Here is a 133,057-nt window from a genome sequence, read left to right on the forward strand (position 1 = left end):
GCTGTGTGGGCACCTGATTACATTTCCCTGCAACACTCACTCCCTTGCAGAGCCCTTACAATTAGATTTAGTAGTGCTAACACAGTGTTAGTTGTTCGAGCCTGGCTAAGGAGAGCAGCAGGGTAGAAAGAGGCTGAAGCAGCCTGTTGTGGCCTCTGGCTGCCATTTATACCTAAGCAGTCCTGCCACCACCTCAGATTCATACAAAAATGAGTTTCTGTCTCAACAGGAATGCATCAAGCCTCTACTCTGTAATAGCTCCACTTTAAAAATAATTCTGAATTTGTTCAGTTTAATGTTAGTGTTCTCTCAGCAAAAGCACTGTTTAGTGTTACTATAATTATTTATACAATTTCTGCATATTTTTTTTGGTAAGACCCACCTGCTTGATTCTTAGGGGTTTACAAGCCGCTACAAAATGAAGTTCAAAACAGACACCTACAGGAAACAGCATGTGGCTTATCTCAAATTTTCCAATTATTTTTGACCTCGCTAAAGACCTATCTAGTCAAGAATACAAGAATGTATTTTCTTATAAATCTACATGTAATTAAACATTGTTTCCCTTACTAACTTTGAAACAGAGGTATAGAACTCAATTCCTTTTGGAGAATTTTGGGCTCAGCAGCTTTACAGATCCAAATGGTTGTGGATGGGCCTCAATATGTGAAAGCCAGAGCAACACAAGAACTTCTCAGTGTGTTGGGAGGTAAGAGGTAACATTAGCACTGGCATTGTTGGTGTTTTGTTTCATAAAGATTGTCAGGACCAGAAGCCAAAGTCATTATTTTGGCTTCCAGTATCTTAGCAGACCAGCGGGACCCAAGGCCCATTGGTAGCAGTAGTAGAATAAAAGGAGGTGCCTTCTCGAAGATTTGAAGTCAGTTCTTACTCTGGAAAGCACAAATCAAAATAATTGGAGGAAAAGTCACTTGTCAGTTTCGTGGCCTCTGGATCTGAGTTGCCCAGAGTCCCAAAGGCAGTAAATCAGAACAGCCTGGCAGCACCTACTACAGCTGTATTGAACCCAGGTGGAAAACGCTGGTTCTGGTTTCCCCCCTCCAAGAACTGTTTTTAGTTTAGACCATCAGTTATGCTGAATACTTGCGTGTACCATTTTATAAGAAAGCAAGCGGGCAAAATCTAAGTCATTCTGGATACTACTAAAGGGAAAAATTTGAACTAAATGTTTCTTCTATGGCAGGTTTCCGATGGTCTGCAAGGGAGAAAGACTTGTCAAGTAGAAGAGATAAAACGTACTAAAGGCACTGTCCCCCAAGTTTTGGATCTCATGCAAAGTGTGGTAGGAAATTTAATCTAATCCCACAGTGAAGGTTTGCAGAATTTAAGCAATTTACCAGGTCAAAAAGATGCACAACGACTTTCCAGTCATTATTCTCTTCACCTTTTTTATTTGACTGTGTTTGAAGGCAGAAATGTAATATAATCCATCACAGGTGGATCCTAAACCTTGCCTTACGGCAAGGAGTCTGTAGCCCAGACTTTCCATGACTTTGTCCACCTAGAACCATATCCAGGTGCACAAGGTGTCACAAGGTGCACAAGCATCTCCCCACCTTTGTGAGTCTAGGTCCTGACTTAGTCCATTTGGGGTACAGATGTTAAGCCTTGCACAAATCATGCATGTCTGTAATAGCTATTATTTATGAAACGCGACAGTTGCTTTCTGGTATTTTGTGGTGTTCTAACTTCTTAGGATATTATTTCCATGATCCCTGTTGGTGGATTAGAGAAGAAATTGTTAAAAGTACTATTTTAAGAAGTAATATAGTACATCTGTAGGCAATTATACAGAAGTACAAATGTTAAGCCACAGTAATGTCCTTGAACACAGTACAAGGAACTTTGATACTCCAAAATAAATCACATTAAGAAAGTGATGTGTTCTGTTTCATTTTTATCCTGTCACCCAGAGATCATGTAAATAATTCTTAACACTCACTAGTCAGGGATAATATTAATAATTCCCAAGGAGACCATAATTTTTTTTTTTCACTGAAGAAATTGAGGTAGTAAGCCAAAAGGAAATTCACCTAGACTGAATACTTAAGTTTGAAAAAGAAAAAAGATGGTAAATAAGAGCAATTTAGAATATTATTAGGTATCTTTATCAGTCTTGTAGTTCAAAGATTTGTCATTATTTTTCAAACGTAAAATTTATTGCAATAAATGGAGGATCTGCAGGGAAGACAACGAAAGTGAACTGTCGACACTGCACCCTGAAAGTATACTCTTGCTGACACAAGCAAGAGGTGAAAAATGGTCAACAAAAGCATTTTAAACTTAAAATAAACCCAAAGGACTTGGATTCTGTTGAACTGTGAAGCAATCAACTTGGTAACATACGAACATTCTGTCTTCCACACGTGCACAGCAGGACCTCATCTTCTGACAAACAATAAAACTTGACTACAGCCTAGAGCTGTATAAACTACCCGCAGATCACTGACTCTGGGATTGCACCCCACAGCAGCCAGGCAGGAAGACTGCAGTCTCTTGCAGTGCGATCCGCAGTCTCTGCATCTGGATCTGCCCAGCTGGTTCGGTGGACCTCCTGTTCTGAGCAGGTTGTTTGCAATGGAGAGGTGTGAAAGCAGAAGTGCAACGTTTGACCTAAGTACAACCCACCTCACTATTTTGCAAAGCTGGCCACTGCAGAAAACTCTCCAGAAACTGCACTCCCTTTTCAGTGAGTAAGAAGTTATGCCCATATTTATCAGTGATATGAATACCCCACCCCACGGGACACAGGCAGACATTCCTTCACTTCAGTTTAGGAGTCCCTCCTGTTGCTGAAAAAGGCTATTGAGATAGTAAACGAATTTCAGAAATAATTTCAAATACAAAACTTTTCTCTCTTCTTATGATTCTTAACGGCAATAGTAGAGTAGCAGGGTAGGAATGGGGACATGTACATACAGAAACATTTCAACAACAGCATTCTTGTGGCTGTGTAATAAATTACTAGATACAAAACAATAATGTTGCCAGAATAGTTATGAGTAACAAATAAGTAAATCCTGGCTTCTATCTTAATTCACCAATTCAACACCAGTATTGCAGACAAAAGGGTAAATTGGTATCAGATGAAATTCCAAGGAATTAAGGTATATTAAGAATTAATCAAAATGAGGAAGAACCTAGTTGCTTCACCAGCAAAACACGTCAACATTTGCCAGAAAAAAACCACCTGCTGCTACTAAGAAATCATTTTGAAAATGTCATCCTCTTTCACCACAAATTTGAGTTTACTTTTAAGTCACTGAAAGTTAACTGGCTAACATACAGCTAGTGTTCAGATTTTCTCTTGTGTAATTGCTTAGACAAGCCAAAGACAAAAACCAAAATACAAACAAAAATTCTTGGAGAACACTTTACAAAGCAGCAACATATTACATGAACACCACTTTAACATCTGTGCTGGAATCAGTGGCTATAAGAGATCAGCTCCCCTTCTTGTTTTTTTAGCTTAGTTTTTTCAGTCAAGGCTAAGAAATGTTTGCAAGGGACTAAAAAGGAAGTCCTTTTCCAGAGTTAAAAAAAATGACAGCATCAAGTCTATCAATCTTTACAGCTTTCATTCAGTTTTATAAAAAAATATAGTATTTTATATATATATCCATAAATATAATACAGATGCCGTAACATAAACCTACATTTCTGCTTCAGTAATATCCTCATCAGGGCAACAATAGTACTCCACGAAACAGATCTGTCCATCTTCATTCCTAATCATATACTGCAGTGATAGAAATCCTTGAGCATCTGTTCGAATGGACACTTTACAAGATAAAGCCAGTGCCTTTGTAGATGGTTTAAGCAAAGAAATCTTGTACCTGCAGAGGAAAAAAAGTCATCTGAAAAAAATATATTGTGCAGAGAGGAGCTGAAATATTACTCCCAATTAAAGCCACAGAATAATTAAAAAGCAATTAACAACGTGCTAATTTGATCTTTTCCTGGTAATGACACCAGACAGACATTGTTATCCCTTAGCTTTTGATCACAGACACAGACTTTTATCAGATGGGAAGTATTTTTTTCCCCTATACTTGTGAAATAAATGTCATAGTAATGCAAAACAGTTTTTTAAACTTTTCAGCAAGAAGGCATTATTGGGGTCACCATTAGCCGGGGTCCTTATTTCTCCGTGCGGGAACAGAAACGACGCAACACCAATGTGATGATCAGGTCGTCCATCTTTTTTTTTTTATTCCTTTTCTGGTTACATTTATATTCTACTAAGTTCCGTACACGCACTCATCTATCTTCTAATAGGCTACAGGTTGTCTGCACGTGCTGTTCATGCGCCTCTACAAGCATTTGCATTGGTTAATTGCAATTGGCACGTAAAGCCCAAAACTTGCCAAAATTCCCTTATCTCATACCCTGTTTTGCTCAGACTTGTGTGCTTTTGCTGACCACAGATGTTTCTCACTTACCTGCTATCTTGTGTGTTTTTGGCACCTTATTTTGCTGGCCTTGTCTTCATCCTTGCATTCTTCTGTCTGCACTAACTTTCTCCCAATGCGGCCCAGTCTCCTACATTGGCATGACTTGCCACACAGGGCACTGATCACAGACTTCCTACCTGTTTGTCTGGGTCTGGTTACAGTGGAATGTTTCCATCAAGTCAGAGTCCCTAGGGTAGTCCAGATGTGCACTTCCTGCATTTCCAAAAGTGGATAACCTGCAAGACAAAAGGCACCATCTAAAAATACCTGATCACAGCCCTCTAAAAACTCATCAGAATCAGTCATCTTGCATATCTCAATGGCTGTTTCACAAAACACTGTTGTTTGTTTGGCTTTATTTAATTAAAAATGCTAAATTGTTCACATTGGTGTCACATTTACCAGGTTGTTAATATATTCATTACTGTGTTAATTAGCTTACATATTGGGATTTGTTATACTCATTACAATTCTTCTTGAAATAAAGCAATATTCTAAAATGGCTCCCCCATCTTCACCCTGAAAACTTCCAGACCTTACCAACAGAGGCCAAGCATGAACATTTGAGCCGAAAGCATAGTTTTAAGTACCTGAAGTAAGGTTTATCTGGAGACATGGTAATCTGCAGAACTTCACTGGTCATATCCAGTTCAGCAAATGCTTCTCGTAGCCCCTCCGACTGCAGGATAATTTTATTAACAACCTTTGTACTGCAGAAATCAAAGTCTAACAACTGATCAGGTTCTTGAGTGTTAATTTTGCACACTGTCACTACTCCTCCTTCTTCCAAGAAGAGCATCAAGGGATAACCATAACCACGATAACACATCCTAAGGGCCGTTGATGTTCCTGAAAAAAAAGAGAATGAAATATACATTCTTCAGAGAGTTAGCTAGCACATCTGATCACTTTAGAGAATTCATATTTTACTGGCATATGGGGCACAGATCAATTTGATTTAGCATGTTTGGTCCAGACTCCAATACACTAATGTAGCATGGTTAGTGCAGCCTCCTAGACACCCTATGAAGTGCTAATAGCTATGCAGCAAAATTAACTTATTTGTATGTAGACACCAGTTCAATTCCAACTCATGTCATGTACCCAATGGGTAACATTAGCTGTGACAATGAAGCTGGATATGCTACATGTCTCTGGACTTGGAAAATCCTCAGTGGTCCTGAGGCTCTCTCTGGTGCACATCACCTTTCTTTACTACTCTTGTTACTTGTGCAACCCAAACTGAAGTTAACACAGCTTAGCTTGCATTACGGTCACATCCTCCTTTTGCTAGGTAATCGTAATTTGAATGTTTGGTTTCCCAAAATCAGAGTGCTCTTTAGTACAGTTGATTTAGGTCTTCAGGTCAGAGTCACAACAGAAACAGCAGAGGAACGTGGAGTTCCAATACACAACTGCAATGGCAGAACTGCCCCAAAAAATTGTCATGGTATCACTCTACTCTGTGTGCGTACACAGTGCACCTTTTAGCACCCAGACAGTCATGCTAACTTGTAGTTATTTTTGCTTGTGAAAATATTTTTTGAACAACCATCAGGTTAAAAAAAAAATTAAAATTAATTTATAGGAAATAAAATTTGCTAAGACATGGGGTTTTTTTGTTTAAACAGATGGGTTCATGTAATTCAGTATTTGTATACATAATTGTGAAGGCAGCTTCCCATGCACCTCTGTCACTGAAAAGACTACAAACAGGATCAATAATACAGTCTACTTGATTTTTTTGTAATTCACAAACTTGATAAGCAAGGCCTAAAGTGCTCTGACAGCACCAGAAATGCTACCCAATCCAGCCACAGATTTCCTGTGAGATCTTAGGTAAGTATCATTCCTCCAGTACTTTATCAGCAAGCTGGAGATAATACTCACAAAACAAATGCAGGTGTAGTCTGAAGAAGGGAAGGAACTGAAGGTGCCACATAACAGCTATTGCACTGGGACCAGGAGCACAGTGAACTGATGGTGATACCTGGAACCCCTGCAGAATTCTTCAAGCCCAGTAAATCTGCACCAGACCATTTCTTAATTTGTGCATATGCTTGTTAATGTTTCTGAGGTAGCTGGATGTTCCAGGGTTACACAAGCCACAGAAATATTGGAAAGAGATCACATTTATTATTGAGTTCATATAAAATTTTTTGTTAGCAAGACAAATTCGAAATTATGTCTATACTGTGTCTCAGTGTACTGATTTCTGTCACAGTTCACAGCAATGAGTCATCCCGAGTCCCTTGTAAGTCCAATGTGGATGCCTTGTGGCCTTAAGATGTACTGACAGCTTTCATGCTTTTTCAGCTCAAACTGACAGGTCTGATAAGAGGCTGCCCCAGCCTGTCCAAGCAGTAGTCTTTTAGCCTGATGCTGAGGGTATGTGCAGCCTGCCCTGCTGGCCACATAAAAGCATGTGACAGCGTGAAGCACTGTCCCTAGTAGAGGGAACCTTGGTGCTCTCTACATCTATACTGACTACCCTGAATGGGCTGCAGAGGAACTATTCTGCCAGCTGTGCCCAGATTTTCCCCTTAAGTGAAGGGCACTTGGGAACAAACCAGCGTATTTGTGTGATGTGGATGATCTATCCAGGCCCTGGGCTGAAAGCAGATCGACTGGAAAGGCAGTCATGGCATGTAATAGTCCTAGGATAGAGTACTCGCCTTAGAGTCAGAACTCCAAGCCTAAACATCACACAACTTGCCAGAGATGCCTGAACAAATTACTTGACATGTTTTCTTATCAAGATTACATAAACTATTAGAGATCTTCAGCCCTGAACCAGAATAATGGTACAAGCTGGGGCTGTTCATTGGACCTCATGCCACAAAAGGGTTCTCTCCCAAAACAAGTGGTTCTTTTGTGCCTTACACAGACCCAGAACATGTTATCTTCACAGGAAGACTCCTCTGTTTCTCAGTTACCCCACCAGCATCACACATATACCTTTATTCCATCTTCCAAACCGAATCAGCCTCTTTTAGCCTCTGCTGCTGCAGCAGTCCTGACACACCAGCTAGGCTCACATCCATCAGCTCCTGTCTTCCCTCCATCAGCTGTTATCACAGCACACACCTACATGAGCTTAAGTAAACAGGATGGATCCTGCTTCACAGTGATAGCTGCCATGCTCAGAAGGACTTAAGGTGAGGAAGTCACAAGTTTTGCAGAGACTGTCTCCCTATAGCTGTGTACAGGTTTCACTATGTGATTACACAATACATATACACTCTCAAGGTAAATACGCACCATACCTGGCAAAGAACTGGTACCAAAAATGGTCAAGCAGTCGAGAAGGACAGACAAATTGATCCGGAATGTCACTGATTCCTCCTGAACAGCAAATTCCTGAAAAATTTCTGCCTGTAAGAGAAAGGAAAGAGATGAAGAAAGAAGAGCTTCTGCAATTATTTTACAGTTTACACTTATTTCCTTAAATTCAGCGCTTTCACTTTCAGAGATCAGTGCAATACAAAGTGATTTCTACATGTAACAATGGAACTTCAGCCTCCAAACTAGTAAAATAAAATTGGGTCACAGCTGAAACAAAGTAGCATGGCATAAGCATGAAAACCTAAACACTTGTCTTTTATAGTTTAAAAACAAGCTACAAATGTTAAAGATTAAAGCTGACTACTGCTGGAGCTGGAAACATTCGGGGACCTAGTTTGGGTTGGAAGGGACCTTTGGAGGTCACCCAGTTCCAAACCCCCTGCAACGAGCAGGAATATCTTCAACTAGATCAGGTTGCTCAGAGCCCCGTCCAACTTGGCCCTGAATGTTTCCAGAGATGGGACATCTACCACATCTCTGGGTAACCTGTGCCAGTGTTTCACCACACTCATCCTAAAAAATTTCTTCCTTATATCTAGTCTAAATCTACCCTCTTTTAGTTTAAAACCATTTAAAAGATTGCCCACATCTTTCTTAAAAGCTCCCTTTAAGTACTGGAAGGCTGCTATAAGGTCTCCCTGGAGCCTTCTCTTCTCCAGGCTGAACAACCCCAACTCTGTCAGCCTGTCCTCACAGGGGAGGTGTTCCATCCCTCTAAGCATTTTTGTGGCCTCCTCTGGACCTGCTCCAACAGGTCCTTGTCTCTCCTGTGCTGAGGACTCCAGAGCTGAACGCAGTAAAGGTGAGGTCTCATGAGAGTGGAGTAGAGGGGCAGAATCTCCTCCCTCAACCTGCTGGCCACACTTCTCTTGATACAGTTGGCATTCTGGGCTGCAAGTGCACATTGCTGGCTCATGTCCAGCTTTTCATCCACCAGTACTCCCAAGTTCTTCTCCGCAGGGCTGCTCTCAATCCCTTTATCCCCCAGCCAGTATTGAAACGGGGGTTGGCCTGACCCATGTGCAGGACCTTGCACTTGGCATTGTTGAACCTCATGAGGTTCACATGGGCCCACTTCTCAAGCTTGTCCAGGCCTCTCTGGATGGCACATCCCTTCCCTCGGGCATGTCAACCACACCACTCAGCTTGATGTCATCTGCAAATTTCCTGGGGGTGCACTCGATCCCACTATGTCACTGATGAAGATATAAACAGTACTGGTCCCAGTACAGACCCCTGTGGGACACCACTCATCACAGATCTCCATCTGGACATTGAGCCATTGACCACTACACTCTGGATGTGACCATCCAGCCAGTTCTTCAGTCACCAAACAGTCCATCCATCAAGTCCATCTCTCCCCAGTTTAGAGAGAAGGATGTTGTGGGGGATCACGTCAAGGCCTTACAGAAGTCCAGATAGATGACATCCATAGCTCTTCCCTTGTCCACTGACGCAGTCACTCCATCAGAGAAGGCCATGAGGTTGGTCAGACAGGACTTGCCCTTGGTGAAGCCATGCTGGCTGTCTCAAATCACCTCCCTGTCCTTCATGTGTCTTAGCATAGCTTCTAGGAGGATCTGTTCCATGATCTTCCCAGGCACAGAGGGGAGGCTGACAGAACAGTAGTTCCTAGGGTCCTCCTGTCTACCCTTTGTAAAAATGGGTGCAATGTTTCTTTTTTCTCAGCCTCCGGGGATTTCACCTGACTGCGATGACTTTTCAAATATGATGGAGAGTGGCTTGGCAGCTACAGCAGCCAATTCCCTCAGGACTCTGGGGTGCATCTCGGCAGCTCCCACAGACTTAAGTATGCTCAGTTTCCTCAGGTGGTCTTGAATCTGATCTTGTGCAGTGGGAGGGACTTTGCTCCCCCAGTCCCTGCTCAAGGTCCATCCACTCAAGAGGTGTGGGAAGAGAGATTGCCAGGGAAGACTGAGGCAAAAAGTTGTTGAGTACCTCACTCAGCCTTCTAGTGCATTGTTACCAGTTTACCAGTGGTGTTCATGGGGGGGAACACTTTCTTTGCCCTTCCTTTTCTGGCTGACATACCTACAGAGGCCCTTTCTATTGTTCTTCACGTCCCTTGCCAAGTTCAGCTCCAGCTGCGCCTTGGCCTTCCTGACCCCATCCCTACACAACGGGGCAATGTCCCTATGCTGTCCCTGCTTCCACTGCCTGTGCATTTCCTTCTTGCCCTTTAGTTTGACCATGAGTTCTTGACTCATCCATGCTGGTCTCTTGCCTTCCTTTCCTGATTTCTTACTCATGGGGATCAAGAGCTCTCGTGCTCTATGAAAAGTGCCCCTAAAGATCTTCCAGCTCTGTTCCACTCCCTTGTCCCTGAGGGCAGTTTCTCAGGGGGTCCTGTTGACTAACTCCCTTAACAGCTGGAAGTTTGCTTTCCTAAAATTCAGGGTCGGGACTTTACTCTTTACCTGACCCATATCCCTCAGGACTGGGAACTCCACCACTGCAATACAAGTGCAGCTATACAATGTCCTCCTCCAGAAACAATACTTTTCTTCACCTAGAGCATGAATAAACACTTCAAATAATAAAAATATGTAAGAACAGAACAGAATAGAATAGTGAGTTCACCACATTGAAACATGCTGAAATGTGCCTTTACTAGTCTGATGGGGGTAAACTATTCCAGGCTACCCCATCTGCCACTGGGCACTAGCTGCTTTGTAGTAACTGCAGGAACAGAGTATCTCAGAAATAAAGCAGGGTCATGTGAGCTGCTTTTAAAAAAGCAGTTACATATTTTTACTGGCAGCCAAGAGGGCAAACCGCAGCCTGGGGTGCATCAGACACAGCATGACCAGCCGGTCAAAAGCGGTGATTATCCCGCTGTGTTCAGTGCTGGTGCGGCCTCCCCTTGAGTGCTGTGGGCAGTGCTGGGCCCCACAGTTTAAGGAGGATGTGAAGGTCCTTGAATGCATCCAGAGGAGGGCAGCAAAGCTGGTGGGAGGGCTGGAAAGCGTGTCCTGTGAGGAGTGGCTGAGGACTCTGGGCTTGTCTAGTTTGGAGAAAAGGAGGCTGAGGGGTGACCTCATTGCTCTCTACAGCTTCCTGAGGAGGGGAAGTGGAGAGGGAGGTGCTGATCTCTTCTCCCTGGACTCCAGTGACAGGACGTGTGGGAATGGCTCAGAGCTGCACTGGGGGCGGGGGGGGAGGTTAGGCTGGACATCAGGAAGCATTTCTTTACTGGGAGGTTGGTCAAACACTGGAACGGGCTTCCCAGAGAAGTGGTCGATGCTCCAAGCCTGTCAGTGTTTAAGAGGCATTTGGACAAAGCTTTACTGTTAAACACACTTTAACTTTTGGACAGTGTGAAAGTGGTCAGGCAGTTGGACTAGATGACCGTTGTAGGTCCCTTCCCACTGAAATATTCTGTTGTATTCTATACTTAACAGCTCAAAACTCTCAAAGGCACCTCCAGTCACTGTTCCTCTGCTCCTGCCCACATATGCCCACTGCTTAACTTCCACTAGCACACGCTAGCCACTTCACGAGCCAGCTTAACTTACTCGAATAGCAGAAAGATAACCAAACAAATACAGCACTAGTGTGAAGAAGGACTGTGCAGCAAGGAGCAGAAGAAAGGGGAGATGCAGGAACAGGAAGACTCAGGCTTCTCCCCTTTCACACACAGTTCAGGCTGCAGTTTCACAGACAGCAAAGACAGACTCTAAAGGACAGAAGAAAGGCAAAGTTGGGTTTGAGTTACAACCGTAACATTCCTCACCCCTTCCATTTATATCCCCAGTATCATACATGCTTTCAAAACCAGGAACCAGCACAACACCTGTTCTTCTGAACAAAGCACTTACAAGATGGATATGTATTAAATAAAAGCAAACAAACAAAAAACACTCAGAAAGTAAACTATTGTAAATGAAGCAAAGCTGGCACTCACAGCTACAAATGAGGTAGCGGAAAAGTGAGCAAGGATGCTTTTGATCTTTTATTAAATGCAAGTGAAGAAAAGTAATTTAGATTGCTATTTAAAGCTGCCTATATGGACAGTTCCGTGTAGCTGAGATCCTCTATGCGTGACCTCCCAAGCACCTTTTCTGGACAAAGTTCAGCACAGGCAGGATCAGAGTGTGAAAGGGGCAGTCCACTGCTCCAGTCCTGTGGCAAAACACATATTCCTGTGTTGTGGCTGGAAGCTCTCAGCTTAGCCCAGCTGATACACTGCAGGTGAGTGTCTGTGAATTTGTACTCTTTCAGAGTTGACTTAAATTCACCTTTTTGGCTTTAGGATGAAACATAGTAAAATTACTTAGAAGACAGACAGATACTTTATGAACTTGCTCATACATCTGAGTGGTATGGTCAGTAGGAGCAGTGGGCTTAGCAGGTGCCAACACATTAAACAAGAGCGCAATCTCATCACACAGCAGGCATACAGGAACAAACCAGGCGCTGAGCTCGGCCTTTCAATAGCACGGACATCTCATAAACGACCACGTCACCTCCTTCACCTCAGCTCCCGCCCCTATGCCGTGATTTCAGCAACGTTTTCCCTTCTCCGCGGGTAAACTCGCCGCACACCCCCTCTACCGCGTAAGCGGGGCCTTTCTAGGGTCTCGGAGAGCGGCACTAGCCCCTCCTCACCGCTGGCCCCGGGGAGGGACTGCCCCGCCAGCAGCGGCCGGGCCCGGGGCCCCACCTGGATGAAGGCGTTGGCCTGGATGCACTTGGCGTCCTCCACGGTCACCCTGAGGCCGTTGGCCGTGGCGAAACACGTGGCGTGGTCCTGGAAGTGGACAGCCCTGAGGAGGCTGGAAAGGTGGCGGGCATTGTCCAGGCTGGCGGCCAGCACGTACGGCTCGCCGCTGGCGGGCGGCTGCGCTGAGAACGGCATGGCGGACACCCCCCCGCCGCCACAGCCGCGCTTCCGCAGGGGCCGGAAGTGCGAGGGCCGGAAGTGCGAGAGGCCGGAAGTGCCCGCGGCTGTGGGCACGGCGTGGTGCGCCCGAAATGGCGGCGGCCAAGAGGAAGCGTGATGGCCCGGCGGCGCGACCCAAGAAGCGAGCTAAGAAGGCCCCGAGCGCGCCTGAGCCGGATGCCGATCCGGGCCCAGGGGGAGCGGTCCCGGAGGAGTACAGCATCCCGCCGCCGGTCTCCCAGGTACCTCCCAGCCCCTCTGCCCCGGGCGGAGCGGGCTGGGCCGCGCCGGGCCCCGTGTTCCTGCTCTGCTCCCTGCCTGGGCCGGCGTTTACCCGTAGGAAGGGCTCCTCGCCTCAGTGCCCAGGGCTATCGTTAGGGAGGTATTCCGCCTCCAGGGGCGGGCAGCAGAGGCACAGGTGACCCTCTGTTGACGGTTCCTGGGGGGCGACTTCTGCGGCCTTAGCTGCTCCCAGGGCTGGGGCACCAGGACTCGGGGTATCTGGGGGGAACCCAGCCGCTCAGCGAGGATAGAGAGGCTTTCTCGTAGTTTTATTATAATCCTGGCTCACATACAAGCAACATGCGGTGGTATGTAATTTCTGTGGAAATAGGCAAAGAACATTACTCTGGTCGATGTGAATTAAGATGTGTTACCTTAATCTCAAAAGTATTTTAAAGAGTTGAATAATTCTGTTATATGCAATGGGTGTATGGGAATTATGCCTGTTTCATTTAGGAATTGGCCTGAGACGGCTTCAGTAATTGCCATGTAGTTTGCCTAAAAGAAAAACAAAAAGCACATTGAAGTCAGATCTCGTCATATGCTCTGCTGTAGGAGAAGCTAAATTGTGCTCTGAGGCTGTAGCTCGGGTCATTTTTCAGGGAAGGAGGGGATGCCTTTTGCAAATAAGCAATGCATATTGTTTTCTTAATGCCATATATACTTTATGTTTTGTACAAGTGAAAGGCTTTACGTAGGAACATACTGAAGCAGGGCGGATGATGGTTCTTCATGTAAAAACTTAGGCCACTATGTTCTGTAGGAAAGTCATCACTGGCTGAGAGAGTGATTCTGTGCAGATGGGCAGATGATGTTAACAGGTGTTCTTACTGTGTTTTCCAGTAATTACAGTTCAAACGTTTATTGTTGCTGACTGTATTAGTTTTAAGGCTAGAAACTGCCTGCTTAACTTTGGTGTCTTTTTCCTAGGGTAAATGGAAAAACAAGGAGCGAGTGCTTATTTTCTCTTCTCGTGGAATTAATTTCAGAACAAGGCACCTAATGCAAGACTTAAGGACATTGATGCCTCACTCTAAAGCAGGTAGTTTAGGCATCGTCCCTAACTTACCTTTTCAGCATAGTTTTAAACCAAGAACTTCTAACAGCCTGTTCTTTTTAAAACTGTGGTACGTAACTGTGTTGATGAAACTTTTATCTTAAACAAACAAACACCAAATTCCTTTTGAGCCAACAAATACAGTGACTGTTGTATCTGCATATTTTCTGGAAAATTACTCCTATGGTCTCAGTCCTCTAAGTGCACAGACAATTTTGTTGCTATGTTTATTTATTGCATAACATGTCTGAAACAACTTGATAATTATTCTTAACCTTTCATTTATAGCCAGTAAAATTTTTGCAAAACAATTGACTGTTAAAAGAACTTCTTGTGTTAAATTGGTTTTCCAGCCTTCTAAATGTTGTTCTTGTTTTCCAGATACTAAAATGGACCGTAAAGACCAGTTGTTTGTAATTAATGAGGTAATCCAGGATTTAACTAGTGCTTTTTAAATTTTCTCTGGAAATGCATTGTGCAAGAGAAAAGGGCAACAAGTTCAAAGGAACTCATACAAGTTATAGGACTTGTATAAGTTCATAGATGAAAATTAGTGATATTCAAAAAGGACTTATGTTAGAACAGGAAGTTGACGTTTGATTAATAAAACCAAAATGAGACCTTTAGTTAAACATAGACTTTTGTCATGAAGAAATAAAACAGAATCTGTCATTCTAATATAGGGGAAAGGTGTGTTACAGTTTATACTTGAAGAAAGCAGGGAACAAATATGCAGCCAGGCCAAACTGTGTAGTAGGGCATGGGTAGTTCTGAAACTAGAACCTAATGTCAGCTCCTGCTCTAATGTTTATGTCCTGGAGAGCTTACCAGAATGCTTGTAGCTTTAGTGAAGTTATTACTCCTGGTAATAAATACATGAGACTTTTCAACAAAACAAGTGTTTCAACTTAAGTTTGGGGATTAGTAGCTGTAATTCATTAAGATCAGACCTTTGCTTTTGAGCTTATATTTTGCATGGGGGAAGATATTAGAGATTGATGAGAATTTTGTAAACATCTAATTTGATGTGTCTTGTGTAGGTGTGTGAAATGAAAAACTGCAATAAGTGCATCTTTTTTGAAGCCAAAAAGAAACAGGATCTCTATATGTGGTAAGAAAATGCTATCTTTTCTTACACTTTTATATATAGGTGGGGATGTCGCCCTTCTGTTTAAAATTTCTTACTCTAATTATGAAGACGCATGGAATAGTGGTGCTTAGTTAAATTTGTACAAATCTTGCACTTCTGTGGGTAGTACAAGTTTACAATGCATGACCAGCTGTTGTAGACTTTACAGAAGCATTTTACAAAATTGTTTTGAAAGCAAGTGTTCATAAGTATGTTAAAGGAACTCAATAATGATAGAAAAGCAACTGAAATTACTTCAATACAGAAACAACTGGTTGGAGTGTACTGCAGAAATCTGGCATACCTTCTGGCTGCTGTTAATGTTTTTCTTTTCTCTCTTCCCCGCTACCTGTCCTTTGCAGGCTTTCAAATACACCACAGGGACCATCAGCTAAATTCTTAGTGCAGAACGGTAAGTTGGTTGACATTATTGTGTTTGGACTCTTGCTTTCTTGTCTGTACAGTTTTCTGTAAGTACTAAAATAGTCTTTTTAAAAAAATCACTGTAGTTCACACACTGGCTGAACTGAAGATGACAGGAAACTGCCTGAGGGGCTCACGGCCCCTTTTGTCTTTTGATCCAGTAAGTATAGGTTTTATTTAATTGAGTGTGCTTTTGTTTTCCTTGCATGACTATTCTATTTACCTTTGTATGCAAAATTACATTTTTTCTTTGTAGACATTTGACAAGGAGCCACATTATGCCCTGCTAAAAGAATTGTTTATTCAGGTCAGTCTGTAGTTCTTCTATCCAGTGTTTCTTCCTTATTGGAAATGGCTTTTGGCAACATATTTTAAAATGTCAACTTAAGTACTAGTTTTACACTTCTGAACTTGCAAAAAATCTTCAAAGGATTAGAGTCATGTGCTTAAAATCACTGGGACACTTGTTCTTACAAGTTTTGAGTTTTGAAAGTAACCTGGCATCGAGATCATAGTAAATTAAAATGAATTAAAAATGAGCCAATTATGTTTGGCCTCTTAAATTACAGATACTTAGAAATACTTCCTTTTATTACAGGTATTTAGTACACCACAGTATCACCCCAAAAGCCAGCCTTTTGTAGATCATGTTTTCACCTTCACTGTTACAGACGAGAGGATCTGGTTTCGGAATTACCAGGTTAGTGGTCTCTTAGCTCTTCAAGAGGAGCTCAGTGGAGTACTTCATATCAAATAACTTCATATCAAATCCATTAATTACAATAAAATAAGAAGAATCATTATTATCAGGATATGCCAATACTTAGTGCTTGCACAAAGTAGTTTTGGTTTCTTAAAATGACTTACCCTCTCCCATATCTCCAGGAAGAGCTGGTTTAAGTTCTGTGTGCTTCAATTTAGATTTTGTTAGTTGTGATTCTGTGGTGGTTGTCTTGGCAATGGGAAGTACTAGCCAAAGCCTAAGCTTTGCTTGCCTTCTGACCTTACTTTTGTTTTGACCCGAAGTGTACTGGAGCTTACTTTCTAAAGCAGGAATTCACAAATACCTAGTACTCTCCAAGTGCTTGCTTGAACCTAAAAGAACTGCTTTATATAGAGAATTCTGTTTATACAAGTCTAGCTTATCAGCTTCAGTGGCATCGTATCTTGGATGTATCACCATATGCAAGATGCCTACAAAGTCATATGCTTTGATTTGATCCCTGAGAAATGAAGTATTCTTTTTATTGCAGATAATAGAAGAAGATGCATCTCTAGTAGAAATTGGGCCTCGTTTTGTCCTGAACCCCATAAAAATCTTCCAAGGCAGTTTTGGAGGACCAACTCTGTATGAAAATCCCCATTACCAGTCCCCAAATATGGTAAGCAGCTTTGTTGTTGTCTTCTCTTTCATTTAGCAACTAATTTGAAAACCAGTCTTGCAGTCTGTTTGTGCAGGAGAATCATGTATGCCTTTCCCTGGGACCCTTTGTGGAAAAGAGTGCCCTAACTGATCACAATTTGAGAACAGAGTAATTTTGTGAAAATGGAATGAATCCAAAATTCCTGTAACTGAAAAGATGGCATTACAGTGAGGATTTTGACAATTAAGAAGAGAAATTACCACCTGTTTCCTTAATATCCGATTTCTTCTATCTTGCTTATTTGAAACCTGGTGTAATTTAAATTCTTATTTTTATAGCATCGACGGCTGATAAGATTGTCAGTGGCAGCCAAGTTTAGAGAGAAACAGCAAGTGAAGGAAGTACAAAAGATTAAGAAAAAAGGGACTAAGGTGCTCATGGGAGAAGATCCCACTGAAGTGGTCTTTGAGACTCCAGCTGAAGAAAAGCCAGTGGAAATACAGCTCGTGAAACCAGAGTCAAAGCCAATTGTCAAAGATAAGAAGAAGCTACGCAAAATACAGAGGAAGAAGCAAAAAAAGCTTTTCAGAACTGAAGCATCAGCGTAAATGTTACAAGTGATGAAATTACCTATGACATAATACTGTAAATAGTTGTTTTTACAGGCAAAACTAATGACTTCAGTTTTAAGTAAAATATCAATTTCTTTATTAGGGTTGAGTTTGCCCTCTTACTCTCTTACCCTCTTTGAGAGGATTCTGGGTTTTGAAAAATAACATGGCAATGGGGAAGGGGGAGTAAGAGACTCCAAATATTTCTGCTTTTGAGAATTGGCCCCTTACACCTGAGTACCTCTGGGAGACAACTCACTGTAACATGTACAAGGAATAAAAATAACTGGGTAGTCACTAGTGCTTGTCACGAACTGCAATTCAAAAGTCAGCTTTCCTAGTCTGACAGCAGTAGAAAATCCTTTTCAAAGTTTTAACTTTTATATGAATTCTGTGGGGAGTGGTGTTAATTTTTTTCTCCTCGTAATCCCTAGGGAGTGCAAAGTGTTATGGCCTCTTAATTGCTTTTTTTTATTAATAGTGAAAATGCTGCTACTTTTGCCTGTGGTAGCTCCTGTACCTAGTCAGGTTCTTAGGACTTCAAGCATAGCTATGGGGGAGAAATAGGCTAACTTAGGATTCTAGCCCTTAATACCAGATTCGTTGCAAGTTCCCTAAAGGCAAGAGGCAGTGCTACCCGTGATGCGTCTCAAAACCATACACCTACCATAGCCTGAAATAGAATTGCCCATGATTCTCTGTTACAGCAACAGTGCTTAAAAGCACAGAATTCTATGCTTTCATACACTTAACATGCAAGAAACTTTTCCTTTTTACAAAAACGCTGTCCTCTTAGTTCAATTGTATGTGTTATTTAGGTCTTGTTTTTCAAAGTTGGGTGAGTCCATACAGATTTTTCTATATAAAATTGACAAATAAGCTTCCAGTATTGCTTAAAAGTCATTACAACCAAAAGCCTTGATTTTGTTCATGGGTAATGTCTGTACTCTAAATGCAGCAGTGTTCATTGCACACTGATGAACAGCAGGAAGTCCAGAGTCTTGCCCACTGTCTGACAGTTGATGTTGCCTGAGAGCTAACAGCATGAGGTCAGCTTTAATTTGTATGTTTCATGAAGCTTTTAGGAAATCATTGTCTGTGAGTTTGCCCTTTTGCCAGATGCAGTTAAATGAGTCACCATTCATAAGTTGCTAGCTGGGGACAGGAGTATACAACTGTTCTCTCACAGAAAATCTAATGGCATCAGCCTCCAACCAGACTAAAAAAATTCAACCATAATTGGGTGAGAATTCCTGTACAGTGCTCAGCAGAAGTCTGATTCCAAGACACTCCTCTTGACTGCTGTTAGGAAATAGTTATAGACCTCTTGGGGGCTATTTTTTCATTACCTTTCTTTAATCTGCTTTCCAGTTCGAGACCTTGATCTGGTTCTTCCACTGACTCTAGTGCTGTCTGCCTGTCTGCTCCCCCAGCTTCCCCATGTTTCAGGGTCTTGTTCAAAGCCTGTTTCTATTTGGGTCTGTTGATTTCAGCCTCTGGTGCCTTGGTGCTGAACAGACACAGCTGGCACAAGAGGAAACTGACCTGTTAAGTGCTAAATATTATCCCACCCAGCAGGGCAAGGGAAATTCAGTGTCACCTCCATGATGAGATGATCTGTGTGCCATCTGATGGGAAAGAAAGACTGGTGCATACAGGCATGCGCTCAGTTCACGAGGTCACCACAGAGTGTGTCGTGTCAGAAGGGACCCATGAGGATCGTCGAGCCCAACTCCCTGCTCCTCGCAGGGCTACGTGAAACTAAACCACATGACTTAAGAGCGTTGTCTAGACCCTCTTTGACAGGTTTGGTGCTGTCACCACTTCCCTGGGGAGCTTCTTCCAGTGACCAACCACTCTCAGTAGTGGTTTGAGCCCAGAGGGCAACTAAGGACCAACACAGCTGCTCGCTCACTCCTTCCCCCTCAGGAATGGGTAGGTGAAAATAAAGCAAAAAGGCTCAGGAATCAACATAAGGACAGAGAGGAGTGATTCACCCATTATGGTCAGAGGCAAAAGATAGTCTGATTAGGGGAAGAAAAAACATAAGTGGTGTTAGTGTTTGAATTAAATTTAACAAAACAATAGGACAATGAGAAGTATTATTACATCTTAAAATCACCTTCCCCCCACCCCTCCCTTCTTGGGCTCAGCTTTGCTCCCAATTTCTCTACCTCCTCACCCCCACCAGTGCAGGGGGCAGGGAATGAGGGGCTGCAGTCAGTCCTGCCGCTCTTTCCTCCTCAGGGGGAGGACTCCTTGCACTTTTCCCGTGCTCTGGCGTGGGGTCCCTCTCACCAAAGACAGTCCTCCATGAACATTCTCTTACGTGAGTCCTTCCCACGGGTTGCAGTGCTTCCCAAGCTGCTCTGGCATGGTCCCTCCCACCTGCTACAATCCTCCGAGCACTGAACTACAGCAGCAGGGGCTTCTTCCCATAGCGTTCCAGCCTTCTTTGAGTGCAGCCACCTGCTCCAGCATGGGGTCCTCCACGGGCTGCAGGTGGGCATCTGCTCCACTGATGACCTCCGTGGGCTGCAGGGGCACAGCCTGCCCTCTCACCACGGGCTGCAGGGGGGTCTCTGTTCTGGCCCACTTCCCCTCTTCCTCCTCCTTTCTTCCACCGACCTTGGTGTTTGCATGGTGTCTCCCTTACATCCTCACGACTCCCACTCCTCCCCTCAGGTTCCCTTTCTAAAATGTTATCACAGAGGTGCAGCCACCGTCGCTAATTGGCTCAGCACTGGTGCAGCAGCAGGTCTGACCTGGAGCCAGGGGAGCTTCAAGAAGCTTCTCACAGGAGCCACCATTGTAGCTCCCTCCCTTGCTATGAAAAACCCCACCACACAAACCCAACAACCCAACACACTTAGTGAAGAGCCTTTTCCTAACATTCAACCTGAACTTCACCTGACACAGATTCCATTTCCTTATGTCCTGACACTGGTCATCAGAGAGAGATCAGCTGCTCCTGCTCCGCTGCCCCCTGTGAGGAAGGTGTAGACTGCCATGAGGGCACTCCTCAACCTTTTCTCCAAGTTGAGCAAGCCAAGTGACCTCAGCTGCTCCTCGTAAGTCTTGCCCTTGAGACATTTCTCCATCTTGGTCACCCTCCTCTGGACACATTCTAATAGTTCGATGTCCTTCTACACTGAGGCACCCAATCCTGCACACAGTACTTGAGGTGGGGCCACACCAGTGCAGTGTAGAGTGGGACAGTCACCTCCCTTGACCAGGTGGCAATGCTGTGCTCGATGCACCCCAGGGCACAGTTGGTCCTTTTGGCTGCCAGGGCACACCAGGGCACACCACTGACTCCTATGCAACTTGCCATCAACCCAGACTCACAGATCTTGTTTTCTAATCTGAAACTCAGTTCATGCAGTGCCAACTGATACACCTCTAGAGAAAAAGGTGGCTTGGGCCAAACCTGAGATCTCTGAAGAGCACAGGTGTCAAAAAAAGAAAAAAAGAAAAAAGTTAACGTTAATAACCTGAGACATGGGAGCTGCACTGGCTGTACACCTGAGCCCCGAGTACTCACAGAAATTCTAGCACAGGCACTTGGTTATTTGACAGCGGGTGACTGTAAGACCGAAATCCGGCAGCGCGGATGGAGACAGCGGCCTCCCCGCGCTTCTCCTACAGCGCCAGCGGCCCGGGCAAGAGGAGGCAGGTGCCAGCCCCGCTCGGCAGACGCTGAGGGCCTGTGGGGGCGGTGGGCGGGGCCCCCCGCCCCGCCTCCGCCCCCCCGCCCCGCCTCCGCCCGCGGAGCTCCTCCCGGCGGGGGGCGGTGGCGGCGGCGGCCGGGGCGCGTGAAGGCCGCGCCGCCGCCGGCCCCGCCTTCGCCTGCTGCCTTGGCCGCGCCGCCGGCCGGCCTGCACTTCCTCCCCACGCGGAGCTGCCGCGCCGCCGCCATGAAGTGTCACTACGAGGTGCTGGGGGTGAAGCGCGACGCCTCCGAGGAGGAGCTGAAGCGGGCGTACCGGCGGCTGGCGCTGCGCTGGCACCCGGGTACGGCCGCGACGCCCGCCCTCCGCCGGCCCGGCCCGGCCGGAGGCCCGAGGAGCGGGCCCAGCCCTCCCCGGCCTCGCTTGGCCCCGCGGGCCCCCATCTGCAGGGGCAGAAGCCGCTTTTCCTGGCAGGAGGCTGCGGTCGGTGCTCCGCGCCGGCTGGGCCGCTGCGGGTGTGCGGCGGGGCCCTGCGGGGCGCCGGGCCGGGAGGCAGCGCCCAGGCAGCCTGTCGGTGCTGGCAGCAGCGCTCACCCCTCGCTTGCCCGCTTCGGGTTTCTGAAGCGTCCGTGGCGGGTGCTGCCGTCGTGCGTCAGACCGTTTACAGTTTCGTTAAATTGTCTTACAGATAAAAACCTAGAGAACGCAGAGGAAGCAGCAGAGCAGTTCAAGTTAATCCAGGCAGCGTATGACGTTCTCAGTGACCCCCAGGAAAGAGCCTGGTGAGCAGTGTTTGTGTATTAGCGGCCTGGAAAAGACTTTTTTTAATTCTGCCTCAGCCAGGACTTTGAATTACTTCACACTGGGCCTAGCAACAAGTCAGCACAGGCCTCTGTGGCAGGAGCAGGCACTTTGCTTCGGGCTTTGAAAGGGTTGAGGACTGTGCCGGGAGGCACCGCTGCGCACCCACCCGCACCTTCCTCGAGGTGTTTCGGGAGGTGGTGTTGGGCTGGGCACGGCGGGGTGCTGGGGGACATGCCAGCGTTGGCCTCTGTTTCTTCCTCCCAGAGCAGGAGTCAGCGTGCGCATTAACACTGGTGTCCCTCTGGTCACAGCCCTCCCTGCCTCGGGGGCGGGGGGGGGGGAGAGCCAGCACCACGTCCAGGTGTGTAGCATGCTATTGATTGCTGCAGGTGGTAAGCCTTAATGACATACATAGTGTCGTGTTTCTGTAACAGCCCTAACTTGAAATACGCACACTTTTAAGAGCTGCTTTAAATGTTCTGGGTAGCTTGTTTTTCAAATGGGCTGAAGCATCTGCCAGACTGTGCAGCCAAAAACACCTGTACAGTTTGTCCTCCTTGAAAGGAAAGTACCATTCTCAGCTTTTGTGTGCTAATGTATGATTTGGGATTTTTTTATGTGTAAGTATTGGATGATATAAATTATGTCCTACCCATTCCTGAAAGCTTATTGATGCGTCTTTGCTAGCTGCCTGTTAAGAAATCTATCGATATCGCAGATAAAGTAACAGCAAGTAAACTGAAGATCAAGGGAAAGTATTTACTGAGCCTGTTAGCCTGTTTTTTTTTTTTTTCCCTCTGAAGACTTTGGATATGAGACAGAAATTCCAGACACTGTGCTAAGCTATACATTGAGGCGATATGTGTACTGTGTTAGTGTACTGGTGCTGGGGAATGTTCTGTGCCTCTACATCTCTGATACCGTGAATTTTTGCTAGGTATGATAATCACAGGGAGGCTCTGCTGAAAGGAGGAGTTGATGGAGACTATCAAGATGATAGTTTAGATCTGCTGCGCTACTTCACTGTTAGCTGTTACTCTGGATATGGAGATGATGAAAAGGTAATGAATTAATTCATCTTTAATGAATGAATTTAAATTTCATGAAAAATGTTGGCATTTGCTTTGTGTTGAAAAGCTATGTGTGGAATTGTTGAACACAGGTAGTAATAATGCTTACTCAGATCTTTCTAAGTCAAATTTTACGCTGGACGCTTAGGGAGGCTTTAATTCCTGCTTATTGTCCAACAATTACTTTGTCATGATTTCCAACTATACCACACAACTACAAAGTGTGTGTATATTATTTATATTACATAGTGAAACATTCCAGTGCTTTGCAATACCATCTGTTTATTCAGAAACATCTTTTACAAGCTAGAATGCTTCAAACAAAAAAAAAAAAAGGCAGTATAACAACAGTCCTTGAGGAAAGTGTGCTTCCTATAATTGAATTCCTTGTTGGATTTAAAGATACTTGTAAACTTTAAAAGCTCCAGGTGATTCTAAAAACCTCTGCCAGAGAAAATCCGTATCTGTCTTTGTGTTACTATATTAGGAGTGAGTCAGTAACAAATTAAAAAGAGAGATACTTAATAGTGAGTTTTATATTTGGAACTTCCTCAAAACTTGATCCTCTGTAACCCGAAACTTATCAACAGCTCTGGCATGCTGAAACTTTTTTTGATTTAGATTTGAATATGGGTGATTGATGTGTGAGAGAGACAGAGACTACATGAAGCAGGTGGAAATAAAAAGAATGAGAGAGAATGGAAGTTTGTTAAACAGAAGGATCTTACAAGGCCTTTACACTGGTTTTGAGTTGCTGTTGCAGAATTGTAGTATTTCTCTAAAATACACTACTGTATCTGAGCATTTGTACATCTGTTATTGAGCCATGCAAAATGAGTCAGACTTTTTTTTTAATTTCAGGGATTCTTTACAGTCTATCGACAAGTTTTTGAGAAGATTGCAAAAGAAGAGATGGAATATATGACCCAGGAAGATACCGAATTATTCCCTACGTTTGGATATTCCCAAAGTGACTATGATACGGTAAGAGCAAGTGTAAATCTGAGCTGAAAGTAACACAGTTAAGTCATTACTTTGTCCCACGCTGAAATCCTGCTGTTCTGAGGTGAATACAAACCCATGTATCTGCTGTCTTTTCTACATACTGTAGACCATTACTATAAAGGAAGTGCTTGTGTTCTGATTCATAATATTTAAGTGAATTAAAATTGGTATTTCCTGTTGGACTGTGTTAGTGAGGCTTTTACGGTACATTGTCAGATAAACACTTCACACGGCTAACCATCAGTTATGCCAGTGAAACTTAAGTGTAGTGCAAGGCCTATAAAACAAAAGAACTGATGTTTTCTCTGCTTACTGATGAGAATAGCTGACCAGTGGTTTAATGCAACTTACATTACAGACAGGGATATTGAGATTATTTTTTTTTTTTTAAATAACATGCAGTGTCTTGCCTCATTTAGGAAAGCCATATAACACTTACTGCATAACACAACCTTTAGAAAATGGGAGGTGTGGTGGTTGACCTGCAGTGTGAGCTCCCACTATGATACTCTTGTCATCTACAGTTATCCTGTAGTAAGATTTCATTTCCAAAATACTGGATGCTTTTCTTTGGGAAGCAAGAAAAGAAAATGTCTGTGGTACACTTGAATACTTGTCATCTGGTTTGCCAACTATTTGTTGTATTCTATCAGACTTACGATTTGTTTTTAAGGTTAGCAGTATTCCTGTGTTGAAATTAAATAGTACATTACTAACACTTTCCCCAGTAAATAACTGCACAGTATCAGTGTACTCAAATGTTGCTCCTAGTCTGCTGCTTCTCCCTGTCACTTTTGGTAGAATTGTACTGTATGACTAATTATTTATGAAATTTAAATTGATACATACCTTAAAAACGAGTAACTTCAATGGTACAAAACTTGTCTGGAGTTGGAAACAAAGTTACAAATCAAACTAAGAAGTGTCAGAATGGGTGTTTGAATGTCAGGTAAAATTACAGGATGGTTTAACAAGTGGAAATCTTTCCCAGGGAGAGAACATTTAGTGTCTCTGAAACTGCTAAAAGTGTTTTAATGGAGTTACCGTGAAATATCTTTTGGAAGCTGCTTGTTTTCAGGCCATGGGATAGATATGATTACAGACCCCACATAGCTTTTATGCTGTCAATTAATAACTGCAAAAATGGCTGGAATTCTAGCACCAGCATGCTTTAACATGCTTTGTCTGGAAGCAGAATGCTCACTTTTTTTTTTTTTAAAAAAAAGGGATTCATAGGGGTATTCTATGGGAAATAGCCTCAGTTAACAGGCCATTTAACTTATATTCATACAAAGAGTTTACACTGTCTGAGGATTCCAGCATTGTAGTGCTGACTTCTTGACTTAGTGGGAGTATCATGGGGAAAGAGTTTTAGAAGGGAGCTACAAAAACTCTACAGAGTGATGTGATGTGAATGATCTCTGGTTCAGTCAACTGAGTTGATTCACAAGAAGCTTGACAGGCAGCTCAGTCAATGCCAGGCAGCCAGGGAAGATTTGCTTAAGTCTGTGACTTCACAAGACTTGTAGGTCAGTTTAGATGCAGAAACAAAAGCGATCAGCTCCAAGTGTAAGTAGTAGGCTAAATCCACCTGGGAGTTCAGCAAGAACTGCTGTAGAGTCTTCTGGAGAATGTCAAAGATATGCTTGTATTTCAGGTAGCTGCTGAGGAGGAGGAAAGTCTTAGCTCTTACAGTTGGTGAAGGGCCCCTGTCATCAGTTCATGGCTGTGCATACTTTTGCACAGAAGGTATCCCTTTCTGAAGCAGAAATGTGAGATAGGGAACCTAATCTCACTTAAGTTATGGATTAAATATGGATATTTACTGGTTATTACAGAGCTGGGTTTTTGTGATAGCAGAGAGAAACCGTAGTGACTTACCTGTCAGAGGCCACAGCCATGAACCTTTGCATGTAGATAGGCCATTAGAAATTAGTGTAGAGGTGTTGATAGTTGTAGTCCATGTGAATACTAATGGCAGAAGGAAGAGAAGAGGAGATACTAGAAGAAGAAATATTAAACTGTTAGGTTAGATACTTCTATGAGGTATTCTGAAATATAAGCAGTAGAGCATGTAGGAGTAAGTAGTAAAAAGACAGCTTAATGGGGCAAGTAATGTAAGAAGGGCGTTCAGACATATCTTGTTTCCTGAATATCCAGAATGCAGAGGATCAGTAATTACTTGGAGAGCAATAGAGAACATGTATACCAATGCACACAGCAAGGGTAACAAACAGGAGGAGCTTGGAGCCATGATGCAGAGGAAAATTATGATGTAGTGGCTATCACAGAAACATGGTGGGATGTCTGCCATGACTGGAGTGTGCCAATTGATGGCTACAAGCTCTTTAGGAGGGATAGACAAGGAAGGAGAGGTGGTGGGGTGGTGCTGTATGTTAGGGACTGTTATGATTGCTTTGAGCACAAGCATAGTGAAGACAGGGTGGAGTGTCTTTGTGTTAGAATCAGGGGGAAGGCCAACAGGGCAGATGTCGCAGTAGGAGTCTACTATAGGCCACCCACCCAGGACAGAGAGGTGGATGGAATATTCTGTAGTCACTTAGGAGAAATCTCACGATCGCTTGCCCTTGTTCTTGTGGGAGACTTTAACTTCCCAGACATCTGCTGGAAATTCAACAAAGCAGAGCGGGACCAGTCCCGGAGATTCCTGGAATGTGTGGCAGATAACTTCCTGACGCAGTGGGTGAGAGAACCAACCAGAGCAGGTGCCCTGCTGGATCTCCTCTTTGTGAACAGAGAAGGACTGGTGGATGATGTGGCGGTTGGAGGCCGACTAGGGCACAGCGATCATGAAATAATAGAGTTCTCTATTCTTAGAGAGGCCAGGAGAGGGGGAAGCAGAACTGACATCCTGGACTTCCAAAGAGCTGACTTTGTCTTGTTTGGGCACCTGCTTGACAGAATCCCTTGGGAGACAATCCTGAAGGGTTTAGGGGTCCAAGAATGCTGGACACAATCTTTAAGAAGAAAGTCTTAATGGCACAGGAGCAGGTGGTCCCCAGGTGCTGTAAGAGAAGCCGGTGCCAGAGAAGACCACCCTGGCTGAACAGGGAGCTTTGGCTGCAACTCAGGGAGAAAAGGAGAGTTTACAGCCTTTGGAAGAAGAAGCTAGCCACTCACAGTGATTACAAAGATGCTGTGAGACTATGCAGGGTGGAAATCAGGAGGTCTAAATCCCAGCTAGAAATTAATCTGGCTTCAGCAATCAAGGATAACAAGAAATGTTTCTATAAGTACATCAACAGCAAAAGAAAGACCAGGGAAAGCCTCCATCCCCTGCTAGATGCAGGAGGAAACATGGCAATGAGTGATGAGGAAAAGGCTGAGGTGCTTAACGTCTTCTTTGCCTCAGTCTTTAGTAACAAGACTAGTTGTACTGAGGGAATCCAGCCTCCTCAGCCAGAAGAGAGAGACTGGGAGAACGACCCCCCCCCGTATTCCAGGAGGAGATAGTGACCTACTGCATCACATAGACATACACAAGTCTATGGGACTTGATGGGATACACCCGAGGGTGCTGAAGGAGCTGGCTGGGGTGCTCGCCAAGCCACCTTCCATCATTTACCAGCAGTCCTGGCTGACCGGGGAGGTCCTGATGGATTAGAAATTGGCCAATGTGACGCCCATATATAAGAAGGGTTGAAAGGATGATCTGGGAAATTACAGGCCTGTCAGCTTGACTTTGGTGCGCGGGAAGCTGATGGAGCAGTTCATCCTGAGTACCATCACACAATACGTGTGGGACAACCAGATGATCAGGCCCAGTCAGCATGGGTTTATGAAAGGCAGGTCCTGCTTGACAAACCCGATCTCCTTCTACAACAGGGTGACCTGTTTATTGGATGAGGGAAAGGCTGTGGATGTTGTCTGTCTTGAGTTTAGTAAGGCCTTTGACACCATTTCCCACAGCATTCTCCTGGAGAAACTGGCTGCTCATGGCTTGGATGGGCACACGCTTTGCTGGGTAAAAAACTGTCTGGATGGCCGGGCCCAAAGAGTTGTGGTGAACGGAGTTAAATCCAGTTGGCGGCCGGTCACGAGCGGTGTCCCCCAGGGCTCAGTTTTGGGGCCACTCCTGTTTAACATCTTTATTGATGATCTAGACGAGGGGATTGAGTGCACCCTCAGTAAGTTTGCAGATGACACCAAGTTGGGTGGGAGTGTTGATCTGCTCGAGGGTCGGGAGGCTCTGCAGAGAGACCTGGACAGGCTGGAGCGATGGGCTGAGGCCAACTGTAGGAGTTTCAATAAGGCCAAATGCCGGGTGCTGCACTTGGGCCACAACAACCCCCAGCAGCGCTACAGGCTTGGGGAGGAGTGGCTGGAGAGCTGCCAGTCAGAGAGGGACCTGGGGGTGTTGATTGACAGCCAGCTGAACATGAGCCAGCAGTGTGCCCAGGTGGCCAAGAAGGCCAATGGTATCCTGGCTTGTATCAGAAATAGCGTGGCCAGCAGGGACAGGGAAGGGATCTTACCCCTGTACTCGGCACTGGTGAGGCCGCACCTCGATGACTATGTTCAGTTTTGGGCCCCTCACTACAAAAAGGACATTGAATGACTCGAGCGTGTCCAGAGAAGGGCAACAAAGCTGGTGAAGGGTCTGGAGCACATGTCGTACGAGGAGTGGCTGAGGGAACTGGGGTTGTTTCTAGAGAAGAGGAGGCTGAGGGGAGACCTCATTGCCCTCTACAACTACCTGAAAGGCGGTTGCAGAGAACTGGGTTGAGCCTCTTTAACCAAAGTAATAAATGATAGGCCAAGAGGTAATGGCCTCAAGTTGCGCCAGGGAAGGTTTAGACTGGGTATTAGGAAGCATTTCTTTCCAGAAGGGGTTGTTAGGCGTTGGAATGGGCTCCCCAGGGAGGTGTTGGAGTCCCCATCCCTGGAGGTGTTTAAGAGTCGGGTCGACATAGCGCTGAGGGATATGGTGTAGTTGGGAACTGTCAGTGTTAGGTCAGTGGTTGGACTGGATGATCTTCAAGGTCTTTTCTAACCTAGATGGTTCTGTGCTTCTGAACAAACCAAAAAATAATAATTGTGCCATTTTATTAATCCAACATTTACTCATGAATAGTAAAAGGAAGGAGAATAAGGAAAGATCATTTACTGTTTCTTTTAATGTGGGAGCTAGAGGCCTAATTTTAACCTCCAGTCATATAATTTGTTAACAAAACAGGAGTAAGTGCATCTTCACATAGCCCCTTGTTAAACTTTGCAAGTCATGGCTCTGTGCTATTGTATATGCCAGCAATTTACATGGGTTAATGAAAGAAAAATCCATCAAGGGGTGTTAATTTCTGTCTTGCTCTGGAAGCAGAGAGAATATACAGTGAAGAAATAGCATTATGTACATGTGCTTGTTTTATTGCTGCTCTTGTGCCGGTCATTGGCTACTGTTGAAAATGTATGGCTGATCTTTGGTATAATTTAGTATGGTGGTTCTTAGGCAATATGTGCATATGCCTGCTTGTGGACAGCATGTCTGATTCTGATTGTGCTTTTCAGTTTAACAGGGAAAGTACAGCACAGCTAAGTAACTAGTATCAATGCAATCCAATCCTGCAAGGGGATATTTTTTAGAAATTGCAGTTTGGAATGGTTTAGACCAGGTTGTTGATTTGGCATGGATTGAAATTTTAAGAATGGTATTAGAGGTTTCCCTAAACCTTCATGCGATGTATTTATAACCTGAGGGAAAACTGGCCTGTATAGAAGACACAAAACTGCTACAGAAGTCCTGAATTATTTGGTATGGCTTTTGTTTTGTGTTGTGTCCCATCTGCCCCTGGCCAAACAAGTGACTTGCTTAATATTTTTGTTTTTTTCTTACAGATAGTCCACCCTTTCTATGCATATTGGCAGAGTTTCTGTACTCAGAAAAACTTTGCTTGGAAAGAAGAATATGACACACGACAAGCCTCGAACCGCTGGGAGAAACGAGCTATGGAAAAAGAGAACAAGAAAACAAGAGAGAAAGCAAAGAAAGAGAGGAATGAACTGATCCGTCAGCTAGTAGCCTTTATTCGTAAAAGGGATAAAAGAGTACAGGCTCACAGAAAACTTGTAGAAGAACAAAATGCAGAAAAAACTAGGAAAGCAGAGGAATTTCGAAGGCAGCAGAAGCTCAAACAAGCTAAGTATGTAAATGTGGAACAAATCTTTTCTTTTAAACTTGGAGAAACTATTCATGAGGATACCACATAGAGTTAGACTCTTAATATTAGCTCCACTTGCTCTTTTAAACATATGTGAAAATTTTATCTATTAGTTTTGGTCTCAAGTCTGAGCTTTTTAAAACTTGAGGGTCTGCATTGAAATGACATGTAGAGAGCTAAGATAACCTGGAAATAGTTATCTGTGTGCTGCAGGTAACTGGCTGTAGTAGCACAGAATCCAGTGTGCTTTTTGATGGTTTTATTTTTCCCAAAATTAAGAGGTGATGTCCTGAATGTAAGCACAGTTTATTCTTCCAACTAGAAGAGATTTTTGCCTGCAAATGGGAGGAAGGAGCTTAAATTCTTAAGAGTACACTTGAAAAATAATTGCATATTGATTAAAATTATATATTATATTTTTCCCCCTAAAGGGAGAATGAAGCAGAGTTATGCATTTACTGACAAATGGCTTGATAATTCTTAGTCCATGAGCCAGCTGGCACAAAATTGAGCTGTACTGTGGTGCACTGATTGGTAACTTGGGCCACACTTAAATTTGGAAAACTGAGCTGGTACATTCCCATAGTGCAGAGTCAAGGAGTAACGTGCTTGTGGCTTTTGTGGTCCTGTGCTGTTTATGGGTTTGGATCTTGCAGCAGGTAAAAGCAGCTGTACTGCTTGTGAAGATTGAGCTGACTTTCCTGCTGTCAGCTTGATATTGACCATGCTGTACAGCATTTCCTGCCTGAAATTCAAGCAGGACCCACCTATGTTAATACCTCTTTACTTGCAGCATAGATGTGCCCACTGACATCATAAACTAGCTGCTCAGATTTCCAGGCCTTATAGATAATTGTTTGCTCCATCATAATATGTTCAGGAATTTCCTCTTAAAATACCAGAGAAAAACATGTTACCTTTTAAATAATACTGCTTCTGTAATTCCCATCTCATGGACACAATGTAGAAGTTACTGTATTATTCTACTTAAAGGCTTGCTGAGCAGTATAAAGAGCAGAGCTGGATAACCATGTCAGATCTGGAGAGAGAGTTGCAAGAAATGGAGGCACAATATGAAAAGGAATTTGGAGATGGATCAGATGATGAAGATGAATTAGAAGAACAGGAGACAAAAGGCATCGAAGGTATGGATGTGGGGAGATGATCTATATTGAGTTGTTCCAAAGATCACTCATCTGACTTTGATCCCCACTGATCTCTTCAGACAAACTGCATGATGAGACTGAAGAAGCTGAATTTCTTGATGGTCTGTACTGCCCTGCTTGTGACAAATTCTTAAAAGCTAAGAAAATGTAAGTGCTTGTGGTTGGGGATTTGAGGGTGGGGCTGTTGGGTTTTTAATTTTTTTAAAAAAATGCATTTTATACAGTTTTTAACTTCACATAATGGTCAGTGTTGTCTTTCCAGTAAAGACACTGTCAGGGCAGAATTTTCTGTACTTAGTAGTGATCGATAAAGGGCCTGTTTATTAATTTATATGTAAATATAACAGTGTTTGCTCAGAGCTACCTGCAGTAACCATCTGCTGGTCTTCACAGGATGAAGAATCACGAAAAATCAAAGAAGCATCGAGAGATGGTAGCACTGTTACGACAGCAACTGGAAGAAGAAGAAGGGAAATTTCCCGTGTCTTTGGACGATGCAAGTGGAATACATACTGAAGAGGAGGAAGAACCAGAAGATATGCCTAAGCAGAAGTACTTTACATTGGTTTTTTTACATTATTGTGACTAATAATTTAATAAGTCTTGGAAGCCCTCAGAGGGAGCTTCTGATGATTTATAGTGCTGGAACTCATAATATTGTGCAATTTAGAATATTTCTTATCATCAGAGTTCCAGTTAAATGCATGCATTAGTATGACTGGATTCAAATGTTGTAGGATAATAGTCTCATATTTTCTCTGCTTCTTAAAGTTACACGTTAAGGAAATGCTTCTTAAAGTTACATGTTAAGGAAAAGTAGTGATTGTTGTTTTTCAAACAGGGGAACTTGCACAAGGCCAGGGTTTATTGTTTTGGTGCTTTTTGTCAGTTGGATGCTGGCATACGTAGAAAATGACTGTGCTTAAAATCAGAATTGATGAAATAAGGTGCACAACTTCATTTTTTGAATGGCCAAAGTGTAATACCAACTATCTCACCAATATCTTCAAGTTCAGTCTGAGCAGAATAAATGTTTTACTAAATGCAATGAGTAGTTTAGGAGAATTGTTGTTAATCATTTCAGGCATGAGTAATTTTCTATTTGGCTACTGTCTTCCTAATATGTTAAGAGGATGAGCAAAATACAGCTTGGTATCTTTTTAGAAATTGTACTCATCTGTTTTTTGTTTTTTCTTGAAAAGAGGTCATTTTAAATTTGTATCTTTACAGACTCTCGAAGAAGCAGAGGAAGAAACAGAAAACAATGATGGTATGTAGTCATGTAATGATATTCAGCGAACTTTACAATCCAGTTTTGTTATCTCCTAGTGTCCTGGTTTTGGCTGGGACAGAGTTCATTTTCTTCCTTGTAGCTGGTACAGTGCTGTGTTTTGGATTTCGTATGTGTCACGTCCTGCTCAAATGAGGGAGACGAGTGGCTTAGATTGTAAATCCCCAACAGAGTGGACAATGGTGAGACAAGTCTCAAAGTCCAGACATTTATTAATTTCCCACAGTGTACTAATTGAATACATGATAATTGACTAAGTATGTAATGAATTATGATATGCAGTATAGTATGCCTTGTGTTACCGAATGATGAAAAAGGGAAAAAAGAAGAGAGAGATACTGAGAGGTAGAAATAGAGATCACCAGCCTGAGTTCCTGCACTGATCCTGCCGACGAGGGTTCAAGGATGCATCTGTCTTCTTTTCTTCTCTTCACTTCTTTCTTTCTTCCTTTATTTCACTCCTTGACCCCCCTCAATTTATACACGTTTTCCTTGGGTCCATCCCCCAGGTCAACCCACATACCCACTTATCCCATGTATGGGGAGGGGTAAGGTGGCTCATGGGATGATGTAATTAGCATGATCTTGTTAGTCTTCATTAGCATATGCAGGATGTCAACTTTAATATGCATTTTGCAGATAATGAAGCGAGTTCATTCACCAGACAGATGGTCCTTGAAGCTTTACAAGATGCACCAGAGCAGAACCGTCCTGTCTCCCCAGGGCTCCCTCCTCCAGCCCATCCTGTGCTATCCAGGCAGCCTTATCAGCTTCAACCTCCACACGATCCACCCTGTGACTGTAGTTTCGTTACTTTGCAAGACATTCCTTGGCTCGGAGGGCCTCTGCTCCCACACCCCCATCCCTTATCTCTTTCTCTGTCCTTGTTTCTCGCAGGCCTGTTTCTCTCGGGCCCTGTTTCTGGGAGTTAAAAGTAGTCTCTTGCAGTGTGAGAATAATGTTGAAAACACACTGATGTGTTAGTTGTTAAGTAGTTCTTATCCTAAGTTAAGGATTTTTCAGTCTCCCATGCTCTGCCAGTGAGCAGATGTACAAGAAGCTGGGAGGGAGCATGGCCAGGACAACTGACCTGAACTAGCCAAAGGGATATTCCGTACCATAGAGCATCATACTCAGTACATAAACTAGGGGAGTTGGCTGGGGGCTGATCGCTGCTTGGGCATCCGTCAGTGGGTGGTGAGAAACTGCATTGTGCATCACTTGTCTTTTCTTGAGTTTTATTTCTCTTTCTCTGTTTTTGCTATATTCATTTTCATGACAAGAATAATAATCATTATTATAAATTTATTTTGGTCATTAAACTGTTCTTACCTCAGCCCATGGGTTTTACTTTTTCCCGATTTTCCTCTCCATTCCACTCGGGGGCAGGAGTGAGCGAGTAGCTGCATGGTGCTTAGTTGCCAGCTGGGGTTAACCCATGATACCTAACTTAACTTTTCTTTTTCCCTGAAAAATGAGAGAACTTGAAATTCTACAGAACTTGAAGACTGTTTTCAGATATTTTTTAATTCTTCTTTGACTGCAAAATAATTATTACACTTATGATCATATTTTAAGATGATAATCTCACAGACCTCACTTTGTTCTGTTTATGCAAATTGTAATAAATGTGATGCTGGCTCTTAAAAGGCTACAGTCAGAAGTGTAAGGAAAACAGATGGAAACAGGCAGATAGAGAGAATGCAATGAATTGATCAGAGAGGCCAGCAATGGTCTTAGGGCAGCTCAGTTGTTTGGTGGTCGTTTTCTAATTTGGTTGCCGGAGTTAATGTATTGTTTGTTAATCTCTAACTTAAGGGGTGGGAAAAACCCCACATTATTGGCATCCTACTGACACTGTAGTTGTTGGAACCAACACATCCATTCCACCTTTCATTTGAATTGTAAACGTGAGTAACACCAATCTGTTGTACTCCAGGATCTGAGTTGCCATGATTTGACAGATCTGTGCAGACAGCAGCAGGGTGAAATTCAAGAACTGCAAGCTGTTTCAGGCTGGAGTGGCAGGAGTGCTATAGTGAGCAAACTGTTCTGTCTGCCTTCCTCAAATTTGATCCTTTTCAAGTCTTACCTCTTCTCTACTTACTACCTCAATCCTAGCTGTGTTGCTGGTACAGATCCTGCCTCTTCCATCCTTTCCCAAGATGGTCTTCCGTCTTCCCACAGCATAACCCCTCTAGTCTCTTATTGTGTGTTCTCCTTCTGCCCTCTCCCACATCATCTCTCAATCTCAAGAAACTTCCCTGAGGCTTTCAAGCAACTGCGTTTTTCTTGTTTCTCTTTGGCTGGTGTTGCGTAGTCCGAGTCAGTATTGACTTGACCTTCTTGTTTCCATGCAGGACATCAGGCTTCTGTTCAACTCTTGACTCCTCAGTTTGAAATCTAGTGGTCCTGTTCTTGCTGTATAGGTTGCCCATAGGCACTGTGTCTGTCTTCCATCCGTTTGGTCACAAGGTTTTCTGCAGCCCAGACAGTAGGTGCCACTCTTGTGTAGCATGAGTTGGTATCTTGTGCTGAGAGATTCTTTTTGAGTTCAGGGAATTGCTATGGTTTTTGTTTTCCTAGCCAAGTTTTTTTTTTCAGGTAGCTGAGACTCTGCAAAAGATACTAGAGGTGATAGAATAGCATTAATGTAGTGTTAGGTCAAATTTGTGATCCTGCTTTTGGGAGCTGAGCTGCTTCAGACATGCTCAGGGGTTGATCGTTTGCCAAACTATGTGGAAAAAGCTGCCAGTGTTTCCAATGTTAGGGAGGGAAAATACAGTGTGTCTATCTAGCTTCAGTCAGCTCAGTCATTTTGGCTTAATTGTCATAAAGCAGGTGTCTGGCACAGAAAACTTTAGTCTAAATAATTAACACTTTGCAATGTTCTAAGCAAAGACTATCTTACAATGTGAAGTGGTAGCCAGAACAGAATGAGTCTTGTGTATAATTAAAAGCTACCTTCATTCTCCTCTTCTGTAATTTTAGAGGCTGTTTTATTGGTGTTTCTTCCCTTCATCACAGGTGGCCTCACCTTTCAAAACAGGAGAACTAAGGTTTTACCTGTTACAATCTCACTGAAAACACACAGTAAAATTAAGAGGGTCCATGGCTTTCTGTTCTCCCCACCCACCCATATTTGAGGTAAATGAGTATAATACTGTAAACATAATCAGTAATTACTTTAAAGTAGTTAACTTGCATTTCTTCTGTTTGGACAGACTTATGAGAACACTCTTGATAAAAGTACTGATGAAGAAACAGTTGAACAAAAGGAGCTGCCTGGCATGGACAAGGACAGTGGCTCAGCAGAGGAGTTGGTAAATGATGGCCAAAGATGTGCTGTGTCAGAGGATGCAAGCACTACAGAAGATGTCGGCCAAGTGAATGAAGTGAAAAGTGAAGTAAAAAGGTGCACTGACTTGCAGTATTGCAGTCACTGTGTCATTCTATGTCATGTTTGATACTGTCAACAGTGTAGATTTACTCACCATTGTGAACTGGGCACTACTCCACTAAATCAGAGTTCAATAAATATGATACTGAAAAGGTGTGTTAGGATGTACTTTGGAAATGGCATTTGACTGCAAATCCCTGCCACATCACTTACCAGTAGCTGATTCATCATCTAGCCGAATCTCAAGATCAACGATTGGTTCTATAAGTTAAATTGCTTTATTTTTTTTCTGGAAGCACTTTTATTGTGTTGTGTGAAGGAAGAACAGGGGAAAGCAGCAGAGACATTGATGATTGAAAACCATCAGAAGGTCTTAAATGTCGAATGTTCCTGTGCATTGATCTTGGTTTCTCTTTGTCTATCAGCAGTACTAAGCCTAAAGGGAAAAAAGCCAAGGATGCAAAAAAGTCTGCTCAGGCATCTTCAGAGCACCCAACAACGGTATGTCAAATTACTCAACGCTATTTAAAAGCTGGCAGTTATGTTACTACAAACAAGGTTGGTTACTTGATCACCTCCAGTCCACAGATTGTTACATGTTTTTGCTTATTTCTTTAATGATACAGGTATTTCTATCCCTGTGATTTTATTAGAAGCTAGGAGACTGGAACATCAGCTCTTGTCCTTGCAGAGAAGAGCAGGGCTAAATTTCAGTTCTCAGAGTTGCTAAAGCTCTGTATCCAAGGCCGGTCAAACCAAATAAATTAAACAACTGAAGACACAGCTGTTGTCATCAGGCAGGTGACAAGCAGTACTATTTGCATCTTTCCCAATATTGATGCTTCCCAGAAAGAACAGGATTTTATAGTAACTACAGCTAAGACATACTAAATTCGCTAAATCTCAAAGCCTCAAGTATTGTGTGTATAGTCAGGTGAGGTCAAAAGTATTGTTTATCTTGAGTTAGATTTGCAAGGCTTCTATTCTTGTTCTTCATTCTACTTAGTACACTTTGAAATTCCAAGAAGTTATACTTACGATTTTTTAAAAATATGTATATTTAATTGTTAATCAGTAATGGAATATCTGTGATAGAAACAAACAGCTTAGTCATGTTGCATTGTCTAAGACTACATAGAACAAATTGGTGTATTACATTTGTTAGATATTCCATATGAATGTAAAGCATTTTGGTTTTTTCCTCATTGTAGAATGAAGTTCCCATCCATTGTGTAACCTGCAACTGTGCATTTCCATCTCGAAATAAACTGTTTGAACACCTAAAAGCCACAGGACATGCAAAAGCAACACAAGCACCACCTGTAGGTAAAGCTGTAAACACCAGAAACAAAAAAGAGAAACGTAAAAACAGATAGAACTTTGTTACAGTGATGGTCTTCAGAATCGTACATGAAAACTTTCCCAAAATGGAAAGGTGCACATTGCCTGGATTCGGGGTTAAAGAGAGAAGACACTTCCTATCTTTGGGGGAAAAAAAAAAAAGGAAGATGCAACAAAAGGAGTATTATTTGGTGAAGGAACCTGTGCTTTCTTTTCATTTTATCGGCCTTTCTTTAATGACTGGATGTGACCTACCATCTCAGCAGCTTTCATGTTGGGGGTGGGGAAATAGTAATTCAAAGCTACTCACCTTGCACTCCTGTAGAAACTTGCACAGATAAAGAACCCATGCAGAGGAAATAATAAATTATTTTAACACTTTTGTTGCTGCTTTTCTTCTGAGAGGGTGACTGTAGACAATGGAAGGGCCTGTGCTTCGTTGTTAAAGAAGAAACATCACCAGGACATAGAACACAGGCTTTAATTCTGCCATCCCCAAGGGCTCTTTCAAATTACTAAATTACATTAAACAGCAGATGGAAGGGAAGGAGTAAGACGACAAGGCTGGTTAATCAGTTTTGACAATTCCTATTGGTTTTGTGTATCTACCTGCATGCCAGATGTTGGGGGAAAAAAAGTAGCGGAAGAGCCTTGCTGGAATAAGTGAAGGGAGAAATAAATGAGTGACATGAATAAATTTGTTCTGATTTCTAATGAAAAACAACATGGGCATTGGTACTGCACCTGTGTTTAAATTCATAATCTACCTGATCTTGAGTAGCACTTTAAAAAAAAAAAAAAACCAAAACAAAAAACAAAACAAAATGGTGGGATTGGAGTGGATTTTACACAGGAATTGTCAATGCAGTTGGAGAAGGCAGTGCTCAGCAAAGGCTGTAGTATGTTGTTTAGGAAACCCCTAGTGTAAAATTTTCCAGAAGCACTGATCTTGCATTAACTAAGTTCCTGTAAAGTTTCAATTTGTCACATGAAATGGCAGAACACTCTTCTTCCCCTATAAGTTAACATGTTAACAAGTTAACATTTTGACTTTATCGGATCAAAGAATTACTCATATGTTAAAATCTGAATGAAAGTAAAATGATGAATGTACAGTTCTTGCTGACTGTCCACAACACCATTTTTTTTTTGTTGGAAACTGAAGGAAGTAACGAACTAAAACATTTAAGAAGATGATTATGTAAGAAAAAAACCACAGCATCTTATTTCACCACCCAGAGTTTGCATCTTTGCTAAATGACTAATGGGTGTGCTGTGCGATCCCAAACGCAGCAGGAGGAAAAGAAAAGCATGTTTTGGAGAGGATGATGACTGGATGAGAGCCCCATGATAAAAATAATTACTGTAATTAGAAACTTTTCAACTTTGTGCAAACTTTTTTTTCCCATGCTCTAATTACAGTGTATCCTTGTAACGGTAAACAATTTTAACTCTGAAACCTCCAGTTATGCTCTGTTCAGGGTGCTTCTCGGCCAGAGGTTGGATATGCTTATGTAAGTGAAATCTCACAGGCTGAACCCTGCAGTACTACTTTTTAACTTAAATTTTTTTCTTATTTAAATAAAACCAAATACTTTATCATTTGTGTGTTTTACAAGTGCTTGTATGTCTTGGGTATAAATGGCAAGGTTTTGGTGGCAGAGGTGGGGGCAGCAGCAGTGGCAACTGGTGTGGAAGGCAGCTGGGGACTATACTGCACTGGTCCCAGGCAGCTCTGCAACACTGCACACCAGTGCTCAGCCACAGGGGAGCTGGCGGTGCTTCTGTGGAAAGATAATTAAAGAACTGGCAGCAAGCACGGTGGCGCAGAGGAACAGGGCTGGGGCGGCACTCCACTGCAGCGCTGGTACCACCCCCAAGGGACTGTGGATGCCACAGAGTCCAAACAATGTGCTTCCCCAAAGCAACTGGACTAATTTTCCCTTCACTTTTTCTGAAAAATAACAAATTTTGATAACGACTTTCATAGATGGAAGATGACTATATGTCTGCCTCTTCATTTGATACTCAGTTGATCCAATCAGGGTTTTTTAAGCTAATATTAGAATAGGTGTGCAGCTAACACACACCACCACTGTAGAACTGAACTGTATGTTTACAAAACAGATTGGAGCGTATTCTTTATTAAACAATGGATCTGTCAGACTGCTTTTACAATACTGAACAAGTATTTCATCTTCAGACTATGATTTTCTTAATCCAGTGTAGATTAGTGCTAGGTCTGGGTGGCAAGGGTCAGGGGTTCTGTGTGCGTCTCATGTAAGGAAGCAGATCATGTCTATTTTGCATCTGCTCTCTCCATGTGTCTCTGTAAAGCAGTACGAAGTACTTCCACAGCAAAGTCGACATCCTTCTTATTAATGCACATAGGAGGTTTAATTCTAAATGTCTGAGAAGAGAGAAAAAAAATTAAAATTGTATGGAAAAAATAGTTTCTAGCAGCCCATCTAGGTCAGCACTCACCTTCTATGCAAAGAAATCTAACCAAAAATGTGAAAAATAGTATCACAGGAGAACAGCAGAGCAGGGACTGAGGCTTCTGATCAATGCACTCTGAAGTGGGGCAATTTTGGACTTGGCTGCATCCAACTCCCCACTGCACTCTTGTGACAAAGCAACTGCCTCCAAAAGAGACCTGACTAGAGCAGGTCCTGTTTGTGGCTCTGTTATTCCAGACAGAGCTAGTATAAAACCTCAGATGGGCTTGTATTAAGAACAGACACATGGGTGTATTTTCCTTTCTGGCAGCTTTGCCACAGGGAAAAAGTAGTATTTGTTGAGAGTGGCAGTATCCTGCATTGTGTCAGCTGGTTTGCTGTTGTATTACAGGCTTTTTTTTAGGTTTCCAAGATAATGTATTATGAAATAATCACTAAATACTAACCTTCAGTTAGTTACTATAGCTTGAATGGATGTTGATCAGGAAGGGATGTATGCACAGTTCAACTTGTCAAGAATGTAGATTCTTAATCCAAATGTTTGATCTATATTATAATGTTTCCAAGAGTATTTAACTTCCATAAGAGTCTTAAACTTTCAGTTTAAATTTTTCTGTCATCATATCACAGGACTTTATGCAGCAAGAGTAGAATAATATTCTTTCCCACCCACAGCCCCACTGAAGCTAACACAGATAGTCTTGTGACACAGAATCAGATTTTACTACACTGAGCTGCAGTCTGTTACCTGTGTTCTGGTCTGTGACTTGCAGAAGAACCAATGAGGTGACAGACGCAGCACCCTATTTATTTTAGCCATCCTGCATGTATTTCATACAGACGCTGCTTCCTCTATGTCAGAGGGCTTCACTGACCAGCCCAGCCCTGAGGCAATTCTCTGCTGTTGCATGTCCTAAGAAACCACTCACACACCCTGGGTACAGCATGGTGCATCTTCAATTGGTGGGGGCTGATGCCCCTTCACATGCAATCCTCACTTTTGTCTGTGTTGCTGAACTTGCTATTAACAACTCTTTTTTTTTTTTTTTTTAAATGGAAAAATTACCATACAGGTAGAATATTACCAGCTCTGTAAGAACTAGTAGAATGAACCTTGCTCTGTACTGACAGTCAGGTGATAAAGCGAACAGTAGCAAAGACTTAGCAGGCCTGAATATTGCTGATTTCTTCTGATTTACATAGACTATAATATTATTGCTTTTCTAGGGGAAGTTGTCCCTCTAAAGAAAAACTCAAAGCTTAGAGCTAGTTCAGCATGCTTGAAAAGAATCAAATAGCTCCTGCCCGATTTATAAAATAAGCAAAATTAAACAGAGATAGTTCCTAAGAGTATATGCTTTCTAGTTTATTTACTAAAGTTAATTTAGCTTGAGGGAAACAGAATGTAGTTCACAAGGACATAAAATAAGCTTTATGCAGAATCAGAGGTTCTGTACCTGACTGTAGAGTCCTCCTCTTCCGATCAGAACCCCCATGTCTTTACAGTCCTCCCAGATCTGACTGATTTCTTCAGCTGGAAGAGGGTGGCGACTGTCCTAAGGAAAGTGAACATTAAACTTCACTTAGATATTCTAAATCACTTCTATGAAAGAGATGTATAGTCCAGTCTTTCCAGTAAATCCCACTGCCATCTCTGGCAGAAAACATTAGCTGCATAATTTATCTGCTTTCTAAGATGAGTTTATGCAATTAAGGTACACAATTCACTGTTTACTCAAAGCTTGTGAAATATTTGAAATGCTGGAATGTTCTGGATCATTTTTAGCCAGAGCAATGTTTTCTCACCATTAGCTGTTTTTTAATAGAAAGTCTTCCTATTATTTCAACTGAAATAAAATGTGACAAAACTTTCAATGGCACTGTAAATTAAAAGGAAGAAGTAAATCACTAACCTTATCTGTCACCATTTCTACTCCAATCATAAGTCCCTTGCCACGGACATCTCCCACAACTTCGAATTCATCCCGTAGTTTAGCCAACTCCAGTAGCATATATGTTCCCACATCCTCACAGTTTTTTTGTAGACCATCTTCTTCAATAGCCTGGTTAAAATGATGTACTGTGACAGTGTTGCAGTAAAAGCTTCCAGTACAGTCACTTAATCCCCATTTAGCTTGATGACACATTACGTTTATCTCACTTCCTTGCAGACCATGTTCCTTCACTACAACAGTCCTTATGTTTTTTTTCTCTTAAAGTCCTCTAATGACATCAGAAGACACAATATTTTCATGTTCCTGTGGCATTTTCCACATTTTACTTATTATTCCATAAACATAATCCAGTAGTTCATGTTTACATGTAGTCATAACTGAAAAATACCTGACCAGCAGGATTATTTTCAAAATCTTATCAGAAATATTTTAATTCTTCCTCAGTATCATGAGAAGAATACAATTTGACAAGGCACACCTATGTGTACTACCCAGCCTTTTAGGGAACAACTTGAGTTTTTTAATTAGATTTATCAACACCATGCTTTTTAATCACCATTTTTTTTTTCTTCCTTACTCTACTCTCCTTAATCAAAGTTCTGACATGCAGCCAACTATGAGCTCTGGCACACACAAGCCATTTTATGAACTTAATATTCGCATTAAGAAAATTTACATGAGAAAAACAAAAAATACAATTACAGAAGTTACAGTGGGTGTTTATCCTTTTTACTTTTTTTTCCTTTTCTTTCATCTCCATTTTACTATTTCTGATTCTGAAAACCTCCTTGGACTTATTTCAGATCCAGGCTCCAAGTTAATTCAGAGCAAAAACATCCAAAACATGGGTTCAGTCCTTCTTATTTGTAAACTGTTTTTTTAAAATATTTTTATTTATATGAGCAACCATCTTATAAAATAGCTTAAAAAAAATCCCAAAGGGTCAGGTCAGGAAAGTAACATGAATAGAAAGGGTCTGCTGGAATGAAGTGAGATTCATGGACAAATGGTCTGTGCACGATCAAGAAAAATTACAGAGCGACCTACTGCCCACTGATTGATTTTCTGCTGGATAGTAAGTGAAATATGTTGCAAATTTTCGATTTGTCTTTTTCATAAGGGATTTTTTTCATAAGGAATTCTGACCTTAAATATTTTTAACTATCTGGTTGTTAAGGCTTTTTAGGCACAGTGTAAAAGCTGTGGAGTTAAAAATTTTGTTAAGCATATGTGCCAGAGAATAAATTTGGTTTAGCTGGGGATTTGCATAGTCCTATGAAAGAGTTAGCTACGGCTTTTGAGAAAATGCTTTCCTACATTTTTATTAACAAAATAAATAATATAAGGGAGACAAAGAAAGATGATTCTGAAAACATAATCAGAGGACTCCTATTCTTGCCTGAGGGATGAAAATTTTGCAAGGAACCAAGTAGGAATTTTTCCTACACATAGGGCACATTGGCCATGTATGCATAATACATGCATATGTTTATGCATTTTATACAGTTATTTAAAAAATTGTCCACATATAACTTTACAGTAAGAATAAACATATTTTTCGTATTTTGCTACAAGAAAAAGTGTGGAATATATAAATATATATAATGCTCTCCCTACATCAAGAACTGCAGCTCCAACTACGCAGGCCAAAGGGCTTCCTCCAAATGTATTAAAGTGAAGATTTTGAGCCAAGGAACTTGCGATATCTAAAAGAAAAAGAACAACACTGATTACTCTTACAGTTGTATTATATTTGGTGACAGTACCCACCTGCTTTAACTTAACTGTTAAGTTAAATTTGCTGTGCTTCAACCCTGATTCTACTGGAGACAATGCAGTAGGAAGATTTTATTTTTTTCCTGCAAGTAGTCTGTGCAAAATATGACTATTGCAAAAAAACTATAGTGTCTAGAAGATGCTAAAACCAGACTTCTTTTTAAAAAGTCATACTTCTAACATATGCTGTCATTTGTTCCCTTAAACTGACATCTACATATTTTCTTCACTAGATTCAGGCAGTCATTGGTAGGAATCAAGTAGCTGGCTAACATTCTGCCTTATATACTTGCAGTACATTGATTAGTAAAACAGTAAATTCAGTGAGGACTTCCAGGATCTATTCTCAGGTCTACCAATGACTCACAAAGTCATCCCTGCTTCAGTTATACAACTAACCCCATTTAAATAAAGCTTTGCACTGGTATAGCACAGCACTTGGTTAAACAAGTGAGTAATGAGAATCTAATTAATTTGTCAAAAGATAGATTGAGATAAGGATGATTAATAAAGCTCAGCTGCTTGAACACACATCTCTCCAGGGAGTAATTATTGCATAGCATATTTTGTAATTGCTCTGTTTTAAATCCAGCAGAATAGAACACTTATACCTTTTGTTGTAACAACAGCTGCCATTGGAAAGCCATTACCAATTCCTTTTGCCAAAGTAACAATGTCAGGGACTACACCATGTGTTTCAAATCCCCAGAAATGGCTGCCTGTCCGTCCAAATCCTGTCTGTACCTTTCAAAAGAAAATCCAGAGAAATCCCCATCACTTTTTCACACTTTACAATACGGTTTCTTTTTCTTGTCTTTCTATTGTTACTGATTTGCATTAAACTGCAACTACATCTGGACTCAACTTGTATTAGGATTCTTACTCAGATGGCTTTGCACAAAATACTATTTATTGTAACTAGGTTTTTCTTTCACATATGAAATAGATAATACGTCAGCATGTCTTAGGTATGCTGAAATGCACAAATAAGATGCACCTTCCATTTCAAAATGGAGAGGAAATGCAGTTGCTTATCACATTTCAAAAGCAACCATGATTGCTGATTTCTGCTTGAGGTATGTATCACTGTCACTCTGAAGCATTTGCTACTATTTCAAAATAGCTTTAGCTAAGCAAATTCTATCTAGAAAATGTATTTGCAAAGGTAGAGCAATCAGCTCCCTTCTAGAGTTTATATATGTCAACAACACTCATAAGAGAAAGCGTTGTTGTGACAAACATCATATCACAACTGGCCTTTATTAGCTGCACATGTGTGTAACTTTACTGCTCCCAAAAGGTAAGGAGTAAAGTCTGCTACTAACATTACCCATGTCTAAAATCAGAATACCACATAGCAAAATAAGGCAGTAAAAACTGGGAGGCTCCTATGCTTGGAAAGATGCACTGTGTTAAACTTAAGCTATGAAGTGTACAGCATTTCATTTAGATTATTTCCAGGTTTCCAGACTGCCTCCACTCGGCTTCTTTTAAGATAACTTCCAGAGGTACCCCAAACTCTAGAGGTCTTATGTCAAAAAAACTCACTTCATCTGAAATACAAACGCCCCCTCGTTCCCGTACTAGCTGATAAGCTTCCTTTAAGAAACTTCTTGGGTACTGAACAGCTCCATTAACACCCTGCCAAGACAAAAAAGACAGTGTCTTCAGGAACAGACAAGGAAACAGGAGTTTCACTGTGTGACTGTCCTACAATAAGAAAAAATATCAGCAGTCCTCAGGTAATAGCAAGAAACTTGTGTCAAGTTTCTGGCTTCAGCAGTGAAACTGCTTCAGAAAGTTCCTGCTCAGGTCACTCACTCCCATTCCACAGGGCGGTTTGCTGTTCTGTTAGTTGTGCTGGTATAAATGTTTGTCAGGCCATACTGTAAACTGGATCATGGCAAGACAGAGTCAATTAAACTGCCAAAAGAAGTACCTTGAAAACATACACTCTGAGAAACCGAGAAACTGTGTCTGATGACAAAGTTAACCAGAGAATTCACATCTCTTCTTTGGTTAATTTGTTTAAAACATTGTTTCCTCAATTTCTCTTCACCTTGCCAGTTTTCATTTGGATCAGAAATTCCACTCTACAGTCGGACTGCAATAGCTTCTTAGACTTAAGTATGCAAAGGCTTAGAAGACAGCAAAACCAGAGAACAGCTCCAATTTTCTCTATGGTCACAATTCTCACATTTTTTTTCCTTTCCAGTTCCCAGGATATATTCTCCATTTTTCCTATTGAAGAACTACATACACAACAGTTCTGAAACAGGTGAAGCACCACAAGAATGAATTCTGTGGCCACCACTTGCTGGAGAGCTGCTAAAAATGTAGTGGACAACATGGCTAGGAAGACGTGGAAGGGGAATTGCCTTAAAGTTTACAGAAATAGTAAAGAGAAAAGCAGTATGAAATTTGGAAGATGGTATTAGAAACTAAACAATAGCATGCATCATACTCGCTATTTAAGTGCAGAAAAAATGTGTATGTTTAATCATGAATCTGTTTAATTTAACTTCATGAGCAAAATGGTAGCTTCATTGAAATCAGTGACAAAAGTTGACACTTTAAGACAGTGCATCCATTCTTACAAATATTTAAGGTGTTTAAGGCATTAAAAATTAATAAAAATCAGCAGAAGACTATGTTCAGGATGTAGCTAAAGTACATCAGATTTGAGTGTTTCACACTATTTGTGCTATCACAATTGACAAATGGCAAACTACCTACTTGAATTGGTTCAGCAATAAATCCAGCTATTGTCTTTGGCACCGAGGTATTCAGAGTATCTTTGAACTGTTCAATGTACTGGTCATTTGCATGACATACACCTGTTTACAGGGGGAATAGTTTAAAGGGAATTTAAATGACACAAAAGTAGCTTCAAAATGTAAAATTTCTAAGTAATTTCTAATGTAAATTCTTCTAAGCAACAAGTATTATTTGACTGCATGGTCAATATCACCTCTGAAATACACAATAAAAGGCTAAACATTAAAGGAGAGAGTCCCTTATCTTCTCTTAAACCATATATACCCTAAGGAATGCCACTCTGAAAACAGCAAGGCAAAGCTGCCAGACAGTAAGATGTTACACATTATACAAGTCAGTAAGCTGCAGGTTAGAGAAAGTGTTTGTGAATCACCTACACAGCAGAAAGAATAAGCAGACACTTTCTCAGGGTTTAATAAACATCAGCATAAGACATAATGAATTGTTAGGTTAGTGCAGGTATGAGGATTCTGGAGAATACAGCTGCATATCCGAAAAAAAGAACAGAGCAATTAGTATAGTTAATGCTCCCATTCACTAGGGACAGCAAAGTGAAAAGAAAACATTTTGTTATGTATGTTTGTGAATTAAAATACTAAAGAGTGCCTGTTGAAACAGTGGAAAAAAACACTGTAATTGTTGTTAACAGGAGAGCAGCAGAGGATCTTACACACTGTGCTGCATATGGTATGTTTTGCCTCATATAAGACTTTTTGCCTATCACTGGCTCCAGGTTGTCCTTTCTATTCAAATGATTCCAAAACAAAAGCTGAAGAGCTGTCAAAACTTCAGAAGCAGTAGAAAACACCAATCAACATTTCTGTTCTTCCAGATGTGCTAAACTGAGTTCCACAGCTTCCGGAGCTGATCACAACAAATGCTGGAAACAAAGGCTGGGATTTTAAGAAGTAATCTGAGCATATGAGGTGTCACCTGCACTCAGTGGGAAGCAGGTGCCTGAGATTCTCTGCAATATTTTCTTTGGTTGCCCTTGTAAATCCTAACTAGAGGCCTACCTTTCTTGAGGAGGTAAATATAAACTATTTCCACGGCCTTCTAGCATTCTCTAATCTAAAAGCCAAATACTATTTTGTCATTGACCAACCTTCAGAACAGCTGCATTTTCGAACAGTTTGCACTGGAGAATCTCTACAATGGCTGCCTCCCCATGGACCACGAAAAACATCTGGTAACATTGTCTGTCAAGCATAAGAGAAACAGCTACAGATTTCGTGACACCTTTCTAAGAGATGTTTTGATCATACTTAGGGATGACTAATGAAAAAAGCTCAGAAAAATCTGTTAAGAGTCAAAGGGCATACCTAGCTCAAGCCACTTGTCTGAAGAACACTTGTGGAATAACCCCAAACTTCCCCCTCAAGAAATGGTAGAACAGAGATGGTTTTGGAACCAACGGGTTTAGACTATTCCAGCAATAGTCACTCAATTGATTATTTCCTTTGTTTTGTTCTGTAAGTTAGTCAGCAGTCTTAAATTATTTAAGATTAATAGCAACATTTTTAGAGTTGCTGGTAGTACTTCAATAATTCAAAGTGTGATAAAAATCTGCAAAATATGGTGAAGCAGGCAAATTTAGTAATTACAGGCTGGAAATCGCAAACTCCAGCCATCTAATCCTGACTGCTGCTGAAATACCACATGACTTTAGGCAACTCATTTACTGAGCCAGGTTGGGAGGCTGCTAGAAAGGAGCCTTCCTACAGCCAGTGCTGTGGCTGAGCTATTACCAGGGCAGATCAGTAGCCAGTGCCAGCTTCTAGTAGACAGAAAGTCGTTCCCATCTGCTCAGAGGCATTTAGACTCAATGGATCTCCTTAACAGATATGTCTCCTGTCTTGCTGAAATGAGGCACATCATAGGTTCTTTCTTCCATTCCAGGGGAGGATCTACTTCAGGCCAGCTGAAAGCAGCTTTGCACAGATTTGCCAAAATAAACTTGAGAAAAGGGGTTCTGAGCATTCCTATTTTGCACCTTACATAGACTTCCATGCAAGCATCAACCATGACTAAAGAACTGTAAATCATGACCACTAGTGTTATGGCTGTCCTGACTGCAAATTGGCATGATTAACTATGCACAGAAGGAAAGGAGACTCTGGCTCTTGTTGTGCTTACACAGCAGGAACAGCTACACTGCAGTTAGTTAGTGACCACAAAGCACTTTGAGGATAGAAAATATATTAATTGTTGAAATATTCAAATAAACTGTTACCCAGATTATTAAAAAAAATAGTAAAAATCTCACTGTTGAACAGCCAAAGCCATTGGCAACACTGTGTTTATAAAGACCAACAGACGTCAATCCCAGTGTGTAAGGGCTGCCTCCATGGTATGCTCCTCTGTGCAAACAAACAAAGCACATGAACATCATTCATTTCCAAGAAGAGACTCTAGCAATATTAGTTCTGAGAAGGTACACTTCTGAGACTCAAATTATTGGGGAAAATGTGTATTGTTACACACAAAACAAAAAGATTCCTACTGCCATTTTTAGGTCTGTTTTTGGAAGATCTATGACTGCCCATCTGCACTGGTTTCCTGAAATTTCAAACGTTAAAATTGTGAGGTAATATTTGCAAGGAGAAAAGAACAATGATTGGGACCAACAGCAATTCAGATAGTGCCTCAGAAGTTCTGCTGTAGCACCTGAGCCCTAACGAGCAAACATCTCTGTTCTTCGAATCTTAGAAACCACTGCTCTCTCCAACAGATGCTGCCCATTATTAAACTACGTAGTGGTTTTCTGCCAGTTTTATACACAAATCAAAAGTTCATTAATGAGAATGTACAAGCAAGGTGGGTACCCAATGTTCTGCTGAACAGAATAACAGAAAAATAAAGCTCTTCATAACAAGGCCTTTTATTCTAATATTTGAGGCCACCTGGGATGCATAGTTAAGAGAACTGCTTACATTGGTACTTACATAGCACTCACTCCTACAACACCTCTGTCGTTAAGCCAGAGGAGCTGTTTGCGTACCTCTGCAGTGAACTACGGTTCAGGGATCTGGCAGAAAAATAAGGCAGCAAAACAAACAAGGCAAAAAAATCCTTCTGCCCAGTTAGCTTTCAGCCAGAGAAGTTCCCTGCTGTGGTGCACTGCACCGCCCTTTCAGAGGTACCTTTGTACCCTCACAAAGGGGGACACTGCAGGGGTGGAATTAAGGAAGAAGGTATCAATTGCTGAAGCCTGCTCTGGCCCTGAACAAAGGTCCACCAAAGCACTCCCTGAACACAGAGACTAGACCCTTTTCTAAGTAACAAAAGCAAAAATTACAGGTTGTGTTTTGTATGCAAACCAGTCCTAATATACTGCACCAAATCTTCAACTCCATTTTACTCCTCTTTGTCAAATAAAATAATTTTATAGCGTTCTCCTCAGCAGATCTGGGGTTAAAGAGTTCTCTATTTTTTCCTGGTTTAGGCATATAGAGAGTGATCACACACACAAAAAAGTTTTGTAAAGATCTATCAACATTACCTGAAAGAGATGATGTCGAAGTTACGAGTATATAGCCTTGCCATGAACATAGCCAAATCATTGGCTTCTGACCCACTGTTGGTTAGATAAACCACCTACAGGAGAAGGGTTATGATCAGTACAGCACACAATCACCACCCTCTTGTTCAGCATCAGATCACATCACCTAGTAACATTATGAGTGATAACATACCATGACCAGAAGGTGACTTCACCACAATAAATTTAGTGTTGCCCGTACACTACAGATGAGAACTGAGATCAAGCTGATCTACTCATGGAGAGTACAGAAAAATCTTTGAGAGTTGGAGTCTTTAGGTTTTCCTAAGATGGAACAGTGATTCAAAGAAAAATGAAAGTGTCTGGGTCAAACTGAGCATGACTGACTGAACAGAAATAACCTTCACCCAAGTGAAAAGGGCTGTACGGTGTTCCTGCATGTTACTTACTAGGAGTGACATACACAGACACAACTGTGGAACAGAAAAGGTAAGCAGAGTTTGCTTATTGGGAACAAATGAGGATTAAGGGGATATCCTGAATACAAGTTCTGAGATTTGCAAATAGCTCAAATTCTAGTGTTATCACTTTTAAAGTTAATTTCCAGAAGTGTTTGAGATTCTTCTCTGCTTAGAACTATGCAGATGCTTTACATTTGTTGTTTTTTTTTTTTTAACTCTCCTTCCATTTTTAAGATTGCAATAGCTTCACACTCTTCTGCTAGCCCAATTTCCTTTTATCACCAGGTTATTTTGCCTGGAAACAAAACCCATATTTTTCTTACTGTTTCTGGGTACATGAAACGTGACATTTATGTGGTTTATTTATTTAAATTTCAGTAATGCTCAGTACTCAAAGTACTGTCAAACACTCTTCACCGTCGATTTTCATGAAATCAAGCAAATTAAGGTTGGCTACATATAAGAATAGTTAACATCTTCAGTAATTTTTAAGCTGGCAATGACCCTTCACAGCAACAACTGGAGGGAGAGAACAAACAGAACAGGAGCTTGGGATATTATGCTTGTCTACAACTGGGCCTAAAGAAAAGGCCTTGAGGGACATCATGCTCTTTTTATCTGACAGTCTGTAGGTCCCCATACACATTTTCTCCCCACAGATATCATGGCACTTCCATTTACTAAATATTTTTATATTAAATATTTTTTATAAACGGACACCCCCTTCACCAGCCCCTGCTCCTATCAGAAGAAAAGTACCTTAAGTGGGTCTGGAAGAAGAGAAGTTAGCTTTTCAGCATACTCATGGATTGATGGGTGCATGTAGATATTAGCGGTATGCCACAGGCGAGCAAGCTGTTTCTGAGCAGCCACAGTTACCTTCCTGCATGTAGCACAGGAACAGACAAAGGGATTCAATTCTGCACACACGTGCACTCATAAATGCACACACCTACCTGTTATTCATTCTGAAAAGGAATGCGCCATTTGCCAGATGGATGAACAAGCAGACAAAATTAATGAATTCTTCAAAACACAGTGGAAATTGACCTTAATATAAGTAATACATGACAATTCAGTGAATTGTATTCTGGTTTTAGGCTTACAGTGTCACAGATTAACAAAGAACAAAACTGACACAGGTATCTCTTCCTGTATTTTACAGCATAAATCAAATAGTAACATACTTACGGGTGACAGTGACCAACACTGACAGTGACAATTCCAGCAAAGAGATCAAGGTATCTTTGCCCTTCATAATCAACCAACCACTGCATATGTCCTTGATGTAGCAACAATGGCTTCTTGTAATACATTCGCAGTGAAGGAGAAATATTTTGTTCACGAATCTTCTGCATACGTTCATACGGATAGGACTAAAAGGAATAAAAAAAGTCAGTATCCATTTATGCTTTCTAAAGATCCAGACTAATGGAGCTGTAGTGGATCACACAGATTACACAGCTGTCTACAGCAGTTGATCAAAGACCATTTTAACAAATTTTGGCACACAGAGGGTTCTACAAACCTCTGAAACTCAGCTTTTGAAATAAGACTGCAGTTCTGCACTTATCCCTTCCTCAAAGTTTTTCAAATCAACAATTTAGCCATAAGTTATAGAACTGTCACACAGGTACATCTACAGGTTATATCCTGGTTGTAACAGAATTGGGTTTTGCCCAAACAACCAAATTGTATAATCATATTTAATGCATTGACTATTTACAGTAGATGAGTCTATAACTCAAATCTAGTAATGCAGCCTTACTTAAACTCAGTGTAGTATGTATGACTTACTTTGTATTTTTCAGGTACAAAATTGCAAGTAGGCATTTTTGCTTGTGTGGAGACAGAGCTCTTCCATTTCTTCAGCCTAAAGGCAACTACAAAACAGTAAGAGAATTATCAAACACTTATCAAAGTGCACATCTGAAAGAGTTTCTCAATAAGCTTGTTCAGAGAACACACAAACTGGTCAAAGCAAGTTTTGGTTTGGTTTGGTTTTTTTGTCTGAGAGATTTTTTTGGGGGGAATAAAATAACATCTTTGTAAGGGCAAAATATATGTAGATTTAAAAAAAAAAAAAAAGGTGTTTCTCTCTTACCAGCTAAAACTCACAGTTTCACAGGGACTTTTGACAGAAAAAGACTTAAAAAAACTCCAAAGCCCAGTTTCTAATACAAATTCTGATCTGGGAGCAGCAAGAGCAAGAAACCTCTACAAGGGTGTGAGCCAGGAGCCCAGGGTGACCGCAGCCCTGGCGGTGCTCTCAGGGACAAGTGTACAGTCCTAAACAAGGTGGGCAGAGCTGGACCCACTGAGAGTGCCCCACACAAGTGGAGGAGTCCAGGGTCTGCCCAGGGAGTCCAGTCAGGAGCAGCAGCAGATGGGGTCAGAGACAGGGCTGGAGACAAGGCTATAACTGAGGTCCAAGGTCCATCCAGAGACAGGGCCAGAGACTGGACTGGTGGCAAGGCTGTACGTGTGGCACAGCTGAGGCAGGGGTTGAAGGCTCAGGGCTGAGCTGAAACAGGGCTCCTGGGCAGCGGGGCACTGGTAGAGGCCCTGGGTGAGGCTGCTCAGGGTGGACAAGGTATGCTCAGGGCCCTGACAACTATCACCGCCATCATCTGTCCTCATTCTAAAACCCTAAAAACATCACACTGTCCTACCTTTCATTTAACTGGAAGCGTAATTAAGCAGGTATCAGAAAACGCTATAATTGAAATACATTCTCCTGCACCCCTAACATTATCTACACTTATTTTTAAATGTCTAAGGTTTTAAACAATTTTTGAAACACACTAAAATTAAAATGAAGAATAAATTTTCCTGAAATACATTACATACACTGTCACTTCCCTTACAACCGCTGACAGCACTAATGAATTAATCATCTAAAAGAGTCCAGTCCAGTGGTAAGTTAGAGAAGTTCAGCCACTGGGCCTCTTTCACCGGGATCGACAGCCACATCGAAAATGCTCCTTCGCCCCCATGTACGAACAGGGCGCAGCAATCAAAACCCCGCAGGACAGCGGGCTTTCGGGGAGATACGCTGACCCCCCGCCAGGCCCCCCCCCCCGTCCAGCCCAGGCCTGGGGGTGCTTTCGGCTCCGCGCAGCTGCTCCCGGCGGAGCGAGTCCCCACCGCGGGCAGAGCCGCCCCAGCCCCTCACCGCCCCGCGGGGCGACCGCCCGGGCGACCCCGGCTGGCCCCGTCCCGCCGGCACTCGGACGGCCGCTCCGCCCGAGCCGAGCCGAGCCGCTGCCTTTACCGCGCCGGTCCCTTACCGCTGCCCAGCCGGCGGCTGCGCTCCCACAGCAGCGACCCGAGCCCCCACGCCATGTCGGCCGGTACCGGGGCAGCGCCAGGGCCTCGCCCCCCCGCCCCGCCCGCGGTGGTGCGGCCTGGCGGGCAGCGGCCCTTGGCCCCTGCGGCGCTAAATGCCCAGGGCTGGCGGCTTTATTTTGCTGTAATCCAATACTACGCCCATCTCGAGCCGTTTTCTGGAAAAATTTGAATGTTGCGTTAATTAAAAAAGTGGTTGTGAGGGAGCGTGTTTCATCCGTACCGAGCGGTGACAATTGCGTGAGCACCGGCCGCCCTCGCACAGCGCCCGAGGGCGCTCCCGGGGCTGAGGACGGCAGGGTGTGCCCCGCCTGGGCAACAACGAGCAGGAGGCAGACCGGCAGTGTAAAGTCACATCAGGAGAAAACCCAGAAGGAGGTGTTAACTTTACAGCCGGGTGGATAAACTGAAAGATGTTGTGAGAGCGATAACTGATGACCCATTTCTTCCCTCCTTTTTAAAAATTGTTTTCTCAGCAAAGAGTACTAGCACAACCTCCTACAAGGTGCCTGGTAGTACTAAAAGAAATAAGGCTTGTAATGGCGTTCCCTAGAACAGTAGCTGGCAAACACTGTAACTAGACACAATTGCCAGTGAAAGGTATTGCACAATGATTTTGGTGACCCTGGCTGTTCCTAAGGCAGAAGGCTGACTACATCACCTACCCTGAGGGGCAGCACCAGTTTTGTAGGAAAACTGCCTGATCTTGCGGCAAACAAGGGTCACAGATTTGTACTTCCTACTAACCAGGTTAGTGCTTACATACATAGGACTCCCAAATGCTCAAACTTTACTTTTGCTAACTTGAAATCCCTGAATTTCAGTGGTAATTTCATCAACACAAAGAGTCATAAAGAAGCATGAGTATGAAAGTTGTGAACTGGTGCATGACCCATCTGCCTTAACCTGCCCAATTACTTGGTGCATGCAAAGTGGGTTAAACACTGTCATGGGGCCTTCCACATGCAGAACAGTGGGACCCCATCCTACAGACTGTGCTGGATGTCTGCCTTTTCATTTTTATGTATTGTATACTGGAATTGTTATATTTCATGAAGAAAGCTAGAATTTGTGAAATTTATTCTAGAACTTTTATTAAATTGAAATGCGAACACCATTGCAAAGAGATTTTACAATGACAAAAGATTGAAAAGTCCATCAGAAAGCTACAGACTCCAGAACAATGTTGATCTTACAAGTGAAATCACTAACAGTTTTTATTAAAGCCAGCATTTTCAATATTAAGAACTTTAAAAACACATTTTAAAGCATTTTCCTTCAGATACACTTAGAAACAATGAAGAATTCCTGGGCAACTAGTTCTATACCAGTATTCTCCAACCAATGTACATACTGCATATGAAATCTACTTTCTAATAGAGTTTCTTAAATTTTAGAAATTTACAAAAGATTTGGGTCTGGTTCATAGAATACTTGTGCTTCAAGTCATTCTGTTGCTACAGTAATGACACTGCAATAACTTAGATGTTCCAGATTGCATACAAATTCTGAAATTATAATGGAAAAAATGCCTAGCTTGTATTGCAAGGCTAGCAATGAAATGGTTTATGCAAATGGAAATAAGTTTGCTTTAAATATTGGCTCATCTCTTTACTGGAATGTATACTGTTTATTCTGCATATTATTCAGAACATGTAATTTAATTTATAAATATGTTTCTTTGAGAGACCTGCTGGCGCACAATTAAAGGCAAGGAAGTTACAGAGACTTTTACCTGCAATTAACAACATGGCAGAAAATTGAACAAATACAACTAGTTAATGACTGCTGACACGTTTTTTTTTCTGGGCAGTACTTTTTCAGACCAGCACCCTTAGTAGTGCTGTATTTTACACAATGACTGAAAAAATGTAAGAAGCACAGTGTAAAGATTTCAGAAGCCCAGACAGTGCCTAGTATCTGTGAGCAATATAATGCATATATGGAACTGCTGGTTGTGTTATTCCAGGTGATGAATGCTATTTGTAGTCAGAATAAAAAAATTACTTTCCAAGATGAAAAAGTAAACAACACTAAAGCAGCCCAGGATCTCTGAGTGTAAGTAAGCAGTAGTTTCCTCTTTTGGACTGAAGGACACAGGAATGAGAATTAAGAGTAGTCTACAGCATTAAAAAATATGCTTTGACATCATTATATTTCTGCATGTATTCTGCATGTAGAAACATCTCTTCCTAGACGTGTAATTTTCTGTCCTACTGAAGGGGTATTCTCTACAAGTGACTTCTACAAAGACTTCCAGCATTCTGTAAAAATTCTACTCAGTGCTACATGTCTGTAAAACTGACCATTGCAGTCTTTGTAGGAATGGAAGTGAAATCTTCCCATTTTTATGGATGTCAAAATGAGGTGAAGGTACTCAGCAGCTCAAAAAACCAGACCCAAAAGGAACATTGTCCAAAAAAAAGTTAAATAAAGAGAAGGTCCAAGACAAGCAACATCACAAACTAGAACAGGACATTAAGCTTTGCAAAAATAAGAGAGGAAGATGTAAAAAATAACTCCCTTATATCTAACTGCTCTACACACCAACTTCTTGAGTATAAGCCCAGCTTTTAGCATATCAGCACTGCAAAAGGCCACACAACTACTTCAGGTATTTTTCTTAATTACTTTTGACAGATAGAATAGTTTCTCTTAAAAACATAGCTTAAATGAGAGAGATGTATTTTAAGCTTGATTTGGTAATCTTCCAAATTTATCACCAAGCCAAGAACTTTCTGACTAAGGAAAATATTAACAGATACATTGTCACTGGTACAAACTAAATGATGCCCAAAAATGTCAAGAGACCATTTAGTAGGATCCACAAAGACCTTTTTCTCTTGGAGCTCCTAGGTTATTACATTATCTTTAATAAATAAAAAAATAGAAGAATGCTTAAGAATGATAGGCATATGCGTGAGACAATGTAAATGGAGAAATACGCCTCATCTGTAGATCTAACAAATTGAATGCTGCTTTTAAAAACAGTGTGGTACATTTTATTCCTCTTGATTTTTCCTTAGGAACATAGGAGATGCAACAGCAGATCGGATGAGGGGTCTAGCTCTTCAAGCATTCTGTTTGCCCAGGACCAATGTCAGGTATGTGGAAGAAAATTCTGTAACTGATAGCAAGTGAATGACCACTTCTCATCTACAGGACTTTTTCTGCTCATATATGATAGCTGGTCTGTAGTAGCCAATTTCAACATTTTGCCAACTCTTTAGCATTTAATAAGGCTTTACTGCTTTTGTGGACAATCTCAGGCAGCTGTGCATATTCCCACTTTTGATATAAAAGCATTTTCTTCTCTTTTTTTCTCACAAACTCATTTATCACTCCTCTCAGTTTTACTAGTTCTCTTTTTTTCCTATCTACTCTTACATTTGTTTCTTTTGCTTCCATTTCTGTTCTTCCTCCCTCTCTTCTCAGCTGTAGTCAAAATGCATCCTTACCCTCTCTGATTTCTCTAATTATCATCCTATAGTGTACTATCCTATAGACCTGTACTCCTCTTCCATTCTGCCACATGCAGCAATGATGTCCCTCTTCCCATCATTAAGCTCTCTTTCTATCCCCATATGTTATGTATTTCTCTATTTGATTTATCTTTAAACTCCTGCTTGACATACACAGGAAAAATGAAGAAATTCCGTTACTTGTTTTAAAATGGTTTTCAATGCAGGGCCTCAAGATTGTTCCAGTTTATGTAATTCAGTCTGTCTTTCCACACCCACAGGCACTGGAGTCTGAATTTAGTATGAGGGTTTGAGTTAGTTGAGAATGGGGCTAGCCTCCGTTTTCACTCATTTAGGGACAGAGTTTGAAGATTTACCTTTCAGGAACTCAGCTGAAAACAGGTCTTTATAAATAGCAAGTACTGACAAATGCTTAGTTCCATTGCTGAGATGCAGAATCAGAGCATCTCTGACAACTCAGCTTATTCAGTCCTAGTGAGCTGGACACACAGGCAGTGGCAAAAAACTTCTCAGCCCAGGAAGGGGACTGATGCATGGCTGCCAAGCTGGTCAGTATGACCTTCCCTACAAGATGGAAATTTCTCTGTTATTTTTTTCATATTAAAAACATTTCATTTAGCTGCACATCTCAAAGATCCCATCCTACTACTACCAGTGCAACACAGGTGATGATTCCATGACAAGCTGTTAGTTAACAAAAATAATTTGAATGTTACAAATAAGATTTTTTAAATCCCGATAGAATGATTCATAATTGACAGACAAAGTAAAATGCTTTTGTCTGTCTTTTTAAAGGGAGCAAAAAAAATAATCTGAGGTAGCAATTCTTTGAGAATATGATGCCTGGTCTCATGACACTTTTTCATTTCATTTGTCTTTATGGCTTTGTAGAAGGTGTCTACTATCTATCAGCTGGCTTAGATGACTTTGGTTTCCTTGCACACTACCTTCAAATTGTTTACAGTTAATAAAAAACTATGAAATACATCTACAGGCTTCATGATGTGAACCCCATGTATACAATGCTTCAGAGATCACAAAAATATTTTGCTTAGTTTGAACACCTGCTGTTACTACACTTTAAATACTTAAATGACATTTAAAGCAACTGTGTATTTTCCAGCCATTTAAACATAGACACATAAACAGATATACCACAAAATTCACCGCTTTAACACAAATTAATTATCGTTATATATTTGCTTTACAGTTTGTTCCATGAACACATATATCCTTGTAGTAGTATTATATAAGGTCAGTGTACTGCATTTTTATTAAATAATCTTTCTAGTTACATAGTATCATCAAGACCATTCTTCAAGCCTACATTTTATGTGACAGTGAGTTTTGGGAGCACATGTCCCACTTCAATAAATTGTGTTTAACACTCAGGAATATTACACTGAAATACTGAAATTGTACATCAAATATGTCTTTGCTAAAGTAAAAAAGTCTAATTAGAAAATTCAAGATAGAGTCATATTTTCACTACTCAAGAAAAATTTTTAATAAAATTAGACTGAGTCCAAAGGAAAAGTAATTAATTAAAAATAGATATATTTGATTTTATGAATTTTATAAAATTAATTACTTTTGAAGAGCCTTTATGCTTCCTTTTAGGGCTGTTATGCTACTAAAAAGTAATTCACACTTTAAGTGACACATGCATAAATTTGACGTTGAAAACATTGTTCAAACTCTTCAAATAATTATTCCAAGTGAGAAATTTGACTAATGGTGCAAGAGCTAGAGGGCTAATCCCTTTTCCTGGGGTAAATTCTGTCACACCTTTTATCTCTCTGTATATCAAAGGAAGTGTCAAGAGTCTGTTATTCCCCACTGGTGTGTCATAATTTTACAACAATCAACTGTGTACAACTGCTGCAAAATCTCATCTATTTTCTAATAAAAAGCTGTTCCTTAAAGAGCTGCAAGCAAAAATATTGTTGTAAACATAAAGATTGAAGTATTTGAACATCCAAAGACCCATGCGCTTAGCTGAAGGTTATTCTGATTTTACAGAACTCTGGTTTATTCTTAATGTACTTTCAGATGTTAAAGGCCACTATCAGAAAGTATAACTCCCACCTTGGGAGTAATAAGGTGTTTTGGAAAATAAAAGCAAATCCAAGGGAAAAATAATTAACCTGTTCAGGTCATTAAAGAATTAAATATATTTACAAAAACTGTGTTCAAATTGTATTTAACTAGCATGTCCCTCAGAAAGTTTATCTACCTCAGAGCAACGAGCAAATGCACCTTTTCTACTCTGGCTGAATTTCCCTTTTCACAGAAAGCCATGAGAATTTGACATATTGAGACATTCATCAGCAAAGGTGGCAGAGAATCTACACCTCACAATGTAATTTAGGCTACAGCTATTTTGCAGCTTCAGTACCAATTTATGGCAAAGCACAGAAACTCTTCCACTCGGTTCTCTTTCTGTGTGCATTACTGGAGGTACACATATAGATACCTACAGTTAGGCAAGATGAATCATACACTTAAAATCTGCTAGAAGTTTTGTCTGTCTCAGGACCAAAGTAACTGATATGACAGCAATGGCCTGCTGCTGACACCTTATCCCATGCTTTCTTTGGTTTACAACATCTGTGTAGTCACCTGTGTTTTACCCTAAGAAATCCACTAGATAAGGAAAATCTTTAGGCTGTGGCTTGATAAGATTCAATAGCCTTTATGTATCACCACATGCATCACAGAAGGCCTGTAGCAGCATGTCTTTATGCACAGCATTAGGAGTAGAAAACAATGGCTTGGCTCAGATATGGCTATCTGTGTAAAGAAAGAGAATGTGTCTGATCCAGATCAGCTCTGTCAGATTCACTCAAAAAACTGAAGTGTAAATGCAGTACTGTCAGAAAGAGTGTACAGCTTACACAAATGCACACACACAAGTTGCTGCCTCGCAGAACATGCCAGTTTTGACTGGTAAGCTGATAGTTTCTTTGCAGTACTTTTAGCATCTCTAGAAAATGTGTAAGATATACTACAAACAGTATATCTACAGTAAAATTGTCTTGTTAACTGTAGCTAAAAATTCTATGTTTGGCTGCCCTCTGAAGTAGCTACTTCATGCCTTCAAGTGTTAAGTAAGTGGCTGAATTAGGAATCTAACATACTTCCCTACACATTCATCAGACTGCTCTGATCAACCTCTGGGAAGTGGGCAGTACATTGCCTGTATAGAGGACACAGGCTCTAAGTCTGATGCCTAAAGTAAATCTTACAGTATACATTAATACATATGTTTACAGACACACAGATAATTAGTTAAATTCTAAAGTCCTGCCAGCAGAAGGGCTACACAGCTTGACTGATCTGTACTTGAGTAGTTCCATGGAGTGAAGGTAAAAGGTGAGAATCTGATTTGCCAAATGAGATGTGTCCTAGGACCGTCAAAATCTGAAAGTCTCTTTTGGCTGGCTCTGCAGCAGGTTACCTGATACTGCAGAAAGGCTGTCTCAGTGCATAAAATTATGAATAGCTGGAGAAATGTAAAGCTGTTCAGGAAGGACAAGAACAGAGGAGAGCTCATCTATAGTAAATACACTTTCCTTCACACGTACAGTACAACTTCCCCTACATTATGTTTCCAGTTTCCCCTGAAGATAGTGATACTGGCTAAATACTTGGCCCAGTGTTAATCAGTCATCACTTGGTCATATTTTCCTGGAGTAAATTAAACTTTTGTTTCAAGAAGGAAGGACCACAGTAAGTTCAGAGTTCCAGTATCATTTTGATTCTGCCTTTGGTTACATGGGATATGAGGAATCCTCACTGTTCCCACTGCTGTTCCGGGTACATCTGTCCAGCCCAAGTACATGGACTCCTTTCCTCATTCCCACCGCTATTTCAGCAGAGCTCTGACTCAGACTTTATGCCTCATATCTTTGATGTTGGAGGCTGGATTCCAAAGTGAATGTTGGTAAGTTCATTATGAAAAATCTGACTGCAAACTTTCTTTCCAGGCTCAGAGAAAAGTGCAATGTCTAAGGATGCAGGAGAACACCATTCCATTCATGATTGGCATCAGTGGGAAAGAAGCTTTGCTCTCAAAACCTAGATTCTATTTTTATAATTACAGGTGATAAAAAACCATGTGAAATAAATAATTTACAATTCAAATAGTAATACATCTGCAATATATTAGAAATATAGTTTAAAAATTACTTCATATTCTTAATTAGTATAAAGTTTAATTTTATGCTTTGTATAGAAATGGTAGCTTTACTTGTTACCGCTGTCTCAGCAGAAGGAAACAGAAAAGTTCCTAAGTAGCTAAATATCATTGGGAAATTAAAAAATATTTTATTTTGCTTTTTTTGGGTAATAGAAAAATAGGTTTTAAAAATACATTGTTAAACATATGGTCTTGTACTAAAGTAGAATTGTATATTATATACAGCAAGGCGGTATATCAAATATTGTCCTGATATTTTCTTCATGTTTGGTTTGATTGGACTAGGATATGAATAGGATGCAAAGTTTTCTGTCACATTGAAAAAACCCAAAAATATTTTTAGGAGAATTTGTTATTTTACAGTAATTTGTTGAATATATTCTTTTTTATATATGATTTGTCATATATAAGAGCTCCTTTTTTCTTAAGGATTGAGAAAAGATATAATGAAAACTTATCTAGTGTCAGAATGCATTCAGAAGAAAATACACTGTAGATAAGAATGCTGTTGTGCAATGATTTATCTGATTTAGGAACTGCTCAGATCACTATGGTGTACTGACTGACCCGTAACAATTTTCATCTTGTTGAATCTGCAGTATTCCCTCAGGTTTACTCAATTAATAGAAGATCTGCAGACCTGAATAATTAGTTTAGAATGTATTTTTCATGGCAGATAATATCCATTTCCTCATTTTGCTGTGTCAGAAACGTGTGTTAATGATCCAAGTTTTATTTCCATGATTATTATCTCAACCCACAGGTTCTTTTATTCTTCGTATAATACACACAGGAGGCTAGGCTTTTTTAAGGAACTATTTGCTATGTGGTTTTGTTGTACTGTAAATAACTAAGTATGTACTGTGCTAACTGCTAGTTATTTAAAGGGCATAAAGGAAGATGGGTCCATGTACTCTGATCCACTGGTCTCTCTTTTGCACTCGCTTGGAACTGTCAGACAGTAGCTCATATTTTTCTCAGCTTGACCTTGCTGAAGGTTCTGAGACATTTCCACTGCAGGTTCTTGAATCACAGATGTGTGATGGATGCGTGAATCTGGCATTAATACTAGAATATTATGGTCCACAACTGTTGAGACCTTGGTATATTCCTTGCTTGTTCCTGGAACAGTATATTTTTCTCTCTTTCCACTATTTTCTTTATGTTTCAGTAATACTGCTGTCTCCTTATCCTGTCTGACTTTGTGAACTTCTACATAATCCATTAGTTTAGGATTCAAAAAAGGTGACTTGTCATTAGGTCTGGTTTTTATGACCTGCACTGTGGTTTGGTCAGTTTTGGAATGCAAATTCTCCATCTCTCTTTGCTTTTCCATGTCATCGTGGACAGTTTCAGTGATAGGATATTGTGACTGATGCTCTTCATTTCCCACCAAAAATGATGCGATGTTCACATTTGTGGTAGTCAACGTTATCTTATGTGCATCTACAATACTGTGGTAGGCAAACATAGGAGGATGATTATCAGGTAGCTGAGTTGCAGGCCATGTGGTCTCTTTTGTACTCTCATTGTTAAAGAGGAGTATTTTCTGTTCTGAGGCTATACACTCAGTTTCCCAGCTCCTTTTTCCTTCTTTATTTTCTTGAACATCTCTTACGTCTTGTGTTTGAAGTGTTGATGGAAGGGCGCGGGACTCCCTGCACTTCTCAGAAAGCACAGAAGGGCTATCACAGCTCCCTCGGCCTGAGTCGCTGTCTTTTTCCTTGGTTATCATTTTTGCATTTTTACTGGGATGACCGTTGTCATGGCTTGGCATGAGTTGCTGATCCTCACTGTCCTCTACCTCCAGATATTCTATCAGTAGTTCCTCACAGTCTGATGTTGGCGGGAAACCATGGCAACCAAGCGCACTCAATAGTTCTTCAGATTTTCCTGTCTAAGGACATAATAAGATATATTTTTTCACTGTTAACCTTAGTTTATCTGACTGGAACAATTGTGAACAATCTACATATTCAATATACAAATACTTTTAATAGTTATATCACTAGACTTAAACTGAATTTGTACTGCTGCAGAAAATAGTGGAAGAACAGAAGAAAATTTCTTGAGTTCCCTCAGTGGGGAGACACAATCCCCGAATTCATGTTTCTAAAATGGGAGGACTAGGGAGCTTTTGGCAGGTATGGATCTCATCGGTTTAGGAAGAAGTGGAGGAGAATGATAAAGTGGCTATGTCCTGTCTCCTCAGCACGGCAAGAGACAGTTAGGAACAACTTCCCTAAGAACTACTAGGAAGATCACACAGGCATTGGGTCTTGTGGTGTCCCAGGGAACTGGTGTGGTCATGAACCCTGTTCTCAAACACCCTGCTATTACTAGTGTAAGGCAAGACTGTCTCACACATACACTCCACACAATCAACCTGAAAGCATCACTTATTTTTAACATTGATTAAATTAATTGAAGCTGGTTTATACTTTGTTATGGTAATTGTGTTTGCTAGTACATAATTTGGAGAAGTGAATCCTTTTGTTGATATCAGTGGTACTCACCTCTAACAGATGTGTATCTATGCCTTTTATTTTTGGTCCCGGAACTGGTGGTAGGATAAAGGCTATCATTCTAAAAAAACAGAACAAACACACAGGGTGTGAGTATGGGCCCTGTCTCTCTGTTCTCCCATTTCCTTGGAATGTGACTGACATTTTAAACACTTCTCCCGTATCTGATACTTCGCTGTTGGATCTCTGTTTCCTGTCTACCCTTCAAGTCAGGTAACTTACAAATCCAGTTACAGTTCATAAGTTACTCTTAGATGTATTTATAAGAATGAGAACAGTACAAAAGTTATTCAACTGGAAAAGTAACAGGGCTAATGACCCTTTATTGCCCCTTAACCTCCAGTCCTCTAATATCTCTGTAACTTCATCACTGGCCAAGGAACAGCTATGTGGGGCTATGTTCAGGAGGATTAGTGGGCCTGTATGTACATACTTGACTATCAACTGACTACTACTAAACAAGATTTATGATGAATGACTTCTGATGGCTTTTCCATCAACAGTTTCTATCTCTTTCTTCTACTCAGCCAGTATTTTTTGCAAGACTTGTACAAAATTGATAATCTTTCTCTTTCAGATTTGACTGAAGTTAGCAAGTGTTCTAATAAATTATTTGGGGAATTGACAGACAGGTGGGCAGAAAGACAACCTAATAATATAACCTTGTTTCCTTTAGGAAATCAAGGCAAAACTAAAAGGTGTGTCTTCTACAGGAGCAGGGATACTCCAAATGATGTTTACTGAATAGTTACATGGCTAACCAAGATGGTCAGATCTAACATGTCTTTACCAATTGAGAATTTAGCCTGGATTCCCTAAAGAACAGAAATAGCTCTTTATCAGTTGCAAATTTAAAGTCAAATACCTGTAACTTACAGCTTATAAGGGAACACAAAACCTATAGGAAATTGAATCAAATATTAGAAGCCTATTTTTGAAAAGTTTGCTGAGATTTTCAACTCTGTGAAATTGTGAAATTGGTGACTTACCTGTACCCTTTCAAAACCATTGTCCAGCTCATGATTAAACATATAAGAGATGACAAAACACCCACGATGATCCACACAACCATGTCTTTTACTCTAAAGTCTAAGAAACAAACAGAATTATTTAAGGACGCACATCTAGCATATGGACAGTCATCATGCAAAAAAAGTCTCAAATTACTTTTATTTTAAAAATTGGTCTAAACCACCAAATTTGGTATTGAATCTAGAGGCCTTTATTAGCACAGGTGGATCTCACTGATCATTGTAATATCTGATAATAAATATACTTTTCATTAATGTCACTGTGCAGGAAATAAACTCTCGGAAAAATGCTACACAAATGTATGAAGATGAAAATTTTGTCAAAGCCAGTTGTAGCAATTGGGGTCAAATCCAATTATGCCAATATTGTATTTAATTATCAAATACATATCATACAATTAATTAAATGGTGGGTTAAATGATCTAGACTAGATATTTTTAAGGATTTCTATTGTAACATGACACTTTTTACATTGAGGTGTTCATTCCAGATAAAGAGTTATGAAGAGCTGTTACTGCCTGAAGGCAGTCACTCTTTATTGTCTATGTAGCAGTTTTAATGCAGTTACTGGTATTCTTCTAATTAAAAGCTACCATCATGAGAACAAATGAGGCTATAAACAGAAAGGACATGGTTTAAATAAGTTATGAAATGGCTTCACCTTCTTAACTCCAAAAAGTAATGAAGGGGAAAGCTAACTGGGTATGGTGCGGGGATGCTAAGAATTCAGTTACCTTAGCAATGATGTTCTTACCTGTCCTAGGGAAACTATGGGATGTCAATCTGCATGGGTGCCACGAACAGCTAACAGAAGTATTACATGAACTTCCATGTAATAACTATTACTGAAGGAACACCTGGCCACTCACCAGTAGGGATCTGAATATACTTTTCTGAGCTCCATTCACTCCATGATCCATGGTGGTCTGGTTTGCAGTGAATCTGTACAATGTACTTCTTTCCAGGATTTAAACTAAACATTTTATATTGTGTTTGCTGTCCAACAAAAACAGTCTGGAAATCAAATAAAATTCATAAAATGCATATAAAATTGAGACATTTTTCTATGAAAATCACAGTTAGGTTTAAGTCTTGATAACCAAGCTGGGAATATAGAACTAATCTGGACAGCTTCCTAATAATTGTTATGCAGGCATGAAATAACAGTACATTTATTTAATTTCTATAGTTCAGCATTCTAACGTAATTCAGTGGGAATGAGGTCTGGCTCTGGTAGACTGTGCAAATTAAACTACTACAAAAACACATCATTAGCATATGTCAAATAGGGAGGAACTGTGGTAATGGTGGGAACTGCAATGGTGAAACGAGGAGAAGGAGGCAAGAAACAGAGATGGGGAAAGATAATGCAGAGAGAAAAGAAGGAATGTGGAGTTGGATGAACTGCACTAGGTAGGGAAAAGTGGATCTTGCGATGGCCAAGGGGACTGGGAAGTGCAGAGGAAGGAAGGAGGAGATACAGAGATGGCTGGGAAGTATTGCAGCAAAGAAGGGGATGCAGCCAAAATAATCCTAAACTGGAGTCTTTAATTTGCTGCCAGTTGTTTGAGTTGCAGATCCTGCCTATAGACAAGTATTATTAAGTTGCCGTGACAACTATCACCTAATGGCTGTTGGTACAAATTTAAATGATTTTACATAATGACACTGAGCTTTCTGTTACCTAAAAAGCGCTTGTGGTTAAGAACAAATTATCACAAAAGAAACCTGACTAAATGAGAAGAAATAATTTAAACTGTAATGCCAATATGATTAATATAAAATGGCCACAATTAAAAATAAGTACTTTATCACCTGCTATCATGTGACAGCATCCAAGATACCAGTATTCTCAGTAGGAAATCACAGACCACACAAGCACTTTAGAAAAACGATGAACTACTCAACGTGCCTGCTTCATTATAATCAGGCATGGGACCTGGCTGACAAAATCTAACTGATCAGAAAACATCATCCAGCAAAAACTTGTAACATTCTTACCTCCCATTCCTCTCCTTCTTCAGGCTTGAGTCGCAACTCATATTCAAGGGTAAGCCATCCAGATCTGACATCAGCCAGCGGGGGTGGAGACCATGACAAGACCAGATACGGTTTTGTATTTATTGGCTTTTTTAATTCCAGAGTTACATTCACAGGAGGATCTGGCTGTACTGTTAAAATGAAAGAACTGACAATAAGAGTCTAAATGATTTTTTTCTTGCATCTTAGGAAGAAATATAAAATGGTGTGAGTGGTGAGTTGCCACCTCCATTGTGTCTAGTAATTTAGAACTGATGCTGGAATACAGGGATCAAGAGTTTCCTGATAAAGTAAGCATGGATTTATGAATTTGAAGAAAAAATGAAGAACAGTAAATATGTTGAGTTCATGTTGAGATTTGTCTTAATCATTTATCACCAGAAATAATTTTTTCTTACACTACCATTTATTGTTGCTTTTCCCCACAACTATGTTTCAAAGTTAACTTCTTTAATGCTGTGTTATGGAAGTTGTGTTTTACCATAATCTTATCAAAGTTGGCATATATATTTAGGAATGCTGAAAACACAAGATGTAGCTGATGAAACTTGCTTTCCCCTCCTCCCACCTTTTACATTCAGAAAACATAACACCTACATGCATACATAAGGATATTTAAAATAAAACAAACCAGTAATATTAAAGTCCTGTCTATATCTCAAAAATAAACCAAAATGGAATGCAGGTTTCTGCTACAGTCAGGTTTGGAGCTTCCTCAGTTCAGAGGCAGAGCTTCTGCATGTGGTGCATGTATTTTACTACTGTCTGATGCAAAGCTTCATCAAGTAAGTAGTCAGGGCATGGATTTAAAAAATAAAGCCTTTTCTCCAGCAGCCCTTTTCCAGTTGCTAGGCTTCTGGCAGTCAGGTCCTTGATGAAAAAATGGTTATCAATGATAATGTTCTGTTTCCTTAGAAAAAAACCTAAATACTTGTCCACAGTCACTCTGTGGAAAAAGTCTGAGAAAAGAGATTATCAGTACACTGCTATAAAAAGCACTAATTCAGCTTCTCCTGGGTCTGGAAACTACTTTTAGGCAATCAAATATAAGTATTATTAGTTAAAAAATCAATTTTCTTTCAGTTGCTAGTAGAGTGGAAAAAGATTTTAGGTGGATGATGTTTCTTAGGGCTTGACTGAAAGAAACATGGAAAACCACTAAATGGTTATCTGAATGCAATTTTAAAGCTTTTAGCATTTTTATGCTTCATTTGAAAATAAAATGGTAAAGGGATGAATATTGATTTATTATTACACCAGATAAGATCTTATTTGTTCTTACAAAGTTTTAACTGATATAATACTATATATGAGAAGAGCTGGAATTAAAGTTCTTGTGTCAAAACCCATAATTTTGAATTATTTGGTTCCACTGAAAATAGTTTTTATCTCTTACCGATGTAAGTCACATCCACATAATGAGGATCAGAGACATTACTTCCCATTTTGTTAGTTGCCCTCACAGTAATATTGTATATGGTCCAGAAGGAGGTGTGTTTTTTATCAAAGTAGCATGAATTAGGGCCTGCAGTTCTGTAATCTGGACATTCATAAACTTGTTGTTCTCTGAAATGAAAGAATCACAGTGATTAGGTTACACAGACTAAACCACATGACTTTGATTACTAGGAGTTCAGCATTATTTAGGGATGGATAAGATTTTTCATGCCTGGCAATGTGAAGAAAATCAGAAAACTGCTTTCAGACTGAAGAGTCATTGGACAATTCCAGAGACTGTAGCACACGTTTTCCTCCCAAAATAAAGACTACGAAGCCTGAACAATTTAGGCTGTTGTAGATGCAGCAGCGGGCTAGTAGAGTGCAGCTCCTACTTTTCAGAATGCCATTGTCTGCTGCATAGTCCTCACAGGTTCCAGAGAGCCAGTAGAAGTGATTGGTGAAGTCTTCTAACCCATCTATTAAAAACTGAGTATTTCCAGTGTTCATTTCACACTTACATGAGTTCTGCATTTCCAGGATTTATTTTGGTCTTTCATCACCTGTTGCTGAAAACCTCTACTTTGTACCTGTCCTCCAAATCCATTCCCAAGCTTCCCAAAGGGAGCAGGGATAGGAGAGAAAGTTGAGTATGTAGTACTTGTTTCTAGGCTCCTCTGTGATGCACAATAACGAAAGAGAAGGTTGTGGATGTGGACCTCACACTCTGCCCTGGCTGGCTGGACCAGTATCCGTCTTTTTCCACTAAGACCTGGCCCTCAGCTAAGTACAGAGTTTAGCATCCAGTTAGGTCAGTCCAAGGCTGAGCAGTGCTGCGTGAACCAAAAATAGCTCTCAGGACCCAAACAAACTATTGACTACTCCTTTAAAATTAATGTTTAGTACTCGATCTACGTTCCAGGACCAAGCTTACTGCAGAAGCCAGGAGGCATTCATGGCCTATGAATACTTGTGCAAAATAAGCATTATTAGAAGATGAAAATTTCAATATCTGGTCATTTTGGAAAGCTTTATTTCTGGGGCTGCATGACCGAAGAGCTACAGGACTGTACATTTGTATTGCATACTATTGTGCAGTTGCTGTGCCATGGCAACTTTCAAGGCAGTCTATCTTTCGTGGAAGAAGAATTCACAGAAATTTGAAAAACCTTATAAAAGATCCTATTTTAACCTTAAATATGTTGCTGCTAGTGCTATTCCAGAATATGTCACTTGGACAAAACCACATGCTATGAAAAACAGCATCTCCAAAATGCAAAACCAAACAATACTGATTTTCCAGGTCCTTCCAATAAAACTGAATAATTATACACAGCTTATTACCCTTCTTTGCTGTAAAGCAAAGTGTAGTTAGTAGGATGTCCTCCATCTGAACCAGGTTTCCACCAACAAGTAAATGTTTCCTTTTCTGGAGAACGGCATTTTATTATTGTAGGCTTCTCAGGAGGTGACTCTCCTGTAAGAGATAAAGAAGTTAACTAACTGGTAAGTTTTATTCATTAGGTCAACCCTGAATTCATAAAATGATGCCAAGTAGAGCACAGGGGAATACTTGTTTTTCTACAAGAAAAAAGTTTTGCTTCATATTAGCATAGGAAAGGAAGGACAGTTCACTAGTTAGGGCAGCAGCCTCTTACTTTGATCTGGATTCAAAACCCTCTCCCACTGCAGCTATGCTGATGAGCTATGTTTTAGTTCCCTGGCTGTAGCTCCTCTCTACCCCCAGATCTGATAAGGGGTGCTCAAATACTGTCATAGCAGGTTCTATAAAATGAATTAAAATACACTCTGCTACCCAATCTATTTTCTACATAAACCATTTTTTCTTCAAAAAAGTGCTTTAAGATGCTTCTGATTGTTTAAAAAATATGCTGTCATTTGTTGGATTTTATAGGAAAAAAATGAAAAAAGTGTTTGCCCATTTGTCTATGTCCTTGCCAGTAATTCTTTTCTGAAAGAAGTGACGTTATGCTCAATACTCAGGCTACTTGCCTGATTGCTGCCAAGCAATTTATAATTATTTGGATTCCTCGTGATGTTTTCATAGACCAAAGAAAGCACTTAGAGTAGGGCAGAAGAAAATGCTTAAATTTTGAATAGGATGATGCTAGTCAAACCCCTGATGTGATTGAAACTTTTGCAGTTATATATTTGTGGCAAAATATGGCCTTATTACATCAATAATATGTATTTTCTACTATTTAGAGTAGGGACATTGATTTTTAAAATTGCTAATTGCCTAAGGCAGATCTGAAAATGGAACATTTAAAAAATATTTTTCTATTAACAGTACCTCAGCAATCTCCATGTCAAATAATGAATAATAGTTAGTGACAGAAGAAGACACTGAGACAACCTAGCTAAAGTGTCTGACAACAAGACATGATGTCATGCATATTTAATATGTCCACTCAAACCCAACAAAACTCAGATAATTATTTCCATGTGATAGTAGCTGCAGGTGTTATGCTCTGTTAGACATGGCAGTGCTTTCAGGACACTAACTAATGAACAAAGAAATGATTCTTACACAAGTGGCATTACCTGTTCTCTATAGCTATAGATGAAATAAGCATGATTTTTAAATAGAGGGATAGGAACAATAAATTATTTAGGCATACCTGTATCAGAAGTGACTTCCTAGTAAATCCCAACCTGTTTGTTATAGCTAGCTGAGTGGATCAATAGGACTAAATACACAATTACACAAAAAGTATGGTAAGATCACTAAGCTGTTCCTCCAGCACTATGAAGTATCTGTGTGAGGAACTGTGTTTTCAGGGCTGCCATTTAGACACTTTTCACAACACTGAACTGGCTAGAATTTAAAAACGACTAACAGAGGAGCAATCATTCACTCACCATTGGGGATCTGAATGCGTCTTTCAGAGCTCCACTCACTCCATTCTCCACGGTCTAACATACAACGGACCTGAACAACATACTTCACCCCAGCTTGTAACATAGTCACTTTGCACTGTGTCTGCACTCCAACAGATATTGTCTGGAAAAGAAAATGGACTGGAAAAATAATAAAGAATTGGGCCATTTTAACAAATAAACCATAAAGGAGCAGGCTTGTGTCACTGATTTCTGAAAGGCAAGGGTTTCAGTCAGATATTTTATAAGATGTGAATTAGAAAGAAGCAAAGGTAGCGACTTAACAGAAAAACTCACTTCACTGACACTGAGATTCTGACACTCGAGAACATATTTAGTTTAGACTTCCTAGAGTTAGTACTCCATCAGATCCACCATTCAAGGAACACTACAGACAGTCCAACTCACAGATAAACCCTCTGTGTAAATGCTTCTTAGTGGCTAGTTTTAGTGCTTAAAAATAAGTGTCTTCCTCAGGCCCTTTGAATCTCTCTTCAGAAGTCTTTCAAGACACATAGCTTTCTCCATCAATAAGGCATCAACAATTTAGGCAGCATTAAGGCCATCTGACTATGACTTTAAGAATGATACTTTATCCTGGTATCTCAGTCGTGGGAGTACTGTGGCCCACTACTAGCAAAATGGCAACAGCTGGGAATGCCAATGGAAATAGTGTATGTGAGTAGGACACCCCAAACTTTCTGAGAGGGGGGTTGCCCCCAACTGATCAGGTTGAAGAGGATGATTATGACGATGACTCTCAGCTCAATTAAACAGTAATTAGGGAATAACTGAGAGACTTCTGAAACAAAGAGTATTAAAGAAGCATGAAAATTTGTAATAGTGGGGGGTAGATTGGAAACTTCAGTAGTAGCTGAAGTTTAGTTTGATGCTATCAGAAGCTGCTCTGCTAGCATCATGACCTCCACCTGGGCCAGACAGAGCAGCCTTCCTCTCTGATGCTATGAGCAGCTGCACTCCAGACAGTGTGGGCTGCAGCACCGCAGAAACCCATGCCTGTGTGTACGCATGTGACCATGTGGGTACCTTCTCACTGATGTGTGTCTTAGCAGACTGTAAGAAGGGACATGAGTTCACATTAAGGTAAAGCATCCATGGTCCCCTGCAGAAGTGGGTGTAAATAGGGGAGTTTGTACTCCCAAGAGGGTGGGGTGTGCTTGTAAGAGGGGAATTTCTGTATACAGCGTATTTCTGGGACTAGTTAGAGAAGTGTTTTATAAATTTGTATGTGTCTGTTAACATTTTTAAGTGCCCAGTATTGTGATTTATCTGTGTATTGCTGATACTGACCTTGACTGCATAGTTAACTGATTGCTTGTTAACTACATCTTAATGAATCAATATACTGCTTTGATCCTGATTTGGTTTAAACTACATGAACTGAGCAGTCTTTTACTGTGACACTGGGGAACAGACACATTTACAAATTAGTATATGGCATTAGGACAATTATACAAATACCTTGAATTTCACTGTCTGTACAAACCACTACAGTATTTTTCTTTCTTTAATCAGATATGGTTACATTAATGTTTCTGTCCTTAGAGAAACTTTTTGTAATACCAGTTAAATTCAGACAAGAGGACTCACTGAAAAGAACATTTATACAATAAATATATTTTTTCCATTACCTCCCACTCTTCCTTTTTCTCAGGTTTCAGTTGTAGCTCATAGTGATATACATGTGAATTAGAACTGACATCAGCTAACGGAGGTGGAGACCATTTTGCCCAAAGGTACATTATGCCAGCAGATGTTTTTGTTTCTAGAGAGAGGTTCACAGGAGCATCTGGCTGAACTGCATAAATGAAAAGTTTGCCATTAATAATTTAATTTTCTCTCAGAAAAGGCACTTCCTTTCTGGTTTTGTATTTCATCACATTAATTTCATATCATTCAGCACTCCTGTGAGGGAATAGTACAATAGCCTTTTTTCCTTTCTCACTCATAATCTTTACCTGGCTACTGATTTACCACAGGATCAGCAAATCTTAGACTTTACTCTGAATTTGTCAGGCTAAGGAAATACAAATCATGATTTCATTAGGCCACTCTTGCAGCATTAAAATGTCAGATATTTAATAGCTAAGAAGACTAAGTACATTTATGATTACAATGTGTAGATTATGTGTATGCAGAAAACAGAACAGAGTTAGGAATATGAAGTACTACAAAAAGCCCACAGAGTGCTTAGGCAGTTATTTTTACCCTCCTGAGACTGCAATGCCAGCAGACAGAAAATGTTTACATTTGGAAAATGTAGGTAGTTCAACCTAATTTGAAAGTTTTATAATCTGCAGTGCTAGCAACCTGCAAAACTGTCACTGAGTCTAATTGAAATACTGTAGATAACTAGAAACTGGAGCCAATTTTTCAGTCAGCGTTAAAATGACAATAAAATATGTAGTTATTTAATTTGTGAGTAAAATGCAGTTTTCACATAAAGATGTGTATTTTAGATCATCTGTAGGTAAACACTCCTCCATAGCAAGTTTCACATAATGAGGAAAGAAATCTTTCACCACTACTTGTTCTGGGATTAAAACCCACGTATATGTCTAACTAGTTTGTTTTCCATTTCATTCTTCCTTTTTTACCTATGGAGGTCACATCCACATACTGAGGATCTGAGCTGTTACTTCCAATCTCATTCGTTGCCGTTACAGTGATATTATATGTTGTCCAGGGATTAGTGTGGTTTTTATCAAAGTAGCAGGAATTGGGACCTGACGTTCGGTAGTCTGGACATTCATAGAAATTTTCTTCACTGAAATAAAATGATTTAAGAAGTTAAAAGTTTAGGAAATGAAGCAAAGCAGATAATACTCTAGTAATGGCCTAGGTTCAGCACAGAAATTTGAAATGTTTAACTTTAAACCTATATATAATTCTACCCCTGGGAAACATCTCGGTGAGTGTCAAATGCTATTACCATAAATGTTTCATTACTATTTTTACTGCAGTTGTTCAGGATGAATGCTTTTAACCCCCTTTTTATACATAGGAATATACCAACAAAAGAATGGAAAGAGAAATTTACAGAGACAGCACAAGACAATATTAAAAAATGTTTAAAAGCAAGTTAAAAGGCAAATTAAACACATTCATTTTCACTAAAGAATAAAAGTTGCTAAATATCTTCTTTACATATTTCCCCTGGAAAGTAACCTGATGGGCCCTATGGCAGAGGAGTGTTTTATTGATTATTTTGTTTTTAGCAAGATGTTAATTTATCTGCTCATCACAACTGTCTCAACAAAAAATATCTGATTAATTCACGATGTCTTACCTATTACCTTTATATGAGTCTTTGGCTTTTTTAGGAGAGGGATTGTTTTGTACTCAGTAAGCTGAACTGGGTGATATACTCAGAGCCTATCCCAGGTGTGAAGAACAGCACAAACACAAAGCACCAGTTGAGATGGTTCAAGGATGCACTTCAGTCCCACTGTTATGCTTTATGAACTGCTAATAACAAGGTCTCTTGGTTTGCAGGCAGTTTTGTCCCAGTTCACAAAAAAAAAAAGGGAGTAGGGAGTACCTGAGAGACAATGAGGTAAGAAAGGCAACTGTGGCCCAGATCTGGAGTGCTCAGCAGTGCAGCAGATTTAGTGAAATGGATAAGCACTCCTATCCATCCCTAAGCAGGACAGTTCTGGGCTGTGATAGGTATGACTTAAAATGTTCATTAAAATTTCTGTTTTGATCAAGATTGAAACATCTGGATTTTCATAAAATAAAAACTCTCAGATCATTGTTGAGTGTGGTAACTGCATTAAAGGCTGCATCTTTCCTGATAGCAAATGATTTGGAGTTTATTTAATCGAAGCAGGGAAGTCTGAGTCTTTAGCTTACCTATTCTGAACCTCACTGGATTTATTCAAAGAAATTTAATCTCTGAGCCTCCCTGCTTACTTGGCCCTGCTCTGAGACCTCTTGTTTTCAGGAAGAAAGGGCAGTTATACAAAGAAGCACAGGTTAAGCAAAGTTGCTAAACATATACACATTTTATTCTTAAACATGATGGATGAGGGAGTCCCAGGCTTTATCAAAACAGTAACTTTGAGATGCAATACCCACATCTGATTGCACTCCATTTTGGGAACCACAAGGATGGCCACAAATCCAGAAGAGGAAGCAAAGACTCTTTTTTTTTTTTTTCCAGATGGGGGTTTTCTGTGCACTGTAATGGACAAGTTCCTCATCAGGGCCCCCAGGGCACCACCAGCCCTCACTGTCCCTGCCCAGCCTCCCCGGGACCTCCCCACCCACTGCCTGGGTCCCAGGTCCCCATTTCGGCCTGCCACAGCAGGGCTGGTCTCCAGCGCCCCACAGCCCCGCCCTTCCCAGCCATGGCCTGTCCAGAGCCAGCCCCAACCCGTGGGCTGACGTCCTGGCTTGGCTGGGCTCAGCCTGTCCCTGTCCCCGAGGAGGTGGTCGGTGCCCAGGTCTGGGTTGCCCCCAGCCTGCTCTGCTCCCTGGGTGGGGTGGTGGGATGGGCCCTGGATGGAGGCCTTGCCCTGCCGCCCCAGGGGAGCCCCCATGGCCCCATGGGTCCTTGATGCTCCCTCCTCAGAGAAGCATGCCATTCAACTAAAAGCTGTGTGCCTCCTGGTAAGATGGACATACTACACCTTTACCAGCAGTGCGTTTTTAGGTCAGATGAGTTTCAGTAGGGACAGGCTGAAGGTTTGGGCTCGGTAGTCACAGAATCACAGAATCACAGAATCGTCTAGGTTGGAAAAGACCTTGAAGATCACCCAGTCCAACCATTGACCTAACACTGACAGTTCCCAACTCCACCATATCCCTCAGCGCTATGTCGACCCGACTCAAACACCTCCAGAGATGGGGACTCCACCACCTCCCTGGGCAGCCCATTCCAACACCTAACAACCCCTTCTGGAAAGAAATGCTTCCTAATATCCAGTCTAAACCTTCCCTGGTGCAACTTGAGGCCATTACCTCTTGTCTTATCGCTTATTACTTGGTTGAAGAGACTCATCCCCAGTTCTCTGCAACCGCCTTTCAGGTAGCTGTAGAGGGCGATGAGGTCTCCCCTCAGCCTCCTCTTCTCCAGACTAAACAACCCCAGTTCCCTCAGCTGCTCCTCGTACGACATGTGCTCCAGACCCTTCACCAGCTTTGTTGCCCTTCTTTGGACATGTTTTCTTTCGTCATGTTTTCTTCCAACAAGGGAAAACCATTCATCTCATGTAGCCCTTGTTGGCTATCTGAGTTTTAACATGGATTCATAAAACACCTTTATAAATTAATGCTATCATTCCCTCATTCTGTCATAATCATCACTTGATCACTTACAGAATACATATGCATGACTTGTTACCTGTCCTTGCTGTAGAACAGAGTGTAATTAGTAGGAAGTCCTCCATCTGAGCCAGGCTTCCACCAACAAGAAAAGGTTTCCTTTTCTAGAGAACGACATCTTATTATCTTAGGTTTTCCAGGGTATGATTGACCTAGGGAAGTGCAGAAATCCAGCTAGTTATATTAGAGTTGGACAACAATTTTTGTTGTTATTGTTGAATGATAAATTCAGCAAGGAATGCTTTTTTGAGGACACTAAAATTGTTTGAAACTATGGACTGAAATTTGGCAAATAAATCTGCCTGGAAAAGGGTCAAACCTTTCAGAAAAGTAAATATATTTTACCTCAAACTTCTAAAATAGCTACTAAAATTATTTTACTTTTTCAAATGAAAATCTCTTTATCTAAACTTAAAAAGTGTACAGTTATCTCCAAATTAAATTCAAAATCTTGAAAGTAAATGTATGACCTTTTCTTTTTTCCTAAAATATCCAAGATTTTTATCTTCAGGTCATCTTAAAATTAAATTTCACCTTCAACTTTGCAACAGAATCAAAATTCCACTGTTTGCACGTATTTGGGGTAAATTATAGGTAAGACAAGTGATAAAAAGAAGGAATCAATGGGCTAGATGGAGTATTTTGTGTATTGGCAACCTAAATGTCACCAGTTGAATATTCCCTAATAATCCCAATACATTTAAGAATATTTCCTGTTAAGGCTACTTGTCATTAACTTCTACGAAGAGCATAGACCATAAATTTACATACATTTTGACATGAAAAGCATGTGGCTTTTTAACCTAAGCTTATCTCTGTTTCATTAAAGTTCTGTATGACTATCTCTAATAGTGTTACTATTTATACGATGCTAGTTCCCAAGGTGACAAGCATGGAGTGAGTGTAGGGATGGAGTGAGTGCCTTTCACCATCACCACCACTTAATCATTAAATTAATACTATGAAAAGAGGACTCAAGCCATTTTCAAAATCTCTAAAAAAATCTCCAGTGGTGGTCAGGATAGATCAGGTAAAGCCTCAGACCTTTCTAAAGAAAGTGTTTCAAGGAAAAACAAGTGTTTCAGTGTTCTTACCAGTCCAACCCACTGCAGTCAGAGCAAGTAGCAAAATAATTTGAACTGATGATGTCAATTTCTGCTTCATGATGCCCACTTCTCAGGAGGAAATATCAGATCAAGGACTCACTGAAAAATATGCCATCAGGCAATAGTCAGTAATAATGCTTGACAAGTAATATGTATCACATGGCTTGATCAAAGTCCTTTTTGAATTGCAGCTAATTATTTCTTGTTATTTCTCAAAAAGGTGTGGCAACACCTACAGTTCTACTTCAGAAGTAGAAAACCTGAATCATAGGGTAGTAAGCAGGTCTTCCTGAAAGTCTTTGAATGGTTAGCAGTGCTAGGATTACAATTCCATCTCATTAACAAATCTCACATGTTTATTTGGCATCTTGGAATATTGGGTGCTTTTCTTAAAGCTCTAACTTATTCACCTCATTAATTTACCCGAGAAATCAGCCTTTTAGTAACAAAAAATACACTTTTCTTGCTGTTGATACAAAGAAGAGCTCAACATATTTGAACTCTGAAAGTCCTGAAAACAGAATCTAAATAAAAAATATCCAAAATTTACTTAGAAGTGTATGATTTTTGAGCCAATCTCATGACTTTTGAATATATGGTACTGGCAAGGTTGAATTTAGTATCACCTGAGCTGAAGAATACTACTCTTTATGTACATTCTACTCATTGTTTTTACTGCATTTGATTTTGCAGTAAAGCGAAAGTGCCAAGATCAGAGAAAAGAAACCAAGGAAAAAGTAGTGTGACTTCACAGTTAATTAATCAGGTGAAAATGAATGATGGGATGCAATCATCCCTCTTCAACCTGTAAAGGCCAGAGGCAGTGTCAGTTGAAATACAGAAGTGCAAGTGGGAAGCCACCTGCTGTGAGGACCCAGTCCCTGCAGTGGGCTGACACCACTAGATGTCCTCAGAATTCAGGTTACAGCTCAGGGTGATCAGGAGTCCCTGTTGCTGCTAAATCTGTTTGCTTAGCCTGAAGAAAAGACAGAATTACTTAAAGCAAACCTCCTGCTTCTCCCACCAACATGCTTCCCGCTTGAAGATGGTGACAGGAGTCGGCTATTAGATCCCTGGTAGCCAACCTCACTCTTTGAAACGAAAGAAGAACAATTTACTATCTAGATAGGAAACTCCTTACCTCAGCTTTCCACTCCTACCAAGCACATCTGACAGGTATTTGCATGCTTGAAACACATTCAGTGTAGCACAGCGTGGGAACAAACTGTCTCTTTGCTGAGGAAAAATTCTTTGTGGTTTATCAGATGACTCAATTTTCATTATGCAATTCATTTTCTGTATCAAGAAGCTATAACCTGACAGCATTTAAATGTTTTTCAAGCCCAAAGGCAAATGAAGTATCAGTTAATATAACTGAGTCTAAAACATGTTTACTGTGGGCAATGTGCAGAACAACAACAGTTGGCTACATTACCATAAACCACTTCTGAATATCCAAGCATGTTTTACGCATGTAACTGAGCTACAGGCTGCAAAATTGCATCCGGGTTAGTTTAAAACTCACTTACAGCAATCTGTGCATATACAATCAGTGGGGAGCAAACCATTTAAATATAAATTCCAGTTTTGTGTAAGCACATGCAAATTTCATAACTATAAACAAACAGCAGGCACAAGCATTAGTGTTTAACTTCAGAAATGAGCTGAAAACTTGGTGTTATATAACAGACCATTGAGCTCATGCAAGAACAAGCACATTTTTCTCAAGTGAAGGTGAAATAATGAACTATAAACTGTAACTATTTCATGTACATAGTATACCACTTAGAGTATTTTATTATTTCTAAAAATAGTTGGAACATTTGCAAAATTCAGCACTTTCAAACTGAGACTCATACTGTGCTTCCCTATAGGGAACCGGTACCATCAATTTTTTTTTTTTACTTTTACAGATGTATCTTTTTGGTGTGAAGAACAGACAGATAAGAGAAGCTGTAAAAAAATGAAATTTGTCAATATGACAAAAGAGAGAGGTATCATCAAGAATGAGATGTATTAGAGCACTCTGCAAGGAAAACAGGATAATTTCGGAAACTGAAGACCTGAAGAACCAAATTAATAGGAATAGGATTAAGTTAATGCATTTAAACCCAAGTGTTTTTCCTTGGGAGAATTTGTTTTTTAAAAATTTGTTTTTTAAAAATGACTGAAAACCACTGTGGTAACGTGCCTGTGAAACAGAACAGGAGATATAGGAGAGGAATACGGATCTGTTAGTGCCACAGACTAAACTATGTACAATTCTGGTCACCTATACTTGGGAAAAAAACCCCACAGGTTAACCTATTTAGAACAAATTTAGAACAGAGATACAAAGATGAGCAGGGGACACAGAGGCTGTCTCATGACGGCAATTTAAAGAATTGGCTTTTTACTCCATGCGAGGATGGTTGTCTTCTATAAACATAGCAGGAGATTAGCATCAAAGGAGGGAAATAAGAATATGTAAACTCTAGCAAATGTTGGAACATGAATAGATGGCCATAATTAGCTCCAAAAATTGAGAAAAATGTTGCTATCACAGCAGTGAGTTTCTGGAGTAGTCTTTCAAACACAAAAATCCCATTTAGTTTTCCCAGGTAGCCTGATCTATTATGAAATACGACATAGTTGTTTGTGATAGCTGAGGACTGGACTTCGTGATCCAATATATGCTTTTCAGGCCAGTGTTTCAATTCAAGTTAGATACTTTGAATTATCAACAGTTAGAAAACTGTGCAGAAGTATGAGATGGCTGCATGTCCTATTTTAAATTCAGGATTTAATGCTTTCAAAATATTTTCTATTAAAGAATTAGCACAACCTGTGTTTATTTGAAGATTATGCTTAGAAACATCCTAGAAAAGCTTCATTCTGATATTTGTATTGCTTTCTGAAGGAATGTAAGCAGCAGCAGAGCAGTGACCAGAAGGCTCCAGGCACATTAACCATATTCCATTTGTTCCAGTGCTTACATTTCCATGGTTGCCCGGTATTTGGTATTTGTGGTTCAAATATAATTTATAAGGCTTCTGGAAAGGTGTCTTGTTTTTTAAAAATACTTGCTTTAATAGCAAAAATAATGTCCACTTTGTCATAACTATATCAAAAGTGTGTCTCCCCTATCTATGACTTGAAAATGTTTTCATTAAAGGCTAACTAGCATTACTGAAGATGCTGTTAGGGAATGCCTCACTTTTAGGACTGAATGCATTCTTTTATAAGGGACACAGTGGACACTGATTTGCTAGAATTTCATGCAAAACCAAGGGTTGAGTAACTCATAATTAAAAGATCACATGCCTCCTTTTTGAAGGTTTTGACTTAATTCCAACAAAGTTACTACATTCTGACATTATAGTTGAATTTCCCCCTTTTAACACAGTTGTCATATAGTATTCAACAGCTGCTTATTTCACCCCAGAAAACAGTGCGCCTTAATGGAAATCGAAATGATTACTGGGGTTTTAGAATGCACAGAAGTGCTACATATTCCTGTAAAATAACCCTACTCTGCAACGAATAATATTATGAAATTGTAGGTTTGAAAACTGTGTTTACAATCCTACTAGATGAAGCTGAAAGTTAAATATCAATACTGAAATCAGGTGCTGTGGAGCAGAGTTGAGAGAAAAAAGTCCTCGTCCTAACTGAGTTCTAGTTCTTACATTCTTTTCTCTCTCTTCCTTGGCCATGCTGATGGATAAATTTCTTGAGATTGACAGAGAAGTTTTTACTCAGTTCTGCAGAGATGGAAAAATTTTCTATCTGCAATGTTTTCAGGCTTGCAGGAAGGGGAACAACGGTACAGCACCCGCTGGCAATGACATTATGTCCATCACAAGCTTTGCTTGTGCTGCTAAAGAAATATAAAGCCAAAAGTACTTTAGCAGTCTGTACTGAACAAGATTCACATTCCCACTAGTTATGATGATAAACAATGTTCATCTTTCAGGCCTCAGGGAAGGCAGTTCAAGGAGCCTCAAAACAACACAGTTCATTACCATTTGAAAGGCTGAACTACAGCTGTATGAAGCCAAGTACAAAAAAAAGAACAGAATAAAGCAAGAGTGTGACAGTCTGTTAGACCATCCTGAATTCTACTGGCCATACATTCAGCTATACTCTCGACATTGCATGAGTCTGCCTTCACACGCTGAGATCTCAAATGCCAACACTGATATATATCCCTAGCCAAAAATTGGGCATCGCTATCACTAGGTGTATTTGTGAATGACAGTGATGGTTGGGATTATACTGCAAATTAAAAGCTGTGGATGTGTAGTGTGTCCACAGCTCTGCTTCCCCTCTCTGAATGAGCCTTAATTGGAAGTCTCCAAATTCTGAATCCCTCAGGCACCCAGTACAGTCTTCATGGAGGTGTATAGGCTCCAGAGAAGATGCGGACTTCAGACATGTCTCTGATCTGAATTTCTTATGACTGACTCCAGGTGACTATTTTTAGCACATAGGTTTTATGGAGTGCTTTGTGAGGATGCTTCGTTCCTGCTGTTGGCTATGTAAGGGAACCTGAATGTCCAGTTAATTTCCTGGCACCAACCACTTCATATTTCTGTGTTCCATAAACTGGAAGCCCCTACAAGTTCTTTTACATTTCACCTGAAAAGCCTATATAAGGGTTTCTAATACATTTTTTCTAAATTTCTTTACTAAACAAACTTTCCCCTAATGACCCCTTGTAGTCCTTCCTTTGATTAGCAGTCAACATGTGATGATGAACGGAACAACTTCTCTCACCCATGGAAATGTGCTCCTCAGTCTGAAAGACTTAAGTCATTTTTGAAAAAGAAAAATCGTGAAACCCCAGATTCGCGAAAATAGTTTAGACACTTATTTCTCCATTAAAGTATTTATGGACTTAACTCCTATTGATTTTACAGAACTGAGCCTGAAACTCTTTTTAAAATTGTCAACATCTAAACTGACAAGAAAAGCCAAGACAAAAAGAAGAAAGCACCATTATTATCCCGACTTTACAGATGGAGAACCGAGAGAGAGAGCGATCAAATACTTTGCTCAGAGTCATACTAGAAATGTAGCAAAAGCTAAAAACTGATCCTTTCCTAGTAGATTTGTTGTTTGTTTTTTTTGTTTTGTTTTGTTTTTTTTTTTTTTTTTCTGAATACCACTTCTACTGCCTTTGTTTTCTCAATAAAATATGATTTAGCTAACAATAGCAATCTTCCTCTACCAGTCTCATGGCTCCTGAATATTCTATTTTCTTCCCTGGTGGTTTGTACGTTTAGCCATAATTTCAGAATTATTGTTTTTACAGCAGTATTTTACAGACTAGAAAAGCATAAGCTGTAAAGAGTAAAATTTTAGAGTTTGAAAGTTAGAATTTACATTAAAACTCAAAAATTGTGCTTGAAATATGATGGATGTTCATCTCTACCAACTACCAAGCCCAACTCCTCAGTCATTGCTTGCTATAGCTTGCTATAATAATTTTAAATATTAGTTATATATAGCATAGTCATAAAATATAAAGTCCATATTCCTACCTAAAGGATTCATGTGTGCAAGGAAGATTCTTCTTCCTTTCTTTCATGAATGCCAGATCACTTGATAATCTGCAAGAGAAAAAAACTCCAGGATTAGTATATTACTGGAATGATTTATTTTATTACTTTATTCCTAAAACATAAAAAGCAAACCAAAATCACTCTTTGTATTAGCTGATTCAAATACTGACACTCTAAGTCAATACATTTAAATACTGAGAGCAATAGTGACTACAGTAATATACTGTGTTACTGTACACTCTTTTCTTTATCTGTTTCAATAAAAACACAAACATTTGTAGCAATTTAAGATGCAGTTTAGATTTACCTCTAGACTCTGCTAGGCTATGTGATTAAAGGCTAATCATCATCTACATAAAAAACGGGACAGGATCAGATAAAAATTGATGGGGTTGGGGGAAGAACCCTAGCAGCCTCATCAGTGAAAGTGGGGTGCAGGGAATCAGCTACGCCTGACTACCAAAGCACAGTCAAACCATTGTCCCTTGTGTGGAACCCACCAGGAGGAGCCAACCAAACAAACCCCCTTCCCCATATGCCTCACAGACTGAAGGAGGTATAGCACTCGTTAAGGAATGCAGGGGGGAGAGAACTTGGGGAGGAAAGGAAGGGATCAAAGTGGACTGGGCAGAAACAAGCATGGGAAAATAGGGTGAAAAGGGCAATAAAGGGATCAGTTAAGTGTAACCTGGTGGCTTGTCTGACTGAGACATGTGCCTGACCACCATTATTTACCCTATAGTCTCATTAAGTCCTATTTCTGTCTTCTGTCTGGGTGTGCCCTGTTCTGAGTGGGTACATTTGGATGCTAGTGAACTTTCAGCTGGATTAGCCAGTGAGGAGTTGGATTGCAAACCTCCGGGCTCATATGCAACTCCCCTGCAATTGGGAAGACCAGAGGATCTGAGGCCAGCTACTGGTTTGACTGAGCATCTAAGACCAGCTACTAGAGCAACCCATTTTTTTTTTTTTGCAAATACAAGCATATACATGTAAATGTATGTGTTATGTCTTTGTTGATGAGTGTGGCCTCTGTGTGTTTTATTGTGACTGCGTGCACACCCATTGGGGGCAGCTGCTCAGCTTCACTACTTGCAAAACCTCAGGATATGGACCTACAGCAGCCTCACATCTATGGGGCTCCCTGATTCAGCTGCCTCTAACAGACTGAAATTAAATGTTTTACCAAAAAAAGCCACTATGTTTAACTAACTGTTCTTTGTCATCCCATCTGAATACACTATGCCATGAAGAAATAATTTAGATGAGCTTCAATGGGCAACCTATCTGCCAGAGCAAGAAAAACTATTTATACATTAAATTACTAACTTTGAAATGACTAACTTCATCATACTATTTCTTACTAAATCTCTCTTTAAACAATTTGAAACAAAGTAAAATATTTTTACAACTAACATTAAGAACGGTCTGTACTGCCTGGAGACCAGGTGGGAACCTGTATTACTCTGTTACCAGGGTATTCTTTTGTTCGGCTCCATTTCAGTAAAGCTAATCAGAACAATAAAAATGCCATGAAATTATTTGGCAGCTAGACATTATGCCATTACAGAGGATCAGATTTAATTGAGGGTGATAAGCTGGTTTCTTTTTTACGTGCATATATAAAATGGCATAGATAACATGCAATGGAATGTGGCAGAAATAATGTTTGCAATGAAGTTACTCAACCATGACATAAGGTGAAATGTAGCTAAAAGATGGAGCTCAATAAGTGCTCCCTGTTTGAGAGAGGGCAGAAATCTGATTGTCAGTGTGCATGCTGGGAACACAGTTTGACTGAAGACTGGCTAAACAGAAGAATTCTCCCAAAGTACAAGCTGCCCTGTAGATCTAGATCACTTCACAGAGACATTTAAAACACTATGCAATTGTTCCACATTTAAAAGGAAGCCTAGTTCTAAGAGAAAATGTATGGTTATGAGCACTACATAAAAATAAACTTTCCTCTACTTTTTCTGATTCCTACTACTTGGTACTACATCAAAACATACTGTTGTTTCCTATCAGCAAATTCTATTCTGCTTTCATGACTGCTTTCATCAGGAAGTGAAATCACGAACTGGTGACACATCCCTACATAATATGACTGACATAAAAAGTGTTTTTTACCAAAGCTATAATAGGGCCATAAGCTCTGGCTTGTTCATATTGGTGACTGGAAAGGATAATGACAGATTGACCTTACTTCCTGCATTAACCAGGACAATGACTCTCACCCGAGTATTTCTACATCAAACAATCATTATTCAAATCACATTATGATAGTCCTGAGAACAAAGATAGAATCCCACTGTCTTAGACACTGTACAAAGAAGAGTTTCTGCTCTTAAGAACTGAAAATGTAAGTAACCAATTAATAATACAGAGTGGAAGGAAGGGATATAACAAGCAGGTCAAAACTTGAATATTTTTTGTTTAAAAATAATGATTATTTTAATTGCAAAATATTTTCAAAACATCCCATAAACTGGAAATTGCCTATGAAGAATCAGTTTTAGAAAATTCACTTCAGAATGTCATTTCAGAATGTCACAAATTCTTTTTCAACCACAGCCAATGCAAGCAAATTTTCAAAATTCCAAAATTAACAGATATCACCAACTATCAATATAAAGCATTTTGGTTTGAAATTTTCCAGTAGAATCTTTTCTGAAATCTAAGCAAATAATTGCAGTTTTATTATAACTTTATTTTTCTCAAATGAAAACATGTTGTGTTGAAAAATTTCTGATAATTTTAATTACACACAGAATTTCAATGAGCAATGCAATGGCATGAAATGACTTGCTACTTTGACATTTCTGGGGGAAGATGCTGGTGTAGAAGTGAGGAAGTTTATTGCAGAGAGACTAAAATTTATGGGAAGCAAAGGAACAGGACTTTGAAAGTAGTAGAGGTAACACAGTAACACAAACGTATGAAAGGTTTATGGAGTGAATCTGAGGGAAAGAGAGATTGACACAGAAGGGACATTGAGGAATGACACAGAAGGGTGAAAGAACAAATTGTTCGCACTGGGTGGTAAAGGATCAGATAAAGTTGTAATTTTGAATGTATTCCAATATCCCCTTCGAGTTTCAAAGCTCCATCCACTGGATGCCATCCCCAAATAGCCTTTTCTCAGTGAACACAGGGGATGGGGTTGAGTGGAGAAGGATCTTCTGGATCCTAGTGCCTGCAAGGATCAGTAGAGCAATGCTGAAGAAAGCTGTGACCTTAGCTCTAGCACAGTTTCTTTATTCCTTCTCACTGAGACAGTCCATTTTGGCTGAGCCTCTGTCTGGAGCCTCTCCTCAAAGCTTTACGACTGTGGTAAGACTGTAACAGAAAGTACCTGGCTGCAGGGAAATAAATGTTCTTGTTTAACCACAAAAATGCTCAGTAATTAACAATATCAGTGGGAACAGAGAAGACTATTGGACAAATAATTGTTTTCTGTTTCAGTGTTCTCTTTTTCAGGAGTTCCTCATTATGAGGTCGTAAAAGTAGCTGTTTCTTTGTCTTTTTCTGAGTACATGTTGTACATTTACACTTGCTTAACTGACTGCAGAGTTACTCTGTAAAAGAACACAATTACCAAAAATTACTACTTCAATCAAATGGATATAAACACCCAATGTCCTATTATTTGTGAACATGAACATTTCTCAAACATATTCCCTGAGCTTCAAACTTGTTGATAAAAGAGCTTTGTTGTTGCATGCTAAAGGCTACTACTAATGCCATATACAGATTAAGTGGCAAACTGGTTAGCTAAAGGAATAAAACAATGTTATCTGGGTAATCTAAAACTGAGGGAAAAATGTTTTCTTACAATTATTTGAGAGAAATTGCTGACAATAATGGGAATAAATCAATATTTAACCTTCAACCTTCACTTTCCAGAGCTTAAGGTAATTAATCTTTTGTCATTCTAACCTAAAGCATTATACTTCCTTTAATACAGGAATATGTGGATATGCAGAGAAGTATCTTTATCACACCTAGCTCTAATTTTGGTGGCATTTTGTAGACCTCCTCCAGTATCTAATTCCGGAGTAGACTACTGTTTAACACGTTATGAACACATTATTTTGTACAGGTGCTTACACAGGTGGCATTAATCTCTAATGTCAGTAAAAACCACACAGCTTCCTAATTAGGAGTGTCTCCTTACAGAAAGTCAAATGTTCAAACTACTCTGAACTATCTAGATGCCAAACCAGTAACAGTATCAATACTGCTTTATCATAATCCTGTTCAATTCCACATAGATGTTCATCTTCCTGCAAAAGTATCTTTATTTAATTACACTTTTGCAGTGAAAGAATACTGAAGCTCCTAAAAGATGCAATATGCATTCTGTGGGAACTGAATTCACCCTTTGATAAGGAGTATGAATTTTCCTTCTAATTTCTTCACAATGAATATATAAACTGAATGAGGTATAGCACTAACCTGATCTACCCCCCATCTTCATCCCAGGCTGCTACTCCTTGGAGATTCTCAGTCATGGTGAATCGTGTTTTGGATTTTTTTTTTTTGTTTTCCAGTATAAGAAGATGACCCTGAGGTTGCAGACTGTGAGACTTTTATGTACTTGTTTACAGAATAAGGACTTACACTGCAATCTCTGGAGGTTAAAGGTAAATTTATTAATGTATTCATTCATTAACCCATTCATTCATTAACTCACTTGCTCTGTTCCTTAAAAACTGCAAGGACAGTATTCTGTCTCCTACTCATGAATGTGTTTTTAACAGGTAATATTTGCATCCCTGACAGAATAAATAAAACGGGTCAAGAAACTACTTGAAGAAATGAATTTTGCAAAGAGAGAAAAATCTTCATTGTGCAGCAAAGACAAATGAATGGCTTCACTAATAAAGATTAACTAAATATGGGATATTAGGTTTTGGACTATGGATACTGTTTAGTTTTAACAAACTAAGGACATAAGAATGCTTCTCCCTTACCTCTGCTGTAACACTGAATATGTCCAGTTAGACATGAATGTTTCAGTTCGTCCTAGTCCTCTGTGGAGTTTGCACACTTGGTTAAATAATGAAGAAATAGCTACCAAGCAGAATTTGGAGAAGAAAAGATTTCAAGGAATAGAAAATATATTCTGTACTAGAGCAAAATCTATTTTTTTTTCTTCAGTACATTCCGATTATTTGGTGAAAAAAGACTCAGAATGAAATGACTTCTGCTTATAGCATGTATTGATGCATCTGGTTACATCTCTTTTTTTCAGTATATGTTATTCGATTCACTGTTTATTGAGTAACTTCAGTGGCTGTGAAATTTCTCCTTCTTTGCACTCAGTCTCAGATTGGACCTATGGTGTGTATGATAATTATCAAGTTTTATACTGGGCAATGACTTCACCTTGGAACACTGGTCAACACTGAAGTTCTCTGCCTTTGAAATGGCATGATTTTTCAAGATGATAAAACCACCATCCAGTCTAGGAACCAAAGGGGAAGGTATGAAGGTGGGGTGTTGGAGTGGTCAATTCAGAACTGCTTGCAAGAAAAACCATCTGATTTTTATCTAAAAGAAAATTCTGACCAAAATTCAAAAGTTTCAATAATTGCAGGTAGACAGAAATGACTTTTTATGCCCCAAAATGTCACAAAATGCTCACAAAAATGTCAAAAAAAGAGAAAATGTGAAGGTAATAAATTGGAAATATCAATGACATTTCTTTTAGGAGTATTTGGTATTTACAGGGCATCAAAAAAAAGGCAGAAACATCAGGAACTTTCTTGCTTGCCCTTTGGATGGTGGGCTTCATGGTAAATTGCAGCAAAGCAGGAAATTTTACTAACAGCTGAAATAATTTTAATCATGCTAATTTAGAACACTAGAAATCAACTACCAGCCTCTATAATTAATATCAACCCATTTTGTTTTATATTCCATTACAATCAACTTTAATTAGTATTTAGTTATCCAATCATATTTCAAATGGTAAAAACATTCATTTTGTGTTTAATCCACAATATTTCTTCCTCAATCCCTGAAATAAAAACCTTATGTTGACATTTATGAAAGGACAGGAGGAAAAAATGCTGTAACCGTGGGTTTTACTTTAGGTAATAACAACAGAGGCTTTTAAATCCTTGCTTACATAAAGCCTGACCTTTTAACTTGATATAAAAGTCATTTTTAGTGAAACTTGGATCCACAATTCAGTCATTATTGTTACCTGCATCTTTTCAAGTTGCCTTTTCACTGATGCCTTTTATGGTCATATGCCTGCATCTTCTTGGCTGCCTGCCCTAGGTAGCAGCACATTTTATATAATTTAAATGGAAAAATCATTGAAAAATAACACAACCATATTTTAAATTACTCTTTTAGTTTAATCCTTGAGTTGCTCTACTGACAGTATGTTGAATATATCATCTGACACTGTTTAACAGATACTGGCACCAGACTGTCAAATCCAATTCAGATGGTTTGTTTAACTGGACATGGTAGGAATCTTGAGCTGGAACAGTAAGATCTCTAGCTGGAACAGTAAGATCTCTGTCTCCCTTAAGGTCTTCTTCCACTTGAAATTTGTGCATCCTTCAGAGTGCATACAAAAAGGATGGTTACACCTTTGACAAGGCTGCCAATAGAACAGTCTTGGATGGCTATCACCAGCACACGGAACAAAGCAGCAGTGAAGCAGCTCAAGCACACAGAAACTATTAGGGCTCCAAGACCCTGCCACAGAAGTGGGTGGAAGGGGCACCTTTCCTTCTTCCTCCCTGGAGTTTTGTCCCAAGTGCAGCTCAGAGAGTGCAGGGGACTCGGCTTGCAAAGTTGCTCTCTGGATGAAGAACAGGTTTTGAGGGTTGCCTCGAGGTGGTCTTTCAAGACAGCACAAGCAGCAATAGGGCCTTAAGAGGGCAAATTATTTGCAGACAATATGGATGGGTAATTGAGGCATTTTGAAATCTTTAGACATAAATATACACTTAGAAATAAGTAGACCAAGTGAGTCATAGAAGTCCATTGGGTTATAAATACCATTTTGTTTGTTTTTTTCTCAGATTTCTTCAAACTGATTTTTACCTGACATTCAGAGCCCTAGCTACATTTAAACATTTGCTGTTGTACTTTTCATTTACATAGCTACCTTCTATGAAGTATGCTGACTGGTACAAAAATTACTAGCTGTTCAATAATACAGATCAATTCTTCTTCAAAGTTAAATGCTGCTGAATAACATACACTAAGGACACACTCAGTTCAACAGCCACCTCTGCAATGTTCTTGAACAGCTCCAGATGCCTACTGCCAATGAAGCAGCGTGATGATGCAAACCTCACTTCTCCATTCTGGACTGTAGCGTGAGCTACTCAGAACAGGCACCCAGAATCACACAGATTGAGCGTCACGGGTGTACAGATCTGAACACACAACCACTAACCTCATGTGTGGTTGTAAGTGCAGTCAGAATGCTACGTTATCCTATGCAGAAAAGAGGTAGGCAATGCCCCAGTTGTTGGAAGGTTAAATAAACACAGTAACATTTAGCCACTTCTCACAGCCCGTCTTGTCCTTGATATGAAAACCCAAATCAAGAGGACAGTTTTTTTAATAGAGATTTCTAGTACACGCCTCCAGTGCTGCAAAACTTGCTTCTGCAAGTTGTTGATGCACACTGCATTTCAAAATCTACTCCATTATTTCAGTTTCCAACTCTAATTTAATTGCGCAACTCTTTAACTGCTTAAACAAAATTCATTCTTTCAAGGGTGAAACCAGCACTTGAAAATAGTGATGTATTCATAGAAGCATATGAAAGGAAAAGGTCATGGGCTCTTTTTTAGGTCTCAAAAACTCTGTTTTGAGCAAGAGTGCTTACTTTTTATACCTGTGTATACCTAGAATAGTTTCACAATTATGTGTATACAACAGTACAGACAAAAATCTCTAAATCAGCAAGTGCGCAATAACAACCATGTTGCTATACCAAGTATGACCATTTATTCTTAGCTTATTTATTAGCTTAAGTTTACTCCTTTCCATTTTAATACTCAATCTTGAATCACCTTGCCCTTCAAATACACTTACAACATTCAAAAATGTAAACAAATGCTGTGATTCCTTTTACAGGATCACATTCTGAGCAGATATATTTGTGAGACTAGATATATGTGAATATTTTCTTTGAGCACGGTATTAAAGTTCTATATGTATTCATGAACAACTGCACATAGCAGATGCAAGAAGAAAGCTGTCTTAAGATCCTTTATGTGGCAAAGGGAAGACCCTTCTACTGAGAAAAAGGCTATTAAGTCTACTAGTGCTTCAGGAATCATTTGTTATCCTATTTTTCCATGTGATGGTTTTTCGTATCATTAATACTATGATTTCTTTACATGTTCCACATCTGGTAATTTCACTTGTTCAAATTCATGCACTCTCATGCGAATTTCACGGTCCAGGCAGATCTATTTGTTTGGTGTCATTACCAAGCATATTTTCTAGGAATATATTCATACTTCACAAGACTCAGCAATCAAGCACATGGCCTCAGTCCTTTACTATGCCGTCTGTATGAACCTCTTTACTCCTTTGAGTGTCCTATTGATCTGAACTTACTTTTCGAGATTTCTGTCTTCTTTGGGATGAACATGAGTTACACACTGCTTTATTAACATTCTTCTTTAACCCTAAGCATTGTAGCATCTGTGGATTTTTTTTTAGTATGGTACCTGCACAATATGAATTGCTACATGTAAAATATAGAGCATCAAGTGGATTCTTAAAACAGTAGCACACTAAATGGATGTGAATTATTGAAAAATTTTATGGAGTTATTCCTGATTTGACACAATTTTTGCTTATATTCTTCTGGATTTCCTGCAGGAATCTGAAGGCTTAGTAGCAGTTTCTCAAGGTCAGTTTTGCCATGGAATTAAATTCACATGTATACACTCTGATATGAAAACAATTTTATTTCACTGAATTCATGCATTTTTGCCACTCAGTGAATTAAATACTTACCAATCCATTACTAGAAACTAAAAATAATAGGAAATAGTTTGTGCTTTTGGTACCCTGGCAGGGCAAATATTCTAGATTATGGGCTAAATGCATCAACTGGATATGTAAACAATCAGCAGGAAGCACTGCTAGCACCAGTAATATTTTCTTAAGAACCACTGCAGAAATATAGCAGGCAACTGTTAAAATCAGAGGCATTTCTGCAGACTGGCTGTAGGTGAAATTGGTAGGAATCTTCATTGGTTCAAAGGCTTTAAAACTAGGCTCTCAGTTTCCTGACTTGCTGCTGCTGTGTGAGACCTGATAGTATTTTCACATTCCTCAGTGAAAGCATAGGTTCTGGAGCACAAATCTGTGGATAAGAGGAGGAAAAAAATTTCAAGGGCAGAGATTCATGGAGGACACCAAGTCCTCCAGGTACCATACAAGAGGTGGGGAAGACAGAAGTGAGTATCAGAAAGCAGATGTGTGTTCTGCTGATAAAGGGGGAGAATTAGAATTCAGGTCCAGAGTTCCGCTCCTATCCCTGCCAACAGCTTAGTCTCTGGTATCTTGGACATCTCTTGCCCACCTGCAAAATGGGCAGATGCTAAATCTCACTGAGATGTATATCTTTTTAACTACACTTATAATTTTCATGTTGATTAAATTTAATGTTTCCAAGACACTTTGAGGATTTTAGATTGAAGGGATTATTCACGAACAGATTATTGCTAGTAGTGACTTCATTGTAAATAATTTAAATAAAATATCCAAGTGGCAGAAATTTTAGTAAACATTTCAAAGAATCACAGAATGGATGAGGTTGGAAGACCTTTGGAGACTGTCTAGTCCCACCCCACTGCTCAAAGCAGGGTCAGCTAGAGCAGGCTGTCCAGTTGGGTTTTGACTATCTCCAAGGATAGCAATTCCACAACCTTTCTGGGCAACCCTTTCCACTGTTTGACTGCCCTCACACTAAATAAGCTTTTTCTTATGTTTAAGGGGATTTTCTGATACTTCAGTTTCTGCTCATTGCTTCATGGCTTTCCCTGGATGCCACTGAGAAAAGCCTGGCTCCATCTTTACTTCCCTCATCAGGTATTTATACCCACTGATGAGATTCCCCTGAGCCTTCTCCTTCTCCTGTCTGAACAGTCCCAGCTCTCTCAGCCTCTCCTCATGGGAGAGATGCAGTTCCTTAATTATCTTAGTGGTCCTTTGCTGGACTCACTCTGGTATGCCCATGTGTTTTTTCTACTAGGGAACCCTGAACTGGACACAGCACTCCAAGTACTTTAAACTTAAGACTATCTAACCCTTCACAACAACACTTGAAAAACAAAGCTAAAATGTATAACTAATTCCATTCATTGAGAAAGGGAGAGATTATGAGGCCATCTCTGAGAAGAACTTTGCGTTAGAGCTCCACTATGCTAATTTTCCACTGGTGAATATGTATAAGAACTGGCACTGAGGTTCAGGAAATTCTGGTTCTAATCCTGAATCTCTTTTTATTTTCTTTTATGTAATATTTTTCCATTAATCAAAATATGATTCCTTTTTTTAGAGGAAATGTGTTCATAACAAAAGCAGCAGCCAATGACTGAATTCCTTTACAAACCACTTTATTTTTGACTTTACAGCCAAACCGTTAAATAACTCATATAAATTCTCAACCTGGGAACAAACTGTCATTCTTCAGAAAGTTCATCTGTGTTTGGCTAACTGCATGGAAAATAAAAGCTTTGTCATTTCTTGATATTTTTTTCTCTCCCTCCATTAGCATGCAGGTTGGTAACCCCTAACAAGAATTACATGCCTGTCACTTCTATTTGAGTGACATTCTGTGATAGCACATTTTAATGATTATCACTTTACAAAAACTTCAGAGTGACAGCACATTTCTCATTACTGAGGAACTTTGTTCTTTTCAGCATCTACAAAATATGCAGGTCTGTGTTTTTCCTGCAGCTTTACTTATACAACCACATTCGACAGTAAAATCCAGCAAAGTCTCCTACTTACATGATGAAAGTAGTACTAGGTTATGAAGTTTGGGTGGAGCACCTGAGTGTGGTGGGTTGAGCCTGGCTGGATGCCAGGTGCCCACCAGAGCTGCTCTATCACTCCCCTCCTCAGCTGGACAGGAGAGAGAAAGTACAACTAAAGGCTCATGGGTCGAGATAAGGACAGGGAGAGATCACTCACCAATTACCATCTCGGGCAAAACAGACTCAACTTGTGGACATTAGTTTAATTTATTACCAATCCAATCACAGTAGGATAGTGAGAAATAAAAACTAAATCCTAAAACACCTTTCCCCCACCCGTTCCTTCTTCCTGGGCTTAATTTCACTCATGATTTCTCTACCTCCTCCCCTGCAGTGCTGCAGGGGGCAGGGAATGGGGGTTGTGGTCAGTTCAACAGATGTTGTCTCTGCTGCTCTTTACTTCTCAGGGGGAGGACTCCTCACACTCCTCCCCTGCTCCAGTGTGGGGTCCCTCCCACAGGAGATAGCCCTCCATGAGCTTCTCCAATGTGTGTCCTTCCCATGGGCTGCAGCTCTTCATGAACTGCTCCAGCGTGGGTCCCCCATGGCGTCACAAGTCCTGCCAGCAAACCTGCTCCAGCACGGGCTTCTCTTTCCATGGATCCACAGATCCTCCCAGGAGCCTGCTCCAGCGTGGGCTTCCCACGGGGTCACAGCCTCCTTCGGGCACATCCCCCTGCTCTGGTGTGGGGTCCCTCCCGGGCTGCAGGTGGAGATCTGCTCCACCGTTACCCTCCATGGGTGCAGGGCACAGCTGCCTCACCATGGTCTTCCCCAGGGGCTGCAGGGGAATCTCTGCTCTGGTGCCTGAAGCAGCTCCTCCCCCTCCTTCTGCACTGACCTTGGTGTCTGCAGAGTTGGTTTGCTCACACATTCTCACTCCTCTCTCCAGCTGCAGTTGCTGTTGTGCAGGGTTTTCTTTCCCCTTCTTAAATATGATCTCACAGAGGCACTACCGCCACCACCTTGGCCAGCGGTGGGTCTGTGTTGGAGCCGGCTGGCACTGGCTTTGTTGGACATGGGGGAAGCTTCTAGTAGCTTCTCATGAAAGCCACTCCTGTAGGCCCCCTGCTACCAAAACCTTGCCACGCAAACCCAATACACTAAGGATATTGTGAATTGAGGAGATGGGCTCTGTGCCAGCTATGACTATGGCAGCACAGAGGAAGAGAATGCTCATCATGGGTTTTGTAATGATTTATGTACCACCCTTCTTCTCAAGCCAGGAGATGCGGTTTGAATCACAGACGGTTGGTATGAAACAAAATAATTTTCAAATAGTTCCATTCTACACAGTGGTATTGACATATATTGATGATGTCAGGGTGTGATGAGTGGTTTACCCTTATGTCCCCAGTTGCATCAAACATTTCTTGGCTACTGCTAACACTTTGTGCCCTTGAATACAGTAAGTCTGTAATTTTGTGAGACAAAAGCTCTTTCAGGAACAGTTTTGCAATACTGAGTCACCAGGAGTTAAGTTCTAAAACATGGCAATAACACATGATTCAAGCTGAGACCATACTGGAAAAATTCCATGTTTTTCCATGAGCAGTGGAACTAATAAAGCCTGATTTTCTAAGTATTTGTTTCACCTTGCCACCAGCTTCCTCATTCCTGACATCCTCTATGATACTCCATTGACCAAGAGACAGAAAGGCTATGGCTGGGCTGGAGATAAACTTATGCCAATGGGGTGGCTTCAACACAAGTTGGCTTCAATGGCCAGCATGCATATGCTGATAAGTTTAATGGCCTTTTCCAAATGGAATGAAATGTTAACTAAATTCTACACAATTTTCCTTTCACATGAGGAGAAACGCTAATTAGGGTCTCTCTTCCATTCATCTGACAATTTTCAGAAAAATTTTATGCTTCTATTATCTTTGAGAATTCTACCCTCTTTTAATTATGATTTATACCAGGCAAGAGGACAATACAACACCGGAAGGAAAGGGCCTATAGATTGTGAGACCAGTTAGCCTCACTTCCTTAATAAATCAAGAGCAGTTTCACATATAAAAATCGCCAATGATTATTTTTTAATTTTAGAGTAAATTTTATTTTCCAGTAAGTCTGTAACAGTATTTCTGTTCACTCAGAGCATGCAGTTCTTTTTTATGGGTTGTCACTTGAGCAAACAGGCCATAAGCTTTTAAAAAACATGTGGACTACAAATTATTGCCTCACTTGGATTAAAATAGACCGGTTTGGCCATTGGCCTAGAAATCAGGAGGTATAATTTAAATTATCATCTCATCCTAAGGAAATTCAATCCCAAATCTCTTATTTCTTATGGCATAGAGTAATCTGGGCTAGAATTGTTCTCTACGCTCTTATTTCCATTCTGGCTACGAATGCAAGAGCTACAGGGACAGAAAAAAAGATAACGAGGACAGAATGTAGCTATAGGTTACCATTTAGGGTACTTGGTTGGGAAAGAATGAGGTTTGCTTGCTCCTTGCCCAAATTTTATGTTTATTGTACAGTGGCTGCTTAATGTAAAATACATGAAGAGATCTGGTTGACAGGAAACACGGTATTTTAGAATAGCAATGCAAAGGAATGTGCAAGACAGCCTGAATCTGAAGTCAGATGTGAAAACAGATTTGCTGCTTAACTGGCAGGATGGTTCAGTTTACTACAGTAGTTAAGGTAGAATATAAGAAGCAAAGGACTTGGGTGACTGATCGGGAACTGTCCTTGTGCCCTGTCTAGCTTGCTCTACTGGTGACAAGTTCACAAAGAAATGTCAGAGATACAGGTCAATATTATTTTGGACAAAAGGCAAAAGAAAAGGTTTGGATATGCAGATTCATGGGTAATCACCACAGATAGATGGAGTTGTCAATTCAGATCAGATTCTGATGAGATGCAGAATAAGATATGAAGGGACAGTGAAAAAGGATCAAGAGTAGACCCCTGCAGAGAAAGAAGAGAGAAGACATGCTGTCGTAGTCAGGAGAATTATGGAAGACAGAGATAAAACTTCTTTCTCCTGTCATCTGTGTGTCTGTACACGTGGGCACACAGAAGGGAGGGGAGACTGAGGAAGAAGACTGTTGTAGAAGAAAAGAGATAAAGCAACTTGTCTTTTGGAATTTTTTTAAGAGGCAAATCAATTACTCAGCAATTTAATTGATGTTTCACAAGCTTCGTATGAAACAGTGAATGTCTGCATAGCAGAGCTTGTGGAGTCACCATCCTTGCAGACTGAAATTAGGCAACTACTTGTGTTTGTTTAATTAGATATGCAGAAGCATGTATTTGTTTAACTTTCCATTAAAAAAAAATGTTCTAAAAACAGTCTTGCAGAGCAAATCAATGGTATTTGCCTGAACAAAAGAAAGCCAAAAAAGCTAGTTGACCTTAACTCTAGATGTACAACAGCTGTTTAAGTTAGGAAAGTGGAAAACCAAATACAACATGTTTGTTTAGATGCCCAGGAAATACTGTGTACCTTTGGAACTTCCTAGTATGTAGTAAACAAACCTGCAAGGTTTGTGGTTAGGAAGCATGGTATCCACATATTCTCCTGCCTGTGTTAATTGCACTGAGCTAGGATGTGGCAGGTAAATCTTATTGCCAAGACTAAAAAGACCAGTTAATTACAAGCTACTGAAGTATTACTTCTTATTGGGGGCACTGCTAGTGAAGAATTTGAAAAGCAGAGGTAACTGTATGGGACATGCACACAAGAATCATTAAATTCTGGAAATGCTGCACACAGACAATGTTTCTGTATGGGACCCGATTGTAGGAAATGCTCTAAAAATTGAAAACAAAAGCAGAAGAAAGAACCAGCAGGGTCATCTAAATTTTATGGGACCTATTAGGGTTAAGTAGAACAGTATAGAACCCCAGAATCAAAGAATAATTCAGGTTGGAAGGGAGCTTGGGGATCTCTAATCCATCCTCTGCTGAAAGCAATCACCTATGAGACCAGACTGGGTTGCTCTGGGCTTAACCATTCATAGCTTGAAATCTCCAAAGATGGATACTGCACAAGCTTCCACTGGCTGACTGTCCTTAGGGTGAACAAATACTACCCTATATTCAGTTAGAACCTCTCTTGTTTCAATATATGCCTGTCATCTTTTGTCTTCCTATCATGTAGTGCAGCAAGAGCCTGCCCTCATCTTCTCAATAACTTCCCTGCAGGTACTGGAAGACTGCCATCAGGAAAATGCAGGCCCATATTTTCCTTTCTGTTTATAGTTCTACTGTCCTATTGTCACTCTCTGGTTCTAATCCAAAACTTCTACTCTCTTGGAGCACTCATCTGAATTTAAGGCTGATGCAGTAACTGCATATACCTTCTATGATGTCTGTGGTCTTTTCTCCCTCTTAGAAGCAAATGAAAACACTGTAAAACAAAAACTGCAGTTCCTTCAGTCATATTGGCTAAGAATCAATAATCAAGGGAAAAAAATGCACTTGGCCTACATAAAAAAGGGTATGTCAGCAGCATCTTATTATGAACATGTATATTTCTACAAAAGGAAACAAAATTCAAATAGATCATGAAAATGAACCCTAGTGAGCTACTGCTAGAAGTCTCAACTTGAAACAATAGTTTTGATTAATTTTTCTGGAATGAGTTATATAAAATAAAAGAAATCTCATCAGCTCCCATAGAACTGTCAACTGTGACAGTGAACAGACCTAAAAACCCATCAAAATATTAAAAATAGATATGTGTGAGATAATTACCAAGTCATATTTTGATACTTAACTATTATCCTTGTTACACTGTGCATTTTGATCACCCCTCTCTTCATATCTTGTCTGTATGGATGCACTTAGAAACCTATGTTGATGAAAATAAACTAGGTGGCCTCAGTAGGGAGGTAGGGTAAAACTATCAGGAGTTCAACAAAGAATGCAAACCAGTCTGTGGGCTCTCATACTCTTAGGAGAAACGGCTGATAATAAAACAAATGGTCTTGAAATTAGGGATTTTATTATAGGCCCAGAAAAGGACTTTTACATTTTGACTAGTATAATATTATCAGCCTTCCCTAGCCAGTTTAGCATGAACACTCCACAAATTACACAAGAATACATGGGCACAAAAAAAATGCTAACCCACTGCTAAAACAAAACCTATTCAAACTCTGGGTGTGAAAGAATGGTTCAAGAATATTTCATACTTATGGAAAAGTACTTCTTGAAATTGCCAAGATTAGAAAGAGCTTAGCTTGATGAAGCTGCTTAGTGTTTCAGAAGAAAAAGATTAGTATAGGTGGGAATTCATTTTTATTGTCATTTTCATAAAAGTTGCATGTTCCCAGCTCTAGTCCATTCCTTTTAACGCCACTGTCCCCTTCCCCACTGATAGAGATACTCTGCAGGTGCTTATTTAAACCTACAGCTGAAGAATAACAGACAATTTACTGCGTAGCATTAGCATTTCACTAAACTACCTGCATTGGAAGAATGGAGCCTATTAGAGAAAGATTGTTTGCCTGTTAAATAAGATCACTAGACAACAAATGTTTAGGTTTGAAACTGTTGAATTGAATGCAGTTATATCAACAACTAATTACCAGTTCATTGTTCTTAGTTCCTAAGATCCTAAGGCTCAAGGTATCTACTTATGGCCCAGGAAGCACATACAGTATTCTCTTTACTATGTCAAGAAAATGATGCTACATCCTCGAGGAGGGATACAATAAAGTTTTTATGTGTAGAGAAAAGGCAGCATCTTGCCTTTAATCAGCAGCAGAAAATACAATAAAGTTTTGAGATTCTCATATGCCTTCACGCCTTTTTTTTTTTTTTTTTTTTGGCTTGTGCTTGTGTGGTATAAGCCTTGCAAGTTTTGCTGATGTCGATGGATTCTTTTACTTGTTTCGGGACTGAAATGCCCTTTTTCTCATACAATATGCGAATATAATACAAGTAGCTTGTGGATACTTGAGAAAAACTAAAAAAGTTGCCCTCTGACTCAGAATATATTCTAGATCACAGGAAATGTAACTTCTTAATTTTAAATAAACCCATGCTGTTTACATGGAAACAGTCTGGAAATGGGCTCATAAAGGCTCTAATATGGTAATGCAGCAAAGCTCCAGTAATACCTTCAGTTATTAAACTGATTTGAAGATAAAAATAATAATCTCCCTCTCTTTGTGTATAAACAGCTGAAATGAAAACCCAAATGCAAATTGTTAGTGCTTCCCCATTGTCTTAATAAATAAACCATTAAGATCCCACAGTTAATCTGAATGAAACAGAAAACTCTCCTGAAGCTAAAATTGGTGAGATTAGAATCTCACTGAACAAACAAGTAATCTAGATCTGATTTAGTCTTTTCTGATTTGTAAAACACTCTGTTCAATGCAATGGAAAGATAATCCCTAGCATCTTGCACACTCATACAGCATTCCCTATTTAACAATTTAAAATACTGTGTACAAAGTGGGTATCTTGGTGCTGGTTGAGTCCTGCCTTCACCTGACTGCTGAGCTAGGTCCCAGTGCACATGACATTTGCATTCTTCACGTCTGTCCATCCTGAACTGATACAGCTTTGCTTGCCCTGTGACATAGTCCCTGCATATGGGCTGCTGGTGGGGCTCTGGCAAAATGAAGCCCTCCAGCTGTATGTTCCTGGGAACACTGTTGACCTTAAAGGCATCGCAACTGGTGGAAAAGACCCTCTCTTTGGACAGATCAACATGTAAAACCATTTCAGCTTCACACAGGGAGTCTAAGCACATCTTCAGTACTCAGATGGCACGAAAAGAACAGAACTAGAAGATACCAGACCCTTTAATATTAATTCACAACTTTTTGTCTCAGGACTGTTTCATCTTATCTAGCTATGGGGTTCATCCACTAACTTAACAAGTTCAAACTTAATGTAAAACATTCCTTTTACTCTTTGTAGGTCCTTGGGATTCCTCTCTTAACACATCTACCTGTTCTGGTTTTGAATGCCAGAATCTACGTATTTGTTCTTTCCATTCTCTGGCTGCCTTTGTCTACTTGACGTTTTCTGAAAAGAACTCTATATTAACTTGTAGTATCAGCTGGTATAATTTTTCGGGTGCTTCCCCTTATTCAGGTAAATAAGGAACTATTTATATAAATAAGATGAGACAACTCCACTGAGGTAATTCCAATACAAAAAAATAGTCAGAACAACTTAGAATTTCCTCTCCCAAATGTCATGATAGTGTCATAATTTCTCTTACACTTCATAAACTGTACAGAAATTACTGTTATTTCCATTTTCTATGAGGGCACAGTGAGTGAAATACATTGAATAAAGCTCAGAATAAAACTCAGAAGGTTATTTCACCATCCAAGTTTACATGACAAATACTGTATGTTACTTCCTCCATAGTAAAAAAAATAGATGAAGTAAAACCATAATCTTTCCTTTAAAAAATATTTGCTTAACTACCTTTTTTTTAGTCTATTTTTAAGATGATGTATAGTTAGGTGATTTTTAATTATTAAAATGAACTAATGGAAACTATTTTTGCACTACATAATATTCTTAAACAAGCCACTGATAAAAATAATTTGTGTAACACTGCATTTTTACATGCTATTTTTCAAATTTCAGATTAAGATGCATTCCTATGGCTAATGCCTTACAACTGAAGAAGAATTAAGCAGAAAATCACAATTTAGGAAGGAGTTAGGAAGAACTTCTAGAAGAAATAAATGTTGACAGAAGTATTCTTGGAAACCAAGAACAGGAAGACTGATTCTTCCATAAAAACCTCTGTGAAAAAAAGTAAATTTGACTATCACAAAACTCAGATTATAAATTCAAGCCTTCCCTGTCTGTTCCAGCCAGGTCAAGTATTAACTTGTCACTCAAATGTTTTTTACACTGAGGAAGGAAAGAGGAAGAAAAAAGTTTACATTGACCTACATGCATTTGATAGAAATAGGCACAGAAAAATAACCTTGATACATGACAACTCAAAAGAGGGGGACAGTGGAGCCACAGGTTAGGGAGGGGTTGTATGAGTAACTGCAGTGAGACTGTATAGTCCTCAAGAGTGAGGACAAGCCACTTAAATTCTCTTTAAGGAAATAAAGTGCCTGAGTGGACTGACTTCAGAAGAGAGTGAAGCAGGAAAATAAGATTAATTTAAGCAGATTCTGTGCATGAACTGCTTTTCAGTAGCTGGATTTATCACTAAGGAAAAGGAGTATTTATATTTTGAACAATTACTGTACATATAAAATTCCATATGTCATTTTTGCAGCTAGAGACGACGTATTGCTGAATTTGAACCTTTACCAGTTTTATGCTTTTTTCTAACCACATGCCCTGGATAAAAGTAAGCACTACTTAAAACGTAAACTGACTACTGACCACACGTACTGTTCTGTTAATGCTTTACACATCCAGGAAAAGAAGCCCTCAGATTTATGTACACTACTGTTGTAAAGCACATTTACAATAAAATCTGCAGCCATGAGGTAACAAAGAAAGTATTTCCTTTTACTGCTGTGACTCTACAAAAGCATGGAAACCCTGCTCAGTCACAAAACATTCAGCCGTCTGCTCTCACCACTCCAAGCTCCTTTAGAGTAGAGCAAGCACCTCAGCTCCATCACAGGATAATGCAAATCAACAAGGTAAGAACGAGAAGAAACTACCAGGTTGCCTTGGCTATTCTAATGTTGTATTGGCTAAGAAAGACCACGCAGACAAGCACAAAGCTGAAAGCAAAACAGCAGATCAAAGTAAGGAAGCTATGAGGAAAATGAGCACGAAAATAAGTTAGGAAAGACTTCTAGAAAGTAGACGTAGGTAGATGCATACTTGAAACTCAGAACTGAGACTGATCATACCACAAATATGATACAAAAAAGTGAATCTCAGCAGCAGAGAATTCCGTGCTCTAAGTGCTAACCTTCAGCCCTTCCCACAACAGAAAAAAGACTGCTGCCTAAGGCACAGGGTTGAAAAATGTTCTGACAAAAAAGTGGAATGTATTATTACTGGTAATAACTGTTTGGGGTTTTTTTTTGTTGGGTTTTTTGTTTGTTTGTTTGTTTTGGTTTGTTTTGGTTTTTTAATTTCCAAAAGATTTCCTTTAAGTTTTATGCTACAATCTGCAATCTGTGACTTGGTGACAAACGCAATGATCCATTCAGCTAAATCTACTTTTTCTCAAAAAAACACTGAAGACTCTTTTAATGCAGAGGAATACTGTTTTAATGCAGAAACTCTTTCAGCTCTGAATCTAGACATTGCCAAACATGATACCACATAAAATACCATGAACAAACAAGCCTGCAATAATGTATTTCAGTCTTATTATGACAGACCAACTTTCAATCATTTTTGTTTTCCATATGGACAGCTGGGATACCAAAAAGAAGAGCAAAAAACATTGGCAAGCTGCTAAGAGAAGAAAGGTTACTTAAAAATAAAGTAGAGAGAAAATACATGAGTCACTGGATGCCTTATCTTCCTAAAATCCTTGGAAAATCTCTATCAGTATCCTCTTAGCCTTGGTTTTATTTAAACAAGATTATAAATATGAGATGAACTAGGACCTACTGATACAGAATATGTAACTGAGCTTCAATTAAAATAGCCACCACTTCTTAAATACCAATGACACGATGAGCTTTTGTTGGCTGACAAAGCAAATCTCACACACTCTTGAAGAGATAGGGATTAGGTTTGGGCCTGGATAATAAATTTCAGTTTCCACTTGGCCAAAAGTTTTGTGGACTTTAGATCCCAAGTATTGATTTTCTTCCACTGTATTACATGTTGTGCATGGCAGAGGAAGAGCTGCAGCAAACACCGGGCAACAGAGACTCAGCAGATGGACGCAGATATGGATCAAGCTCCTCCTGCAGCTCTTGCTGTTAATGCTGCCCAGAAAAAAGGATCTCCAGTGATGGGCTAGTGAGGCAGCTGGGGCTGCCACAGGAAGAGCCCAAGGAGTCTGCTACATGAGGGAGGAGAATTGGGCTCTATTACTGTTACACTTTTGCATACAGAACCCAAGGTTTGATCTGCAAACTTTAAGGATACCATAAGAAATTACTTTGGGTCAGGAGCACTGCTAAATAAAGAATGCATTTTATAACTGGGAAAACAGGAGCTATACTGTTGGTATTAATTAGGCATGTTTTCAGCATGCTGAATAGAGACAGTCTTTCTAGCTACACCAATGACACACATGCAGAAGCCTATGCTTAAAGACCTAGGGCATTTTCAAAATCAAAATACAAGCACCTGATAGATGTTGCAAATGATGGATTTATACGCTTTGATTTTGCCGAAGTGCCACACTAGACACTTACAGACATCTGGAAATATCACAGGAGACAGTTCAGAAGATTATTCCTATCTGAAGGTAAAATACCTTACCAGACACATACAGTGCTTTGCACTGTAACTTCTATCTGCTTTTTCCTGATACTTCCACAAGCTTGCAATCGTCTCCAACTTGCTGGATCTTATATTTAATTTCAGGAGCATATTAATTATGAAATCTAAAGAAAATTCTTTATTATCTTGCCTAAAGCCAATTAATTGGTATCTGGTAACTCCCTGACATTCCAAATCATAATTTAAATAGTTATCTTCTCTTCTGCTTGATTATACTGATACCTAATAATGAGATTACCAGGAAAAATATAGATCCTATCTAAAATACTTATAATTAAGACTGGTGTGACACAAGATCAGGATATCTGATCTTAGATGAAGATTTGAAGGAGGAAATGTTTAATTATGATATTGTTTGGCTGAAATGCACACATCTTTAAACTGTACTAAGAGTTTTTCTAACATCCTTTTTTCCAAGTTATTTATTAATAATACATTTAAATGGTGAATAATATTTATTTCCTAGATCTGTATTAAGAATATAGATTCTCCTTCTTGCCCACTCTCTTTCCAATTAAGCTAAATATTACAACTGCTTCTGACAAAAGAAATGTTGGCTTTGAAGTACTCCTACACCAGAACAGTGACTGCACCAAGTGGAGCTCAGACATACTCTGACACTGCAAGAAGCCTGAGTTGCCTATAAGACTACTTATACAACTGTATATGCCTATAAGACTACTTATACAACAAAAATGGCAACTCACAATGAAATAGGAAAACTACTAGGAATATATACAATGAATATGTATATTCAATTTCCTTAGACCCTAGATGAAACTCTTTATTAATTACAGCATCATTCCTTCCATGACATTGCCAGGATTCACTTTTAATGCCAAACACCAAATTCAGTACTAAAATATTCTATGAAACTTAAAAAAGATCTCCAGCTTGAATCAGAAAATAAAACAAATTCCAAAACAAAAGCCTTCGGTGTCTTCATTTTTCCCTTTTATAGTGCAAAGCATTGATTTGATTTATTTCTCATTTTTAGTTCAATATTTTAAGTGTCTGTGAATGCTAACTCATGATTTTTCCATTGGGAGAAGTAGGATACAGAAATGACACCAGCAGTTGGTAAGTACAGGCAATTAAGTCAACTAAACTTTGTAATTAACATGTAAAGAGTCTGCAATACTGAACTTACACTGGTTTTAATCAGTCCCTTAAAAATACTATGTGGGGGAAAAAAAAAATCACATTATTTTTCTTTTGTAAATCACTGCACTTTCTCTAACTGGATAGACAAAAGCTCATCTGAGCCGTTATCTTATCTCTAAAAATGACCAGTAATAAAAATACGGCAAGCAGTCCTCTAAGTCAAACTGAGTTATTTTACCTGCTATACCAATCCCACGTACACTTTAATCTCTTCTTTTGCTCTGCATTGTCCGCGTTCAGACCAGTATATACACAGAAATCTCACTGAATTTAGCGTTAGCTGAAGGTACCCAAGATACCCATGAAGCTTTCTGCTTCACTGGGCAAAATATAAACCCCCCATAAAACTCAAATTAACAGGTTTTCTATGAAGTGGAATGCATGGAAAACTCGATTAAAGCAAAACAAAATCACAGTGTTTGACAGAAGACCAAGAATATCCCCCTGATCTCACTGCCACTTATGCCAGCTTTAATTGGAATAATTCTAGCATAGTAAGTAGTGATACATCTCCAAACAAGATGAAAAATGTGATGCAAGAAAAGAGAACAATTCCTCAGAAATTAGGAAACAAACCATGTGAAGGTTGCACCCATATCAACACATTCAGGGTCATCCTGGAAAGTAAGACTTTAAGTATTTAGAATGGAATTCCAAGCAACTTTTTAAGCTAACCAAGTCATTTTTCATTTTATGGTTAAATCATCAACCTCTTTCTCATTCTGATGAACTGTAATTCACAAATGTTAACTATGGAGGGATTACTTATTTAAAGGTTTACCAAGGAACAACAGCTTCAATTCTTCTTTCAAGAATGGCAACATTTTGAATATTTAGCATTTACTTGACAGGAAAACTGAAAAATTCATGTCAGTTGAAATTAACAGTACTTGGTTTCCAGAGATTGATTTAATGTGAGACTTCCCATTTCTTTAATTGTGTTTACAAATACTTTAAATCCTAGCACCTTGATGCTTGTCATAACTGTGGTCCAGGATCAAATTGCATCTCAAATTCGAAGCCATTTTTCCCTAAAGGCACAGCTGTCTTCTACTGTAGCCCTGTGGCCCTGTAAACACACCACTGTCATTGCTAGCGACAGGCTACAGACTGTACTGGCTTTGCAAGTCCGCAGGACCAAGGCTTGTCAGGCTTACTCCAAACTTTTCTTGGCCTGCCTGCACCTTTTGGGGGGGGGGGGCTTGTTTAGGCATAGTAATAATTTCTCAAATTTATTTTACTTTTACTTCTCTTTTTTGCATGGTATAACTGCATTTTTTATATACAGTAGTAATGTAGTTATTCTGATAATGATACAGTGGCATAATGATACAGTGTAGAGGAATACAAACCTGGTCTGATAGCAGAAGCCTTGAGAACAAAGACACAGGATGCAGTGCAGAGGAGTTCAGACATGGGTTGATAAGAAGAGGGGAACAAGCTGACACTCAAAATCCAAGGGCTATAAACAATTCACCCACGGTCAGTTAAAGAATGCCTACACTGAGCTGAGCAAAATAAAGGCAATGAAGAACAATATCGAAACTATGTAAAACCCACCAAGCAGAGTAAACCTGGATGCAGTGTAAACTCACAGATCAATGAATAAATAGCAAGGTGCAGAGCATTAGCAAACATAAAAATGGCTGGAAGTATCCTAAAGGGGACGAAGAAACCATGAACACCAATATCATATTCCTCCTAGTGAAGAAGAGCAAGTAGCCCCAGCATCGACATTTCACTCCTCTCAGTGAAAGACTTGGAGCACTGATGGTTTATTACAATACTTTCCCTTCCTTTCTGCTGGAGGCAGACTAGCATTGTTGACCTTAGTAGCCAGAGGTAGCAAACAGATGAGCAGAGAAGAGCTAGATACTAGGAATCGTGTGCACAACAATTTTCATTGTGTTATTATTTTTGAGACTTTTTCTGAAATTGTACTGTTTATTTTCTTTTTCTGTAACAATTAGATCTGGACCAGTAAGAATTCTTTGATTAGACTTTTCTATTACAATAAACATAAATTCATAGCTTTACATGTAAGAAGTGTTTATTTTTTGCTCATACCAAAGTTTAAAACACATTACCTCTTATCTAGAACTTATTTAAACATTCACATTTTATTTTCAATTTCCTGAATAGTTCTTAATACCTCATGCTGTTTCTCATGGGCAGGATGTTTTGATAGCTGTTTCTCAGATCTAATCTCTCTACTTGATTTTCCTAAAATCTGTGTCATCATAATATATACAGAAACAAAAAGACCATGGCAAGTACAGCAACATCATATGACTGACTAACACAGATACAGGATAGAGATACATTGGTCTTCACAAAGAACTTCTAGTTCTCAGGTTTTACCCACCTTTGAAGCACATTTTTTTTCCTCATTGTTTGCATATGAAAAATGGAATATGTACTTGCATGGACAAAGAGGAGGTGAGGGAAATCTGAAAGGTCTATGTATGGAGCTTAATATACGGTTCTAAACCCAATCAACATAATGCTTTCTCATGCACATTATTCTGCTGGAACTGCTTATATAGTCAGTTATCTGTTTTAGCATTTGTTTCTAATAGACGTCATAATGTGTAAACCATGCTTTAAAAACAAGACAAGTCCTGGTCTGGTCTACTGACTAATGTGTAGTTTAGTGTGATGTTGCTACAGCAACCAAAAAGATGGAATAGCATGTCATCTATCATTTACACATTACTAAAAGCCATTAACCAAGCAGAGATGCTGTGATGCAGGAGACAAGGATGTCTGAAAGCATTCTAAAATAGTTTCCATTGTTCTGAAGGTCCCAGGAAGTAAATCAAAGTAATAAATGGCACAAATAAGAGTTAAGTATTTAAAAATAAAAAAGCCTTCCTTTTTTAACACATGGTATCAGCATTTCTCAGGGTCCAGTTGCCAGAAGAACATGCTTCTAGATCATGGACAAACAACCTAGACTTTTTACTTCAGACTTCTGAAGTGTGTTTGTGGCCCACATCATGGCATGCAGAAATCTTGCAGCTGTTGTGCATAGCAAAACAGTTACTGCCTGAATGAAAGCCTGAGAGGTTTTCAAAGTGGGGGCTGTAACCTTGATCCAATGGACCTCCTCAGCAAATACATGTGCCTTCATTAACACGTGGTCTTGGTCCTCCAATAGAAGCTAATTACCTCTCCTACTCCCTGCGGATACACAGACTAGTATGAAAACAAAATCAGTATGTGGTAGTAGTGGTGGTGATGGACAAATTTAGCAGACAAATTGGGAAAATTCAAATTGGTAAATTTAATGATTTAGTGAAGCTATTTATGCATTGAGTTTGCAAATGATCTGGAACACATGCAGTTTATAATAGCACTGTGAAAAAAAGTACCCATGATTGGGTTAAAATTTTAGATTCACCAACAGGGTGCACATTTTGGTAAGAAAGTGAACAAAACATCTGGGAACGAGTCTGGGGATGTTTTCCAGACCACAGCAGAAAGATTAATGACCTAAGTCTGTCAGGCTAAAATGGAAGCTTACAGAGGGACTGGGTAAGGTTTTGATTTAAGAAAAAAATAAGAAAGAAGAGCAGTAAAACAATCTATAGAGTGGATAGGCCTGCTGCTCATTGTCAGAAAGGATATAATTCTTTGCTTATGTATATACACAAGAGAGTTTCATAATTATGTAAAAAGGGAACATTTTGTACTGCCAGCAAGAGGAGAAATTCTGTAAGCAATGGAGGATGCCCAGTCCTTTTCTGCATCTGAAGTCTGCATGTTCAAGACACTCTATGAGAGCACCAAACAGTGAAACCTCTTGAGTGCCTGATGTTTGGTGTACTTTCCACAGCATCCTCCTGCACAGTGGAGAACATGATGCAATACATCATTTCAGGGCTGGAGACAAAGGCAACATGAATCCAGGTGGAGTCATTATTCCTTATTTTATTTAAGATGTTTGTGCAGGTAGGACCAAGTTTTTGAAAATGCCACCTAGTACATGGACATCACTGCCTATATGCCACAAATGGACTAGACATGAGTGTAAGACAAAAGTAAAGAAGCTATGACTATCACAAATCTAAGGACAGGGACAACTGGAATAGGAGTGGGGAGGAAGAACTCTTGTTACAGGTCCTCACTTTGCAGAGAACTACAAAGCCTGTAACTGTGCATGACTTCATCACCATAATGTGATGAAGAAAAATCAAAAGGATGTTCAAGATACACTGTAGATAGCTCCTCCAAAGGGTAGTGGCAAAACTTCTATTCACATAGCTGTTGGTATCCTTTTACCATGGTACACCACTGTTCCAACATTCCAACAAAATCTTCCCTAGCCATCAACTCCTCTAGGTTTACAATTCAGAAACAATGAGATACAATTACCAGTTAAATCCATCCAGCTGGGACACCCCTTCTTCTTCTGGCAAGGAATATTGACACTATTGAGCTTATTTGGCCCACATACAAAGAAATCCCCTTCCTTCTGGAAGGATCTGTCTGACAAAATTTAGCCAACCACAAAAAGGAGCAGAGCTCCAGTGAGTCTGCTTCATTATCACCTAATACAGAGGACAAAGACAGCGCAGTAGATCATGGCTCTGGAAGGAATCCCTAAGGATGTCACAAAGGATAGGGCACAGTCTTGAATCAGGACAGAAGCTCAATGCCATGCCTAGCCATGCTCTTACAGCAAAATCTCCATTGCAGTGCTTGCTGAATGTGCTTTGGGCCACTAAGGAAAACCACGAGTGCCAGCAAGTAGACACATGCAAGGCTGTCAGAGATGCTCTGGCCAAATGGAGGAGGGTGATTAGATCAACAAGGACTGGCAGGTTTGCCCCATGCTTTTTCCAAACAATTATTTCAGATGGAGGCCAGGGACCCTGTCATATTGTGCCATATTTCCTTGTAAGGCATACCAGGCTGCAGGCGTAATCTCTTCATTCTATTATCATATTGCCCAGCAAAGGGAGTCCTGGCTTTGGGTGAGTGCATCATGAGCTGAATTAAAGGCAGGCCTGTGGTGTTCTATAGAAGATAGGGCAGCACCAATTGTATATGCTAGAAACAGCAGCAGAAGAAGGTACAGGGCAGCAGAACTGGGTTACACAACATAAGGACTGGAAAAGGAAAATATGGATGTCATTCTTGGGTCTCTACTGAGTGGCTACAGAAAAGCAGACTAACTACAGAAAAGCAACACGCAATCAGGAAAAATCTGGACAGCAATAAAAAAAGACTTATAGGAAAAAAAAGAGAAAAAATGCGCAGGCAAAAGCTATTAGAGGCAAAATTTCATTAAGGTACAGTCAAATGTCCCATGTACCCCATTAGACTGCACCTTGGGCAGAGCATTTTCTGATCTCATACACAGATTAAAGCTATCTAACATGAGTGTCAAATCCAAGCAAGTCCTCTTGCTTATCATAAAAAGACTGAGCTAAAACCCAGGAGAAGGCCTTTTTTTTTTACCATGGTGGGTTGACTGTGGTCAGCTGCCAAATGTCCACGCAGCCACTCTTACCCCCATCCTCAAGAAGACAGGAGGCAAAAATAAAATGAAAAAACCTTGTAGGTTGAGATAAAGACAGGGAACTGTCCACTGTAGAAGAAGATCAGGTTCAAGACCATCTAAGCTACCTGAAGTGCACAAGTCCATGGGACCCGATGAGAAGCATCCACAGGTCCTGAAGGAACTGGCAGATGAAGTGTCTAAGCCACTATCCACATATTTGAGAAGCTGTGGCAGTCTGGTGAAGTTTGCACTGACTGGAAAAGGGGAAACAACCCCCATTTTTAAAAAAAGGAAAAAAGGAGGAGCTGGGGAACTACAGGCCAGTCAGTCTCACCTCTGTGCCTGGCAAGGTCATGAGGCTGATCCTCCTAGAAACTATGCTAGGGCCCATGGAAAATAAGGAGGTAACTGTTGACAGCCAACATGTGTTCACTAAGGGCAAATTTGGTGGCCTTCTACAACAGGGTTACAGTGCTGGTGGATAAATGAAGAGCAACTAAAGTCATTTACCTGGACATGTGCAAAGCATTTGACACTGTACTGTGTGACATCTCTGCCTCTGAATTGGAGAGATATGGATTTGATGCATAGAGCACTTGGTGGATAAGGCATTGGCTCACACTCAGAGAGTTGTGGTCAACAGCTCAATGTCTGAGTGGAGAGCAGTGATGAGTGGCATTCCTCAGGGGTCAGTGTTGGGACTGGAGCTGTTTCACATTTTTGTGGGTGACACAGACAGTGGGATTGAGTGCACCCTCAGCAAGTTTGCCGATGACACCAAGCTGTGTGGTGTGGTCGACACACTGGAGGGAAGGGATGTGCCATCCAGAGGGACCTGGACAGGCTGGAGAGGTGGACCCATGCAAACCTCATGAAGTTCAACAAGGCCAAGTGCAAGGTCCTGCATGTGGGCTGGGGCAATCCCAAGCACAAATACAGGCTGGGTGATGAGTGGACTGAGAGCAGCCCTTCAGGGAAGGACTTGGAGGTGTTGGTTAACGAGAAGCTCAGCATGACCTGGCAATGTGCGTTCACAGCCCATAAAGCAAATCATACCCTGGGCTGCATAAGACAAGTGTGGCCAGCAGGTTGAGGGAGGTAATTCTCCCCTCCTGCTCTGATCTCATGAGACCCCACCTGCAGTACTGCATCCAGCTCTAGGGCCCCCAATGTAAGAAAGACATGGATCTGTTGGAGCAAGTCCAGAGGGCCACAAAGATGATCAGGGGGCTGGAGTGCCTCCCCTGAGAGGACAGGCTGAGAGAGTTGGGGTTGTTCAGCGTGGAGAAGAGAAGGCTCTGGGGAGACCTTATAGCAGCCTTCCAGTACTTAAAGGGGGCTACAGGAATGATGGGGCAGGACTCTTTATCAGGGGGTGTAGGGATAGGATGAGGGGTAATGGCTTTAAACTGACAGAGGGTAGATTTAGATTAGATATTAGGAAGAAATTCTTCACTGTGAGGGTGGTGAGACACTGGAACAGGTTGCTCAGAGAAGCTGTGGCTGCCCCCTCCCTGGAAGTGTTCAAGGCCAGGTTGGACGGGGCTTTGAGCAACCTGGTCTAGTGGAAGGTGTCCCTGCCCATGGCAGGGGGGTTGGAACTAGATGATCTTTAAGGTCCCTTCCAACCCAAACCATTCTACAGTTCTATGATATCATCTATCAATTACCATCTTGGGCGAAACTGATTCAACCTGTGGAAAATTAATTTAATTTATTGCCAGTTAAATAGATTTGGATAGTGAGAAGAAGCAAAGACAAAATTAGAACAACACCTTTTCCCCACACCCCTTTTTACCTGGCTCAGATTCACTCCTTCAGTCCTGACTCCTCTACTTCCCACCACAAAAGCGATCCAGGGGGGATTGGGGAGTGGGGAATTATGGTCAGTATGCACTAGTTCACCTCTGCTACTCCTTCCTCCTCACATTTTTCCCCTATATTACTTCCCTGCTCCAGCATGGGTCCTTTCCTTGGGCTGCAGTCCCTCAAAAACTGCTCCAGTGTGGGTCCTCTCCACAGGATGCAGTCCTTCAGGAAAAAAATCTGCTCCTGGGTGGATCCTCCAAAGGTCACAGTTCCTGTAAGGAGAACCTGCTCCTGTGTGGGGTCCTCCACAGGCTGCAGTTCCTTCAGGAAATACCAGCCTGCTCCGGCATGGGGTTCTCCGCTGGCTGCAGTGTGTGTATCTGCTCCACCATGGTCTCTTCCATGAACTTCAAGGGAATACTGCTCTGACTCCTGGAGAACCTCCTCCCTTATTCTCTGACCCTGGTGGTCACGCTGTTGTTCCTCACACTTTTTTCCCTCACTTCTCATACTGCCATGCAAAATTTTACCCTTTCTGCTTTCACACAGGTGCTACCAGCTTCACTGATGGTGATGATGGACTCAGTTGTGTCCTATGGTGCATCCGTCATGGGGACAGCTCTGTCCGGCATAGGGCAGCCCCTCACCTCTTCTCATAGAGGCCACCCCTGCAGTCCTCTGATGCCAACACCTTGACATCTACACCCAATATGTCCACTAACATTTCTGGTGTGAGGGCTGGCTCAATCTCTTTGCTGTCTGTTGCTATGAAAATACGGGGATGAGGAGGAAGATGAAAGAAGAGTTTGCAAGGAGTGAAGGGAGTAGATGTAGAGTCTCAAGGCTAGGTAAAAGAAAACAGTCATGGTGCTACAAAACGTAAGCAAGATCTTTCCCTCACAGACTGCTGGCTTTGTAAACAAAGTCACAGGCTTAGCAACAGCTTAGATGTGGGCCTGAAGATACATACAGCAAGGGCCACTGCTCTTTACTGTCTTTTCATGGCCTGCAAAGTATTCAGCTGCCTTCCAATAATTTTATGCAGGTTTGTATTAAGTTGATTTTATGGGCAATACTAGTAGGCCTTAAGCCACCTGATAGTGTACCCAGTAGATATCTGGTAAGATGTCATCAGAACAGGGGAACATACCATATGACAGCACAGCTAAGCATAAGCAGTAAGAATCTAAGACAGAACAATTCATGTCTTGACTGTAAATCTCTGCATGGAAACAAGTTAACATCACAGACTATGGGGAGACTAAAATACGTCAGTCACAGTGTTTCAGGAAATATATAATAAAGCTGAATTATTTAGAGTAGCTTCTAACTTATCTAAGTCATCTAAGTTACCAGAGTATGATGCAATGTTGTCAGGACTTTTCCAGAGAACACCTATAGTTCTATATTTCTCAACAAAACCGCTTGCCCAGCTGGTCGTGTTGCCTCTGTGGAAAGCGGCAGTGATGTCACCACAGAAATGACCAAAGCACTGAGCAGGTAGTGGGTGGCCTTGAGCACGTTTGCTACAGGAACAGTTACAGGAACAGAGCTTAAGATAGTCCCAAATCTTTAATAAATACGTTCTCACCAAATGATGCCTACCCACTTCTGGATCAGTATGGACTCCCAGGAACAACTCTGAAAAGGCAGAATAACTAATTCTGAATTCATGTAATAAGGTCCAGAAGGGCCTTCCACATCCTGAAATTAGCATCCAATTACTAATAGTCCAGCACCTGAAGGATGATGTGGTCTATCCACAGATGCTAGTGTGACTTTACTGTTGCCATCATTCTACAATTGTGATGTGTTCTCCACAAAACGGACAGGGAGAATTTTTTGCACTGCTGAGTGATAGTAGTGGGTGACTCCATTCTGAGGGGTGTCGAAGTCCCAATACGCAGACCGGACCTGCTTCATAGGCAAGTCTGTTGCCTTCCTGGGGCCCGGGTAAAGGACCTCGTGGCAAAACTCCCCACTCTAGTGAGACCTAAAGGACTACTACCCTCTCTTGGTTTTTCAGGTAGGTAGTGACGATATTACCAGGAGAAGTCCTAAATCAATGAAGAGAGAATTCAGGGCCTTGGGGACACTGGTTATAAGGGGTCAGGGCACACATAGTGTTCTCCTCCATCCCTTCAGTTGCAGGGATGGATGAAGAAGAATACAGGAGAACTCAACAGATGAACTTGTGGCTCCGAGACTGGTGTTACCGGCAGGGCTTTGGATTTTTCAGTCACGGGTTAGTATACAGGATACCAGAGCTTTTGGCATCAGATGGGATGCACCTGTCCCAGAGGGGGAAAGGATCTTGGGGCAGGAGTGAGCTGGGCTCATTGAGAGAGCTTTAAACTAGATTTGAAGGGGGAAGGGGGCAAAACTGGAACTTCCAGACATAAGCCCCAGGGTAGATTACCACAGTTTGTGGGCTGTTGTGCCAGCAAGGACCCTCACCCTACCATCTCAGTGAGATAAGGGATGGAGACATGCAGCACAACAAAGACGCAAGGGACATTGATAGATCAGTAACTGCAGTAACACCTGTGAAAGGTCAGACCAGACTTAGGCCCTCTAAATGCAAAAAGGTGCAGGGGACATCAGCTCATATGAAGTGCATGTACACGAATGCACACAGCATGGGTAGCAAACAGGAGGAGCTTGAAGCCATGATGAAACAGGGAAATTATGATGTAGTGGCTATCACAGAAACATGGAGGGATGTCTCCCATGACTGGAGTGCACCAGTTGATGGCTATATGCTCTTTAGGAGGGATACATAAGGAAGGAGAGGTGGTGGGGTGGTGCTGTATGTTAGGGACTGTTATGATTGCTTTGAGCACAAGCATAGTGAAGACAGGGTGGAGTGTCTTTGTGTTAGAATCAGGGGGAAGGCCAACAGGGCAGATGTCGCAGTAGGAGTCTACTATAGGCCACCCAACCGGGACAGAGAGGTGGATGGAATATTCTATAGGCACTTAGGAGAAATCTCATGATCGCTTGCCCTTGTTCTTGTGGGAGACTTTAACTTCCCAGACATCTGCTGGAAATTCAACAAAGCAGAGCGGGACCAGTCCCGGAGATTCCTGGAATGTGTGGGAGATAACTTCCTGACACAGCTGGTGAGTGAACTGACCAGAGTAGGTGCCCTGCTGGATCTCGTCTTTGTGAACAGAGAAGGACTGGTGGATGATGTGGCGGTTGGAGGCCGACTAGGGCACAGCGATCATGAAATAATAGAGTTCTCTATTCTTAGAGAGGCCAGGAGAGGGGGAAGCAGAACTGCCATCCTGGACTTCCAAAGGGCTGACTTTGATTTGTTTAGGCAACTGCTTGACAGAATCCCTTGGGAGACAATCCTGAAGGGTATAGGGGTCCAGGAAGGCTGGATACTCTTTAAGAAGAAAGACTTAATGGCACAAGACAGGCGGTCCGCAGGTGCTGTAAGAGAAGCCGGTGCCAGAAAAGACCCCCTTGGCTGAACAGGAAGATTTGGCTGTAACTCAGGGAGAAAAGGAGAGATTACAGCTTTTGGAAGAAGAGGCTAGCCACTCACAACGATTACAAAGATGCTGTGAGACTAAGCAGGGTGGAAATCAGAAAGTCTAAAGCCCACCTAGAAATTAACCTGGCTTCAGCAATCAAGGATAACAAGAAATGTTTCTACAAGTATGTCAACAGCCAAAGAAATACCAGGGAGAGCCTCCATCCCCTGCTAGACGCAGGAGGAAACATGGCAACGAGTGATGAGGAAAAGGCTGAGGTGCTTAATGCCTTCTTTGCCTCAGTCTTTAGTAACAAGACTAGTTGTACTGAGGGAATCCAGCCTCCTCAGCCAGAAGAGAGAGACTGGGAGAACGACCCCCCCCGTATTCCAGGAGGAGATAGTGACCTACTGCATCACATAGACATACACAAGTCTATGGGACCGGATAGGATACACCCGAGGGTGCTGAAGGAGCTGGCTGGGGTGCTCGCCAAGCCGCTTTCCATTATTTACCAGCAGTCCTGGCTGACCAGGGAGGTCCCGACAGATTGGAAATTGACCAATGTGACGCCCATATATAAGAAGGGTTGGAAGGATGATCCGGGAAATTACAGGCCTGTCAGCTTGACTTTGGTGCCCAGGAAGCTGATGGAACAGTTCATCCTGAGTACCATCACACAACATGTGTGGGACACCCAGATGATCAGGCCCAGTCAGCATGGGTTTATGAAAGGCAGGTCCTGCTTGACAAACCTGATCTCCTTCTACGACGGGGCGACCTGCTTATTGGATGAGGGAAAGACTGTGGATGTTGTCTGTCTTGACTTTAGTAAGGCCTTTGACACCGTTTCCCACAGCATTCTCCTGGCAAAACTGGCTGCTTGCGGCTTGGATGGGCACACACTTTGCTGGGTAAAAAACTGGCTGGATGGCCGGGCCCACAGAGTTGTGGTGAACGGAGTTAAATCCAGTTGGCGGCCGGTCATGAGTGGTGTCCCCCAGGGCTCGGTTTTGGGGTCACTTCTGTTTAACATCTTTATTGATGACCTAGACGAGGGGATCGAGTGCACCCTCAGTAAGTTTGCAGACGACACCAAGTTGGGTGGGAGTGTTGATCTGCTCGAGGGTAGGGAGGCTCTGCAGAGAGACCTGGACAGGCTGGAGCGATGGGCTGAGGCCAACTGTAGGAGTTTCAATAAGGCCAAATGCCGGGTGCTGCACTTGGGCCACAACAACCCCCAGCAGCGCTACAGGCTTGGGGAGGAGTGGCTGGAGAGCTGCCAGTCACAGAGGGACCTGGGGGTGTTGACTGACAGCCAGCTGAACATGAGCCAGCAGTGTGCCCAGGTGGCCAAGAAGGCCAATGGTATCCTGGCTTGTATCGGAAATAGCGTGGCCAGCAGGGACAGGGAAGGCCGCACCTCGATGACTGTGTTCAGTTTTGGACCCCTCACTACAAAAAGGACATTGAATGACTCGAGCGTGTCCAGAGAAGGACAACGAAGCTGGTGAAGGGTCTGGAGCACAGGTCGTACGAGGAGCAGCTGAGGGAACTGGGGTTGTTTAGTCTGGAGAAGAGGAGGCTGAGGGGAGACCTCATCGCCCTCTACAGCTACCTGAAAGGAGGTTGCAGAGAACTGGGTATGAGTCTTTTTAACCAAGTAATGAGTGATAGGCCAAGAGGTAATGGCCTCAAGTTGTGCCAGGGAAGGTTTAGACTAGATATTAGGAAGCATTTCTTTCCAGAAGAGGTTGTTAGGCGTTGGAATAGGCTGCTCAGGGAGGTGGTGGAGTCCCCATCCCTGGAGGTGTTTAAGAGTCGGGCTGACATAGCGCTTAGGGATATGGTGTAGTTGGGAATCGTCAGGGTTAGGTCAGTGGTTGGACTGGATGATCTTCAAGGTCTTTTCCAACCTAGATGATTCTGTGATTCTGTGATACTGTCCCAGAAGCACAGAAATACGGAAACTGCCTGACCTTGCATTCAGTCAGGCTGCATCTCATCCTTTATCAGTTTCACATGAATCAGTTTGTTGACAGCAAGCTGACACAACAAAATCAAATGTGGACATTTAAGGCAGTAAGTAGGCACCCTATACAACGGGCTTACATGCTGAGATTATGAAAAACTTTTAGTACAAGGGAGGCAAATGCTAGGTGGATCTTGCTAGCAGTAATGCAAGATTTCTGGGACAGCTTTTGCTTTACCTAAATAACTGTCTTTATCTCAACTCACTAGTTTTCTCTCTTTTATTCTTCTGATTCTCTCCCCCATCCCACCTGGGGGGAGTGAGCAAGCATCTGTGTGGTGCTTTGTTGCTGGCTGGGGTTAAATCACAATGTGCCTATAGCCCGCCTTCCTGTTTAGACAGAGCTGATGAACTTTGTAGATGACTAAGCACCTCTAAACAGCTTAGATCCCAAATGATGAAGCAGTTGTCTCAATAACCATTATCTGCCAGCATCAGCACTGGGAGATCAGGCAGGAGAGAGAGGCACTCCTGTCCTGGGTAGTCTGGAACCAACATATTTGTTACCAAATGCCAGAAGCAGGTTCTAGGCCCAGTGGAATGATGACCTCCTTAGGGAAACCAAATGAAAGCATTCCTCCAAAATGAGTACGTACTAAAACTAAGAAAATTTTCCAAAACTGGTAAACAGCAGGCTGGGTTAACAAAACCAGTGTTAACAAAACAAAAAACCCCCACTGTTATTGGCTTAACAAAAACAGTGTGCTCAAGTACAGGAGGAGACTTTGATTTAAAGGAAGAGGTAAATAAGTCTTTTCATGCATTCTGCTTTTCCTCTTAGGCATTGAGACAGCATCTACATCCTCTAAAAGCAATGGTTTTGGTGCACTGTGACTAGACAGCTTCTTTACAGCAATGCATTATCTCTTAGATTGCCCCATCTTAAAAAGCCCATTTACACACCTGCCTTCTCTAAGCCCCATCATTCCCTGAGAGCCAGGAAAGGCCTTAACTGCTTTCAGATACCTCCCCAGGACCTGAGACTGTTCCAATGAGAACACCGCCTGACAAATATACCCTTCCCGTTTCTTAATCCAAAAAAGTTTTTTTTAATTTAGTGCTCTTTTTTCTTATTTTATTCCCAGACTTGACTATACAACTGTGTCACTGACAGAATCCTGGAAGTGCATTACTGTAAGGTAAGAGTGATCTTGAAATGCTTGGTTGGAAGATGTTAATTTCAGAAGACACTTAGTTGTCTTCAGGTTTATTCTTCTCACATTTTCTGTAACTCTTGATGAGTGCAACTCACAATAAATTCTTATAACCCAATCTGTAATAATTGCACTTCACAGGCTAAGCATATGATCATTGTTTAGCAGTCCTCTATGTATTACCCTCTTTTCCTTACACAGTAAAACTGGAAACAGGGACACCTCATGCTTACACACAGAAAAGAGGAACAGTTGCAGACATGGCAAGGGTTGCTGCTGATAAGCTCATGTCAAATCTGATTGTGAATTTAGAGGATGGCAGCAATCAGCAGTATTTGAAATTGCTTTAGAAAGAGCCTTTTTTTGTTGTTCTTTAGAAAGGGCTCTTTTCTTGTTGTTACGTCTGTAATACAGAATGAATCTGATCTTGATCATACTGTTCCAGATCCCCACAGAGATTAGCTTTATCTGAAAGAGTTTATAAAGATTATGAAAGATGTTTCAAAAGCAAAATTGACAAAAGCAAAATCAAAGTCTTTGTACTTTGAAGTGCAAAGAAGTTATTTCATCACTGTAGACTGGAGTAAGTTGAGTTAGACAATGAAAGACAATGATCAAAAACTTTTGATTGTTGCTTACATGAGGGGGAATAGGAACAGAGAGAAGACTGCAGAAGAACACTTACAGGTTAGCATACCTCTAATTAGAGGTATTCCTATGGAAATCTGGGCAGACATCTTCACTACACTCAGGAGGTCTTGTAAATTGAAGTTTTGCATAAACAGGAGTCTTATCAAACTCAGAATATCAAAAGCTACCTTTGCCCATGCACTCAAATCTCATGCACAGGGACAGTGAATTTGAAGACATAAATAAATTTTCATCTTTAGAAGCATAACACAAAAGTGGATCTATGTTTTAAATTTTATTTAAACAGTCTGATCAAGTTAAAGCAGCCACTACTAATGTAGTTTCACTGTTTTACCTCTACCAGGTGACATAATCTTAGAACTGAATGACTAAAGCAAGATCCCAATTTGTACAGCAAAGTATAGAGACAAGGGAATTCCTCTGAACTACCCACATTTACATATTATTTCTACTTAATTATATTTAAGATACACACATTTTATAAACTTAAAAAAATTATGAAGCCTCCAGAATATTTCTTCGTTATAGACATATTTTGATTTTATTCTTGTGTAACAGAAATATGAAGTGTTTTCTAACTGTAGTGAAAAAAGATAATGACCTACACGTGTAGACTGCTAAGAATGACTCAAGTACAGCATTTTTATTCTCCCATCATAATCCAGCCTTGACTGACTTGTAGGATACTGGAACAGAACGTTGTTCTGGAAACAATCTTACTGAACTCAGGACAGCAGGCAGCGTGAAGAAAGAATTACATGAGTGATATTCTGTAAGATTACATCAAGACTGCTGATGGACAGCCTTGTAATTATTTACAAAGTGATGACAGTGGGATTTTAAAACTGTTCTTATTTAATGTGGACCAAATACAGTTTTAATATGTTAAATAAGAATAAATATAAGAAAATATTCTGTAAAATTAAGTCAGCTGTGCTCACCCAAAGACATTTCAAAAGACTGAAGTATATTATTTCAATTTACTTAGGAGAATAATTCCACTGTATTATGATGACAAGTACATTCTTCTTGTAAGGCCAGAACATTTTAAATGTAAGCTGGTTTTAGACGAGATTTTTCTTTAAATGTCATAATGAATTATTCATTATTCATTAACCATGTCATTGTCCTGTATATGCTAATTAAGTGAAGGATAGAACCGGAATTTATTAAAGATATGTGGTTTTTTGTTTTGTGCATGCGATTTTTTAAAGGCTTTATGAGTCTTAATTAGAACCACAGTCCCATATGAACTGCTATAAATTCTGTTGGGTTTGTTTGTGGCTAGTTAATGAATATGTGAAAGGGAAGATCTGGAATCCTATAGTCTAGCTTTCCCATTCATAGCTGATATAAAGCAGAGGACAGGAATTCCTACTGTGAATGCACAGCATAGATAATCTATGGGAATTTTCCATTTATTGTGTGTGAAAGGAGATACCATAAATGATGCTACGGTCCCTGTGCACTGGGTAAATTCAACTGTAAGAAAATGTCTATCCTTCTCCAAACACACCATCTTCTTGTTTCTGGAGAAAGGAAATGGTGTTTAGAGTTATTGTAGTATTTGATTCTCTATCTACACCATGGAGAACATAAAAATCAGATACTGTAAGCACTGGAAGATAAAAAGTTTTGCACACTCCCTCCCCTTCCTCCCCCCTCTAAATCAAAGCACTTATTACTTCACTCCAGTTCTAGCTTTGAGCTAATGCATGTTTTTATAAAGCTGCCAGAGCTCTGAGCACACCCCTTCTACCTTCCCTCTGGCTGGGGGTTTGGTTGCCTGGGCTCAGCGTCAGCTTCGATAACGGCACAAGTGTCTAGCTTCGAAGACAGCTCTTCCAGAAAGAAAGCTCTGCTGAGAAGCCTCAGTGGGCACTCTTCCCCCACTTCACTCTGCAGTGGCTTTTAAGCTGAGGGCCTCATAGTTGGTCCCCACCTGAGCTATGCTGCAGCAGTGTTGCAGCCATGCCTGTGCTGGGCCAGGCACCTCACTGATCTGGATGCTGACCCTGAGAGCCTTGAACTTGAGTTCCTGGCCTGATCCCCGACCTGCCTCATCTCTGTGGACCTGTCTGGCCATCTGGGCTCACGGCTGAACCTGGCTACTGTCACTAGGCTTATTTGAGCACTGCAGGGCTAAGCCATTGTTCAAATTATGAACACATGTATCTTTGACACCATCATGAACTTGTCGCTACCTAGTTTCTTGCTGGGCACCATATCATGTGTTTGAGACTGCAGCTGGGGCATTTTGACAACATGGCTGAGTGGATCAATGAAGTGAGGAGGTCTCACTTCCTTCAGCCTCCTTTCTCCTGGACATGTGCTCCCACGTCTCCATGTGTCAGCAGAGCTCCAAACTGACAAACTACCTTGACAAAAACCTTCTGTCAGGTCAGCAGGTTAAATCAGCTTCATAAGAGGTCCAGTGAGCACCAAAGGTGGTGCAAAGGAGGTATTGCTTACTGGTAGGCAGAATAAAAGAGTGGAGGGAGGAGTGGGTGAGCAGCACCTCCCCTTTTAAAGAAGCATTTATCAGCTTAACTCAGCTGTAGTGTCAAACCCAGTCCTAAAAAGTTATAGCCAGTTGCATGACTGATCACTGTAAAATCAAATTGTGTTATGCTACCTTTCTCTAAGAGTTTACAAAGAGAGACAAAAGAGAGTAGAGAAAATAGTTCAGCTCCTTGAATAGTATGCATAATTGTCCGTGTTCTCATCAGGCTTTCTAGTTAAGTAAGCAAGTAGCTTTGGTAGTTTAGTGAAGAAAAAGCAAAGGCTGCACATGGAAGCAAAGGAAAACAAAATGATTAATTCTCTACTTCCCATCAGCAGGTGATGTCCAGTCACCTCCTGGAAGGGAGGTCCACAGTGTGTGTAGAGGTTGCTCTGAAAGACAAATGCCTTAATAATTACTGCCCCCTCCTCTCCTCCTTTATCTTAGCTTTCATAGCTGAGCAGACGTCATATGGTATGCAATATCCCTTTGGTCAGCTTGGTTCAGCTGCTTGGGCTATGTGTCCTCCCAGTCTCTTGCCCACCCCCATTCTACTGGCCTTGGGAGAGGGCAATGATGGAGGGACAGCCTTAATGCTGTGCAAGGACTGCTCAGCAGTAACCAAAACACTGGTGTGTTATCAACACCTTTCTGTCTACAAATACACAGCACAGCACTATGAGGGCTGCTGTGGGGAAACTTAACTTCATCCCAGCCAGACCCAATACACTCACTCAACCCAACCCATCCTAAACTTGCCAATGCCAAAAAATGTCAAACTGCACTCTACAGCCCAGCAAGCTGCCTGACCCACCAAACTACAGGATCTCACTATGTTTTGATGATTAATGCCTATACAGTTCCTTTATTGAAGAAAATTATTACACAAGGGCTCCAAGAGGTCTGTGGGAAGTGCATAAACACCAGAAGTGTTTATGTAATTACTACTCCCACTCAAGTGCACATTGCAGATTTCCACGGTGTTGGACAGAGTCAGGAATGTTACTGGATGCCTGATTAAAAAAAATGGGATAAGAAACTAAGAGAACAATGTGAAAAGCTTATCTCTATTGTACAGAGCTAGGTTACACACATACACATATAGCACTTCTCCTTCATTGTTTGGCCTCCTCTGTTTGCCAATTAAACATGCATGTTTCTTAAGCAAAGCTCCCAAAACCTTTAGCAGTGGTTATACACATGGAAGAAAAGCAACAGTGCATAGAAACAGAACTGCAAGTTCAAGGCAATAGGCCCACTTACCAATGTGGTAACCTGTACTAATCTAAGCAAGAGGTCAGCAAATTGGGGCTTTATAAACTCAGTATCAGTTACCACTAACACAGGCAACAGAGCCTCTGAAGAGGCATCTGAAAGGCGTGATTATACCCCTTCGTCTTATCCCTTTCCTCCCATTTTTTTCTCAAGGAACTCCCTTCACTTGCACACATATGGAAAGACAGTCAGAAAAACTGTGGGAAGACCGGCCAGACCTGTCCTGCTGGTGCTGCCCAACCATGGTAACCAAAGTGCTTGAGAGGATCACGGTCTCCCCAGCAGCCATAAACCACTTCTTTCCCACCACAGGCAGCACCTTAGCTTCACCAAAGCATAATTAAGCCTTTCATATTCTTCATTGATATGTCTAAAGCTCAAGAGTGAGACAATCTAATACCTCTGCATACATGAACCAGCTCTGAATACTTTCATTGCCTAGACCTGCAATGAAAATATGTGCTACAGGCAACCAAAATAATAGTTGAACCAGACAATTTCAGAGACCTGACACTAGCATCACGGTTCAGTCTGCAAAAAATCATTTCTGACTTACAGTAAATCTGTAATGTATCAGTGATCTGTCATCCACAGACATCTCTACATATTCACCCTCACAGAGGCAACAACTCGGAGCAGAGGCTGGAAGAAACTGCATGATTCAGTCAAGCCACCTGCTATTATGAATAACCATATTGCATAAGTCTGTTAATTAACTAATCAAGATACCTTTTAAAAGTAGCTACTTCCTTGGCTCTGACTGTTCTTATCGGGAGGTGATCCAGCCTTTAATTGCTTTAACGGAAAAGAAACATCTTCCGTTTTCCCACTAAAGTTTATTCTCTATTTTACACCTACTTGTTCTTGTGGCTCAGACAGTTCAGAGAGTTTTGCATTTCCTTTTCCTCTCTGTCCTTAGTTTTAAAACCTCTCCTTGTCATTCTTCCTCCACTGTACAACATGTTATGGAGAGACAATATCCCCTCCTAGACAGCAGATAGCTGAATGGGGCTTTGATGTCCCTGCCCATTGGAACTTGGTCACCTTTAAAGGTCCCTTCCCACACAAACTATTCTATGAATTTATTCTTTCTCAGACTTTTTGCTAGGGTAAGCATTATTTTTGAGGTATCTTCTTGTAAGAAAGGCTACTAGAATAGTAAGAATAGAGCCCTTCTTTGCATCTGCTCCAATTTTAATTCATTATTTCTTGAATATGAATGAGTAGAACTTCACAAACTATTTTGATGCGTTCACTAGAACTTTGCATAACATCATTAACACTCCGCTAATTCTGCTATAAATAATTCAACTAAAGCAGGTCAAAGCTCCTAGGTTTGTACTTGCCAAAGTAATTTGCTTGTGTTTCCAACTAAGGAGCTTCTGACTGAAAGAGTAATTTTTGTTATTAGTCCAGTTTCAGTCCTCACATTCCATTCCATTGGATTTACATTTTGTACTACTGAATTTCATTCTGTTTACATTACTGTAGTTCTCAAGGTCACCTACTTCTTCCTATATAGCACTTTGATACTGAGAGTGAACTTTGCATCACAGAAATTTCATCACTGTATTCTGAGCTTTTGTGTCCAAGTGATTAGCACAAGTATTAAAGATTGAGATCCAACACTCACCTGAGGAATTTCAAAGCTAACCCTCTTCTAGACAAGAACTTTCCTTTCATTGATAGTGTTATTATCTACTGAGGTAAAGCCCTAAAAATCCTTTTCTAAATCCCACTTTTCAATCCCCTAGTTTTCTATGTGTCAACAAAAGATATACTTCACTGAATTAGATGATATTTACTGCACTTCTATGTAGACAGGTATCAGATTAGTCTAGCTCAACAGCATTTCATTCTACTCTCCCTTTATTTCTGTATTTGTCTTTACCTTAAAAGAACTGTTCTAAAGTTTTTCACATTTTCTAAATTACTCTGACCAGTGCACAGCTGCCTGCATCTTTTTTCTCCCAACCTCCCATTTAATATAGATTCTATATATACAACATTCTCGAGCCATCTCGTAATATCTGAGAATGAACAGTCTTTATAATTACATGTTCTGCTTTCTTATACCGCTTCCACACAGTTATGTGATGGAATTCCCCATTCCTCAACATTAGTAGATGACTTGGGAACTCAACAAATCATTTATAAAAAGAAATCTTGTGTGAAACCTTGAAAAAACAAAAATACCAAGTGGTTTATAACAGTACAAATCAATGCTAGAGAAAAGTTAAACATCTACTGAAATCCGTACAACTTCATGAAATGAAGAACAATGTTGAAACCCGACTCTGTGTGTTGCTATGTGTTAGCAATTTGGGGCACTGTTCTCAGATCCGTAGGCAGTATGTTTTGTATTAGCAGCCTGGCTTTCTGACACTGTCTAAAACACCCTTGGTTTTGTGGTTCTCAGATCTTTAAAATTACATTCTGGTGTTGTCTTACAAAGATTGGGTTTAGCCCAGATGTTTGTCAATTCATCATTTCAGCTGCTTCAAAATTTTAAAAGTAAATGCTTTTTTTTTTAAACTGAAATATCTTATTTCTCACATATACAGTTTCAAGTTACAAACTCAGGTTTGTTTCTTCAATTCAAGGAATAAAATTCTCACAAAACCCACCAAGTTATACATATTCACATCAAAATGAAAGTGCCAAGCAAACACACACAGGTCTTTTGAGAACAAATTATTGTAAAAAAATAGCTTTTTTATTCTGGTGGTACTAGTTTGTAAAGAAATACAAAGTTTTCAGATGGCCTTTCAGGGTTTGCTTGTCCAACTTCATTCTGTAAACCTGAGAAAAATACTTGAAAAGAAATTACCTACATACACAGATGTAACACTATGTCTAGCTGAAAGAAAAAAAACCAAATAGTGAAATAACAAACTTAGTTCAAAGCCACAAGGTGTTATTTATATTAAATAAAATTGACTTGCAAATATTCTTTCTAAGTGGACTTGATCCTAAATCTGCTTCTTAACAAAGTCTGAAGTGTTTTACAAGTGTTTCCTCAGAAGTCTTTCTTTTCAACTCTGTCTCTCTTTTCATTAAACACAAAACCTAGTGGATATTTACTGACATGCAGGTTGTTTATTCCAAAACTTAAACTGTGGGGCAGGTACATTATTTAAAACACTAGGAATCACTTTTCTTGGAGTAAAGTTGCATTTAAAATTCAAAGACTATATACATTTTTGGTAATAACATGATACAGAAATATTCTATAACTCCAGGCTAATAGGAATTTTATGTCAGCAGTAGTTTGCCCACGACTTAGGTTTCTAATGGGATACTCACAGTGAGGCTCTATCCCAGCACTCCACACATCCTACTTCTTATTACTTAAGCAATTCCCAAGTTATTTGCAGACACAGAGTTCAAGGACAAAAGGAAAAATCAGAACACTTGCACATCTAAAGCTAATACATTTCATCCATTTAACCAAATAATTTGAGATAATATGTATCATCCAGAAAAAGGGCAGAAGTTTACAATGCGATCTTACCAGGCTCTGTTCTCAAGCAGCCTCCACTGATTTCAGAAATCTTGGACTCCAAATCTCCCTGCTGCAGTGCAGTGTTGTGGCTTTTCCCCTGTCAATTGACACAAAAAATATGTTGTGTCAATTTTCAGTTTCTCCCTATGGATGCCTACCATAAAGTACTTATTTAGACATTATCCGTGATAACTTACCTTGGGGGGAGAATCATGCTCAGAACTGAAAGGGTATTGTTAACTGTTAATTTTAAGTTTTCTGGTTTTAGCTTCTGGTCATCTGTTCCTATGACTTTAAACCCCAGATGAAAAGGCTTTTAATAATTTTTCTCTTTATACAATTACTTAAAAATTAAGTCACCTATTCTTTCCAAATAACCAGACTGAGTCCCTGATTATTCTCATATTAAGACACTGACTTCAGGTCCCCCACAAATAGCGCAGATTTCTGCACCCTTCTATTTCTTCAGCATTCATAAAATGTAGGAACGTGCTGAATACATAATTATGCATTTTGTAATGGTGTACAGAGAGACTGTTAAAAAAAAATACCCTGTTATGGAGGCAAGCTTGCTGATATCTCATGTTAGCCTACAGCATCAAACTGACAGTACCGGAGTTGTTCACCCCCTCTGAAGCCTCAGCAATTCTCAGAATCAGTGATACATTGTAAAAATTATCTTCATTACTCACTACTTACTATCCACTGTTTTGTACCTTATGCTTAATGCACTGTACGAATGGCTCTAAGCTATTGTGTGACCCAAACTCCCATTACCTTCTTGTTCTTATTTACCTGCTTGACAATTCTGCAGCACCCAGCATTTGGTCTTATTGAAACTCCTACAGTTGGCCTCAGCCCATCGCTCCAGCCTGTCCAGGTCTCTCTGCAGAGCCTCCCTACCCTCGAGCAGATCAACACTCCCACCCAACTTGGTGTCATCTGCAAATTTACTGAGGGTGCACTCGATCCCCTCATCTAGGTCATCAATAAAGATGTTAAACAGAAGTGACCCCAAAACCGAGCCCTGGGGGACACCACTTGTGACCGGCTGCCAACTGGATTTAACTCCGTTCACCACAACTCTTTGGGCCCGGCCATCCAGCCAGTTTTTTACCCAGCAAAGCGTGTGCCCATCCAAGCCGTGAGCAGCCAGTTTTGCCAGGAGAATGCTGTGGGAAACGGTGTCAAAGGCCTTACTAAACTCAAGACAGACAACATCCACAGTCTTTCCCTCATCCAATAAGCAGGTCGCCCCGTCGTAGAAGGAGATCAGGTTTGTCAAGCAGGACCTGCCTTTCATAAACCCATGCTGACTGGACCTGATCATCTGGTTGTCCCACACATGTTGTGTGATGGTACTCAGGATGAGCTGCTCCATCAGCTTCCTGGGCACTGAAGTCAAGCTGACAGGCCTGTAATTTCCCGGATCATCCTTCCAACCCTTCTTATATATGGGCGTCACATTGGCCAATTTCCAATCCGTCAGGACCTCCCCGGTCAGCCAGGACTGCTGGTAAATAATGGAAAGCGGCTTGGCGAGCACCCCAGCCAGCTCCTTCAGCACCCTCGGGTGTATCCCATCAGGTCCCATAGACCGGTGTATGTCTATGTGATGCAGTAGGTCACTGACTATCTCCTCCTGGAATGCGGGGGGGTCGTCCTCCCGGTCTCTGTCTTCTGGCTGAGGAGGCTGGATTCCCTCAATACAGCTAGTCTTGCTATTAAAGACCGAGGCAAAGAAAACATTAAGCACCTCAGCCTTTTCCTCATCACTTGTTACCATGTTTCCTCCTGCGTCTAGCAGGGGCTGGAGGTTCTCCCTGGTCTTTCTTTTGGTGTTGACATACTTGTAGAAACATTTCTTGTTGTCCTTGAATGCGGAAGCCAGATTAATTTCTAGCTGGGATTTAGACCTCCTGATTTCCACCCTGCATCACAGCATCTTTGTAATCACTGTGAGTGGCTAGTCCCTTCTTCCAAAAGCTGTAAACTCCCCTTTTCTCCCTGAGTTGCAGCCAAAGCTCCCTGTTTAGCCAGGGTGGTCTTCTCTGTTGCCAGCTTCTCTTACAGCACCTGGGGACTGCCTGCTCCTGAGCCATTAACACTTCTTTCTTTGATTTCAGTGATCCCTATAGTTCAAGAAGAGCTTTAGGATTCTTTTCCATTTTGGATTTGCTGTGGTTCACAAAATCAAACTCAAAATCAACTGATGTAATCTAAATTTTAGCTACTCTATGTTAGATCCTGTGAACTATTCTGATCCAGCAAAGCCTAATTCTGCCAAAAAAAATCTGGCTTGTTGTGTTCTTACACTGAACTCAACAGCTAACGCGTTCTTCCTGCTAGATCGTGCCCATTTTCTGTGGGAGCCGAGGGGATCAGAGGATATAATTCTCATAGAGAAACATCAATGTATATTTGAAACAAAAAAAACCACTCAAGGACATGAAAAAGATGAAACTGTACTAGTACTTCAAGGCCCTTTTAAAAAGCTTGTGAAAAGCCCTTTGTCTATTAAAAAATCTGAAATATATCTACATTCTGAAGAAAACCAGTCTTTTCTTGTAAAAATATTTGGTGGAAAATATTTTGGTGTAACACCAAACAAAAATCTTCAGGATAGAATGATTTCTTGTTTTGTTATTCTAAAGAACTAGCACAACAAGATCAACCTTAAGAGTTGGCCTTTAAGAGTCACCATGATACATTTTTTTAAACAACAACATAGTTCTTTAAATATACATTCTTCTGGCCAAATTTATCCTTGTTGACTTTTGGTCAGTTGTAATAGGGTCAGGCTATTTTTAAGTTTTGGAGATCAACTGAAGATTACACACAAACAATAGTTTCCTAGCAGAAAGCATACCTGTAAATCAGTATTATTTTGGTATGTTGCCAGGGGATCTCTATGTTCAGCTTTAACTGGACTTTTGAATAAACTGTACTTCCTGTGCACCTGCAATCTTCATTGGTGCCACACCATGGTTTGCTGTATCGTGTGCCTTGCCTGTGGAATTTTCCAACTAGCTAACCAAAGAAACAGAGTCTTTGCTTGACTGTAAAATTAACACAGAGTCTTGCCTATGTATTTTTAACTTTAGTGGTCTATTTTAGGCAACACAGAAGACAGCTTCAGTGCAAGTCATGTCATTTGATTTCAGTTTATGTTTTACATGGTAAGATATCTGCCTTGTAAAATGGTCCAGAACGTTTGCATTAATAGATTCTCTAAAGAAAAATATGACTGACTTCTTGAGGCGACTCTCTTCCCCACAGCTGGGGGCCAAGGCAACAGGAAACAAAAAGCGGAGAGGAGCAACCACATCATCTGCCCCATGTGGGACGCTGCGCTTGGCAGGCCAGCGGCTGCAGTGACACACATGTTGCTGCTCTGCATTGTGTTTGTGTCCCCAGTACAAGAGCTAACTCTTAAGCTACTCCGTAGCTTAGCGGGATTCTGCTGCCTGATTAACAACTCATTCTGCAGACAAGGATGCCTGGACCTGAATTTCAGGGTGGACAGAAAATTAGCCTCCCACCAAGCTAAACATGGGAAGTTTCTCATGGGGAAAGCGGCAGAACCAAGGAGACTGGAGTTAGTTTCTAATCTACCAGTGCTATATCAAACCTGACTAAATTGTTTTTAGCATGGCACTGATTTACAAAATTTTTCTTGCTTCAGCTTAATCCTCTCTAGTGCCTACACTAACAGGCTGTGAACTGGATTAGTAAAGAAAAACAAATAAGTTTAACTAACTCTATTAAAATTTTGCAGCTGAAATTAAAAAAATTGAATAAATAGTAACAAACTCATTAATTCATTGATTTAATCTCTTTAATTTTTCCCATGAGGCAGTTTACATGGGAGTTAATGAGCTGCCAGTCATCAGTCATTGGACACTGACTGTTCAGCATTCAAGAGGCTGATTAAACAATATAGGTGCTTATTTCATTCTGGCAGCACAACAGGATTGAGACTATTAGTTAGGAAAGAGACCAGGCATTTTGAGCAAGGGAGAGGCAACCATTCTAGTTATACCAGTCTGAAGTTATTCTCATAAAACTCACTATAATGTTAGCTTTTTCCTTATATGGATGAGGACAGAGGAAAATACCTAAAGCATGGTACAATATATAAACCAAAACAGGGCATACGATTTTAACATGCATAGTTACTCCAACTGTAAAACAGAAATGGGGTCAACATGGCTAACAGATATCTACTATCATCAAAAGAAGTTTCTATATATAGAGACTGTTAGAAAAACCTCCAGACTACTTATAAAGTACAGATGTCAACCTATGGAAAAAAAAAGTTCATATTTTGTAGTAGGGGATAATTTTCTTCTAGTCTTTTGGTGATGCCAAGCAGTTAAGTCAGTTTATATGGTACAGCTCTGTACCTTGAACTAATTTCAACAGTCCTGCCCAACAAAATACAGATACTCCTACCTTCTCTGTAGCATCATTTCCAGTACTCACCTGAACCTGCAGTGAACCAGTTCAAGGAACTAAAACCAACCACTTTTCATTTTGTAGAGCTATTTTTTTGTTATCTTAGCTCCTTGAACAAATCAGATGAAAATCAATCAAAGAACAAGGGAGGAAGTATGGGCCCTCTCTGGAAGGAAATGGGAGATCTGGTTATCTGGGACATGAAGAAGGCTGAGGTATTCAACAACTTTTTTTGCCTCAGACTTCCCCAGCAAGTGTTCCAGCCACACTGCCCAAGTCAGAGCAGGCAAAGGAGGGGACTGAGAGCATGAAGAACTGCCCACTGTAGGAAGAGATCAGGTTCAAGACCATCTAAGCTACCTGAAGGTGCACAAGTCCATGGGACCTGATGAGATGCATTGGTGGGTCCTGAGGGAACTGGAGGATGAAGTGGCTGAGCCACTATCCATCATATTTGAGAAGTCGTGGCAGTCTGGTGAAGTTACTGCTGACTGGAAAAGGGGCAATATAATCCCCATTTCTAAAAAGAGAAAAAAGAAAGACCCGAGGAACTACAGGCCAGTCAGTCTCACCTCTGTGCCTGGCAAGATCATGGAGCTGATCCTCCTGGAAACTATGCTAGGGCCCATGGAAAATAAGGAGGTGATTGGTGACAGCCAACATGGCTTCA

At 40.5% G+C, this 133,057-nt stretch overlaps 5 protein-coding genes across 8 annotated transcripts; 2 read left to right on the top strand and 3 right to left on the bottom strand.

Moving 5' to 3' along the window:
* Positions 1-1,389: 1,389 nt before the first annotated feature.
* RAD1 (RAD1 checkpoint DNA exonuclease) lies at positions 1,390-12,699 on the bottom strand. Its single transcript, XM_074811891.1, has 5 exons — positions 12,505-12,699; positions 7,742-7,850; positions 5,066-5,324; positions 4,613-4,711; positions 1,390-3,857 (listed from the first exon to the last, which is right to left on the bottom strand). Exons 1-5 carry the CDS (start codon positions 12,697-12,699, stop codon positions 3,674-3,676), a joined length of 846 nt encoding a protein of 281 aa, XP_074667992.1. The 3' UTR covers positions 1,390-3,673.
* A 116-nt stretch (positions 12,700-12,815) lies between these two features.
* On the top strand, positions 12,816-17,688 carry BRIX1 (biogenesis of ribosomes BRX1). Its single transcript, XM_074811892.1, has 10 exons — positions 12,816-12,965; positions 13,936-14,047; positions 14,444-14,487; positions 15,103-15,173; positions 15,554-15,603; positions 15,701-15,774; positions 15,871-15,921; positions 16,213-16,314; positions 16,868-16,996; positions 17,317-17,688. The coding sequence occupies exons 1-10, from the start codon at positions 12,816-12,818 to the stop codon at positions 17,584-17,586; spliced, it is 1,053 nt and encodes a 350-aa protein (XP_074667993.1). The 3' UTR covers positions 17,587-17,688.
* Positions 17,689-21,391: 3,703 nt separating this feature from the next.
* DNAJC21 (DnaJ heat shock protein family (Hsp40) member C21) lies at positions 21,392-39,117 on the top strand. Of its 3 annotated transcripts, none has more exons than XM_074812589.1 (12): positions 21,392-21,603; positions 21,949-22,042; positions 23,002-23,125; positions 23,996-24,118; positions 29,993-30,297; positions 31,309-31,460; positions 31,541-31,628; positions 31,875-32,033; positions 32,712-32,751; positions 35,997-36,187; positions 36,598-36,673; positions 37,384-39,117. In XM_074812589.1, the coding sequence occupies exons 1-12, from the start codon at positions 21,507-21,509 to the stop codon at positions 37,546-37,548; spliced, it is 1,614 nt and encodes a 537-aa protein (XP_074668690.1). In that variant the 5' UTR covers positions 21,392-21,506; the 3' UTR covers positions 37,549-39,117. The 3 variants fall into 3 exon arrangements, with proteins under 3 accessions (XP_074668690.1, XP_074668691.1, XP_074668692.1); XM_074812590.1 differs by having other exon boundaries at positions 36,601-36,673; XM_074812591.1 differs by lacking the exons at positions 35,997-36,187; positions 36,598-36,673; positions 37,384-39,117 and adding an exon at positions 33,412-34,108.
* Positions 39,118-39,641: 524 nt separating this feature from the next.
* AGXT2 (alanine--glyoxylate aminotransferase 2) lies at positions 39,642-53,894 on the bottom strand. Its single transcript, XM_074812236.1, has 14 exons — positions 53,735-53,894; positions 52,242-52,327; positions 51,636-51,820; positions 51,204-51,327; positions 49,984-50,078; positions 48,748-48,841; positions 47,587-47,680; positions 46,440-46,540; positions 45,252-45,344; positions 44,315-44,447; positions 43,545-43,633; positions 41,886-42,035; positions 41,430-41,528; positions 39,642-39,923 (listed from the first exon to the last, which is right to left on the bottom strand). Exons 1-14 carry the CDS (start codon positions 53,787-53,789, stop codon positions 39,813-39,815), a joined length of 1,509 nt encoding a protein of 502 aa, XP_074668337.1. The 5' UTR covers positions 53,790-53,894; the 3' UTR covers positions 39,642-39,812.
* Positions 53,895-62,352: 8,458 nt separating this feature from the next.
* PRLR (prolactin receptor) lies at positions 62,353-77,958 on the bottom strand. 2 transcript variants are annotated; one of them, XM_074812189.1, is made up of 13 exons: positions 77,854-77,958; positions 76,779-76,911; positions 74,029-74,198; positions 73,063-73,229; positions 71,756-71,758; positions 71,393-71,534; positions 69,854-69,986; positions 68,469-68,638; positions 67,034-67,203; positions 65,902-66,046; positions 64,990-65,089; positions 63,992-64,061; positions 62,353-63,372 (listed from the first exon to the last, which is right to left on the bottom strand). In XM_074812189.1, exons 1-13 carry the CDS (start codon positions 77,921-77,923, stop codon positions 62,353-62,355), a joined length of 2,493 nt encoding a protein of 830 aa, XP_074668290.1. In that variant the 5' UTR covers positions 77,924-77,958. The 2 variants fall into 2 exon arrangements, with proteins under 2 accessions (XP_074668290.1, XP_074668288.1); XM_074812187.1 differs by lacking the exon at positions 71,756-71,758.
* Between the last annotated feature and the right edge of the window lie 55,099 nt (positions 77,959-133,057).

The sequence above is a fragment of the Strix aluco genome, chromosome Z, assembly GCF_031877795.1.
Source record: "Strix aluco isolate bStrAlu1 chromosome Z, bStrAlu1.hap1, whole genome shotgun sequence".
Lineage (NCBI taxonomy): Eukaryota > Metazoa > Chordata > Aves > Strigiformes > Strigidae > Strix > Strix aluco.

Bases quoted from the DNA above. Each gene is read 5' to 3' on its own strand.
- RAD1 (XM_074811891.1), bottom strand. From the start codon at position 12,699: ATGCCGTTCTCAGCGCAGCCGCCCGCCAGCGGCGAGCCGTACGTGCTG. The intron at 7,851-12,504 runs GTGGGGCCCCGG...TTTCTCTTACAG, and splicing joins AGGCCAACGCCTTCATCCAG to GCAGAAATTTTTCAGGAATT. The intron at 3,858-4,612 runs GTAGGAAGTCTG...TTTCCTCTGCAG, and splicing joins AACCAGACCCAGACAAACAG to GTACAAGATTTCTTTGCTTA.
- BRIX1 (XM_074811892.1), top strand. From the start codon at position 12,816: ATGGCGGCGGCCAAGAGGAAGCGTGATGGCCCGGCGGCGCGACCCAAG. The intron at 12,966-13,935 runs GTACCTCCCAGC...TCTTTTTCCTAG, and splicing joins TCCCGCCGCCGGTCTCCCAG to GGTAAATGGAAAAACAAGGA. The intron at 15,174-15,553 runs GTAAGAAAATGC...TGTCCTTTGCAG, and splicing joins AAACAGGATCTCTATATGTG to GCTTTCAAATACACCACAGG.
- DNAJC21 (XM_074812589.1), top strand. From the start codon at position 21,507: ATGAAGTGTCACTACGAGGTGCTGGGGGTGAAGCGCGACGCCTCCGAG. The intron at 30,298-31,308 runs GTATGTAAATGT...TTCTACTTAAAG, and splicing joins CAGAAGCTCAAACAAGCTAA to GCTTGCTGAGCAGTATAAAG. The intron at 36,674-37,383 runs GTATGTCAAATT...TCCTCATTGTAG, and splicing joins CTTCAGAGCACCCAACAACG to AATGAAGTTCCCATCCATTG.
- AGXT2 (XM_074812236.1), bottom strand. From the start codon at position 53,789: ATGGCGTGGGGGCTCGGGTCGCTGCTGTGGGAGCGCAGCCGCCGGCTG. The intron at 41,529-41,885 runs GTTAGTGATTTA...CACTTTCCTTAG, and splicing joins TAGAAATGGTGACAGATAAG to GACAGTCGCCACCCTCTTCC. The intron at 39,924-41,429 runs GTACAGAACCTC...CTCTCTTCTCAG, and splicing joins GAGGAGGACTCTACAGTCAG to ACATTTAGAATTAAACCTCC.
- PRLR (XM_074812189.1), bottom strand. From the start codon at position 77,923: ATGAAGCAGAAATTGACATCATCAGTTCAAATTATTTTGCTACTTGCT. The intron at 67,204-68,468 runs GTAAGAGATAAA...TCATTTTAACAG, and splicing joins TGTGGATGTGACTTACATCG to TACAGCCAGATCCTCCTGTG. The intron at 65,090-65,901 runs GTGAGTGGCCAG...TTTGTTTCTTAG, and splicing joins GTATATTCAGATCCCTACTG to ACTTTAGAGTAAAAGACATG.